The sequence below is a fragment of the Protomyctophum bolini genome, assembly GCF_963924005.1.
Source record: "Protomyctophum bolini genome assembly, chromosome: 4".
NCBI lineage: Eukaryota > Metazoa > Chordata > Actinopteri > Myctophiformes > Myctophidae > Protomyctophum > Protomyctophum bolini.
The window spans coordinates 545,425-689,603 of record NC_137865.1 but is presented as its reverse complement, the minus strand read 5'-3'; the positions used below and the strand labels follow the sequence as shown (position 1 = coordinate 689,603).

Sequence of the window (144,179 nt, the reverse complement as noted above, 5' to 3'; positions counted from 1 at the left end):
CCCCAGAAACGTGACACTCGCGACGGCACACGGAACACAACCTGTTTTCACCGCTTCGACAACTTGTTTCTCATATAAACTTTAATTTCTATCACAAAATATGCTATGGTCTTGCCAAATATCCATTCATATTTCATATACAGCCCATATTTAAAAAGTTTATTTTTTAATGCGGACAATTGGCTCGGACAGCTTTTTCAAAGCTTTTTGGTTTCGTAAAATGAGCTCAACTCCGCCTCCTCAAACCACGCTGTGCTCTGATTGGCTACACGCAGATTTTTAAAGCTCCAGCTTTTAAAAGCTGCTTTAAAGTTAAGGTTCGGTGAGAAAAAAAAAACGCAAAAACAAAAAAAAGCTATTGTTCCAGCTTTTAAACGCAGAAGCTGTTCTGCATAGAGATAACATGGGACGAAGAAGCAGAAGCTAGCTTCTGCTTCTTCAATGTGAATGGGGCTTTAGACTGTAAATCCACCACAAAATCTGTTTCTTCTCCTTCTTCAGCCGTTTTCCGCATTTGTTTATGAGTTAAATCTGTTAATTTAGCTATCTCAGTCAACCCATATATGGGAACTCACGCAGAAACTTTTAAACATCAGTTCTCTTTTCTCATTGGACAACATTTTCCCCCAGCGATACAGGCAAGACGCTAACGTCATAAAAGGCCAGCTAGAGTACCTGGCACTCTACGCTCAGCAGGGCAAACTCTAAATCTTTTTTCATTTTTCATTCTGCAGGGAACGTGTCAGGCATGGAAATTATGCCTACGACCTCAGTGCTGAGATCCAGTCTATGCAATTTGGTGCCTCACACCAACAGGCAACCATGCACAGGAGTGTTAGATGAAGATAATGCTAGCCCCCTCTCCTTTTGCATCTCACAATCAAAACAAAGGTCTGCAATTTGGCAACATTTCGATCCTGCCCTGGACTATCTTCAAGCCTGCCCTGGACATATCATCCAGCTGTGTCTGTTAAATATGTTAATGATGAATTGTTGGATGTCTTCAAATGGTTTCAATTGAATAAGCTTACTCTCAATATAAAAAAATAACTTTTTTGCATTTTTTGCAATATAAACAAAACATTTCCCAAAGAAAAACCTATAATTGTGTAATCAATGGCTCTGAAATCTGCCAGGTTCCCCATACAAAATTATTGGGTGTCATTATAGATGAACATTTAAATTGGAAACAACCTATTGATACAGTATGTATGAAGTCTATGAAAAATCTGCCCATTTGTTCTTCCTTCATGTCATTTAACACTCTATTATAGCTTAATTTTCCCTCATTAATTACTGTAATATTGTCTGGGCTGCTACAAATTCAACATATCTCACTAAATTACTGATCATTCAAAAAAGTTTTCTGAGAATGATTTCACATTCAAATAGGTTCGAGCCATCTGCCCCGCTCTTTATTAAATATTCACTATTACCCATTGACAAAGTTTATAGACCTGTTTATTTATATTTAATTTAAAGATAATGCAAACAAGACATTCCCTCTTCTTTTAATTTTTTTTCTGTGTTACTTCTGACATTCACTCCTACCCCACAAGGCAAAGAGATGATTTTGAATTACCCTATTGTCGCACTTCCAAACATCAATCTTTCATCAAATGTAGAGGCCCTCATCTATGGAATTCCCTAGATGCTTCACTTAAATCCTCATTATCCTTGCCAATATTCAAGGAACATCTAAAGAAATATCTTATTTTTTCTTCTCTGTAGATTACATGATTTACTTTGATGTGTTATATTTTCTTTTGTATTGTTTATTTCCCCTTTTTGTGCAGCCTGTGTTTTTATTTCTTTATTGCACAGCTGCTCCCCTTTGTCAACTTGTAGACCTTTGTATTGTTCTTAATGAACAAAATCTGTTTAATCTATGACCTCTTTCATACAGGAAAGGATTCCAAATATTGCATTGTATTTTTGTTCTTTGTCTATTTTTTATACTATGTGCTAAAATAAATAAACCCAAACCTATTAGGGGAAATAGCCAATAATGCACTTTTGCACAAAATAACACCTGGACCTCTTTGGTGGGGACGTAACAACTACAAATAAAGGTAAGAAAGCCTTCTAGCATGGAATTCTCCTGACTTGTCAGTCAAGGGCATGACATCCACTGATGCTGCTACATTTTACAGATCGCTCCTGAAGACTAGCATCACTGTCGAGTTTTATTTTATTATATTGACACTGTGACATTGTGTCTGGCTCTGCATACAGTAACATGCCGAAACAACTCCAAGCCATCCCAGGGATGATGTGAATACACCAGGTGGTCACCACCAGATCAGGCCACCTGCTCTACAGGGATGTAAGCTGCATGTGTGCTACATTGAAGAACCTGCGCTGCACATGTTACGACACCCAACCATTCATCTTCCCTCCTCTGTCAGGGGGCACGGAAAAATACAGGCTGAGGAACTCCGAAGTCCGAACAACCTCAAGAAACCCAGTCAGAAGAGCACCTGACAGAAGGCACCCTAGGATGAGATTGACTGTGATGATGATGAGATCATTGGAAAATGGTGTGTTGTGACATTATATGACGAGAAGCTCTACCCAGGGACCATTGTGGCAAAAGATGAGGAATATGCCCAAGTAAAGTGCATGCACCGTATAATAGCAATTTCTGGCCTACTCGTGACGACGTGCTGATTGCCTAATTATCTTAGCAGCCTATTTCATCCTAAAGTTGGCCATCATCACACCCGTTCTCAAGACAACCTTGTGTTAGAAATTCCTGATATTCATTCTGAACTGGGTAAGACTGCCTTTCGATACTATGCCCCCACTTACTTCCTGGATTGTATCAAGGAAGGTCTGAGAAGGAAGATAAGTGGTCACGTGACCGGGCTGTGCCATAACACTTTCATGGGAGCCAAACTACCAAGGACTGTCTAAAGAGGACGAGACGCGAAGACCGTACGGGCGACGCCATGTTGCTCCATGGCAGTGTTGCCAACTCGTAACAGAAATAAGCAAACCCACCTCCAAAAACAAGCCAAAACAAACCCAATAATATGACCATATTATTATTATTATTTTTTTATCCCACGATTTTGTAACCCATTTTTCAATGTGTCAATCATCTAATGTGATCCTGGGCTCTACACACCCTCAGCCAACCTGGGGAGAGCAACGGACTTAACTCATGCTTCCTTCATGCTTGAGTGTCCAAGTTGCTCCTTTACACGTGACAGGGGGGAGTTTCCCTGGTTGGACGTAGCGCGTGGAAGGAACACGTTATTCCAACCAGTTCCTTTCCCCTCCATCAGGCGCCCCGGCTGGCCAGGGGGAGGCAGTTTAGAGACCAGGATTACTGCATGTTTTTGTGCCTTGGTACCGACCATATAATCCTAATAAAAATATTTGATGGACCATTTATCATTATAAATACTATATGTATGTCTATGATAATTAATGTTTTAGTAACTTATTATACTAATAATTAGCCTATAAAGAAAAGCAAAGGATCTCTGGAAAAAAAGAAGCCAAAAGTCACGGGAAATAGGCAACCCTGCTCCATGGAAGGAAAGACAGTTGAGACCAAGGAAGCTGTACGCGGAAGTGTTGGCTGCATATAGCCCATTGTGCATGTTTCTTTCCTTCCATGGAGCACCATGGAGCAACCATACGGTCTTTGCGTCTCGTCCTCTTTAGACAGTCCTTGCAAACTACCCGGAAGTTTGGCAGAATGCACTGGAGTAAATGAGAGCTCAGTGACCAGCTCATGAACAAACATTATTTAAGAATAACTGAGACCTTTTGTAAAGTAATCACTTCTGGAAAATAACAGAAATAACATATTATTGTCTGCTGTGTTGCTTTTCGATGTGTACACTGTGTAATTTTTATAGAGGTATGGTATCTAAAGAGCACAAAGTACCTTTCTGAACGTACCAAGTATCGTGAGACTTCCCACCGTTTCCTGTCTGGCAGCCAAATCTTGCGATACTTCGGAGCCAGAAACGATACCTGCTGCTGTTTACTGTTTAGATCCTCAGATAAAATTATATACTGTGCACATCGAAAAGTAAGTGATTAGAAAACAACCTGTGATATGTCTTATTCCTGAACCGATTATATGACAAAGGTCTCAATTGTTCATAAATAATGTTTGTTAAGAGCTGGTCCAGCCGGCTCCATTCACTGCCATGTATTCATTGCACTTCCGGTGTGAGTTTGGCTCCCATGAAAGTGTCATGGCGCAGTCCAGTCACGTGACCACTTCTCTTCCTTCTCAAAGCTTCCTTGGACTGTATGAATTGTCTCAGTAAGACGTCCCTCCCCCTATCCACAAGGAGGAGCAGTGCACCAAAGCATTATGGGAATAGTAGTCCAGGAAGGAAGTGCGCCCAACGTCTATCACATCATGGACACTTTGAAATACTAAAATATCTAAAAACACATATTACCCACATAAAAACCCCAGGAAAGTGTTTCTTGTGTGTGTGTGTGTGTGTGTGTGTGTGTGTGTGAACCTTTAAGGAAAGAGGGAAAAAAGGACTATATGTAAACTCTTAATTTCCATTTTCCAGCCATTCAGTTGCAAAAAACATTTTGTTTAATAATAAAACTAAATATATGGGGACCCCCAAAAACAATGTGGCGACCCCATGAGGGATTGCAACCACCAGGTTGAGAACCCCTGCCCGACAGAAGAACAGAACATTTTATAGAAAGGAAGAGCAAGAGCACATGAAACTTACTGAGTTGTGGGTGGTCTTCAGCTTCCTGTTTAATATAAATATCTTCAGATTCCTGTTTAATATAAATGTCTTCAGATTCCTGTTTAATAGAAATGTCTTCAGGTCCCTGTTTAATAGAAATGTCTTCAGGTTCCTGTTTAATATAATCCCTGGCTAAGTCTGGAGAGTTCATCTTCACCTGGGGAGGCATACTATGATCCGACAGAGCATTGGTTCGAAGGAGCATTGGTCCGAGATGCGCTGGGGGTCGTGAGAGGGTTGGGGTTAGGTTTAGGTGTGCTGCCCCAAGGGAGGTTAGGGTTAGGGTGATGGTTTGAGGTAGGTTGTCGTTCAGACCAATGCTCCGTCGGACCAAACACTCGAACCCCTTCACCTGCAGTCTGGACTCCACACACTGGTCTGGAGGGTTCATCTTCACCTGTAGTCTGGACTGCACACACTGTTCTGAAATAAAGTGAATAAGGAAGGACTTTAATAACTGGAGACCTATAGTGGTGTTAGCCCAACTGTCAAACATTTGAATCTTGAGAATGAGATTATGGGATTCATGCATTTAGGGAGGAAATCACACTTAACTTAAGTTTACACAAGGAACAATGGTCTATAAGGTGAAAGTAACCAATCTGTTTTTAATGTTCTGCCTCAGTTCTAGCACAGCAGGGAGCATACAGTGCAACCATTTCTGTGAGCGTAAATTGTAACTGTAATTGTAAAATATGGGAGATCATATTTCATCTCATAGCCGGCCTTTATTTTACTTTGGTGAGGACTCGAGGAGAGTGATCTCCTCGTAGTATATACATTAATTGAGTACATATTTTGAAGCAATTAATTTCACAATGATACTCTTTGTTTTGTTTTGTTATGAACACTCTCTTTTGCCGCTCCCTAAAAGCTCAGTGAGATGTTTCGTTTAGATCTAGCCAAGATGATGAGACACCCTTTGGTCAACAAGAACAGTACACCTGGGGCGGCAGTGGGTCAGGGGTAGAGTGGCCGGATGGGAACCGCAAGGTTGCCAGTTCGAAACTGGGTGTGTCAAAGTGTCCTTGAGCAAGACACTGAACCCCAAATTGCTCCCGATGTGCAGGTTGATGCCTTGCATGGTTTCCTCTGTCATCGGTTTATGCAATTTGCCTTGGATAAAGGCGCTATATAAATGCACCATTTACACCTGAATAATCTATTTTGAAACACTTGGGTTTCAAGGAGTCTATGTGTGAGGAGGAACAACAAATATGATAAGAGACCCTACGGCTGTGCTGTATGTAAATTAGCTAAGACAGACCCTACGAGTGTGCTGTGTGGAGAAAATAGACTCGATTTCCGACTCATTCTCATCTAGATCTCGACTCAAAAAATTGAAATCGAAAAGAAAATTCCCCGTTGTTGGCTGGATCTGCGGTGGCTTTGACGTCATGCGTTTTTATGGATCCCACCCAGTTCTAGGAAAGCCCCGCTGTTGACGAGTTGATCTGTGGGGGTGCGCTGGTTGTTTGAAGCGATGGAGACCCGCTACTCAAAACGTAATTATTATACCACATGGCCGTGCGCTCCCCCGCGACCCGCCTCTGGCCCCCGCATCCACATCCGAGGTTACGTTGCATAGAGGTCCCTGGGACCTATCTTAAAGACCACCCCTGGGTTCCAGGAACCATCTAAGTCTTAAGAGACCACCCCCGGGTCCCAGGACCAATCTTGAAGGCCACCTCTGGGTCCCAGTACCCATCTAAAAGACCACCCCTAGGTCCCAGACTCCCAGGACCCATCTAACAGCCTAGGCCACCCCTGCCCCCTCTCTCTCTCATATACTATCCACTGCAATACTGCAACACACTGTAACGTTATAGTTATACATTATAGTAATGACCAAACAATGTACTTTACTGCTGCTAGTATTAACTACTGGTTTTGATTGATGGCAAATTGTATTCACAGTATGTAGAATAGGGGTCGGCCCTACACATCCCACCGCTCCGACATTGACTAATTGGCAGTACTTAAAAATGTCGAGTCCCGCCATTCCAATACAGGACATTGCAGCACACCAGGACCATGGTCACATGCATATTGCTATGATAGACATGCACCTATATGCACTGACTACAAACTATAGCCTACTAACGGGGGGTATATATACGGCACCGCTCAAACAATTCTCACAGTAGCTTATATTAAAAAATATATATAGGCCAGTAGGCCTACCTTTATAACAAATGAACTGTCGGCTTGCATTACCACAGCGTGCCTCTCTCTCTCTCTCTCTGCATGCACATATGATTTCAAGTTCAACATATCAAAAGTCATAGCTAGTAGTCAATAAGATGGTTATTATTATTATTATTATTATTATTATTATTATTATATTATACTGGTGTTTAAACACGGGGTCCTCCTCCATCTAAACATGAATAGCCTAAAAGTATAGGCTACCAACATGAACACACCATCTCGCTCTCTCTCTCTCTCACTCTCGCTCTCTCTCTCTCATTGTGAGGCGCAACTGAGAAGTTGATGGGATGGATGCTACTTTGTGCTCTTCAACGGGATGATCAACTTCAAGTTCTCAGTGAAGCTTTTTAAGGGTGACAATTACACTAGGCCTACCCTTATATAAAAGATAGGCTACATAGATGAAACACATAACAAACTAGCAGATATGAGAGATAGCCTATAGGCTACTTATGTTCCATCTTAAAAGATGAGTCAAAAATATAAAAGAAATGTAAAGAGCTGAAAATCTTACCTGCTGTGTTTCAGGGTTTGAGCTGCTTAATGACACTGTTTTCAAACGACACGTTTCGGTTTTCTTTGTATATAAAGTGTGCTGTGTTGAGCAGGGAGTAGACTATGGTGGACTGAAGTGGATACAGCAGAATACTGAGATACGATGTCCAGGTATTTCACACAGACAAAGATAATGTCATTAAGCTGGTTTATTTGGCAGCCAACTAATAGAGCATTAATTCAGTATTGACCATATCAAGCCATGCAGGTCTCATGGCAGACAGCACTAATATAATAAACAAAAGTGAACGGAGCATACATATACAGTCGACACTCTTGCACACACTGGGCGCCAACACATAATAGTGGAAGTGATGTCAGATCTTGTACACGCAGCAAAACAAAATGGAGCAGTGCACCACCCTGTGGCACCAACCGGCACTGCATATTGACTGTTACAAGCATAGATATAAGAAAGCTGGCTCACCCGCTCTGGCCAATGGAGAGCGACGTTGCTACGTGGCGGCCATCTTACTTCGGGGCTACATACTGTATAACATTGTGTCTGGGGCATGCACTTTTAAATAACCACAACGTGCTCAATTTTCTACCGATTTTCAAACAGTTTGGTTTGTTATAAACTTCAGAGACGTCCGTATACTATAATGCTTTTATACAACGTTCATATAAAAAACTAAATTAAGCAGATAAGCGTCCTGACCATAGACTGTAAAAAATATGGACAAAGCGTTCCCCGGGTCTAATATGGACGTAAAATTAAGCCTGTAATTCCTTGCACTGTAAATCGCCATATTTCTAGATCCGTTTTGGCCCATCTGGCCATTGGCTGGCCCAGACAACGAGGCGGGACTTCCCCCCCCCCCTTACTCTTCGTTGGTTTTTATTTTGACTGAATGGGGGGGTGGCTCCCGTTCATAGACTATTGTGGATGCACATGCCCCGTTAAAGAAAATGAGAATCAAGGATAAAATCACCCCTTGGTTTACTCCTTCTTTAGCAGCTCTATTTAATGAAAGGAACAGAGCCTGGGCTCTGGCTAGGCGATCTGGAGACCCAGCCCATTGGGCCTGCTTTCGTCTCATAAGAAATAAATGCACATCCTCTTTTAGAAAGGCCACATCGGAATACTACCTAAATTTAATTACACGTTCACAGGGAAACTCTGTGGAATTCTGGAAAGCAGTAAATTCCCTTAATAATAACTCCTCTTCTATGCTACCTCCTCAAGTAACCGACAGTAATAATAGTTTAATCTCTGACCCTGTGGAAGTTTGCTCTGCTTTTAATTTGCACTTTGCAGAAGCTGGTCACTTATTTAACAATACCTACAACACACCCCCTCTTACCACTCATCACCACAATACTAGAAATATCTCAATAGACCAGTTTTCCATCCAGCCGCTCTCTACATCTGTTGTTCTGGTAGCCCTGCTTAATGTCAATCACAAGACCTCCACTGGAGAGGATAACTTAGACCCTTTCTTTTTAAAAACAGCAGCACCTCTCATTGCAACACACATTACACATATCTTCACCCAGAGGAAAGCAGAATCCATGTTTGAGAGCTCATTTATTACTCTTTTGTTTCTCAAGCCATACATGAGGTCAATGTGATACAAAAATGAGATCTCAGCTATGGCTCCTGTATCTCATCCTTTACTGCTGAGACACAGCACGCACCTCTGATGATCTATACAGGAGATCTCAATACTGGCTCAAATTTTGCTCAATTTAGTATCATTGTTGTGTCTCAAACTTAGCTCAGATTGATATAAAAGAGAGCACTCAATATAATCTCATTCAAATCTCATTTCAGACTTTTAGTTTCATCTCAGCTTTGTCTCAGAACGACCTCTGTTGATCTGCAAACGAGATCTCAAATATGCCTCAAATAATGCTCCAATTAGGATTATTTGTTGAATCTCAAACTGTATTGCACTTGGTCTGAAATGTGATTTAAATGTATGATATGAGATGTAGAGATATATCTACATCTAATTTAAATCACATTTCAGACCTTTATACATTTCAGATTGATCTATGAATTTAATTTTTTTAATTGTCTCCTGTTCCTCATGTTTGTGCGTGTTTTTGTTATTCATTGAACAAACCATATTTAAATAATCAAATGTGAGCCATTTTTATTGCATTAAATTAAGAATGGCGCACTTGGAGAACCGTTACAATTAAGAGAGGTCTGTGTGGGTGGAAACTCATATCCTGACAATCAGGGCGACGCGCTGATCGATAATCTTGTCTCGGATTCGTTCCACAACTTTCAGATCCCTAACCTCAGCTCTTAGAACCTTCCAATATGGAAAATATGTATGACAGTCAAAGCAGATCCATAGTGGGTTTTTTTGTAAAGTGAAACTTATATAATTGTGTCATTTAAAGAACTACCGGTATAACAGTCGAAGCAGATATGAGAGGTACATTTGTGTAAAATGAAACTTATGCATATAAGTTTGCAACTCATAAGAACTATATGTGACAGTAAATCCACATACAATATACTTAGTAAATGAGTATAACATGAAACATATATGATTTGGGAACTTATAATAACTCTAAATACACATACAGTACAAAATCACACACAACTATCAGTGAAACAAAAATCTGATATTGTATAGAAACCATATGGCTATGCATGTCACAGACATCCAGAGAAAACTAAACCTAATCTTACAATGAAATAACATGACAAAATAACAAGTTTTTGTTTCCTTTTACATTGTATGACTCCTACATTATTAAGGGGGCGCTGGCCCCTCCTATATACAGGTTTAATGTTTGTTTTTAGTTCAATGTTTGTTTTAAAAACGCCATTGACAATGAAGGGACAATGTACGTCATCTTGTCCTTAACACAAATATTAAATGCCATTAACAATAAAGATACATCACCATTACTTCACCTAATCAACATGAGTTAGACTTTAATATATTAGCGCCCCTCACTTCACACAGGTGTGATTTCTTTCAAGATTATATGGGCAATTATATCAATATTGTTTTATTAAGCCATTAAGACCTGAGGACACGATTTTCTATATATCAGTGGTGCTCAAACTTGTTCATGTCAAGGACGCCAAATAGTATATGTAGGACCCAACCTGGACACTCAAATGAATAGATGGCACCTAGGGGGTGAGGCTGAGATGCTGGATTTCACTATGCTGGAGGTGTTGTGGGCCTATGAGCAGAACATCGAGTAAGGATGCCCACCTGATAACCCAGAGAATGGCATCAGTCATTAGACTAGACTAGACCATCCCACAGTCTTATTGTCAAAGTGTCAAGTATGTGTGGCAAAGAAATGACTAAGCGGCCCTCACATATTGGAGTGAGGGATCCTATAATTAGACCGACAACCTACCATTATCCCTAACCTAACCCTACTGCAAGCACGGGAGCAGCACATGTTCGAGCGCTAGTCCGACCGTTGTTCCCGAATGCTCCGTCGGAATTACGTTCTGATCCAACTACAAACACATTTACAATACTGCATATCTTCCTATATTAAAATAGATAGCACAGTACCGGACAGTACTATAGTATAGCACAGTACGAGTAGCACAGTACAGTACAGTACGCATACTACAGTATAGTAAAAGTATTACAGCACAGTAGGTCTACACTCTGACAAGTTCTTATTAGCAGACTGCTACTTACTGTATGTTTTCTAATGTACAGCATTGGAACTATTTTTGCTGATCTTGGAGCGCACTTTACAATTTACCCTGGGTGTGCGTGTGTCTATGATGTGCGGGCATCCGCTACTTAAGGGCTGCATAGCGGCCCGGACCTCTAGTACTAACCTAAAGGGCGAGTTCGTGCTGAAACAACAGGTCTGGGAGTGCCCATATCCATATATGGACTTTTTTTCTTCTTTCTTTTAAAATTGACGCTTTCGTGTAGGGCGTAAAATGCCCAGGTACAGCCGGGCCTTAATTTCCGGGCCTGTTGAGAACTCTACTTTTCGTTGGCTGCCGTGCGTCTGTGCTAATGACTTTGGGGCGGGCCCCTAGAGTTTGAATGGACAGGTATCAGTCAAAAGGGAGACATTAAAGGGGAAGGAAGGGTAAGGAAGGATCAACATATGGAATGTCAGAACAGGTCAGCTCCATATATGGAGTATGGCTGTATGGCTATCCAGGGTTTGATGAGGTCAGTGTCGTGATCTTCATTCATATATGGAGACGGCCATATATGGAACGACAGCGTGTCACGAGGCGTGACAGACTGAAGGCCATATATGGAGTGTGTCACAAAGTGTGACAGACGGACGGACAGACTGACATGTTTTGCAGGTTTTCATAGTAATCTGTGACCTACAGTCACAATAACGACATCATATTATATCCCACTACAGCACATCTATGGGCATGACAATATGGGCTCTCCATGGGCATAAAAGGTACAAGAACTGACAGATAGGAGATCTTTATGGGCATAAAATAAAAATATATATTTTTTTCTTTTCAAGGTCTGTGTAAACACAAACATTGAAGACAAAAGTGAGGACGCAAATTGTGATTGATTGGCCAGAATGAGACTCAGAGGATGTATGATGACATATGATTATAACAGAGCGCCCCTCACTTCACACGTGTGTGATTCCCCCCCCCCCCCCCCCCCGCCATTTTATATTTCATATTAGATTTTATATTTATATTTTAAGTGAGGACGCAAATTGTGATTGGCCAGAATGAGACTCAGAGGATGTATGATGAATATCAGAATGCCCCTCACTTCACACGTGTGTGATTTCTCCCCCCCCCCCTCCCCATTTTATATTTCATATTTGATTTTATATTTATATTTTATAAATGAAAAACATTTTTTTCTAGAAATGCTACAAATGTAATCCAGTGAGTCATTTTGTGGATAAAAAAGAAATACAGTTTAGGTCAGATAGTGTTCTACCCTGCATGCTGAAATAACCAATTTCCAAAGCATACCTTTATTTTTATTATATTTTTAACATTTTGGAATAAATTAAAACGGTGAATTAGGCTTAGGACCTGTAGGCATATGCATTTTGATTTAATAATATATAATAAAACTATCTCGCTCGGCAATTGGCCCGCCTCTATGGACCGAATCTCGAACGCCATTGGACAACAAACCGGAAATATCACCCAGAGCGTCTGACTCGTGGTCTGACGTCACCAACGAACAGCATTTGAATTTGAAAGTGAAAGAGTCACAAGTCACAACAAGGAACTAAGGATTAGGAAGGACGGGGCTCCGTCTTATGAGCAGTTTTAGAACTTCCGGTCTGAGAGCTAGCAGCTTTAAGACATCCGGTTGCTTTCAGAATAAAATAAGGTTATTTAATTCGTTAATTAAATAATTTTTACATTACATTATTAGTATTATTATTACATTACAGTTATTGTAAAGACACACATTATGTTTCTGTGTAAAAATAAGTAATTAAATAACATAAAAAAGGAAAGCATTGACCCCAGTAGAAGCTCTGCTGCTCTGAATTTTACACCTCTCCCGCTTAGCGGAGACTGTGGGGTGGTAGAGGACATCTCCCCGGACGCGTGGGTATGTCCAGATAGTTGCCTCGCGGAGCCGTCTTTTGTCCAGTGTCCACTTTATAAAGTCCATGCACTCCAGTGATGAGCATTTATGCATTTAGATGACTTTATTATTACTATTATTATTATTTAATTACTTATTTTTACACAGAAACATAATGTGTGTCTTCTAGCATCATATAGCATCATTTAAATGCTTAATTTGTAGTTTTAATGTGCAAATGAAACTTTTTTTTCATACTCTAGAGGGTACTCTTATTTTGAAGAGATCGTCCACCGGAAGTCTTAAAACTGTTCATTAGAACTGCTCACTAGACGCTGCCGAAGGACGGCATGCAGGAGAAGATTGCAGAACAACAACACAAGTTAACGTCCGAACTAAATGGATTAAACCCCTTCAGGCTGTAGCGAAAAGGTATGTTACAGAACGAGAACTATATAAAGACCCACATTAAGGAAAATATGTTAACAACCGCGAGGTGCATCATTATGAATTTATAGCCCAACATTTAGCAGCTGCAGCACTGTTAGCAATATGCTAACGTTAGTGTTTAGCTAACATTATATGGGGGACATCTCGTCCTATTTGAATAGGTTTGTACTACACTAAATACTGTAAATAGTCATACACTGCACTAGTGTTGTTGGTGAAGTTATTATTTTAATTTGAGATCGTTTTTGGTGAGTCTGTCTGTGTTCATTTGAGGGGTTTTGTGGTCAAGTTTAATCTGGTGGTTATTTCTGTTGCAATGAAGGTAGACTTCGTTTTTGGCTTTAAATCATTCTTTATTTTAGGATTATGTGTTTAGAACGATTTTTGAGGAACAGTATTTTTGATTGGAAAAACCTTGTGCATATTTCTATGGTAATTTAATTCAGTTCAATTTAGTTCAACATGTATTGAACAAAATATTCTTAAATTTTGGGTCTGTGAGGTTAATCTCATCAAATGGTGGTCTGTGGCTCAAGCTGCTCAAATGCAGAATTTATAATGGTCCTTGATATGAAAATAAGCTTACATAGTGAGCTTGTAGATTTGCAAATGTTTTGCTTAAATTTCCAGAATAGGCACGCTGAGGCTATATGGTTCATTGGTATAGAAGAATCTTCTATAATTTATCTTGTTTATTAAATTAATATTTGTGGCACTAATACCACTGACAATTTAAACAGTAATAATATGCTGATTAATTTTTTAAGCATTTGGTTGTACTGCAGAAACCATGGTGTGTCACTACACTAGATATGCTATTTTCACACGCATCAAATATTTTTGAAAATTAGCTCAGACCTTTTGTCAGGGGCTAGGTCCTGTGCAGTAATATAACCATGGAAGGTTACATTGTGGTGGAATGGTGTGCCCGCACACCATTCCACCATTTATCATTGGTAAAGGTCCAGGATTACTTTATTGAAACAACTTTCGTTTGTGTTTGTTCAATAAAGTAATCCTTTACCAATAGAATGGTGTGTGTGTGTGTGGGCCCTACCTCCCTCCTTCCATGATTACCTTATTGGCCCTGCACCCACTGTCGAGGTGCGTGTAAATGGGTATGCTCAGTAATGACACGCTAAGCCTTTTTTCTGTAATTTCTCCCTCTCTCTGTAACTTGGTTATTTCTGTCTGCAGCCTTCTGTTCCACCTATCCATCCAGGCTGTCTTTTGGGCACATCAGCTTTACATTCCACATGTCTCAGCCTGGCTTGTTGACCATGTTCCTGCAGAGGTCAGTATTGAAATGTTCCATATTTTGTACTGACTTTTTGTTATAAATTTCTGTGTAGTTTTAGTTCTTTATTTGGTCAGTTTTGAAGATTTATTTTTGTTCTACAGGGGCTTGTCGACATTGGTTGGGAATCTGAAGCCAGGTCACAAGTGCAGCCATGCAGGAGCTCTATCCAGGTATGGATCACACTAAAGAATATTGTCTACAATACTGCATTTTGTCTTTGTCTTTGACAACAAGGAAGTGAAGTTTTGTCTGTTTTCATGGTCAATTTGCAGTTTGTGAAATGTTTATGCTGCATCTCTATTCACAGGCCTCCTCTTCAGGCCTGAAGAATGTGATGGTCTTCTCAGTGGCGTTCCCAGATTGTAAAAGAAAGTTGCAGACTCCACCAAACTGGAAGCCACTCAAAGTAAGTTTTTCTTCACACATTTGGCTTTGTAAAGTATATTCAGATCATTTATATTGTAACCAATGCATTTGTTGGGAAATCTTTGCAGTTGTATTTTATGGTGTTAATTTCCTGTATGCCACTTGGGACCCAACAGTGGTAATGGGCTGACATAATAGTGTGCCTTTGATCAGCCTCTACCATTGGTTAACTCAAATAGGCCCCCTGCCTACTTATAGCCAATATGATGGTCTGATACTGAAATGTCCACTCCACTTCACCATTTCACCTTTTGCACTTTTTAAATAAAGACAATGTTTTTGGCATCCAAAGAGCCTCATTCATCCTACAATGTGCAAGCCCCCTTTTGCTTATGGATATATGATCGTTGCTGTTGGGAAGAATAAACCACCTAACAGAAACTGTTTTTCTTTTGCATAAATCAGTACTGTTGGACCAATATTGAACCAATGGTAAAAAGTGCTTCGGACAAACCTCTTAATTCCATTGGACCCTCAAACTGTCTGCTAAAATGGCCAACTCTCCCCTCTAATGCAAGTCATTGACATTATGTAAAGTCACAAAACCAACTTTCATATGGCATTATTGTTTTGTTTTCAAAATATAAGGTTTTTCTTCATTTCCTGAAAATAGAAAAAAAATATATATGAACATTTTGGAGTTAGGTGGTTTCTCCCCGACAGCAGATATGAGTAAATATGTCTCTTATACTGTACCTTATGCAGTTGGTAGTAAAGAAATGCAACACAGATGTTGCAGTGGTGGGACAGTCTCTCTCTGAGCCAGGTTGGCCCTGTTTGTGGCTATGCTGGGCACAGAGTCAAGTAGGTTTTTATCTAACATTACTCTGGTTCACTGTTATTTTTTTTCGATTGAGTGAAAGATGGAACAACATCACTGGTGGGGAAACATGTTGACTATGTTCTTGTATAGCTAATTTAATCTTATCTGTCTGCAGGATGTCTTCTTACGGTGTGCCACCCATGATGGGTGGATGAAGGTGTCACAGAGACGGCTTACGGCACCTGAAGAAGTTCAAGGTCAGCCCCCGTATACTGAGGTCCTTCTACAACTGCACCATCGAGAGCATCCTGACGGGTGGAATCATCGTGTGCTATGGGAGCTGCACTGCACTTCAGCAGAAGGCACTACAGAGAGTGGTGAGAACAGCCCAGCGCATAGTTGGAGGTGAGCTTCCCTCCCTCCAGGGAATATACGAGAGACGTTGTGTGGCCAAGGCTGAAGGGATTGTCGGGGATGTCCACCATCCCAGTCACAGCCTGTTTGAGCCATCACAGTGGCCCCCATGCAACCGGTTTCTCAGCCTTGCTAGCCACAAAGACTATGGAGCACCTTCTTTTTTTTTCACCATTAGACTTATGAATACACATTGAACACTACATGGCCCGGACTATATGGCCAAATGTCTGTGGCTAATATACCGTAATGGCATTTTGCACTTGAGCTCTGCACTTTAGGTAGTTTTAGCGATTATAGCTATTTAAGCAACTTCGTTTTTAACATAGATTACTCTTGACACTAGACTGTAGCTCTTGTGTTGGCTTTAGCGCACAATGAATTGAACGTGCCTTTTACTTGTAATTGGTATTGTTGACAAAATTGAACATTCAGACCATCAAGACGTCTACATGTTAAACAAGTGCCGCAGCGGCAAGAATGGGAAGGTTAAAAAATACTTTTAAAGTGCCTCTGCTAAAAGGAGAATTCCATGCTAGAAGGCTTTCTTACCTTATTTGTTACGTCCCCACCAAAGAGGTTTAGGACAGGTATTATGTTGTGCAAAAGTGCATGATTGGCCATTTCGGGGGTTGGGTTTTTGTGCTAATTTGCTTATTTCCATCGAAATGAGTAGTAAAGTGTGCCACTCGGGATACTATTTACATTATGAAAAGAGGACATATACAAAAAATATGGATTTTTGAGCGATGGAAATAAGCGACACCCCATAGCCCCATTCAATTCAATGCAATTAATTGAGGGCTTATGGTAGGGGAAATGCGCTTTTGCACAAAATAAAACCTGGACCCCGTTACATAAAGGTAAGAAAGCCTTGTAGCATGGAATTCTCCTTTAATGTTTGTGTGCTTCTCCTTGTTGTTAGTCATAGTTGTCTTACTAGTTGTTACTTGATATGTTGTTACTCGGGTCGCTTTTTATATTTGTATTTCATTTTGAGTTAAGACACTACTGTTAAAGCACTGTATGCACTACTGGCACTTAAAGATAAATAAAGGCAAGTTATATTGAAGGAAATTATTGTATTGTTTTATATCACAATATTTGCATATTTACATTATCTCCTTTACAGCTCTAGTATGGCTCGATTATGAGACTCATGTGAGACTCAAAGTAGCCAATAAAGATATCTCACCTACCTCTCATTTATCTCTCACTATAATCTCATTTCAAGCTATGCTTAGCATCCTGAGCAATAAACGAGACTTAAAGTGGCTGTAAAGCAAATTATGCTATTTTCTTATAGACATATTACACATGTAACACGGTCATCTATGAAACCCTGGAAAAAAAATTGGAACTTTATTTTACAGCACTGTGGAATAAGACCATTTCGCGTTTTTTGATCATATCTGCGGGGGGGTCGAGATTGTCATATCACCGCGTGACGTATCACGGTGATATTTAAATATGTAATGAGCCCACTGACGAAACTCCGCCCCCAACCTGGCTAGCTAGCTACTACCCTACCAGAGCCTATACTAGCTACTAGCTTAGCTTGCTGTGCTGCTGCTGTTGACTGTTGTTGTTGTCGTCCAGACTCCCCACGCTCCCTCTACCACCACCACAGCACTTTTTCCAGTTTGTTGGTCTAGCTTTTGGCCTTTTTTTCTCGTTATCATGGCTCCTTGGCGAAAATGCGTTTTACCTGCCTGCCATGCTCGCCAAGGGGGTTCCATTTGTTTATTTGCGTTCCCCAAAAAAGAGGAAATGAGACAGAGGTGGATGGCGTTTGTGATGCGCCACGGCGGGAGAGGTGTGCAATTCACCACCTCCACTGCCTACCTATGCAGCCAACATTTCACCGCCGAATGTTTCTCCAACTGGCAACGGAGACAGCTCGGTTTTACAGACAACCCACTGATGTTGATTAGTGGTGCCGAGCCGAACATATATGTCGCCGCTGGGGCCGGACTCCCTCCAACTCCTCTTCCCCCACCTGTATCACTATCTACCGTCGTCAACAGGCCTGTTGCTTCCCATGTAAGTTTCCAGCAGTACTTGTTATTATAATTATACTTTTTTATTTTTTATGTGTAGTAGTTTGGGCTCTATTTTCTGCTAAACAACAAAATGGTCAATGTTACGTAGCGTTTGTAGTGTGTATCGTATCATCCACTGTAACATAGTGCATACTTAGTCCATGATTTGACCATCGACCAAATACAGAAAGTATTGCACTGTACCGGAAAGTGATGGTAGTAGCAGTCTGGTTGCAGTGTTTCCTATGAGTAATTTGGAAATGTCACGCTCTGCTCTTTGATAAAGTTATGCCTGTGTTGTGTTGAAATGAAATGAAATAATTTGTCAAAGTCTCCAAAACATTTTTCTGGTGATGATAAACAGAACACAATAGAACATGTGCAAATGCAATGCATCTTCACTGACTGTCACAAAACACCATGTGCATTTCATGTATTGTGTATTGTGTATAAGTGTACAGGGGCATAAGGGGCGGTCTCAAGACTGATGCTACAGTTATATAGGCCATTACAAGTGGACATTCACATTATTATATTTTCTACATACAGATTTACAAGGGTGTTATTGATCAAGTCATAGCCTGCACTATTGTTTTCATGAGCAGAAGTAGGCTATGTCTGAACAAGTAATTTATACTGTAATATATTCTGTTAACAAAGCAGGCCCTTCCATCCACAAGAGAGACACAGAGTCAGCGTGACAAAGTCACTACCCGAGAAATTGGGGTTCAGACTGACCGCTCTGTGGGGAGAAGAACAGTTGCAACGCAACTTGCCAGAAGAACCCTCATTAGCAGCAAGAGTGAAGGTTGGTCAAGTTATTATGGTAGTTTGTAATTGTCTGACAGATTCTATTGATGAACAATATAATTTTTTAAGGACAACACTCCTGTCACTTATTGAATAAAATATAACAGAACCTATTCATTAGTTATTCGACACAGACAGTACATTATGCTGCATACTGATATTCATTGTCAAAGTATTTGTATACTATGTGCAGTGACAATAAATGTAATCTAATCTAATTACTGCTGTCACAATATCCTATAATCTATTATTCGGTCATTGGACACAATGTACTAAAGCTTAGTAAAATCCACTAAACTAAATATTATGTCAGACTTAGTTGATTACCACTTCTTATTGGCTTAGAGACAGTAATTATTCATTGTGGGGTTACAATATATTTATACATGGCATGCCATGACATGTATAAATATATATATATATATATCTCTATCGATCTAACTATTCCATTCCTTGACCAACATTGGCTTTGCAACAATAAATTAATTTTTCAGAGTTACTTTGCCCTGTTGAGGTTGTTGATCTTTTGAGAGACTGAGAGGGGGTGAAGTTGGAGTTATCAAACATAATCTGTATGACCCACAGTTTAAAACACAACACTGGTGTTTACACAATGTTCTTTTTGGACGATGTGACGCCTCCTCAGAAGGTGACTGAGAAAGCTCAGTCCAGCAATAACTGAGCTAGCTGCTTCATTGCTCTGTGTACATTTTGCGAGCCATCACAGTCCCTCCTCCTTGGTACAGAGAGACGCTACTTTTGTGGTGGGTGTATTTGGAGGCATCTAAACTGTATATAACACTCTTATTCTTATATGTTCCAGGTTCTCAAGCTACGGTGGCCACTAAGACTGTTGGTGTGGGCACTCTGTTTCAGTTGCCTCTAGGCACATCGCTAAAGAGGAAAGCTTTAGTGCCAGCTCAGAGCCCGGCAGCAAAGCAACCTCTCTTAGAGCTGCTGTCTTCTCAGGAGTCTGAGGTCCCATCCCTCGGTTCAGAAGAGGACCCCACCTACCATCCCAGCACGTCTAAATTAGATGACGACATCAATGAACGGTAAAACATAGTACATATGTATGATAATATATTCCTCATTATTTGATTTCATGCAGTTATGCTAACAAGAGAAAGCCATTTCGATAGCAATATGAGAGATTATACAAGAACAAAGGGGTTCCACCCCGCCTCAAGCCAAATTCTGGCTAGTCCGGTGCATCTCAGGAGTGGGACTGGTATGTGTAGAAGGAAGGCACTGGAACAAACTCTGCAAATAATGTGACACTTCGATGTCAATACATCCTGACCTGATGAAGATGTATTGACATAGAAAAGTTGTCACGTTATTTGCCATCACATTGTAAATATTAAAGGCTTTATTGCTCCAGTGCCTTCATTATTCTAGAAAAGTATACTATACACTTTGTAATAAGTATTTGTATTTGTCAACAGAGAGCCAACACAGCCACAGCACACAGTGAAGTACTTGGTGTATGAAGATTGTCTGCTGGACCTTTTCCGTATCTGCCCCACATGCTCTAGTGTCTGCAAGGTGCGCACATTTGTAAAAGGAACTTTCCTTAGTGTGACACAGACCTGCAGCCATGAGTTTTGTGAATTCAGCCGGAAGTGGAACAGTCAGCCACTGTTGCGCAGCACACCAGCAGGGAATCTGCAGCTATCGGCTGCTGTCTACTTCACAGGCTCTTCTTTCATCCAGACTAACAAGGTTGGTAAGAAATAATGGAGTATTCTCCCGCAGCTTTGTGTTTTAATTTTTCAGTGCATCCCACTCTGCTACAGAGGGATGTGGTATGAACACTGTTACAGAGGAACTTTCATATTTTTCATTGCAGGTGCTCAATGCAATGAACGTCAGAACGTTCAGCAGGATGTCACACCGGAATCACGTTCACCAGTACATCCAGGCTTCTGTGCTGCATAAATGGCGGCTACACCAGGCGGGCTTGCTGGAGGGTCTTAAACGGAACCAAAAAGTATCTCTTGGTGGAGACATGCGAGCGGACAGCCCAGGCCACTGTGCAAAGTACGGCTCTTACTCCATGATGGACCTCGACACCAACAAGATAGTTGATATCCAGCTGGTACAGGTAAATTGTTTGTAAAACTAGAAAATGTGTTCAGCATAGCAATAGCGCAGAACTTCACCAATGAGGCAGATCTGGTATTCATGTGTGTGTTTATGATACACAGAGCAATGAAGTCAAGAGCAGTGTCCATATGGAGAAAGAAGGGCTGATCAGGAGTCTAAAGTACCTTTCCAAAGCTGGCGTGAAGGTGGATTTCCTGGTGACAGACCGACACAACCAGGTCCAAAAATATATGAGGGAGGAAAAACCCACTATTACCCACTATTACGATGTGTGGCATTTATGCAAAGGTAGGAAATTATGGAAAATAGTGTTTATTGATCATTTGTAGCACCGCTGCACCATCCAATAAAATATATTGTATATGTTTTTAAACAGCTTTCACCAAGAAGCTGGTTGCCATGGCAAAGTTGAAAGAATGCGCTAAGGTCAAGCTGTGGAAGAACAGCGTCAAAAACCATCTCTACTGGTCAGCATCTGGTTCTTCCAGTGGAGAGGAAACGGTGGCAAAGTGGTCATCTGTGATCAACCACATCACCAATGTTCATGTCCATGACAATCCACACTTCCCCAAGTGCCTCCATCCCCCCTCGACTGACAAGAACAAGTGGCTGAAGCCTGGTATGCCACTATTCAATAGCAACCTTTTGTCATTAGAATGCTGTTGTAACAAAACTCTCAAGATCAGTGTTGATTTTGGCAGCAAGTTTTGATTTTTTTTTGTCAGTCTTTCAAATAAAATTCCATTTCGCTTTAGTCAACTAAATATAAGATTTTAATCGACAAAATCTACAGTTGATTTAGTTGACTAAAATGTATTTTGGCGGGCTGTCCTCATTTTTCACTTGCTGAAAATAGCCGATCTACAAGCTCACAATGCACCGCAACACATGAGCTTGTAGAGCTGCTATTATCAGCATGCAATACTGGATCTCTTGTCCACTAGTCCCATCCTAACATTTCAGTCTTTGTCGACGAAATTGTGAATCTTCGTTATAGTCATCATAGCTTAGTTTTCATTTCGTTTTCATCATTGAAAATAGTTTGCCGACAAACATTTTTTGTCATAGCTTTAGTCGACGAAATCAACACTGCTCAAGATGTAATCCACTGACTGAATGTATTTTATAATAGTATACTCTTTCCCCCTTTAGGATCAACGGCCATCCGCAAGCTGGAGACGGCATTGACGAATAAGCGCATTCTGGGTGACGTGAAGAAGCTGAGCCCTCTGTACCAGACATCTGCTTTGGAAAGCTACCATAGCGTCATTTTGAGATTTGCTCCGAAAAATGTCGCCTTTTCGTACTTGGGAATGCTTTGCAGGTAAATTATATAATAATCATGTTGTAATCAAGTGTTATGTATTATTTATTATTATAGTGCCATTTCATTTGGAAATATTGAGCATTTGCTGCATATGTGCTGGTTGCCAGTGTTTAAAAAAGGGGGGGGAAAAGCCAGCCACTTGAACAATGTAAAATGTGATCTTCTAGCCATCTAAAAACTAACTTGGGTTCATGATATCATCCCATTCTTCTCATTTCAGGCTTTACCTCGCTGCATTGCATTTCAACGAAAATGCTGGACGTCTCCAAGCGGTAACTGCGTCAGGAGTTCCGCAGCACAAAATAACGTTTCCCAAGGCCAAGAAAGGGGACCACGTTGTCAACAGGGTTAAGACCAACTATACTACAGGTCAGTTACATGCAATACCATGGTCATCAGTGAAACTTTGCATTATAAATGCTCTAGTTGCAATTGAGACCATATGAATTACTCAAACTACTGTACATGCTGTTATGTGCTCTTGTGTATTTTAGAATATGTGACAGAGCTTACAGACCTCCTCTTTGACGAGGTGTTCCCCAACCCTGCACATTTTGTGGCTGAGCTGGAAGAGGTCCCTGTCCCTGGATTCCTGTGCTCACAGTACGAGCATCCAGAGAAGACCGCTGCAGTTGCTGCACATGTGTCCCGCTTCATCCACCCAGAGCCAAATTAAGACGTCAAATAAATACAAAATAAACAAAGCATTTTGCCTCCAACAATCTGTAATTTTATATTTTAGCTATATACACACACAGCAACATACTTTTTTTTTTAAAACAAAAACCTCTTAGGATTTAGAACAGTGGTTCTCAAAAATATAATTTTAGGATATTTCCATTGGAAAAAAATGTCTTGTATTCAGGCAAATTAAATGGAAGGCCTAAATCCAGTGTATTCGCCATCCTCATCTGGGTATTCATCGTGTATCCGGTGCACAATACAGGATGGCAAAATTCTCCGGTTCCCTGCACCCAGGCATCCCCAGCACCATGACACGAAAGACCTGTAGGCCAGGTAGCGAGCACGCCTGTAATGAGAGAATTAATAAAATGACTTGTGTGCTGTTTTCTTTCCCTGCCTGAGGGTGGTGCTGTTAGCTCTGTTTTGTGTTTCTCAGTTGAGTTACAGCCAGGTGGTGAATGCACTGGAGACTAACTGCATGGCGCCAACTTCAAAATGACACCTGCTAATGCCAGTTCCATTTCTCTTCTTCCGGGTTGTCAACAAGGAAGCTTTGAGAAGGAAGAGAAGTGGTCACGTGACTGGGCTGCGCCATGTTCCTTTCATGGGAGCCCAACTCACACCAGCAGTGCATGGAATACATGGCAGTGAATGGAGCCGGCTGGACCAGCTCATAACAAACATTATTTATGAACGATTGAGACCTTTGTCATATAATCGGTTTCCGGAATATAAAACAAGACATATCACAGGTTGTTTTCGATGTGCATAGTATATAATTTTATCTGAGAATCTAAACAGCAGCAGATATCTGACAGACAGGAAACGGTGGGAAGTCTTGTGATACTTGGTACGTTCAGAAAGGTACTTTGTGCTCTTTAGATACCATACCTCTATAAAAATTACACAGTGTACATACACATCGAAAAGCAACACAGCAGACAATGTGTTACATGTCTTGTTATTTTCCAGAAGTGATTACTTTACAACAGGTCTCAGTCATTCATAAATAATGTTTGTTCATGAGCTGGTCACTGAGCTCTCATTGACTCCAGTGCATTCTGCCAAACCTCCGGGTAGTTTGGCTCCCATGAAGGCGTCCATGAAAGTGTCATGGCGCAGCCCAGTCACGTAACCACTTCGCTTCCTTCTCAAAGCTTCCTTGGTTGTCAAGCACACTGCTGTGCTGCCATTTGATCACCAACCTTACTTCATTTACTGGTCTCTGATGAGTATGAGTCTTCTGTCATCTACTGTATATATACTATATGGGTTGCAGGATCACAATCTGCTTCAATGATTGCGTTGATCAGTTTAGTCAGTGTAGTCAGCCTGCTAAACAGATCACCCCAAAGTGGCTTATAATAACACCAAATTGGTTTGGAAGAAAATACTGCAATGTCTCTGAATTGCATACAGTATATAATGGAACCTACATAACCTACTGTGAAGCTGTTCACAAAGTTTACCTAACTTTTGCTACTACAGGGAAAACATGTACTTATTTTATTTGTACTCTTTGAATGCTCTTGCACTCAATATTCTATCCCTTTGTTTGCTGTGTTTTGTTGTTTGAATGTTATGCTATGCTGCTGCAGTCTGTAAGGAAGCCAAACAAATAAGTTTTACTCTTATGTACCTGGTACACAAGATGTAACAAAGTATAACCTTGAACCTACTGGTCAGACAAGTACTGTGCACATTTGTGTACAAAACACTTGACAATTGTCATCTTGATCGGTGTCCCAGAGATCAAATGGGTCTGTGGCCTAATGCATATACAAATGGAGGTTCTTGAAATAACATTGAATGCCTATGACCATACAGCTAAGTGACCATAGTTTATTTTGTATAATGATTATATAACATATTTTTCTTGTCCTACATCTTACCAGTTTTTGTGTGCCATTTGATAAAAGTAATCTATATACATTCCAAATAAATATTTGATGGTCTAACATACTCAGCTCTCTTCTTCGTCCTCAGTCTTCCATGCTCTGCCTCATATTGTCTGAGGGCATTCTGCAGGGACCAGGGGTTCAGGCAGACAGGTTCTAGTCCTGGATGGAGAGTCATGCACTCCAGGTCCTCTGGAAGCTCGCTAAACATATTCTGAAGCTGTTGGAGTATGATATATTTTAGTACTTTACTGGTTCTGTGGTGATCATTGTTGCATTGTTGAAGATGTTTCTTTACATACCACATTGATACTCTTGCAGCAGATATTGTGATTCACATCAGTCATTGGTCTGCATTTCCCACAGATGCACCTGTATGATTACAATTCACAGTGATGTGTACAATTTACAATGTATGCATTTAGCAGACCCTCGATCATCTCCACTATACCGTACATAGACAGCAGAGAGACACTAGTGCCTCAATAACTAGTGTCAATAACTACTATCCCAGGTAAATCAATAACCATAGCATCATGTCGGTATACTATTACAAACAATGAAAAAAATGAAATGAAATCTAGCTGTCATCATGCTACCCAAAGGCCAGTCCACTCGATGCAACTCCATGATGCAACTACTTGCTACCATTATCTCCAAATGGCAGTTGCATGCATTGGTGTGGATTGCCCTTCAATTGGATTATATATTTTGTCAACCATTGAACTAAATTGAGTCATACAGTTTACAATAAGTACAGTTCAGAGCATAATCTTTTGTAGCAATATTTTCTGCTAGGCTAGGCAACAGAACTAAAAACATGATGGCTGGCTGCCAGTTTGATTTATACAAAAAGAATGAACTGGTAAAATGACAATGTTTTTTGTTCTATGCTACTTATAAATAGCATAGGGTATGCTAATGGTATGCACTCCGGACCAGTGCTTGTTGTTCAATTCGTTGTTCAGACAGTGGTAGAATAATAGAGTAGAAGTATGGGGGAAAATAACCCACCATTCTCCTTGAGGTTGAGTTTGAGCTGGTTCCTCTTCATCTGGTTCCTCTGGTTCCTCTGGCTCAAACATGTATGGCTGTACATTGCCGATGGAACTATTTGGTGCATACATGTTTCTCTTTTTCAAAAGACCGGGCGACACGATCTAATACTTAGATTGTTGTCTTCCGCGAATGGGCGTGGCTTAGACACGCGCACGCGCGCGCACACACTCACACACACACACACACACACACACACACACACACACACACTCACACACTGTCAACACACACACGTGGCACACTAGCGACCAGCGAGCAACTTCATTGAAACGAGTACAGTCCGTGAGGAAAGCTTGTCGACATAACGTTTGGACGAAACGGGGAGAGATATTTCCCGCGAACTGTACAATGGACACGCCCCTACAGTCCTTGCCAGAGAGGCCAGAAAATATTGCATTGTATTTCATCCATTTTTAAACATCATTCCTGAAACGAAGCGATTTTTTTCATCATTCAAATTTGGTGTGTTGGTTAATAACACATTACTCTGTGGCGTGACAAACTGGGAATACAAATTGTATCATCTTTTTATTTTGCTTTACAGCCACTTTAAGTGATCATGAAATGAGATCTCTCCTAGTTCTCATTTATCTCTCACTGCAATCTCAAACAAAGCTACATGAGACACTAAACAGCATTAAAGTAGACTATATCGATATCTCAATTTTGTCGCCTAAGGCATTTTAGGCGACATAATTGAGACTTTGGTGATCATCAAATGAACCACGTATGAACCACAAATGAGACACTCCCTTATGTCTCGGGAGCAATATATCAGCTTTAAAAGAGCAACAAGATTTTCCTCTGGGCAATCTCTCTATTTCAACCAATTGCTTTCCCCGTATCTGGAAACTAGCTCATGTGCTCCCACTACACAAAGGTGGTGACAAGCAAAATTTAAATAATTACAGACCAATCTCTAAACTGCCCTGTCTTGCCAAAATTTTGGAATCCCTCATAAATTCACAGCTCAAATCATTCCTCACACGTTTTTCAATCTTAAATATAAATCAATCTGGCTTCAGAACCAACCATAGCACTATAACTGCTGTCATGTTAGTTACAAATAACATTTGAATTGCTTTGGACAACAAATTGCATTGTGCCGCCCTCTTTGTGGATTTGTAAATACAAGCAAAACTAAGTTCATGCTTTTCACCAGGGCTAGAACCACTAGACCAGAAAACGTTTTTTTACTATCTTCCAATGGCTCTTCAATTGACAGAGTATCTGAATACAAATACCTTGGCATCTGGCTGGATGATAAATTGTCTTTTAAATTTCACATTGAAAATCTGGTCACCAAACTGAGACAAAAAATTGTTTTTTTCTATAGGAACAAAGCATGCTTTCCGACATCCTGTAAAAAAACAATCATTGAAGCCACATTTCTCTCGGTTCTTGATTATGGAGATATTATTTATAGGATTGCTGCACCATCCACTTTAAAGCACCTTGATACGGTTTATCATTCTGCCCTAAGGTGGGTCACTGGTGACAGCTATGGTACCCATCACTGTACACTCTATAGGAACACAGGCTTGTCCTCTCTGTCCAAAAGGCAGGACATGCACTGGTATATTTTCATTTTCAAAGCCATCTCAGGAATGGTCTGCTCTTACATTTGTTCTATGTTGGATCAGAACCCAAGTCCGTATCAGACCCGCTCGGGTGACTTCCTGACCCTCAAGGTTCCTTTTGAAAAACTGAGCATGGCAAAGCAGCTTTTTCTGTCAGTGCTCCTTTTGATTGGAACAAACTCCAAAAATCCTTAAAAATCAGATCACTGCCTTCCCTAGGTCAATTCAGGGAAATTATTTCTAGCACTGTTACTCATCAATGTAACTGTTTTAATTGAGTCTCATCTATTTATTATATTTATTCTAGCTTTGGACACTTTCTGTTTTACATTTCATATTTTGATATTGCTGTATTGTAGAGTGTATGTTGTTGAGTTTGTTTTTTATATTTTGTGCTTTGTATTTCGGCTACATTGAAAATGAGGGCTTGCCCCTCAATTGTACTCCGAGTTTAAATAAAGGTTATGATGATGACTGTAACGGTAGCCACGCCCCTCAGAACATGTACGCAACTTTATGGTCATTTGTTTAATAAATGGGACCATCATTTTCCAAAAATAATAATGAGAAATGAGACTTTAAACTACTGACTGGAAGCAGAAAGTATTCATGACCATGTTTATTAAGGTAATACAGTCTAGGTGAAGTTGGGCCCAAATGCATGGGCCTCTATGGAGCTATGGTTTTTTTTGGGCCCAATGACAGCGCCACAACAGGCCATTATATGAACTTTCAGGAAGTCCCGATTTCCTTAGTGGCTTCACGAAATATCTGTCTGACTGGTCCTGAATCATAGCCACGTTGACGTTTGTAATAAACCAACCCGTTTGTAAATCCGTCAAGATTTGAGCGAGTTTGTTTGAGCTGCCATAGTTGTACTGTATCCCCGAAGTAAGATGGCCGCCGGGTGAACGACGTCAGAAACTCCGCCTTATGCCATCTAGACTTTATATGGTTACAAGAACACAGATAGTGTTGTGCACATGTGCACTAGCTGCTGGAGCGTATGGTGCACGTACCATAAACGGTCACTAGGGGGAACCATGGTACAGAGTACAGTGGGGACCAGAACAGCTACTGTATACTGTGATAATATACTGTAATATATACTGTATAAGTCTAACTTCACTAAATCATGTTAAATATAAGCTTTATAGAACCATTTGATGAATCAAATCTAACAATTCAATGTCTTCCACACTTAACACACACATACACACGCTTGCGTGCGCGCGCACACACACACACACACACGCACGCACGCGCACACACACACACACACACACACACACACACACACACACACACACACACCTTTTTTCTACTAAAGTGCATTTTTACTTTTTAATTTGTACTGTATATCCATTGTTGTATTATTTATGTTGCCAAAATAATGTTTGATTTGTATGATTTATTTGCATTTGTGTTGATGAGGTGAGATTAACCTTATAAACCTCTCTCTGTTTTCAAAATCTCACCTGCACAACCCTACAATGTATTGTTGTTCCAAATGTGTTGTTTTTAAATGTGCAAATAAAAAATAATCCTATGCAGCATAGGAATTGTTTAGCTGATACAAATACACCAATATTTCCAATATTCTTACTCCAGCTAATTTCTTTCCATTCCCTCCTTTCTTCTGTATACTTCCTGTAGTAGGCCTATATGCTCTACTGCAGTGGTTCTCCAGTGGTCCTTGACGGGTCCCCGGCTAAATGAGTTGGTAACCAAATGGACCCTTATAGATCTCTAAATCTAATTGAGAGTGTACATTTAAATTTAACACTTTAAAGAGTCAAATTATTGTTAAACACCCCCCCCCCCACCCCCCCCATCATTGTGCATCCGTTAACTTAGAAAAATTATCTAATAGTCTACTCTAAGCCTAAGTTTTTGATGACCAGAAAGTAATTTATGACCATGGTGAAGTCATGCAACTTTTCCTCATTAGCATCATTTCCGTTAATTATGTAGAAATCCAGTCAAAATCAGGAAAGGGGTTTATTTATTTGCTTTTACTCTGTCTTGATGTCCATAAAATAATGTCCTGCCATAATGAAATTATCCAACCTTTCCTCATTTACTATGTACTAATTATAGGTAATAACAAGGAAATAGCATATTGGATGCTAGTGACTGTCGTCCTCCAAGATTTTCTAAAAGATGGACCACAGACTGATGCTGCTTTATCAGAATATCTGGACATGGCATGTGACTTCCTCCTTCAGCAGAACTGCCGCAAGCAGATTGTCCCGTAGTTCTTTGCTGCTGGGCAGCACAATTATGCACTGTACATCAGACAGTTTGGTGAGCAGACTTACATTATCAAAGGAAAGGACAAGGTGGGTTGAAAGGCATCTCAACCAATGAACAACAAGTTGCGGTGTGGATCAACTTCCATCCCATTTGTTCCCATCTTTCCCAAATAGTGGAAGAAATGTACACAAGTCAGGAAACGGCAGAGAATCCAGAAGAGGAAGATGCACATGTGGAAGGAAAGGAGAAGTAAGTACATTTTATTTATATAGCACTTCTCACAGAGAAAACGCACAAAGTGCTTTACATACAGAGAATAAAAGCAGAAATAAAACTAGAACTGCACTCTGGTGAGTGCCTACTTGCTTGTTGCACACTACTATAGTGCGCAAGCAGAGCGCGCAAGTACTGGTGACGTATATGTCGATCAGTGTCGGTGGATTAAAGTTAATGTCTCTATGTATATGTATATGTAATTTGTAAGTTGATTAGCGGTATACTGTGTTTACTTTGCGTATGTGTATGTATCGTAGCAGCATATGACGTCAGGGTATAACTGACGTCATAACTAATAGGGGCTAATATTGGGGCGGCCATATTGGATTTCCAGCAAAAAATTGACCGGGTTGTCCATATAGGTTGTGATCCTACGGGGTCATAGATATTATTTCTGGTGGACAACCTTTGAGGTCATGGCAAAAGCAAGGTCAACCCCCTTTCCCCCCTGGGTAGGAGGGGGTAATATGGAGGGGGTAACGGCCTAGTTTAACCCCAGGGACACGTGCACAGATCTGTTCCCTCAGATTGTCGATGATGCAGTTAAAGAGGTATTTTCCCCTCCTCCACCATATTGGAATATACAGCTTACAGACCACACCTTCCACAAAATGTTTCAATACGTTTATTGGTAAATACATATTCAGGAGATTATTATAAAGTTTACATACAGCATGTGATTATGTTAGTGTTCAGGATGTCCCGGAGTAGGAGACATAGGCTACCACATCATAATTATGTTAATTAGCACCTTCCAAGTGTATGCTTAGGCTCAACTCATTTAATTTAGATAGCATTTTATGTAGACATAGCACTCTACTGTATCATTGTACATATATTCTACTGTTAGACGGATGTTAGGTCCTTAGTTTACTTGTGATCCTAGATGACTATTTCTATGTATTTGATGTATTACTATGTGTTTTTGCTTACTGTAAGTTGCTCTGAAATAACAAAAAGAAGAAAAAAAAGGTCTGACAATTGTAATTGTTGTAATAATGTTCTCTGTTATCATACTTTAAATGTCACATCATAATGTTGTATTTTATCAAACATAACAGTTTGAAGATTGCAGGCTGAATGAACAGATAATGGCAATGTATTCTACCTTTGAGTACGGGTTATTTTATTCTATCTATGAAGGCGGATTCTGCCAATGCATTTCAATGGGAATGGAGTGCTTTGCTGCAATTTGTGGATTTCAAAAAATAAAAATCATAATAAATAATACAAGGTTAGAGGGTCTGCGAGCGGGGGGAAAACAGAAGTGAAAGTGACTGAAAATGACCAATTCCGGCTGGCACATTAACTACCCTCCACACGGTGGCAGTTTACTTGTTTTTAACAGTGAGAAGAGCATGGACAGAGTGGCACTGGCCATGACGTATCAGCAACAACGTGGCTACGTAACATAACCGGTGACGTTGTGAAATACGAGTGAGACAGGAGGCTGGCCAGACTGAGTGGCAGAGTCACAAGACAAATCACGGAACGCAGCGAATCAGACTGGAAACCAGGCTACCAAGCGGAGCCGCCCAGACCCCAGGTCTGCTGGACACTAGATGTAAAGGTCTGGGTAAAACAGAAACATCATGTTCAGTCCTGCTGCCGTCCTCCGTCAGATCGCGTGTTGTTCCCATTGTCCCCCAAAAGAGCTACGCCCAGCAGGTCCCCCTCAGCCAGTGAGATTCCAGAATCGTTGGGGGAGTGTTGCTGCTGCAGATTGGCCGCTAGCGGCGACGACGGCCCTGTGTTCGTGTTGTTGACACTGTTGCTTGTTGCTCGTTCTGCGCCGTTGCCGATGGAGTTGCCGATGGAGTTGCTGTTGCAGAGAGCGGCCACCGAGCTGCCGGAGACCACAACAGAATCAGCATTAGTGTACCGCTTTCACAGCTTTACAAGTAAAAATAATTGGGTGAAATTTGTTTTTGTGGATAGTTGCCATCATGTCATTTTTCCAAGAAAACAAGGAAAGGAAAGAAGAGAGGGGGAGGGGGGTTAGGAAATCAAGGCAGGAAGAAAGGCTTTCAGATAAATTTAGAAGCTTGTTTCACACACAAACAGCACAGCTGTTGGGTTTCTCTTATCTTATTTACACTGTGTTGATGCTGCTGGTGCTGGTGGTGTTACTGGGATTACTGGTATGGCCGGGGTTGCCCGGAGCTGCCATCGCCGTATTACGAGAGGGACTACTGAAGGAGAAATTTGTCTCCGCCGCTCCGCACGGCAGCCCCCGGGCGCTTTGTGGTCCGAGGGGGCCGACGGCCGACGGCACGGGGTCCAGGGTGAGGCGCGGTGGGCCTCCGGGGGGCCGGCGGGACAGCAGGCCGTTGCCCCCCCCGGTCCCCGGTCGCGACAGCAGGGACCCGACAGGGCAGAGCTCCGTGACCGCTGGCTCGGGAAAAGAGAAGGAAAAGGCCTCGCCTTCCGACCCGCTCAGCCACGGGAACGCGGAGCACGGGGGAGGGGGAATGTTGTGGTGGTAATCCGGGGCGGGCAGTGGGGGTCCGGAGGGGTCCCAGTCGCCGCCCCCCTGGCGGGGCAGCGGCTGCCTGGCGGGGCGGTGGCGCGGCAGAGTGGGCGGCAGAGTGGGCGGCACGCAGTGGATGGGCGTCTGGGGGCAGCTGGAAGACATTGAGGCAAGACGTTTACTGATATACTGTAGGCCCTATACATTAGAGTTGTCCCGATATGATCACTTGATCGGAAAGTCAGGACATTAGACTGGATATTGTCTGTGATTTTGGATATTGTACGATTGTGATATGGCAATAAAGTGTTCTATAAAATATTTAAAAAAATAACAGGAAGAGATGGCTGGACTTTCGTGTCAAGCTGTTGACGTGAAAGTCTGGTTACACACAGACAGACACAGACAGACCTGTAGAAGCCGGGTCTGTCGTACATGGGCATTGAGGAGAAGGCAAAGTCCGGGTCGGCTTCGCTCCCTACTCCTCCTCCTCCGGCGGCCTGTAGGTGGTGCTGTGGGACCTGTCCGGGTGGCGGCGCCGCCGTGCGCATCGCCTCAGGGTGCAGATACAGGAAGCGGCTGGAGGGCGCAGCGGGCCGCCGGCGCAGCAGCGAGACCCGCGAGGCACGAGGGAAACTGGGAGACACCCCGACCCCACTCAGGAGACGACCCAGACCTCCTAGCAGTGGTGTGGTGGCGTAGCTGGCCTCCTCGTTCTCCTTGATCTGCTCCAGCTGGTTGCTCTGGAATTCCATCTCCTCCTTGGGGACACTGCATGGTGGACACAATGGTGTTTTCATTCTTGATGCTATCCTCTGTAATTGTCAAAAACAATGTGGATCTCATTACAGTTGGAGCCAGCTTTGGTGACCATAGACGTTAAGGCAAGAGCAAAGTCATGGAAGGTCTTGACGGGTGGGTTGAGCTTCCTTAAGGGGATCTTTCTCACTAAGGCCATGAAGTCTATGATGACTGCATGGCTTTGTGGGGAGGTTTCTGGCCCTTTAGGATCAATTAATGGGCACAACTTCAGCAACTCAGTCCCCAGTTGCGATTTGGCACTCTTTCTCAAATAACCACCTTTGTCAATCTGTGTCTGTGTCGGGTAGCTGGGATGCCTTGTTGCGTGTACTGCAAATGCAAAGGAGGTGATTGTTGCAAAAACACTATGAACAAATAGATGTTTGTGACATAAAGACTATTTATGTGGTGGTTACAGTTGTATCACTATGTGTCTGTTGTATAATTTATCATCCACTTTTATTTTTTGAGCGGTGCTAAGCACTCACAATAAAGGGCTTTGTGTGTAAAAAAAAAAGGAGGACCCTGATGTAAACAAGTTATCGTTTTATCCTCGTAGCAGCTTTTTTTATTGACCTGTACTTTTGTTTGAACTCTACCATTTATACAAACTGTGAATACACTACCATTTATACAAACTGTGAATACAATGTGCAATCCATGTAGGTGTGTCTGTCTTTTTGTTTGGAGCACGGAGTGGTTTTTAGCACGACCTATTGACCCCTGCAGATCATTAGGGTTATTCACACTGAGCAGTCAGCTAATTGGGGTCATACAATAGGCTGTGGAACGCCCTCCCCCTGGATTTAAGAACTGTCCTTTCTGAGGCCTCTTTTAAAAAACAATTGAAAACGTTCATGTTCAGACAGGCTTTTGGTCACCTATAATCACTAGTTTTTCTACTGTTTGTGTTTTTATCTGTGTGTTCTTATTGTCCTTTTTGATGCTAGTTTTTCACTGTTTATTCTGTGATAATGGCTGCCTGCTGTTGTTATAGTTGTTTTATTTTTGTACTATTGTAAAGCACCCTGTGCACTCGTGCTGAGAAGGGTGCTATATAAATAAAGGTCATTCATTCATTCATTCATTCATTCATACACACACACACACACACACACACACACACACACACACACACACACACACACAGCACCTCTCAGTTCACAAACATTTCAAGAAACATTCAATTGATAATTGATCAATCAAATGTTTGCTTTCTTTATTTAGAAAAAAATCCAAATGATCAGTTCAGCGCATCTTATGTGTTCATAACTATATAGCAGTTGCTGCATGTAGGTCGTTTTATGTAAAGTGGACAGTTTTTTGCTATTTTGGCCGATTTATCATAAAAGGTCAATTTAGAGATTTTACACATTTATAAATACCTCTAGACATGAGTATTCTGAACAGTTTGAGCACCTCAGGAAATTAGTTCACTAGTTCAGTTCATAGTTCCTAATTCAACATTTTGAACTAAAGTTCATGGTTCCAAAAAATGAACAATTTTAGTTATTTTTCGTTCATTTTCTTCTAAATTATTGCCACAGCCATTATTTGGTTACAGTTCCTGTCGAGCATGTTTTTTAGTGCAAAATTAAAAAGGTATGATAAACACAGCAGGCAAAGTCGTTTGTCTTTTTTATTTAATATTGAGAATAGGGTAGCTTATAGGCAGTTACTGCAGCTTAATTGATTTGACCCAGATTCGTTCAAACAGACTGGTAGCACAACTGTGTAAAATTCTAATATTATATAGACTTTAAAAGGCTGTCAAATACTCTGAATATATTCTTTCAAATGAGGTTTGGCCTTATAGATCAAAAATACATGCTCAGTTTTTTAATTAATACATTTGCAACTATTTGAATAAAGGTTGTACACGTCAGTGAAATTAACCACTGGGAAAATCCCTAATTGAGAGACTGCAGGCATAACAAGCCACCACAGCTCATGAAACATATAGGCTGCATGGCTAACAGGGCTTAGTGCTTATACCCTACCATCAGGCCCGGTTTGGCCGTTGGGAGGACCGGGACTATTCCCGGTGGCCTGCCTCTTAGTGGCCTGGCTGTAGCAGAAGAAAAATTGCTGCAGTACAGTGCAGCGCACTGCCCTTTATAAAAAGTTTATAAACACTGTTAATGGAGGGAAGAAGTTAATAATATAAATAACATCAGATGGTACATTTCGTACCATGTACGAAATGTGAAATTGCTGTAAAGGCCCCCAAAATGTCCCCCAAGGGCCCCCAAAATGTTGGCGCGCACGCACTGTGCGCGCTTGCGGTGTGGCCTGTCAGGCCTGATTTGGAGTTCCACTCCGGGCCTGCCTACCATATCTCTCCTTTCTCTGGCTCAATGACTTATACGCCCATGACAAATGGAAAATATTAATTTCATTGAGTGTATACTATTTGGAATTATACCAATAGGTTAGATATCAAGTTTTTGCGCTACGGGCCATTGCGACTGTGGCGGCGGTGGTGGCGGTGTTTTACCTATATGTGAGGACCTCTGCTTGGATTCATGGTGAGTGCGCACCGAAAAGTAATTGGAATCTATTTTTCTTGGCAGGGTTTCGCCTGGAAGGAAACTTTTGAACGAAGTTGAACGTGAGAAAGTGACGTTCACACACGTCAGAAATGAACGCGTTCACAGTGACGTTCATCAGGCAGAAATACAGTACGTTCAGTTCACGTTCAGCCGAAATAGGAACGCGTTCGTGAACTATCGTTCATTGAACACGTTCCGGTACAACACTGTATATCGGAAACACATTTAAAATACCCAAGAGATTCCGCACGATTCCACAGTAAGCTGAACATGTCCACGTTTGAACGGAGTTTCTAAGTGAAAGCTTAGAGTCTTTAGGTAGGACTAGTTAAGTGGCAAAGTTTTGTCCTTGTGATAACATGTGGCGCCGCTGCGTTGCAGCGACCCCACACTAATTATAATAACCTTATATCCAGAGCAGAGCCCATGTAGGAAGGTTTTCGGTGCTCTGCGCTGGCTGCAGTGTATGGAGGCTGAGGCTCTGCTTCATTCCAGTACTTGTCTCTCTCCACCAGGGGGAGACTGTCGTACATCTCATCAACGCACAGCAAGGACACCTGGGAGCACAGGACAAAATTATTAGCACACATGACAACTATTCCACAATCTCTGAGCGATACATAGAGTCTGGAACTACACCTCCCGAAAACCGAGTAAGGAAGCTGCCATTTCGGTTCACAGAAATATATTTGTAAAATATATTTACCTTTCATGTTTTTATTTCAATTTCTGCTAAGCAACGAGCTATATATATTAGATTATTTATATTTATTAGGATAAATGTGTGCGACTGTAAAGACGCTTTATCGCTTAGTCATGATAGGGCTTCCGTTGCTCCAGACTGAAGCGTTTGAAAACTATTCAAAAATGTTTAACAAAATAGTAAAAAAAAGGCAAAGACGTTTAGGGATAAGGGGTTTAGCAGTGACAAAGAATGGAGCCCATAGACTATATAGAGATAGCCATAACTTGCTAAATTATTTTTCCTCTAATGCAGGTGTTGGACATTACTTGGTTTCCAGTACAAACCTGTAAATTGCGGTCGACCAGATAGTTGGTTTCAAAGTCATCGTCATCTTCTCCGAAAGGGTTAATAAGCTGTTCTGCTACCTGACAACACGAAGAGAAGATTAATCATGTGGCCAAATTTGACAGATTTTTGAAAGCGGGGAATCATAGCTTCAAATTGACATATTGGTTGTTCAGTTTGACCCACCAGTTTTGGAGATATGGCTAATAGAGTAATGTCTTGCAGAAAACAGTGAGTTGAGAAAACAGGCTTGAAAGGTTCTGTGGACTCTAACATTACACCTAGCTACATGTTTAAGCATTTATTTCATATTTACATGTCTATTCCAGCTCTAATATAATTTATTTCAAACGTGCTCTAGTATGTGAAGAGTCTGCCTGCGAGACATGGTAGGTGAATAGGGAAAGTTAACTAATAGCTATCACAATGAAACTTCTCCAGTTGATTACTTATATTAAGACTAATATTTTTTGTACTACAAGTTTTCTGAAATGATATGTTTAAAGGACCACTTCACCACTTTTCAACCTATCTTCATATAACAGGTCCTCACTAATAACCATGAAAACATGGCGCAATTCTTTTCTACTCTGTCTGTCTCTCACAGGAGGGCTGTGGGCAAATCAGAAACCGTCTTCCAGTGACATCATCGGTGGGGAATACAAGCTAATAGAAACTGCAGGCTTTCTAGTCCTGAAAAGTTGCAATGCGAAAATGGAAGCCATCGTTCTCATGATAATGAAAATCTAACAATGTTTGTAAAAAAAATCTTGTTTAAAAGAAAATATGCCTAATGATGATGTCAGTGGAAGACATAAACTGCCCACAGCCCTCCTATGAGACACAGACTGAGTAGAAACAAATCGTGCCATTTTATCATGATTATTAGTGAGGACCTATTATATGAATATAGGTTGAAAAGTGGTGAAGTGGTCCTTTAAATATGCCAATTAGGCATTATATGCACTAATTTGCATATATTTACAAATCTGAAGATCGGATAAAGCCAGGTTCAAAATGATTGTTTCATTTTGTTGACATATTAGAGACAAAGAAATTTACAGAAGGGATTTTAGATATCTCTAATTATTACTCCACAAATCAGAAAATAATGTCAACAGGCATAAAAAACCAAATTGTCGGCATGTTTAGGTATAAAATGTTATGTAAATCAGGCTGTGAATGATATATCAACAAACCCATCTGTAAATATCTGCAGAATATAGTTATGAATAAGACTGGAAAGTTTGGTGTATGTGAGTGCATCTGAAGTGGAGATTATTTGTCCCAGGTATGAGGAAAACTCATTTTGAGTAAACGGCCTATAAAGAATTGTATTGTAAAATTCGAAGCCACTATTTTGAGACAAAATATCTCATCCAAACCTTGGCAACAACATAATGCCATATATCATTGGAAAGGTCTGGACCTCGAGCTGACTGTGGTTTGATCCAAATATGGTCACTACCTTTGTACCAACAACCAATCATGAAAATTGAGAGGGTGGATTTTCACCCAGCAAAACGAGCTGTCATTGGCTAAAATAAACTACTAAAATAAACATCTAAATATGTGTTTTGAATGTTTATTTTGCTTTAGTTTGAAAGAAAACATGTTTAGGAAGCAAAATAGCAACAAAAAAAGTAGCTTTCTCAGTTTTCCTCTGGTGAAAAGCGGAGGTTGCACAATGGCAGGCTCTCAGTCAAATAGTTGTTTTGCATTATTTCATTCAACCTTTTTCACATAGTGAAAAAGTTATTATTTTATGTATTATTATTAATATAATATTAATTTAATATAATATTAATTTAATATAATATTAATATAATATAACATTAATATTATATTATATTATATTATAGTAATATTATGATATTATTAGTTATTATTTTAGTCTTTAAAATAAGAATGCTCGTTAGAAGATACACCGTTTAGTTTTAGTCTTAGTTTAAAATATTCAGGTATAATTAGAAAGGTCTTCAAACGAGCATTATTATTTTAAAGACTAAAACTAAACAGTGTTTTCTTCTAATGAGCATTAGTGAGGACCAATTAAAATTAATTGGTATTTAAAAACTATAACTCTGCTTCCTTCACGTGCACAGGTCAACACCTCCTGCACAGTGCCCCATCACTGCAAACTCCATTGCGTCGCTCCTGCTGAGCAATGGCCGCTTCCCCAACGCAAGGACTTTACTCGAACAACATCAGCAAGAGTCCACGAGCTGCTCAGGGCCCCAGGGTGCGATTCCAACCTATCCATCAACTTCACTATGTAAGAAATCAATCTGGCCATAAAACGTCTTAAGACTGGTAAGGCACCAGGCATAGACTACATCCACCCGGAGTACATGAAACACCAAGGCAAGAAGGCAACTGACTGGCTCCGTTCCTTCCTCTCTGCATGCCTCCAATGCTCAAAGCTGCCCAAGATCTGGCGCCATGCCAAGGTGATTCCCTGCCGAAGCCCAACAAGCCGAGCGACGACCCAAAGGGATACCGGCCCATCTCCCTCCTGTGCGTACCCTTCAAGCTGCTGGAACGCCTCATCCTGGCGCGCCTCACCCCAGTGATCGACCCCCAGCTCCCAAAGAACCAGCTGGCTTCCGAAGCGGTATGTCAACAGACCAGGTGACCCTTCTGTGTCACGACATAGAAGACAGCTTCCAGGCAGGAGAGAAGGCTGGTGCCGGCTTCTTGGACCTCACAGCGGACTACGACTCTGTCTGGCTGTAGGGTGAGAAGGCTCAGGAACGGCGTCCCGCAGGGCTCGGTGCTGGCACGATGCTATTCAACATCTACGCAGATGACCTGGCAATTCTGCTCAGCAAAACAACCTGGGAAGCAATAGAGGAAGGCCTCTCTGAGGACATGAACCTTATGTCTTCATACCTGAAGGACTGGCGCCTGAAGCTCAGTGTTGAGAAGACTGTGGCAACAATGTTCGACCTCTACAACAGGGAAGCAACCCGTGGAATTAACATCATGGTTGACAACGCCCGGCTACAGTCCCAGTCCTCCCCGACATACCTTGGAGTGAAGCTCGACAGAACACTGTCCTTTAAGCAACACCTGGACAGTGTCAAGGGAAAGACCGTGCAGCACTGATACGGTGTCTAGCTGGCACGACATGGGGAGAGTCCACGAAGACGCTGCGCATCTCCACCGAGGCCCTATTGTTCCCCACCGCTGAGTACTGTGCCCCAGTCTGGAGCCGTAGCCCTCATGTCCAAAAACTGGACGCTGCCCTCAACAGCTCCCTACGGACTGTCTCCGGATGCTTACGAGCCACTCCAACGAACCAACTGCGAGTCCTTGCTGGAATCGCCCCCGCAGAGGTCAGGCAAGAAGCAGTCACAATGGCCCTTGCTCGGAGGGCTCAGTTGAGCCAAGCCCACCTCCTCCACAAGGTCGTCACAGAGACACCACAGCGCATGCGTCTCAAGTCCCGGCGGCCCTTTGCCACACAGGCCCAGGAACTGCTCCGCACAACACAGGCTGACACCTCCTAGGCTTCCTGGGTGAAGGCAAGATGGAGGGACCAGTGGAAGCCAGCAGAACCTTCCAGGCTTCACCACTACATTGACGATCCCACAGATGTTCCTGGCCAGCTCCTCCCCGCAAGGAGTGGACAACCCTCAACCGCCTGAGGACGGGTGTGGCACGCTGTGGTGCATCCATGCAGAAGTCGGGTCTCACAGACAGTGCCCACTGCAAATGCGGGGACCCATTACAGACTGTGGAACACGTGCTGACCAGCTGCCCTATATACCGGCTACCGAATGGTGATCATGGGCTAATTGACCTAGACAATGACACACTGGACTGGCTTGCTGCAACGGAGCTGAAGGTCTAAGGACATACGACAAAAGAAGAAGAAGACATGCACTTCTTCAGTCATGTGACCAGTTGTGTGACTAGTGGTCCACTTTGAGTGCAGAAAGCAGCGAGAAAAGATTTCTATCAGAAAGATGTATCCTTTCCTTAGAGGCTTTCTATCAGAAAGATGTCTCCTTTCCTTACAAGCTTTCTATCAGAAAGATGTCTCCTTTCCTTAGAGGCTTTCTATCAGAAATATGTCTGCTTTCCTTAGAAGCTTTCTATCAGAAAGATGTATCCTTTCCTTAGATGCTTTCTATCAGAAAGGTGTGCCCTTTACTTGTAGGTTTTCTGTCAGAAAAGCTTCCTCTGAGAAATGACATTGACGATTAAACACCTAGGCTTTTCCTCTGTGTTTAATCACCCTGTCGGGTACCCTCACGTAGGCTATAGACCAGAGACAGACTGATTCTGTCATCGAGTCACTTTCTATCAGAAACCTTTCTATCATATAAGAAGGTCCACCATGAGGCAGGCTTAGGGTTACCGGTATGTGAGCATTCATGTGATCAGAACATGTGAGCAGTCATGTGATCACCTTGAGCCAGCCCACGTAGAAGAAGAACTGCAGCAGGGTGAAGAGCGGGACGTAGAAGTCCACGTCATGACCCGGGTAACCCTGACCTGAAAAACACACGGAATACCCCTTTAAAACCCTGACTTGAAATACACACGGAATACCCCTTTACAACCCTGATCTGAAAAACACACAGAATACCCCTTTAACACATTAATACATTTAAAAAGAACCGCTTCACTGCCGGTGTTTTTCACTAACTTTTGAAGAATCACCCGATCGTGAACGTAGCTCCATTGCACGAACGTGTGCCTTAAAATGGCGCGATCGAATGTCCTAAAATATTTCACTATCACCAGTGACGACAAGGAAGAAAAACAGCTCCGCTCGCAGCCTGCCACCATTGTCTAAACGCAGCAGCCCTCAGAAGCCAGTGTCACTTGTTTTTTTTTAATTTATTTTGGTCAAGTGATCCAAACGTTAAAATCGGCCAACAAATTAAATCAACCCATTAGCAGTAAAAACCCGGGTAACCCTGACCTGAAGACACACGGAAAACCCCTTTAACCCTGACCTGGAAACACACGGAATAGCCCTTTAACTCTGACCTGAAAACACACGGAATACCCTTTTAACAATGACCTGGAAACACACAGTATACCCCTTTATACAAGAAGAAGAAGAAGAAGAAGAAGAAGAAGAAGAAGAAGAAACAACCCTGACCCGGGTCCAGGAACTGTCGACCAATCAGACACGCCAAGAAGAAACTGTAGACGGCCACCGTCACCACCTGGAAACACCACACACATTGTTATATACAGTACATAGACCAGATTATTATTACTTGCGCAAGCAGAGCACGCAAGTACTAGTTTCGTCCAGGTTCTGTATGCACCGTCCCAGCACTTTTGATGCGTATGCACCGTCACCACCATCGAAAACCATTGGTTTTATCAGGCACAACTAGTCATTACGTCATTTGCTGGGACGGTGCACACTGCATACGCATCGAAAATGCTGGGATGGTGCATACGGCGCAAATTAACCACAGTATACCGCTAATCAATTTACAAATTACATATACATAGAGGCTTGTTCCTTTAATCCACCCGGCACTGGTATAACTACCTGGTATAACTAGCTCTCAATGATGACGTAATAAAGATGTGGATTAAAGGACCCAATGCCAGAGTGTAATTGGTTTTCGATGGTGACGTAATGACGATATGTTTTAGTGTTGGGAGTGTAACTAGCTCTCAATTATGACGTAATAAAGATGTGGATTAAAGGATTTTAGATCATGTATATTTTAACAAATGTTAAACTATTATTACAGAAATTGAATGTTGACACCTATTACTCTGATCATGATTTAGTATTAATATCACTATAGTCCAAGTGACAATTGACAATTTACAATAAATAATTAGATAATTATACTGTATACGTGATAACGTATTTTATTTCAGTTTATATACCTTTTCTTTTTATCGGATATTGATGATTTATATTTCTTTGAGAAACTAAAAAGGGATCCAGATTAGTTCTAAATTGATAAAACTGTATTTCTTTTATAGATAGAAACTTGTGCCATACTTAATAATACTACTTTTTAAATGCATAAGGTAGGCATGTAGCACATAGTTAAACCTAATACTTCAACATTTCAAACGTTCCTTCACTGAGAAACTGAGATTTGACAGTTTGTAGCGGTCGAAAGTAGTGCAGTTCTAGTTATTATTATTATTATTGTAATTACATTTATTATAATATAGTAACATGTGTGCAGACCAGAGGATATGAACATTAATATTATTATTATAAAGTACAGTAACAGTAACTGTTTGTAGACCAGAGGCAGACTGATTGTAGTAGTAGTAGTAGTCGTAGTAGTAGGCTAGTCATCATTTTTCGACTGTGGTTGAGAGCATGGATTTCACAATACCACCCCAGACTTTCCGGTCCTTCATTGCCATCCCCAGTTCCTGCTTACTGATGCACGTGTCCCTAGCGATGACATCAGGGAATGACAGATTTCTACCTCTTGTCTGCTTTGAGGCAGGACTCTAGAGAAGAAGTGACGATATAACCTCATTGTCATCTCTGTAGCAGTGGCCGGCAAACTGTGTTCTTCTGGATCGGACTAGTGAAGAAACACAGGGAAGGTTGTCGTATATTAGATTAGTCGTTGGGTGGCTCTTCCAAGGCTTTTTAAGTGCCATCCAACAGTTTCTCTAATTTCTTTGAAAGTGTCGATGTCTCAGAGCCATAGAGTGGAATCGGCTCAACGGTCGTCCAAAATATTTTTACTTTGAACATCTTACTAAGCTGGATGACCAGATCTTATGCATGTCATGAAAGTCCTTTTGGGAAGAAGATATATATGAACCCAAATACTTGTAGTCTGTTTCAGAGGAGTGTTGTTAAGTGTTTTATAATGTGGTTATTGTTGGATCTCACCTCAGATTGAGCACTGGCTGGGTGGTAACGGGAGGATGTAGGAAGTGATAAAGGGAAGTGATGTACCTGTGTATTGTTGTTGTTTGTTGGAAGTAAAGTTCAGAGACTCACATTCTCCATCTGCTCGTCTCATTCCTCAACTTCCACAGTGGTGACCTTGACGTTTGAAATTGAATTACTATGAATGAGGCTGTTGCGCCGGCTCCCGCTGTGTATGCGGCGACAGTTAAACTGCCAGAGTTTTGGCAGCACAATCCAGGCCCGTGGTGCCAGCATATCGAGGCACAGTTTCACCTCAGAGGGATCACGGTAGATGAGACAAAATATTATCATGTCATCGCGGCGTTGGATTCCACCACCACTGGCAGCCCCAAGCTTTTTTCAGCAAGAAGCTCCGGGACACAGAGAGGAAGTACAGCACGTTTGATAGGGAGCTGCTGGCCCTTTTCCTCGCTGTACGGCACATCTGATTCCTGCTGAAGTGAAGAGAGTTCACCGTATTTGTGGACCATAAACCCATGACTTTTTCCATGGCCAAGACTACGGAGCCGTGGTCAGGACGGCAGCAGCGCCAACTCTCTGCAATCTCAGAGTTCACGATGGACATTCAGCATGTGGCCGGTAAAGACAACCTGGTGGCGGACTGCCTCTCCGGACTGCCTCTCTGCCTATCAGTCCTGTGCACCTGGGCATCGATTATATGGCACTGGCCGCTGACCAGCTCACAGACTTTGAGCTCCAGGCATTCAGGACGGCCGTGACAGGACTGGGGCTGGAGGATGTGGCGTTTCATGACAGTGGCGCTACGCTCCTCTGTAACGTCTCCATGGGCCAGCCCCGCCCCATGGTCCCAACTGGCTGGCGCCGCCGCGTTTTCGGCGCCATTCACTCCCTTTCACACCCAGGGGTGATGGCGTCGGTGAAGCTGGTGGGGGCCAAGTTCGTCTGGTCGGGCCTCAGAAAGGACGTAAAGAGTTGGGGAGTGTCCTGTGTGGCATGCCAGCGATCCAAGGTACACCGTCACACTAAGGCCCCCCTGGAGCCGTTTCTCATTCCAGAGAGGCGGTTTGACCACGTCAACGTGGACCTGGTGGACCCACTTGCCCCATCCCAAGGTTTCCCATACCTTCTCACCATGGTGGACTGGACCACCTTGTGGCCGGAGGCGGTTCCCCTGAAGGCGGAGGTTGCCCGTGCGTTCATCTCCGGCTGGGTGACACGGTTCGGCACGCCATTGGATTTCACTTCAGACAGGGGGGCCCAGTTCACTTCGGAGCGCCGTGGCCGAGAGCCTGGGAGTGAAACTCCATCGCACCACGGCGTACAATCCTAAGGCCAATGGGATGTGTGAGCGGTTTCACCGTTCCATGAAGGCTTCTCTCCGGGCCACGCTCACAGACAGAAACTGGATCGACCGGTTGCCATGGGTCATGTTGGGCCTGCATTCGGCCCCCAAAGAAGACCTGCAGTCCTCGTCAGGTGAGCTGGTTTTTGGGCAGCCGCTGAGGGTCCCTGGGGAGTTCCTCGCTGAGCCTTCTGCCCCTTGGTCCGCTGCAGCTCATCATTCTGCCGGTCGGGACACTGCAAGAACTTTTTCCCCGGTTCCCGCACATCACTGCCTTCATACTTCATACTGGTAAACATGGGGGGCAATAAAGAGCAGATTTCAGTGGATCATCTTAAACCTGCTCATCTGGTCCCAGACGAGCCGGTGGAGCCCCCACACCGGGGTCGTCCACCCAAGTCAGAGACTCACATTCTCCGTCTGCTCGTCTCATTCCTCAACTTCCACAATATTTACGTATTCAGTTTTCGTCTTGTTGAGATAAAGACCAACACAGTTGGAGGCATGCTCAAGTGACTGAAGGAGAGTCTGAGCATATTCCAATGATTGACTGATACGTGCGATGTCATCAGCGAAGTCAGTGTCAGTGTTAAGAATTTCAAACATTTTGGCTCTGTCCACCGTATCAAAAGCCTTTGTGAAATCAACAAAGACTAGTGTGAGATTGATAGCTGTGATTCCTCAATAATCCCACATAAGCATATAGGATTTGACTCAAAGTGGATCTACCACGTCTGAATCCGTTTTGGTTGTTTCGGAGAAGAGGCTCAACGAAGGGGATAAGACTATTAAGGATGAGTTTGTTGTAAAGTTTTGCAGACATTTCCATAGTAGTAGTAGTGTAGTAGCAGTAGTCAGTGACACTGACTTCGCTGATGACATCGCGCTTAGCAGTCAATCATTGGAATACGCTCAGGCTCTCCTTCAGTCTCTTGAGCAGGCCTCCAACTCTCAACCAGACGAAAACTGAATACATATTTAGGTTCATATATATCTTCTTCCCAAAAGGACTTTCAAACTAGGAAGGGTCTGGCCTGGTCAGCATGCAATGACATGCATAAGATCTGGTCATCCCAGCTTAGTAAGATGCTAAAAGTAAGAATATTTAGGACGACCGTTGAGCCAATTCTACTCTATGGCTCCGAGACATGGACACTTGGAAGAAACGGTTCGATGGCACTTACACCCGCCTTCTAATGAGAGCGCAAAATATGTCTTGGAAGAGCCACCCATCGACTAATCTAATATACGGCAACCTTCCCCGTGTTTCTTCACTAGTCCGATCCAGAAGAACACAGTTTTCCGGCCACTGCTACAGAGCTGACAATGAGGTTATACTGTATCTTCCCTCCTCTAGAGTCCTGCCTCAAAGCAGACCAGAGGTAGAAAACTGTCGTTCCCTGATGTCATCGCCAGGGACACACGCATCAGTAAGCTGGAACTGGGGATGGCAATGAAGGACCAGGAAGTCTGGCGTGAAATTGTGAAATCCACGATCTCGACCATGGTCGAAAAATTATGATGATGAGCAGTAGTAGTAGTAATAGTAGTAGTAGTAGGAGTAGGAGTAGGAGTAGGAGTAGTAGTAGTTGTATAAACTAAAGTACAGTAACCTGTGTGTAGACCAGAGGCAGACTGATCCAGTCATAACTGTAGAGCTTCATGCACTTTGTCCTCAAACTGTTCAGTTCCTAAGGAGACAGAATCACAAGCTGTTCAGTTCCTGAAGAGACAGAATCAAAAGCTGTTCAGTTCCTGAAGAGACGTAATCACAAACTGTCTAGTTCCTGAAGAGACGTAATCACAAACTGTCTAGTTCCTGAAGAGACAGAATCACAAACTGCTCAGTTCCTGAAGAGAAGAAAGAGAAAGACAAACTGTTCAGTTCCTGAAGAGAAGAGACAGAGAGACAAACTGCTCAGTTCCTGAAGAGAAGAGACAGAAAGACAAACTGTCTAGTTCCTGAAGAGACAGAATCACAAACTGTTCAGCTCCTGAAGAGACAGAGAGACAAACTGTTCAGCTCCTGAAGAGACAGAATCACAAACTGTTCAGTTCCTGAAGAGACGTAATCACAAACTGTCTAGTTCCTGAAGAGACATAATCACAGCCAGTCGGCTGCAGGCAAGCCTGCTGGCTCGATTGCATTCAACTAAGTAACCTACTGGTGCTTATCGGCTGATTTCCATAGGAATCTGATAAGATGCGTTCGCCCAGGCTTTTATTATTTTTTCTTTTTACAAAACGCCTGCGGTCCCCGAGGCTGCCACCATCTTACCGTCAGAATGGAGGACAGTGTTGTAACAGTGCTCTTACCGTCAGAATAGAGCATAGCAGTGGGTGTGGTTTTCTGGACCCACTGCAAAATATGCCATTCATTTTTCTCATAAGGATTTAGAGAATCAAGCCACCCAGGATTCCGGTGAATCATGACCATAATACCTATGATTCTGTGATTTTTTAAAAATAAAAAACGCTAAACAAAGGGTATTTATTAAATGTAGTATATCATACAATTTCAATTATTCAATTCAATTACTTTTTTTTCCACAGAATCAAAGGATTTATGGTCATGATTCACTAAGATCCTGGATGGCTTGATTCTAGGCTTAGAATAATTGATCCTATGTCCAGCTTTTAGTGTTCAAACACAAACTCTGTCCTACACAAACATTACATGCCATTGACAATGAATGGACAATTTCCAGCATTTGTGTAAACTGTAATTCTGATTGGCCGGAATGAGATTATGTATGATGATATCATCATCATCATAACCTTTATTTAAACTCGGAGTACAATTGAGGGGCAAGCCCTCATTTTCAATGTAGCCGAAATTCAAAGCATAAAATACAAAAAACAAACTCAACAACATACACTCTACAATACAGAAATATCAAAATATGAAATGTAAAACAGAAAGTGTCCAAAGCTAGAATAAACATAATAAATAGATGAGACTCAATTAAAACAGTTACATTGCTGAGTAAAAGTGCTAGAAATAATTTCCCTGAATTGACCTAGGGAAGGCAGTGATCTGATTTTTAAGGATTTTTGGAGTTTGTTCCAATCAAAAGGAGCACTGACAGAAAAAGCTGCTTTGCCATGTTCAGTTTTTGCAAAAGGAACCTTGAGGGTCAGGAAGTCACCCGAGCGGGTCTGATACGGACTTGGGTTCTGATCCAACATAGAACAAATGTAAGAGGGGACCATTCCTGAGATGGCTTTGAAAATTTAAATATACCAGTGCATGTCCCGCCTTTTGGACAGAGAGGACAAGCCTGCGTTCCTATAGAGTGTACAGTGATGCGTACCATAGCTGTCACCAGTGACCCACATTAGGGCAGAATGATAAACCGTATCAAGGTGCTTTAAAGTGGATGGTGCAGCAATCCTATAAATAATATCTCCATAATCAAGAACCGAGAGAAATGTGGCTTCAATGATTGTTTTTTTACAGGATGTCGGAAAGCATGCTTTGTTCCTATAGAAAAAAACATTTTTTTGTCTCAGTTTGGTGACCAGATTTTCAATGTGGAATTTAAAAGACAATTTCTCATCCAGCCAGATGCCAAGGTACTTGTATTCAGATACTTAATTGAAGAGCCATTGGAAGATAGTAAAAAAACGTTTTCTGGTCTAGTGGTTCTAGCCCTGGTGAAAAGCATGAACTTAGTTTTGCTTGTATTTAGAACAAGCCTGAGCTCATATACAATGCTATGGGAAAAAATATGAATTGGAGAGTTTTCAGTGGGCCCAGAAGACCACGCCCACTTGCTCTGCTCTATTGACGACAGTGATGTTACCATAGATAGGCTACATGGCTCACCCGTGCTGTCTATGGCGCATGTACTTTTTAAATAACCATAACTTGCTAAATGTTCAACCGATTTTCGAACGGTTTGGTTAATTAGCGCCCATCGAAACCGAGGCTCTGCAGAAAAGGTAGTACCGTCAGAATGGAGGACAGTGCCACGTCGTTGTTGATTCGTCCTTCCGTCCGGGCTCTCAGAGCCAGGTTGACGAACCACATGCAGGGAACCCAGAACTTGTTGTGAGGAGAGGGCAAGGCTTCCAGATGCCTCAGCTCCTCATTGGTCATCAGTCCTGAGTGACACACAAACACCAACCAATCAGAACTCTTCCTCATTGGTCATTAGATTTGAGTGACACGCACACAAACATACACACAAACACACACCAAACAATCAGAACTTGGCTGCGTCCGAATTCATTCCCTAAGCCCCATATAGTGCACTACTTTGGGGTTCCGGGTTGAAGAGGCAGAAATTGAACCAGCGAAAGAACTCAACACAAATGTACTTTTTAAACTTTCGTTTTCCTCTCTCTTTTCTTCCCTGATGGCGGATCTCGTAGCTACAGATCTCGAGACAAATGATCTGTGCATTTATTTGAAATAGTTTTATTTTATTTATAATAAAACTATTCAATAGTATTACTAATCCTCACCCAGGCCCAGCGCATGACGTTAGGAGAGGAATCAGTTGCTTGCTGTAGAATATATTTGTGAGATTCTTTATCACAAACGTAGGCTAAATACATGCATGTGAGACACATATTAATTGTGTCCGAACATTTTATTAATATTCATTCATTCCTGCCATGAAAAAATAAGCTATCTAACATTATTTCATTGAATTGCGATAAATACATTAAAACTTAATTATGTAGGCAGTCATAAAGGACTGCTGTTTCTGTTAACACCAACGTCCGTATTGTGAGCAGAGCTTGTAGATCGGCGGTACATGAACCCGCGGACCTATAGCGCCCTCTACCGATATTGACGTCAGAGTCGGTGCTCCCCATACAGGGAGTATTGTCCGAATTCATCACTATTTGAGTCCACTGAGTCTGGATCCCCGTATGGGGAGTAGAGAGTAGGGAACAACCCTAGCAATTCGGATGCAGCCCTTGTGTTGAGGAGAGGGCAGGGCTTCCAGATCTCTCAGCTCCCCGTTGGTCATCAGCCCTGAGTGACACACACACCAACCACTCAGAGAACACTTCCTCTGTGGTCATCAACCCTTACAGACACACACATAAACCAAACAGAACAGTTCTTCTGTTGTCAACAACACTGAGTGGCAGACACATCAACCAATCAGTATAGCCTACAATTTACAATTTACAATTTACAGTCCAGCACTGAGAAGGCATAGAAAAACACATTGTTTTAGCCTGTAGATGTCGGTAATTCCCCCTTTCCTGTCAATCACTACCCAGCTCCGCCCCCTCAACCCCTCCATACCTCTCCGCCCCCCTCAGAGAAAGGGACTGTTCTTTTTTTTTTTCCTTCACAAGTTCGCAGCATCTTACTGCAGCCATAGCAACGCTGCCAGTGCCAACGCACGCAACTTCTTCTCCTTTTATAACTATTTGTTTATAGTTTATATAAAATGTTATTTATAATAAGACTATCACTGCATGTATGTACTGAAGGGATGGACAACAACATGTATTCTCTATTCAATGTCATCGTACGAGCAACAGTTGGTAAACAAATAAACTCCTGCAATATCTCACCCCACGACCACGTCGACATAAACTTGTGTAATGTCATCGATATCATACTCAATGACTATAGCCTATCATTATTCGCCATACTTTTAACGTGGATTATATCACACGAGCGTTGGCTGCGTTGCTATTCCACTGTATCGCATTACAAGAACAATAATGAGCACATGCAATCAAACAGCTGGTGCACGCCACGAATCAAAGATTAATAATAGTCAAACACACAGCTAATGCGGGTAGTGGCAGTGATTGACTATAAATTAAAAGTAGGCTACCATGAAGCACTTCGGAGTGCTGGCGATTGATTTTTTATTGAGTCCACTCAAATAGTACTGCACAACAATTTAACACAAATCATTGCAGTATAAATACTTATAGTTGGGATTGGGACACGAATGCTTGGTATTGCTCCTGGGTTCATAAAAAGTTTGGTTGCAAATCCACTCTGAACTTGTCCGAGATTTGAAAAACTTTCTGGGGTGAAATGATGTGCGCACACCAAGAGTCGCTTCTTTGACAACTTGGTTGGAATATCACCATCAAAAATAAAATTCATCCACCTAGAGCGTGAATCTTCATCTAGGCCAGTTGGTGGAAAGTGCAAGGACTTGTGTTGATTGACACAGCCAACAACGGAGCAGATTGCTTTTTCTCTTGAAGCCATTATTATTATTATTATACTGAAAGAATGTACGGTCAGAATGAGGAAGAAGAGAGGAGAGCATAGAGGAGGAGAGACAGTCAGGTGGAGGGGAGGAGAGGGGCGGGGAAGAGAGGAGAGGGGCGGGTAGTAGAATTGGTAGGTAGGGAGCAGAGGAGAGGGTGCGGAGGTTTAGCGGTACATTACGTAGGGCTCCGTCGTCCAACCCACGAGTCATATTTGCATAATTATTCACAAAAGTCCAGACAGCAGAGAATACACTTAATGTTCAAATTCCGTTTTTGTTTTGGTGAAATTTATGTCAAGAAAAGCCAAAAAACACAAAATATATACAAAAATGTGTTTTAAATGTCACAATCCCTTTAAGCAAGAACAAAAGCATGGGAATACATCACATGAAAGCATTTATCATGAAACATGCGTAAGCTAAGAAAGTAACAGTGGAATATCTATATAATGAAACTATACATATAATCTATACATATATACTACTATGCTATACATAATTATGTACTATGGCGTGCTATGACTATATACAATGTAATTCTAGTGCTGTCTACATAACATGCTATAAGTCTGTATCAAATGCTATCTAAGTCTACAGAAATGCTATCTAAGGGGGTAGGGTAAGTGCTATGGGCCATGATGGAGTCTGAAAAGGTGGGTTTTCAGACTACGGCGGAAGATTGGGAGTGATGCTGCAGTTCTGACTGCAATGGGAAGTGCATTCCACAGTTTTGGAGCCAGAAGGGAGAAGAGTTTGGGACGTGTGGAGCATTGTCCCGGCATTTTTAGTGAGGGTACTTCCAGCTTCCCTGCGTTGGCTGATCTGAGTGCGCGGGAGGGTTTGTAGGGTTCAATCATACTTGCAAGATATGGGGGAGCCATACCTTTGGTTGCTTTGAATGCCAGCATCAGAGTTTTGTATTCTGTGCGGGCAGCGACCGGGGCCAGCCTACAAGTCACTAACAAGCTCTGTGTAGACTATAGAGTGTACATGCATAAAGTGAGTGACACATTTTTAGTGGCAAAGTGAGTTTAACGTTTAACGTCATTTAATCCAATCAGATTCAGGTCTGTCAAGGCCAGAAAGTACTTATATACCAGACAATTTTAAAATGAAACTTCTGCGACCCAGCCCAGGGGTTGAGCGAGTGACGTCAGGACTTTGGTATAGATTTCACCGGCGTCCACTGTAGTGCTGACATAATGAATTGACATTATTCCTATAAAACAAACGTGTGTTGAACTATTGTTTTCTCTCTTTTCTGTCCTCTCGTTTGTTTTCTTTCGTTTGCGCTCGTTTGGTTGTTTTTCTCTCTCTCTCTTGTTTGTTTACTTACTAAATGAAAATACTCGCACTCTGTAATGACGTCACATCAGTAGCACTCGGGTCGCGCTGCAAGTATGACGTTTTGGATAGTTTGATACTTCATCTGGTCATTGCATTCAGACTGAGACAGATCTCCTCAGATCGGATTTAAATCCGATTTGAAACCACCTCTGAATGTCACATTTGAAAAAATCTCATTCCTGTCTGCATTTAGACTTATTTAAACAAATCAGATTTCTATCTTGAAGTGACACAGATCTGATTCAGGCTACATTCAGGCTAGATTTGGCTGCCAGTGTAAATTAGGCCTTAGCGACATGCTGTGGCTCTGCACAAGAGGGACTTGGGGTTTCAAGCTGCAACCTCCTGGGATAGGGTTAGGTGGAAGAGAGGTGTGGGTGGGTGCACCATAAATATAAAATCACACCCGTGTGAACCAAGTGGTGCGACTCCCCTCTCTCTCTCTCTCCCCCCCCCCCCCTCTCTCTCTCTCATTAGCAAGCAACAGTGCAGTACTACAGCGCCCCTACTGGCCCCTACTGGTATATACTGGTGCTCACTAACGTCACATAGGTATACATGTACAACACACGGACCAACACACGGACACGGACATTGCTGCTCCTTGGAGTGGTTGCACGACTAAAAAAAAATAGATGGCTCATTGGCCACTGCAGTTCGTTGGAGTGATTGGAGCGGAATAATTTACACTGGGAGAGGAAGTACGCCGGAAGTGTGGAAGTGTGGTTAAATCACACTGCCACTCAAGTGATTACTGGCCAATCACAGCGCATCTTTTCCGGGACTTACAGACCCGAACATGCTCTCTGTCAACTATAAAAACACAACCCCATTGGTGTATTATAATTACTAGAAGTTTGCAGAACTTCGGCCTGCTCATCCTAGCGCCACCCGTCGCAAATGGGAAGAAGGCAATAGCGGAAGGGCGATACTCAATACTGTTTTTTTTACTTGGAAAAGCAAACATGGCAACCATGATGTTTTCATATATCCAGTTGCTTGGAAAGTGCAAAGTTGGCAACCTGGCTGAGTGGCCCTATTGTTTGTTTGTTTTTTTCGTCTAAAAGCAAGCATGGCAAGTGGCAATGTTTCTATATACAAAGTTGCTTGGATGTCGTAAATTTGGCAACCTAGAGGGAATAGTATACTGTACTCTTCTGTACTGTACTGTAGTCCTCTGTACTGTACTGTACTGTACTGTACTGTACTGTACTGTACTGTACTGTACTGTACTGTACTGTACTGTACTGTACTGCGCTGGATGTCATAAATATGGCAACCTAGCAGGAATAGTATACTGTACTCCTCTGTACTGTACTGTATTGTAGTCCTCTGCACTGTCCTGCACTGTGCTGCACTGTACTGTACTGTAATACTCTGCACTGTCCTGTCCTGTGCTGTACTGTACTATACTATACTGTACTGTACTGTACTGTACTGTACTGTACTGTACTGTACTGTACTGTGCTGGACTGGACTCCACTGTACTCCACTATACTGTACTGTAGTCCACTATACTGTACTGTACTCCACTGTGCTGTACTGTGCTGTACTGTACTCCACTGTACTGTACTGTATGCCGTTGTACTGTATTGTATTCAACTATACTGTATTGCACTGTACTGTAGTGTACTCCACTGTAGTGTACACAACTTTACCGTACCGTACCGTACCGTACTGTACTGTACTGTACTGTACTGTACTGTACTGTACTGTACTCCTCTGCACTGTCCTGTCCTGCACTGTGCTGCACTGTACTGTACTGTAGTACTCTCCACTGTCCTGCCCTGCGCTGTACTGTACTGTACTGTGCTGGACTGGACTCAACTGTACTCCACTATACTGTACTGTAGTCCACTGTACTGTACTGTACTGTACTCCACTGTGCTGTACTGTGCTGTACTGTACTCCACTGTACTGTACTGTACTGTATGCCGTTGTACTGTACTGTACTCAACTATACTGTATTGCACTGTACTGTAGTGTACTCCACTGTAGTGTACACAACTGTACTGTACTGTACTGTACTGTACTGTACTGTACTGTACTGTACAATTCTGTCCCATATTGTAGCATACTGTACGCTGTAACGGTTTGATAATTAAATTGAACTGTTACTCTTTTTTAAATTACGAAAAAAAAAAAATTACGATTATTGACTGATCTCCTTTCGACACAACTGATTTCTGTAGGACAGGAATAGCTGAATTGACAATAGACACACAGCAAACAAACTCATGAGAACACAGCGAAGTAGTGATGAAGTTAGGTGACTTTTTATCCAACCAGATTAAATAATAATAATAATACAGCCAGTTGTAAACTCCCACAAAATCAAAAGAATGAGCTGAAAGTTCTCAACCACCGTTTGAACGAATGTCCGCGATGTACGCACGCACGCACGCACGTACGCCCGCTTAAATAGTTTATTAGATAGGTCTGTAAGAAAAGAGTAATTAAAGTCTGCGTCTCGATCGTGCACGCCCGCACGCTCCTATATTGTTCCTTGTCGCTCCGTAAATCCAAACTGCTCCAATAACGTCCCAGAAAGAGGGGAAACCGAAATGTCACTCCAAAAAGTTATGCAAAAAGTTAAAGGGATCCCCAGAAGCGATATAATCCAAACGTAATGATTCCAGGGCAAACAACAACAGTGGATCCTCGCGGGGTGTAAAAGAAAATGTAAACGGTCTCACCCAGTCTCTTCTGTGTTGCAGTATAGTGCGCTGCAGTGTGGCCTTAGCTATATTCCACCTATAGCGTTCGAGCAGAGTTTATTATTTAATAAATAATTGATCAAACTGATCCAGGTCTCCCGTGGACTTCCTGGATGGTTTGCCTCTCTCGTTTCGTTCCTCCCGCGGGCCGGCGACCAACGCCTCTTTTGTCGTGCGTCAGACAGCCTCAGACCCGTCAATCAAAACAATCCCCTCAAATAATAACATAGGCTTTCAAAACACCCCTTAAACAATAACAAAACAAAACATCTTAGGGCCTTACCCTTAAAGGATGGCGTTAATTAAGGACCATTATTACATCTGTGACATACACTTTTAAATGCCATAAATAAAATAAATCCTTTTCTTAACTTAATGTGTGGCAGCGCTACAACGCTACTGTACTGTTCCATACTGTACTGTGCTGTGCCTTACCATACTGTACTTTACCGTGCTGCTGTGCCCTGTGTATGTGTGTGCGCACGTGTGAGTTGTGTGAAAGTTGTGATGAAATTTGCATCGCAGCGAAATGTTGCGCAATAACAGCAACATAATAACAGCCCCATTACAGCCTGGTGAAATTGTCCTGTAATGGGGCTCTGGTCTCAGGCTCGCCCACGAGTTGCCCTCAGTCCTGGCAGGGGCGGCTGTGGGGGGTTCCGCGTGGATCCCCCCAGGCCGTGGGAACGTCGCTAGATCCTGCGCAGGTATGCGCCTGAGGTCCAGAATTGCCAGGACGCCTCAGGTATAGCCTGGTTGACGAATCCGTAATCCCGTTCTTAGCGCAATGGCACCATTCCTACCGTGGGCAATCCTGGCCCGGGCTGACTACCCTCCACATGTTGGTATCGGACTTATGAAGTCTCAGCCACAGAAAGCTGTCATGTCGTTTAACGGGGTGAAAGGTGTTCTACTGGAAACCCCTGGGGTGAACTAGCCATTGAGCTAAATCCGTCCCCCCTTGCAGATGCTCTGTCATCGACCCTAAGCCATTCCAGCCTGTCAAAGTGGGCAGGGGTGAGGAGGGTTCGGGGGGTGAGGCAAAGTAGGATCCTCCAGGATGGAACCTAGGTAGGTAATTTTATCTTTTCGTGTGATAATATAATATTGTCACAAACTCTAACCAAGAAGCCATCTGCCTTGCTGAGGTTACTATTTGATCCAAAGAGAGAAGATAGTTTGTTCAGGGAGGCTGGGCAAGGCAAGCATGAAGATCAGCTATTTTCAAAATAAGAATCCTCCCCCACCCTACTATGCATGCAGGGCCACCCTGAGCTGGACAGTCTGCGTCGGAGCTACTACCAGTGGCTGACGGAGACGGGCCAGGAAGAGAAGGCAGGGGGCCATCAACCTCTACCTGAAGGCTGGCCTCCCCGCCAAGGCCGCCCGTCTGGTACAGTACAGTACAGTACAGTACAGTACAGTACAGTACAGTACAGTACAGTACAGTACAGTGGAGTACCGTGGAATATAGTGCCGGGATTTTTGCGAGGGACATGGCGGCTAAATATTCAGGTCAAAATCAATCAAAATCAAATCAATCATCAAAACATCCTTGCCAGAGGTTGGTCACGGAACCTATTGATTGTGACTCTACTATGGAGACCTGTTCCCAGAAGGGCACTTTTTTAAGTTATTATTTATTACAATAATTACATTTGTATTAATTGGTTGAATCAAGACAAGCTCAAACTTTAGGTATGATGTTTTTTTATATTATGTTTTTTTTTAACGTACATGAAGACATAATCTGAGTTATATATCTTGTTTTAGTAATTTCTATAGATAAAATGCATTATTGGGTTATTCATATTCTGGACTTCCCCACCCCAAAAGTGATGACCATTATTATCTTACGGCCTATTATCACCTAATCACCTCCCATTCAGAATGACCTAATTGGTATTTTCAGGGGATGGGTATGTCTAAAGAAATATTATTTAAAATGAAAATTTCCATAGAACCATTGGATATTGTGTAATAGCATCCTAGGTAATGCAGTAACAGCATATTAGACAGGAATTTATGTTTTTCTTGTAAATGAGAGAAAGTAAAGGAGTCCTTACCACAAAATCGCCTAAATATGTCAGTATTTCTTTACGTAAATTACATTCTGACTCTTTGTTGATGTAGGGTAGACACCTGGGTCATACCTCAGCTAATTTCAAGAAGAGTGAGCATTCACAAGTTATAGCCTTTTTTTGTCCCCTTTGCCCTATAGAGCGTCGCAGTCCCGCCTCCATGAGAGACACGGAAAATAAATCCCCGTTCATTTTCCTCATAGACTTTTCAGAAAGTATTTATTTAAAGACGTTTACGCCGCGGACAAAGCCAACTCTTGTTGTGACAAATCATGACAATAAACACAATGTTTTGGGCCAAACAAAGAATTAGAAAGGCAGGCAGGTTACAACACTTTATTTGTTGTTTTTCTTCTTTCTAATTATGTGTTTGGTCCAAATATTGTGTTTGTTGGCATGATTTGTCAAGACTCGAGTTGGCTTCGTACGACGGTTAAAAGGTCTTTAAATACTTTTGAAATGTCTATAGGAAAAATGCATTGGGATTAATTTCGTCATGAAAGGGGGCGGGACTGCGACGCTCTATTCGGACTGGCCTTTTTCAGAGATGGGGTAGGTCTAATGAATGATTTATTCTTCGACGTACAACGTGTTCCATGCTGTAAATAGCTGTGCGTTGTGAGCTTGTAGATCAGCTATTTTCAGCACGCGGAGATAAGCAGGCTGTGAGAACTGAACTGAGGAATGAGAGCCTTCACAATAAAAGAATGCAGCTTTCACAAGTTGGCCCATAATAAAGACAAGGAAAATGCAAAAGAGCAATTTATTTTCTCCAAAATGTTAAAAGATATATAGGCTATAAATTGAACGAAGTCCATTGAAATCCGTTCTCACTCTCACACAGACACACTGAAAGAAAAAAAAGAACGCCACTTTAATGCATGGCAAGCGCAGCAGCACGCGCCGTCAATGAACCACTGACGGCACGTGCTGCTGCGCTGGCCATGCATTAAAGTGGCGTTCTTTTTTTTTCTTTGTCAGGCTTTATCGGGTTTCGGGCCTAAAATTATGGTAGTTTTTAGGGTCGAGCCGAGCTTCAGGCTGACCCAGATAGGGCCTGGCCGGGCTTAAAATTTCGGGCCCGATGAGAACTCTAGTCCCAATACCATGTCAATACCTTTTCAGTCAAACTTAATTTAGTTCAGTTTGGCCTGGAGATGGCCATAGTTTTCGTTGTTATTAGTTAGTTGGTTTTAAGTTAGGGGAGGGGGAAACAGCTTCGACGTCCCTATAGGGGGTGGCCTGCCCCCCCCCCCCTCATTCTCCTGTTTTGGCCGGCATTTCCAGGTCTTCTTTGTTCTACTAAGTTGGTAAAGTACCAGTAAAATGTATTTTGTTTGATATATTGTTTGTTGGTTTAATACTTCTGTGGGGAAGTGGTTAATAAAGACCATTAAAACTTGTCCACTCTGTGATGTCCGTCCTTATGTTGGGGTCTCCAATTTGAGCAACTTGTTATTTAGCATATTTTGTTTGGAGACCGCAACACAAGTCATGGTGCTCCTTTCATGTAGATTTTTGTGTGCCTGCCATCTGGTGTGCTTCTTCAGCAAGACTACTCAGCTCTGGTGCTGTCAGGAAGAACCTATCCCTAGCACTGGCATTCTGAGTAATGCCCACAAGGCCTCCAGTGACCTTCATGATGCGATTGATGTGCTCAAGTACATGATCCACCCCAATGGCACAGAATGGTATCTGATTCTTATTGACAGTGAAATGACCATCCATAAATTCTTGGTAGATCTCTGTATCTGTGGTCTGCAGGGCCTTCATTTCTCAGACTGGAACCAACCAGGCATACTTCTGCTTGTCATGAGCAAAGAAGCACATTGAGGGAAGAAAGATGAAGTTCCCAGAGTCCATCACGGGTAGCACGTATGAAAGTGTATATCAGTAACACCATCTTCATGTAGCGCCACACAAACTTGAAGAGGGAAATGTTCGCTTCCTTTTTCTTGTCAAACTCTGCCATGGCCTCCAGGACTTTGTTGGACTCTAAGGTAGCTAGCATGGACTGCTGCTCCTTTAACACGTCTTGAACAATGTGTTCAATACAGCTTTTGTCAACCAGCTGTGCCGACTCTGTACTCTCTAGGCTTGGATACTCTCTGAATAATTCTTCCACAGAGGTCAAACAGGGCTTGAACTGTTCATGTGTGCTTCTAGGGCCCTCTTCATGTGCTTCGCTTCTAGGATCTGTCTCGTTGTAGTGGGGCCATATATATCTGCCTCATTCCAGACTTCAAGCCCACTATCTTCTATGATGTTGCCAGCAGCCCTCAGTGCCGTCATCACAGTATGCATTTCACCCAGCCTCAGCACCCACTTACCCTTGCAGTCATCCCTGGTCATCTCTATAGTTGCTTTGCACGTTCATACAGGGCCATGTCCAGTGTTATCACAGTCTTCCTGTCAGGGCCCATAACCATGCAATTGATCTGTTGTGTCTGCTTCAATACTGTTATCATCATCTTTGCACAGTTGCATGACTTAATTGCAAGAGTTTAATTTATGGATTTAAAGAAACAGACTGTGAGATCACTTTTATCAATCTATTAAAAGCAAAACGGATAATTTCCTACTTCCAGACTAATTAATACACCATATATGCAGATTAAACTAATTATACTATTAATTACTAACTACAAATACTCAAGTAGTCAAGAGTTTCAGATCATCTCTCTAAGTCAGCTAAATGTGAAAAATGCAGCAATTTCCTGATTTTAACGTCGTTTTTGCATAACTTATGCTAATTATGGTAATTAGGAAAGGTTGTATGACTTCACAATGGTAACGGATGATTTTCTGCACATCACAAACATAGACTTAGACTCTTAGATCACCTTTTATAAGTTACCTAGAAGCAAAGTTATTGCCATTTTCGTTTTTGGCAATTCATTAGCTAATTATGCTAATTACACATGCAAAACCCAACAGATTTTTTTTTGGTTGGTATTCTGGGAACCCCAAGAATCAAGATATACCAAAAATTAACATTCCAAAATCACGGGCATCAAAATCTGATTGATAGACTCCTCTACTAACATTCCCGCGCATAACCAAACACACTCAATATCTATGGGTATTGCTATCTAGAAGGAGAACATGGGCGTGGGTGGGGCCAATGGACGGGGGCTGAGGCAATGGACGGGTGCGGTGCGGTCGCTCATTCGAGATGTTGCCTGATACCGACAATGAGCCTCTCTGAATTAATTACTTTGTATATCTTTTGTTTTTGTTGCATTTTGTTTTGTTCACACACTCGCGCACACACCAGGGGGGCAGTCAGACAGATATTTTGTGAAGCCACTGAGGAAATCGGGATTTCCTGAAAGTTCATATAATGGCCTGTTGTGGCGCTGTCATTGGGCCCAAAAAAACCCATAGCCCCATAGAAGTCCATGTATTTGGGCCCAACTTTACCTAGACTGTATTACCTTAATAAACATGGTCATGAATACTTTCTTCTTCCAGTCACTAGTTTAAAGTCTCATTTCTAATATTCTTTTTGGAAAATGATGGTCCCATTTATTAAAAAAATGACCATAAAGTCGCGTATGTTCTGAGGGGCGTGGCTACCGTTACAGTCTATGAACGGGATCCCCCACCCACTCGAGTCAAAATAAAAACCAACGGAGAAGAAGGGGGGAAGTCCCGCCTCGTTGTCTGGGCCAGCCAATGGGCCAGCTGGGCCCAAACGGATCTAGAAAGATGGCGATGTACACAAGGAAGGACTGACAGGCTTCATTTTACGTTCATGTTAGACCCAGGGAACGCTTTGTCCATATTTTTTACAGTCTATGGCACACACACACACACACACACACACACACACACACACAAACCCCCAGCCTGCACGTACCGGCCTGCACCAGGTGCTCCATCGTGGGGAACCTCTTATAGACGGCCGTGCTGACCGAGCGGTAGATCAGGACTCCGGACAGGTTGGCGTAGCGCATCAGCGTGCGTCGCGTCAGACGTGCACTGTCGTCGGCGCCGCGCACGTGACCCGCCACCAGCGCAGCCAGCCGGTCGGGCCACGGGACGCTCTCGAACTGACCCCACCACCTGGACACCACCAAGGTCACGTAGAAACCTGGAAACAATATGGTCATATTTTTACAATTAAAAAACACACACACACACACACACACACATATATATATATATATATATATATATATACACACACACACATGTGTGATGTATTATGATATCATAACTCACCTAGAATGAAGGACACAGGGATCAGTTCTCCATAGTGGTTGCAGTAGAGAGAGAGCTTCTCAAAACATCTCTTCTGATCATCAGCCAACACAAACCTACAACACACGCGTGCACGCACGCACCCACGCACCCACGCACACATCATCACCATCATCACCATGTGACGAAGCACATTTCAATGTTTTTCTGCTTTATTTTCCCTATGCATGTTATTGTTTATGAAAAGAAATGTAACGCGTGATGCTGAATACTTAAATAGTATTATCTCTATTCACTCTATTCACAAGAATGTTAATGGGGCTGTACAGGGGTGATTGACAGCTGTCAGGGACTGATGTCGCCACCCACACTAAGGTTTCATAATTATGGAGGGAGTGGCACACAGGGAACAGGGGGAAAACTGCAAACAGAGGTGTAGGCCTACACAGGAGAGAGGAGCTCCAGGCACCAGATACAGTTTAATTCACAAACTGCCGCCGTGGTGAATCGGTCATCCCTCTAGTCACTAATGGGATTGTGACTAGAGGGGTACCCCAATCGTGTTTTTCCGTTGGATCATTCAGAGCGGATATTTTATGTTTCTTTGGACTCCTAGGAGCACTTAAGGAACTATCGTAAACGGCCGCGGACGCGCGCTTCATTAAGGAAGAGGACGAACGCGGACTTTATTTATTTGTTGAATACTTAGCGCGGTTTTGCGCACTTGGCTTTGGGGGGATTGTTTATTGTTTTGTGCATTGTGAACGTTGTGGCGCAGGACGCTACAGAGAGCGTCGGGACTTGTTTGGGGGAGGGAGGGGTTTTGAAAGAGTATTGTTTGGTGATTTCAGTTTGTTTACCTGTTTATTTCTTTATGGTATAGGGAGAGCGACAGGGACAGACTCTACCAAGTGCATTGATTTAAGTGTACGCCGTTTGTTTGATAATACACTTTTGCTGCATCTCTATATAAATAGCATAAAAATAAATAAATAATAAATAAACTATAATCCTACGATCCTGTTGTTTATTTTTCCTTAGTTAATGGTTTTCCTTAAGTGATAAAGGGCAATTGTTACAACCATCATCATCATCATCATCATCATCATCATCATCATCGCCACAAACCTACAACACAAACATATCCTACACAGTCCCTTCAATTCAACAGTGTCCGTGGGCTGGGCTGTGGCTCAGCGGTCCAGGCACCTTGGCCGGTATAGTCCGAATCTGGGAGTGTGCCGCGGGCTCAACTCCCGATCCCGACGGCCTTTACTGCATGTCAATCCCCCATTTCTCGCCCCCATTTCCAGTCAGTCTACTGTCTGTCCCTCTATAAAAAAATAAAAATAAAGGCGAAAGCCGCAGAAAAAAAAAAGAACAGTGCCCGTTGGTCACCGGCCTACTCGGGAACGATGCAGACATAGGGCGGGAACACATGCCCCGCCCTGTTATGCAATAGCCGTTATACCCGTTGTCAGGATGTGTGGAGACTGCACACTGAAGTGGACTGACAAACTAATCAAATGGCACGTGTGGGGAACTTGCTGAATACGTATATATATATAATATGTATCCGACCGATTCAAGGTCGACCACTCCCTGTCGTGTTGCGGAACTCAGATTTGAAGTCGGTGGGGCGAACGATTCTCGGGTTAGGACTACAGACGTACACATGTACTTAAACATGCAGTACATACGTGCAGAGATTCGGTGCATTTATTGTAAGATAGTGCCAAATCAGAGACATGCAGATCCCTTGACTCCTTCAAAACCGCTCTCAAAGGGCACCTACGGACGGCCGCAATTTGAAACTGCCCCCCGTAAAATCTGAATCACCCCACCCACCCCTTTTACCCCTCACTGTATGTTTTCTCTTTTTACATCCTTTATGATGATGATTTCCTGTTTTTTGGCTATATTGAAGTGTATATTTGTATGTCTCTAAATATTATGATGAATTGAACAAGGTGGACCCTTTTGTAAGTGCAGTGCTTTATTGGCTTCATAACAGTTTTTTGTATTGAGTTTAAATGTACTGTAATTCTGCAAACTATTAATAAATACTTCAATCAATCAATCAAAATCAAAAGTACCTGCAGAAGAATTTCATATAATTTAATTATATAAATTATAAATGCACCACGTCTGTGTGTGTGTGTGTGTGTGTGTGTGTGTGTACGGTTGTAATGCACGTAACTCGAGAACCGTTTGCCCCACCGGCTTCATATTGGACACACACATTCCACACCCCTGCAGGGAGTGCAGTGCCAGTTATCGAGTCGGTCGGACCCACGGTTCTCCAGAACCACCACAAAAGCCTCTGGTCAGGCTCTGCCAGTGGGCCTAATCAGGCTAAATCCCCTCACCTGTGCAATTTCCAGCCTCTGCCTCAGCCAATTGATTGCCATGGCAACCCCACCTGAAAATTGAATACTTAACCACTCCACTTTTCACAGTCAGTTTGCACTCTTCAGAGTGACACAGGCAGCCTGGCAAATACAGAGATCTCCATGTGGGACACAGACAGACAGTTAAAACGGGTATTATTAGGTTCCCAAGTTGCATCGCTCTCAAGTAGGCACGTAAGGTCTAGTATAATATAATTACCTGTAGAAGACTCCTAACAGGTAGTACAAAGAGATGAAGATGATCAGCTCTCTGTAGAGCAGCTTGTAGACGCTTCCCTTCCAGCGCAGCAGGAGGTGGAAGAACGTCCCCAGACCGGCGTCGGCCACCTGCCGAGAGTACGTCACCGTCATGACCTCTGAACTTACCGCCGCTCTGCTCTGTCACCAGTGTCAGCACACAGTTCACCTCTGTCACCGGATGGTTGTCACCACAGAGTTCTGCTGCTATGTCACCAGAACATTATTCCACTCTGTCAGCAGGTAGTTAGTCCACTCTGTCACCAGATTATTTCACTCTGTCAGCAGATAGTTCGTCCACTCTGTCACCAGATGGTTGTCACCACAGAGTTCTGTTGCTATGTCACCAGAACATTATTCCACTCTGTCAGCAGATAGTTCGTCCACTCTGTCACCAGATTATTTCACTCTGTCAGCAGATAGTTCGTCCACTCTGTCACCAGAAGACCCACTCTGTCACCAGATGGTTGTCACCACAGAGTTCTGTTGCTATGTCACCAGAACATTATTCCACTCTGTCAGCAGATAGTTCGTCCACTCTGTCACCAGATTATTTCACTCTGTCAGCAGATAGTTGGTCCACTCTGTCACCAGAAGACCCACTCTGTCACCAGATGGTTGTCACCACAGAGTTCTGTTGCTATGTCACCAGAACATTATTCCACTCTGTCAGCAGATAGTTCGTCCACTCTGTCACCAGATTATTTCACTCTGTCAGCAGATAGTTCATCCACTCTGTCACCAGAATGTCACCTCTGTCACCAAAGATTTCGTCCACACACAAAGTGAGTTGTGTGCTGTGGTGGATGTTCTCTGAGTGCACAGTTTCCTCGTCAACCTCCTGATCACATGTCTGAAATGGAAACGTTAATGTGGTCAATAGTGCCATCTCCCTTTAGAGAACCTCTAGGGGTTCAAATCCACCACCGCCATCTACACTCTATATCACTGGTTCCCAAACAATGGGCCCATCTTTGGGTCAAGGACCAATGTTGTTATGGGTTGCGAGTAAAATATATTTTTGTCGTAGTTTTGTTGTTTTTTTTGTAGATGAAATACAATTCCCCAAAACTACATTTGGGTACCTACATGCATATGTTCTGGTTTTGTCCAAAAATGTAACCATTTTGGCAAATAATTCACGATCGAATAGAAAAAATCCTTAACCCTTGAATTGACGGAATTGACAGATTGAATCAATAAATCCAAACCTTCCGTTGATGGAATTGACGGGTTGTCCCTATAATCGGGGGTTTAATGTGGCATAATGTAGCAACTTTTGGCTGGTTTGGTTTGGTTGATCACGCACGTGCGCAGTCTTTATGTGTGTCGCTGCGTAAAATGCGATATTTGGGGCTTGATTAGAGTTTAATTTGACGTAGATATAAAAATATACAATGTTAGCTTAGCATCCCGGACATCTGACTGTGTCGCTCTATTTGGTCAAAATCGGCATAATGGTGAAGTTACCGCCACCATCAGGACTGGGTATAATACTAGGATTGCCATGTTGTTCAAATGAGATATGTGTATGTCACGGATTTTTCTATTGGCATTAAAATGATGAATTAAAAATATGAATAGAGCTGGCAGAAGGCACTGAAAAGCTGCTATTGGGCTGGCAGTCCGAGGGTTTAAGGTAAAATTGAGGAAATCTCCTCTATTATATCTCTTGGGGGCAGACCCAAATGTAAGTATGAGCTAGGCAACTATTTGATCTATTTAGATTCTTGGCAAAGAAATGTATCTTAATTTTATGGAAGACAGATGACATACCTTCAGAACATATGTGGACGGCCCAAATAATGTCACTATTACCACTGGAGAGACTTAAATATGAAATACAAGATAAGGCAGATGTATCCATAGAGGTATGGACCCCCTTTTTGGATTATATCGAAGAGTGCAGTTGATTCTGTGTAAAACGGAACCCACCTTCACCGGGGTCCATTGGTCCGATCGACAACCTACCTCAAACCCTCACCCTAACCCTAACCTCCCCCGGGGCAGACACCTAAACCTAACCACCCACCCTCTCCCGACCCCCAGCGCACCTCGGACCAATGCTCCTTCGGAGCAATGGTCCGTCGGATCATAGGGTGCTTCCCCCTTCACCTGCACACATGCATTTCACAACCCTGTACCACTTGGAAAAAAATATTATTTTTCTTTTCTCCTGTAACTTTTATTTTCTTTGTTTTCATTGTTGTTAGTATTTTATATGTACACTGTCTTGTATGTAAGTCTGTTGTGTTGTCCTTGTATCTATGTCAAAAAGGAGCCTCGTCCTAAATGGTGCACTTGGCTCAGCTTATAGTTTTTTAAAAAGAACATTTAGTCTGGAGACAGATAGTCTTTTACTAAGCTTTTGAAGCTCTTTTTCAGAGCAGCAGCTCAAGGTCTTTTCTTCTTAGATATGGAGAGAAACGTAGTATTGCTACAGTAATCTTTCAGGCATGCCAACCACCTGGCCTGTTATTTACTCTCAGCATTCTTCAGGTGGAGGTAGAGCAGAGAATACATTCTCTATTTGCTCTATGTAGTCTATATGTGGGACACAGTCAGATATTGTAAATGATCTACAACATAATTTGACGGTCCAGTTATTGTGGCTGGCTTCTTGCTGAGGGTGTGTGCATGAGTCTCCTTATAATTATAACATGAAAACATCACTATAATACTTCTCAGTTCTCACTGAGGATGTGATTTCTCCTTGTAATTATAATGTTATACCGTCTAGTAAACATATCACACATTATCCTTATATGCCCGTCTACTTATCATAATAGGAGACTAACACCCAAGAAGAAGAAGAAGAAGTAAGTTTTGAAAAAAATTATCGACATGAAAACGATCCAATCAAGTAGGCGATACAGTTGGCCTGCCATAGGTAATTCAGTAGATTGTCAGTGCATTGTCAGAAACAGAACAATTCAGTAGATTGTCAGAAACTGAACAATTCAGTAGATTGTCAGTGCATTGTCAGAAACAGAACAATTCAGTAGATTGTCAGTGCATTGTCAGAAACAGAACATCGTCAGTGAGACAGGGGGGACATACGCCAATAACAGATTCCCTGAATAGATAAAGTTCCTCTGCTGGACACTATACTTTTCAGTAGCAAAGCAGTAGAATTAGGCTTATCAGTGAATAAAACCTACATTTTCAGAAAACCTTCCAGAAAAGATCAGGAAAGCATGACGAGTTGTAATGGAGCAGCTGTATATTGTTAGCACTAAAAGGAAGTCAAGCAAACAGCCGTATAAAACCAAGACCGGTGTGGAATAATTCAATAGTGAACAACCACAAGTTGAATAATTTCTACGTCATAAGACACGTTGTTTTATACACTCAATACGCTTTTGTTCTTCTTGTGGTTATTAAACATAGTTTAAACCCTAAAAAGGGTTACATAATTAATTCCGATGGTGCACACATAACACATGTCATCGTTTTGATTACATTTGTTACACTCTCAGTGTTGAATGTATACAACTCCAAGGTTTTACTGATGTATAAAACTCCAAGGTTTTACTGATCTGACAATGAACAGCCAACATGAGTGAGTGAGTGACTGAGTGAGTGAGTGAATGGGTGAGTGAGTGAGTGAATGGGTGAATGAGTGAGTGAATGGATGGATGGATGGATGGATGAATGAACATACTTACTGTGACTTGATGTGTTGTTTGTTGACAGCCTCTGTAGTGAACGCTGAGGAAAGAGAAGTGTGTGTGGTGTGTGTGCGTGTGTGTGTGTATGTGTGTGTGTGTGTGTGTCCGGTCACTTGACGTGCTAATCTGTCCTAACAGAGCTGTATTGTGAAACTATTCCAGTTAATCTGAACCGCAAACATTGCAAACACTTCACTATTATTTCACTGCTAGGTAGGAAAATGAGCCTATGATAGGAAAATGAGCCTATGATGTTATTTAGTCTGGAGATTTCCTTTAAATGCCTTGCTCATGGACACCTCGGAATGGAACCTGGGACCGTCTGTGTTTCCCAGGTAACCTCTCCCTATACCCAATCAACTATGGCTGCCTTTAGTTGAATTAGTCGCAGTTGGTAGCGCTGTCACTTCACAGCTAGAAGGTCCTGGGTTCGATTCCCACCGGGGATACCCGAGGTGTGGTTTGCAAAGGGCCTTTCTGTGTGGAGTTCCAGCATGTTCTCCCCGTGTCCCCTATAGGGTAGGTACCCTCACAAAAAATGATTATGGTAATCCTGGTCTCTAAACTACCTCCCTCTGGCCAGCCGAGGCGCCTGATGGAGGGGAAAGGAACTGGTCAGAATAATGTGTACCTTCCATGTGCTAAGTCCGGCCAGGGAAACTCTCCCCTGAAAAGAAGAAGCTTGGACCTCTCATGCATGGAAGGAAGCATGAGGTCAGTCCGCTGCCCTCCCCAGGTTGGCAGAGGAAGTGTAGCGCCCAGGAATACATTAGATAATTGACACTGCAAAATCGTTTGCAAAAATTGTGGGATAAATATTATTAACTCACTAGGTGGTAGCATAAGCACACCTAACCGTCCGCTCTCACTCTACGATCCATTTCCGGGTTATCAGTGAGGTGGGGGCTGTTGTTGTGAGGACATTGATCGATATCTGTAAGCTCATACCGCTTAGCTCTCGTTAGAAGCAGTTACACGTCCGCAGCGATGATCACAAATAAGACAGATGATTTACAATCGTCGGGATGCAGCTCACCATGGACAGCGCTCGAAGCTTTAGCGATACAAGGCTTTGAAAATCCTGTTATAATGGAGGCTCAATGGATCTGGATTTAAAAATACCATAGCTGGTGGGGACGGAGGCTCTCCATAGCAACCGGAGCAATACTAAACGGTCGCCGCTTTTTGGAGTATACGGTTGTCTACGAACATGTACGTAGTTAGCACAGCTAGCCTAGGGGGTAGGCCTACGATTATAATTGTAGATTGTTAAAAAGTTCAAAATAATAATAATAATAATAAACTGTAACGGTTGAACTGTAACCAATGTGGGGGGGGGGAAGCTTCACAAGAATCCATAGATTCACAGATGAAAGGAAAGGAGCCAGATTATTTGCTGCGCAACCTCATCATGTACATTAGCAGTCAAGTCAATGTGCAGGGATTCTTTTCTCCCTTTCTTGGTATATTGTTGTAGTTATGAATGGACTTCACATTGTGTGTTTTTACTGTGGGTTTCAGTGACTTGCTCAAGGGAACTTTGACACGGAGAGGGAAGGAGGGAGGAGCCAGGCAGGGATTGAGCCGTTAACCTTTAGTTCCGGCCAGTCTAGTTCCGACACACACGCCCCCCCCCCCCGTCCCCTCCCCCCAACACACACACACACACACACACACACTGACACTGCCAACCTGTTTGATTCCTGGATCAGAGCTCCGCGGAGACGGCCGTACCCGGTACCAAGCAAACTTCCTGTTAGATGTGTGTGTGTGTGTGTGTGTGTGTGTGTGTGTGTGTGTGTGTGTGTGTGTGTGTGTGTGCGTGCGTGCGTGCGTGTGTGCGTGTGTGTGCGCGCGTGTGTGTGTGTATGTGTGTGTGTGCGTGTGGGTCTGTGCATGCTTGTGTGAAGGAATGCGTCCTGCAGACGCAAACTACAGTGTTATCCATTATTAACCCTTAGTTTCCTCACAAGGCTGAAGGTTAACCTGCTGAACTGTAGCTGCACTTCAGAGAGAACTTCCAACAAACCTCCTTCCTCCTCCTCTTCTCTTCCCTACATCTCCTTGCTCTCGGTGAGTTTAAATCGTCCATATTTATAACTTATCTGGTGTTTTTTTAATACCTTTTTAACCTTTGCTAAACATTTGTGTTGAGATGTCAACTACTGGGTTTTAATTGCAGTAAAAAAAAAAGTGTAAAACAATGGATGTGTTTTTGGGAGAAGTTGAATCTAGGGACGAAACAATGAGCCACTGACTGCTCTGTGGTAAGTTAAACCCTGACGGAGTCCCTCGGGGGTCTGTACTAAGCCCCCCTCCCCCACCTAAACCTGCATCTTGTAGATCTGCTGTGTTCGTCACACAATAGCGACACAAGGGTTTAAGAGATCAAGTCGACCTTACAGAAACGGCGCTGTGTTAAACATCGAGCTAACAGCTGAACCACTTGAACTTTAGCTTAGCATCGCTGATCCTCGCAATGCATGGCGTGGAGGGACCAAAAAGCATTATGTTATACATAGCTATCAAAATATAGCAGATCTACAAGCTCAGTGAGCTTGTAGCTGGAACAACAGATTTTCAGATGGGGTCCGCGACCAAATACATATAATTCTGGGGGTCCTTGACGTGAAAAAAGGTTGAGCACCACTGACATGGGTTCTATGGGTTCAAAGAATTAAAAGAGGCAGCAGACCTGCCTAGTTTGTTCCAGATATGTGGAGCATATTTAGCGTATTCGCTGTTTTTTTGTTTTTGTCCTCAAGTAACCTCAAGGTTCAAGGATACTTTATTTTGTCTCCCGAAGGAGAAATTTACAATATACAATACATTGCAATTAGGGGTAACTGTATCGAAATATCGTTTATTTTTATTTATCGAAGTATATCGAAACGTAAACAGCAAATATTGTATGGTATCGTATGACTTTGTATTGTATCCTTTTAAAATGAAGATAATCGTTATCGAATCGTTTTGCAATGTAAATAATCGATTGTGTCAATACTAAGTATTTGTGCATTGTATTGAGCAATTTTAAGAAGCAAGAATATTTGTTTAAATTCCCTTTCCATTACATATAGCTACACTAGGTCTATCGATAAATGTGTGTATTCTCTGTGTTCATGTCAAGGCGTGGGTTTGTCCATATGTGTTCAAATACAATGTCCATCTATTTGCCAGAGAATCACTGTGTTTACTCATTTATATCCGCAATAATAAATATGTCCCTTAAAAAACCTGCACTATACACAAGTTTCACACATTTGCTAAATTGTTACTTTATCGATTTCAAATCATTGAATCGTATCGTATCGCCATAATGAACCAATATCGTCCATGTATGGTATCGTCAACCGCATGTATTGTGATACGTATCGTATCACTGTTAAAATGTATCGTTACACCCATAATTACAATACAATACATTTCAATACAAGACAATAGAGGTACACAGTGACTCGTACAACATTTAAATAACACACACACCGACATACCAATAGTGTGCGGAAAAATATGGAAAAATGGAGCACTTAAAAAAAGGGGGGGAAAAAAGATTCACACGCAGAGCTCATGCACTGCACCTGTGCTCGGTGTAGCCATATAGCCATTGGTTATTGAGGCAGCGTTCCGTTGCGGACCCCCGCGGACTCCGCGAACGGAGCGCAGCCAATTCTGCACCCAGTAGTGTAGCCCGGTCGTTAGGGACACAATGCAGAGCTTTCCTCTAGCAGCAGGAACGACAGTTATCAGCCACTACACTACTAAAACACACTGTCCTCTATAGTTTTCAAATTTTACAATTTCCAAATTGACACTCATTAGCCCACGGACCCCATTAGAAAATATATGCCAAGGACCCCCATACGGGAAGATTTTTTACAGCTCTAGCAGAACACCCAGGTTTTACCTGAATTAGGCTACAGCCCCCCATTTAATGGCAATCTCTGACCCCCAATGTATATTGTAAAATCAAAGTTAATTGAACTCTGAGAGTGTAGGTTCCAATTGTACACTCTCTGAGTTACAGACTCCTAGGCCTTTAAGTGTCCATTTGGTTCCAATTCTACACTCTCTGAGTTACAGACTCATAGGCCTCATTAGGGTCCATTTGGTTCCTAATTATTATTTAGCTGGGGACCCCACTTTGGGAACCTCTGCTCTAGTGGCGTGGTGTTAAGGATTACCTGTAAACCTGTTAACCTGTTTGTTGGTGTTTTCACCGTTTGTTTTGGTAGGCGGGCAACTTTTTGGGGTCATGACAGCAAGGTTCTTCAACAGGGGGTCTGAGACCCCGAGGAACGTTTTTTTTCTTCTTTTTTATACCACTTCTGAGGGAAACATTTGCCAAAAATAGCCGCCGGCAAAGATGTTTAGTGTAGCAGGAATAAAGTGTTGAGGGTTTAAGGTGTTAACTGAAATAAACAAACAAAACAGCATCCATTTACACAACACCGATGATATATGTGTGAAATATTTAAAAAAGTGCAACAACTGTTTTGTACTGTGTGTGTGTGTGTGTGTGTGTGTGTGTGTGTGTGTGTGTGTGTGTGTGTGTGTGGGGGGGTTGGGGGTTCCCTGCTTCATCATTCGTGTTACAACATTGCCGTATGATCCGGTCAGAAGTGGATGATATCGTTACGTCATGTTGTAGTCATTGTTTTGTAGTCATCAGGCCAAACCAATCAATCTGGAACTTCCTTTCCCTCAAACAAATCAAATACAAGTGTGGCATTTATTGGGAAAAATCGGTTTGAGGGAAAGGAAGTTCCAGATGGTTCTGCATGGCCTAACGTAACGATGTGATCCGCTCCCGACCCGGATCATGAACCCGAAAAGGAATGGTGCCCACTGCCCAGGCTAGACCCCCTGACCAGTCTGACCACTGCCCTGCAGACCTGGAAGAAGACAAGCTGCTTCTGAGCCATGGAGTCTCTGGAGGGTCTCCACAGCGTGCAGCTGTCGTGCTCGCCTCCGCTCGGACCCTCGGCTCCGTTCTGTCCCCCGCCCAGCCGCGGCTATGAGCTCGTCAGAGCTGGAGGGGCCGGGATCTCCATCTACTCCAACAGCGCTACGTTCTTCACACGCTCCTCACAGGAGAGGTGCACTGTGGGAAGGTAAGTGTCACGCCAGAGGAGTGGGAAGGTAATCATATGGTGGCTTGTGGGTTTTTATACCTTTGACGAGGCTGTAAATTGCATTGGGGACAAATTCCCGAAATCGCCATTTATTTATCTATTTATTCCCACAAGAATTATTTAGCATAATTTGTCCAATTTATTACCAATCTCGTACAGTACACCATTGCTCACGAAAGCAAGATCCTTGACCCAATTATAGCCACTGCATCTATACCTTTTAAAGTAGTCTGAGGTGCTGGATGTTCAGCAGGGGTGCGTGCATTTTAACGCAGAAAAGTAGCTTAAACTTTCCCTCTCCACATGCATAAGCAAAATAACACAGGCAATTAACCAGGATAAGGCGCCGATACTGTGATACAGCATATTCATTATGCCTAGTAACAGAAATCTGTTCTGATTAAAATTATTGATGAGGAACAGTTCTGTTTCCCCAGGACATTGTTTTGGGATAATATGTTGGCTGAGATGGGTCTGTCTCTTTCTCAAGTCTCAGGTCAGTGTGGGGATTACCCGGAGGGGCGGCACTGTGGCTGCCCCTCCCGGCTCATGGCTCCACACATGACAGCACCCCAGGCACGTGCACACATAGACATCAAAGGGGGCTTCGATCGGCCACTGCCCTTTTACCCCTTCTGTAAAACAACTGCCCTTAACCAGACCACGAATGCAGCATTTACTATGGTGAAAGAAATGCAAATGCCCCTCCCTCTCCATTCCATGCCATATACCGGAAGGCAGCATTATAGGAGAATTGCCTTTTTTAATTTGTTTCGAAATCCATGTTGTATGCAGTTACACCTCATCTCCAGTAAATAAAGACTGCTGGGTTTGCGCCCCGAAAATAGCTGGTTCTACAAGCTATCAACGCGTCGCATGCAACACGTTGCGAGCTTATAGATCTACTATTTTTGCTATTTTTGTTCAAAATTCCCTGCAGCACCCTACAGACAGCAGCCTCTCCGCTGACCGTGTCCGCTGACTCATATGCATATCGTATATCCATTTAGCTTTTTGCTGTTTTTGCCAAAACAAAACGGCCGCCGCATACTGTTTGCTGCAAAGCGACTGGAAGGTGGAGGTTTACAGACACAGTAGCCAATCACAATCCTGTTCCAGCCGGTTGCTGTATTATTACCCGATTGTCAGCAGCGACAACACGCACGCACGCACGCACACACACACACACACACACACACACACACACACACACACACACACACACACACACACACACACACTATAGCTTATATAATGCTGTGCACATCATTGTATATATTTGAAAAAGAATCACACCCGTGTGAAGTGAGGATTATCGTACATCATCCAATAAAAAATTAATATACTTCCTCATTAATTCATTTGTACGAATGGTATTATCTTTTAACCATTGTCAATGGCATTTAATGTTTGTGGTAGCCAGTCTGCATGGATGGAAATCTCTGAGGCCATCAATAATAAGCCCATATATGGGAATGCCCATGTATGGAGAACACTGATGTCATCAATATTGGCCAACAACTCTACATCTGACGTCAAACCTCAAACCCTTAGATCTCCATATATGGAGCTGACCTGTTCTGACATTCCATATGTTGATCCTTCCCCATCCATCCTTCCTCTTCGATGTCTTATCTCCCTTTTGACTGAAACCTGTCCATTTAAACTCTAGAGGGGCTGGCCCAAAGTTATTAGTGCAGCCGCGCCCGGCAGCCGACTAAAGTTGGCTCAACAGGCGTTCTCAACAGGCCCGGAAATTAAGGACCGGCCCTACCAGGGCCCTCATCAAACCCCTTACACTCAAGACACTGCCCCCGCTGCCACCCATAGATCTCCATATTATATGGAGCGGATCTGTTCTGACATTCCATGTGTTGATCTGATCTCATCAAACCCTATACACTCAAGATTCGCTCCATACATGGCCAGTACATAATTCATTCTATATGTTGATCTGACTCCCCATGCCAAAGCGCATGCGCTTGCCCAGCAGCCAGGCGGATGCGTGCTTCTCGCTCTCAGGGCCTCTTACGGGTAGATCTACTATTTATTTATTTTGCGCTAAAAATATCAATCCTGCAATATATAAAAAAGCCTTGACGATCGTCTATTTTCAAAATAATGATAAAATAATCATATTTATGGATGAAGTGGTTAACGTATGTTTTCTAATACTAATACAAATCTACAAAGTAACTGCGTTTTCAAAAAAAGGACAATAACTGGATCTGAGATGTAGTGGAGTAGAAGCAAAAGTACTGGAAATTGGAAATACTCAAGTAAAGTACAAATACCTAAACATTTTACTTAATTAGAGTACTTAAAGTAAATGCACTCAGTTACTTTCCACCACTGGTTAAAGGTGGTGTATGTGATTTGTTGAGTTATCACTGCTATACAGAGTTTGTCCAGCAGGGGTCTCCCTGTCCCCGCATCTCCAGGTTCATTTTCAGGTCAGGATACCAATGTCATTTAATCAAGAGAGATAACTCATAACAGGATAAGTGACTTTGGATTAAGTCAGGGGTTCTTAACGTTTTTGGCTGGGGACCCCCGGAAATGCTTTATTGGCCATGTCTCGCAATTAGACTCCAAATCCCCCTACCAGGCGGCAATTCTGGTCAAAACAACACTCACTGCACGGAGCCTGTTAAAAAGAGTATAAAGAAGGATAGAGAGAGACTGAACTGGCGCGAAGCTCCCCCCACCCCCACCCCCGCTATTCATGTCAGTGGAAGTTGCTGACCGTTGACCGTCTACTTCCGGAAGTGCAACCGAGCGCTCGATGTTAAAGCCCAGCTGCACGGGTCCGCCTGCAGTCCTTCCTCTTACCACTGTAGTTGACCACCACACTGTGTGGCACACCAGTGCTTCAACATTGGAGCGCGTCACTGGCCCTTTTATTTATTAAAAAAAAAAGTTTTATGCACATTGTATGCACATTTTTTATAATGATTAAAATAATAATAATAAATTAATAATTTACATTTGGGGGATATCTTTCACAATAATAAATAAAACATGTTCTATAAATTCTAATGATCACAAAAAAATATATATACCGGTATATATATATATATATATATATATATATGTGTGTGTATATATACAAGGTTAATACAGTGGTTTTCAACCTTTTTCATATCAAGGACTGTATAGTATTTGAGGCACAGACCACCATTTTACATTCTCTAATTGTGCAGACTTCTTGTAAATTAACTAAAGTAATGCATGTAGTGTTTAACAACCATTGTACTCTTGAGAGTGTGAAATGAAACCAAATGGACCTGTAGGTGAAATAGACAATTTCTGGAAGTTTCCGCCATGTGATGATGATGACGCAACATTGTAGCATTACTGAACAGAATGACACTTTGAAACATGTGACTGCCAAGCATGTGTGTGTGTGTGTGTGTGTGTGTGTGTGTGTGTGTGTGTGCGCGCGCGCGCGCGTGTTCATTTGAGGGACAGAAGTATCACTTTTGTGGGACAAGTGGGACGGGGTTAGCAACGTATTACTTAATTTGCTATTAAATTACTTGATGTCATATTCGACCATATGGGCCTAATGTTGCCTCATTTTGTTATTAAACCGCTCTTGCGTCTCACGTTTTGTTTTAAAATATAGGTTTTGGTCATGGGTGTTGGGTGGTATGGCCTAGGCTACAGCATTGTTATTCTAACAGGCTTAAAACACATGTTGCTGGAAGAGATGGATGAGAGAGCCAACTGTTAGTGGACTAACTATTAGGGAATTTGAACACTGATGCCTGCCAGTCACAATGTGGCTATGTGGGATGATGTGTACTGCCTGAAAAGTCTTGGAAATGCGGCACTGCGTGTGTGTGGGTGTGTGTGTGTGTGTGTGCGCGCTCGCGCACGTGCATGCGTGTGTGTGTGTGTGTGTGAAGACACTTTGAAACATGTGACTTGTCACTGGCAATCATTGTGCATGTGCATGTGCATGTGCATGTGCATGTGCATGTGCATGTGCATGTGCATGTGCATGTGCATGTGCATGTGCATGTGTGTGAAGACATGTTGAAACATGTGACTGGTCACTGGCAATCATTAATTGATTGTGCGTGCGTGAGTGATCATGTGACTATTCTCTGTCTAAACCAGGGGGTCAGTGAGGCTGGATTTGTGTGAAGCCAGTAGGAAATCCTGACTTCCTGAAAGTTCATATAATGGCCTGTTGTGGCGCTGTCATTGGGCCCAAAAGACCCCATAGCTCCATAGAGGTCCATGTATTTGGGCCCAACTTCACCTAGACTGTATTACCTTAATAAACACAAGTAAGACGCGCAAACGCGGGAAGCGAACGCAGCTCGTACATATTTGGGTTTTGGACGTATAGCTGCTTTGGGGACTCCTTATATGGTTATGGCTGAGTCATGGTGACGTAACAGCGGGACAGACAGACAGACAGACAGACAGACAGACAGACAGACAGACAGACAGACAGACATGATCTGCTAGGTCTCATAGTTAGTGCTCACTGCGTTCGCAATTAAACATGGTCGTGAATACTTTCTGCGTCTCATTTCTCATGTCATAATATTCTTTTTGGAAAATTATGTTCCCATTTATTTACATAGGTAGCCACATACATAGGTGTACACGGACATTGCTGGTTGTAGGAGTGGTTGCACCACTCAAAAAAATGACCATAAAGTCGAGTATGTTCTGAGGGGCGTGGCTACCGTTGCAGTCTATGATCGGACCCCCCCCCCCCCCCCCCCCCCCGCTCGAGTCAAAATAAAAACCAACGAAGAAAAAAGGGGGAAGTCCCGCCTCGTTGTCTGGGCCAGCCAATGGCCAGCTGGGCCCAAACGGATCTAGAAAGATTTACTGACAGATTTACGTCCATATCAGACCCGGAGAACCCTTTGTCCATATTTTTTTACAGTCTTCTATGGTCTAAACAGGAATATGTTAAAACGTATTTAAGGTAAATATAATCATGTAAAAATAAATTAATAATAAATGAAATGCAATGACACCATCAAATAGCTATAACATGTCTGGATTTACATAATAATAATAATAATAATAATAATAATAATAATAATAATGATAATAATTAATAATACTTTTATTTTGATAAAACATTTGTGTAAACATTCCTAAAAGCAGACAAAACAGATATATTGATAATAGAGTGTCAAATATCATAATTTTCCAACTAACAATGTGGAGATTCACCGGTTGTCCTGACAACCACATCTGAGCCAATCACAGCGCAGGGAGAAGAGAGCCTCCCTCTGGGCTGATGGGATCCTAGCATGGGCTCCACCAATCACAGCGGAGCAGAGAGCCTCCGGGCCGATGGGATGGGACTCCCACCGGTATGTCCGCATTCCAGCGGATCGCTTTCACCTTTCAGTTCCTCCTCTGTGAGAAGCGCAGATCTACAAGCTGTCTGAACGGCGCCACGCGACGCGACGAGAGCCTTGTAGATCTGCTCTGTGGAGAGAGAGCGAGGGAGAGAGAGAGAGAAAGAGAGAGAGAGCCGAGAGGAGTGGCGAGATGTGATTTAAACTGATCCTAGAGAGAGTAAAGACAAGTTCTGTGCATCTATCTAACTGTCTTTCTGCTTTGGGTTGCTGGTTCTGAAAAACAAACAAAAAACACACGGGGTAAGCAACGCACGCACGCACACACACATAAGACACAGACACACACGTACACACAAACTCACTCACGCACGCACGCACGCACACACACACACACACACACACACACACACACACACACACAGAGAATCATACACAGGGCGTGGGGGCATTGCATTGTTTTGTTGTTATGAAATATGCATTATCGGACACAGTGTGCCACATTTAGGCTCTCTTTGAGGACACAGTGTAAACATCCATTGTAGCACTAAAGGACACTTTGTAACTTTATTAGGACTGATTGTGACTTTATTTACTTTGGCACAAGGACAGATTGTAAGCTTGACTCATATGACTTCATTAACATTGTAACAATAAGGGACACATTGTTCCATTGTGACATTAAATGACAATGTGTGACATTAAGCACACACTGTAACATTGTGGCATTACATTGTAACATTAAATTGACACTTTCTAACATTGTAACAGTAAGGAGAGATTGTAACATTAATGACAGTGTAACAGTAAGGACACATATTTACATTTACATTAAATGGACATTGTAACACTGTGACATCAAGGGCATTGTAACATTAAATTGACACTTTGTAACATTGTGACAGTAAGGACATATTGTTACATTACACACTGTGACATTAATATCTCAAACTTATATAGCGCTTTTCTGAGTACCCAAAGACGCATGGGGGGGCTTTACAGAGGTAACAACAAATTAAAAACAACTTTAATAGAAAAAGGAAAAATAACACTAAAAGCTAAAGAACATTAAAAGACATTGAAAAGGGTTAGCTAGGGAAGGCAATTTTGAAGAGATGGGTTTTGAGGGTGGATTTGAAGGTTTGAAGGGTGGGGGCATCTCTGAGTGCCTTAGGGAGGGCATTCCACAGGGTTGGGGCAGCAAAGGCGAAAGCTCTGTCCCCCCACGTACGGCATTTGGTTTTGGGGACGGCGAGGAGGTTTGCATCACCAGACCTGAGGGAGCGAGAGGGGGCATGGCGTTTGAGGAGGTCACAGAGGTATGGGTGAGCCAGGTTGTTTAGTGACATTACGGAGCTTGATTGATTTAGTGACCTAGGGCTGCATTTTGCGTGTCTTAAGTACCAGGTCTTATTACTTAACTTAAGACCTGGAGGCCTGGTCAATGCTCTTTGGCCACTCAGAATAGCCGAATGGCATTGATCACGCCTCCAGGTCTTAAGATGATGATTGACCACGGATACGGTCTAAAAGTGTGAAAAACATGTTTTTCAATCAACTAGGTTTTTAAGGATGGAGTGCAGTGAATTTTCTCCACGCTAAAACATGATCAGCAGGTATTATTATTGCAGAAGGAGGAATACAGTATTTGGTAAAATATCATTTTTTGTGGACACGCCCACCAGTTCATTAAGTATGCCTGGTTTGCCTGATGGGTGGTGATCATAGACTGTAAAAAATATGGACAAAGTGTTCTCCGGGTCTGATATGGACGTAAAATGAACGTCCTTGAATTGTAAGTCGCCATCTTTCTAGATCCGTTTGGGCCCAGCTGAGCCATTGGCTGGCCCAGACAACGAGGCGGGACTTCCCCCCTTCTTCGTTGGTTTTTATTTTGACTAGAGTGGGTGGGGAATCCCGATCATAGACTGTAACAGTAGCCACGCCCCTCAGAACATACGCGACTTTATTTTTTTAATAAATGGGACCATAATTTTCCAAAAAGAATATTATGACATTAGAAATTAGACTTTAACCTAGTGACTGGAAGCAGAAAGTATTCATGACCATGTTTATTAAGGTAATACAGTCTAGGTGAAATTGGGCCCAAATACATGGACTTCTATGGGGCTATGGGTTTTTTTGGGCCCAATGACAGCGCCACAACAGGCCATTATATGAACTTTCAGGAAATTCCGATTTCCTTAGTGGCTTCACAAAATATCTGTCTGACTGCCCCCCTGGTGGTGATCCACCTGAAATGAAGCCACACCCACAGCTGTTTTATGATAAAGGGGTTAGGGGAGGGGATGCTATTGTGATATCACTATATCACTGTTTTTTCATTGGCACATTTGACTGTCAAGGTTTCAGCCTCCAGCAAGAAACACTAAATACAAAGGGAAGACATCATTGCACATAACAACCACACCAAGGGATCTATTGAAGTACTGTCACCTCAAAAACAGTAACACATGAAAAAACTTTAAAGACATACAAAAATCACGGCACTCCATCTTTAACCTCTTCAGATCCTCTTAGTGAAATGGCCTGTGTTGCTGTGTAGGCTACTTGGTGAGCTCTTCTTCCTTCACCAAATCTTGTAATAGTAGATCTACATGCTCACAACAACTGTGGCGGCAGTGGCTCAGGGGTAAAGTGGCCCCGTAGAGCCGCCGGGTGGATCCCGGGCTGCCCCAGCATGGTGCGTCTCTCCCCATGACAGGTTCATTATGTTCCAGCTCTTGTGTCACCAGTTGGTTTTGGGCCTCCCAGGTTTTCTGTTGCCTGGCTGGTAGTGTAACTGATGGCAGTTGCGAGGAGTTGCGGCTAATTGCATTGGCACAGTTTGGCCTTAGTGTAATCTCCTTGGCTCCCCGGGATACGAACTAGTGAAAATGGCAGATCTACAAGCTTGCGTTGTGAGCTTGTATATCGGCTTAATTGAAAAAGTTTAATTAAGGCCTGAGCACTGTACAGTAGTGCGAAGCCCTATTGAAATTGCAGTGATTCTTTATTATTCCCCCGAATTAATCACATTTTGTAGGCGCTAAACATACTCGAAAAGTATGGTGCCATGACCTAATCCAAACGGGAAGTCAGCCACATTGAATTTATTGTGGCATTTTGGCACCATTTGTGCGATTTTCACGTGTCACACTTTAATGAACACCGCAGGATGGTCCGTTCCAAATCAAACTCGGTCAGCGTACAGGCGGGCAGCAAGGCAAGCAGGGGAAACCTTTTTATTGGCTTTGTCCATCATGTAACTATGGTTTCCATACGTTTTGGTCGTATTGCAGTTAGGGATGTGTAAATGTGTCCAAAGTGAAAATCGATTTGTATAATCAAATATTAACGATTAATCGATTAATCGTTTTGGGGGGGGGGGATTTTTTTTTTTTTTTTTTTGAATCCTACAAATAAATAAAAATCTTCCCCCCAAGTGGTACCTAAGTCAAAAAAGTTTGGGAACCCCTGATGTAGATGATTAACAATAATTTTAACTCTTGAGAGTTAAAGGTATTGTAGACAAGTTTCCAGTGTTTGTACACAGAATTGATCGAGTGTTTCCAAACAAATTAAAATCTAGCTCCACCCCCCTCCCCCCGTCATTCTATTGGCTGACCCAGGTCACTTCAGGCTATGGGGTTGTTGTTGCTGCTGGGAGGGACGCTATGGATATTGCGCTCGTATGGCTAAATATGACATTAAAAAAATATGAATTTCTATCGATATCATAGTTACAACAATGACATTGAGTTGACATGTTTTTTTAAGGGTAACTGTAGCGTAATCACAATATCACAAGACTTACACGACGAGTCCCGCAAATGAGGAAGTAGGAAGTAGTGGAGCAGACTCACTGGCTCTCAATTCAATTATCTTTCATTTGTAATCGTGCATATAAAACATATTGCCCCTCAAATGCCCCAGCCACTACAGCATCGTTCATGTGAACTACTTTGTCCACGGTTATTCATTGCAATGAAGAAAAATCGCTATGATGATCAGCGACGGCTTGTCACCGTTGGCGAGCATGGGTTGAATGCAAGCTTCAAGCCGGCCGGACCACCCAACCATGCGCTATACATAGCGATTCTCATAATTTCAACAGGCTTACATATATACATCATAAACATACTATTTCACATGAACAATGGTGAAACTAAGATATGGGGATAATATTATACTTGCAATGAAATCGCATTGCGTTTTCATTATAATACTGCTGGGTCGAACACACAGTCACAGCCTCGCGCTGCAATTGGCTAAAAGTTTAAATCCCCTTTGACGTCCCGGGTAGTAAACTGTAGTGGATATAAACAGTGCATTCAGCCAGAGGGGGCCAAAGGGAGAGTGTGCTGTTGCAGGAGAACACCTCAGCATCATAATAAAGGGAAAGATAGAGGGAAAAAAGGCCAACAAAATACATTCATATATATTTTAAATCTTGGCTGGAAACTTGTCTACACTACCTTTAATAAGGGTCCATTTGGTTACTAACTCCATCTTTTAAATGAGGACCACTGGTGGTCCCTGGACCAGTGTTGAGCCAATTGATCACCGTAGCAACCCCAGCCTAGGCCTGATTAGGTAAATTCCCAACACCTGCTAAATCCTCCAAACCTGGATCTGGAATCAATCTCCACTCACACTCCTCTCAGTCATGCAGCTACACAGACACATCCCAAGCAGACTTTGGTAGGCCTATAGCCCTGTCCATAGGCGGCGGGTGCATAAGGCTAGGGAAGGCTTAGCCTTCCCAAAAATTATGCTGGGTATTTTTTTAAATATATATAATATATGTGCGCAGCATTATAGAAGGCTATTGTGTTTGTGTGTGTGTTGTCGCTGCCCCCTGGTGATCGCTGATCGGATATAGGCTATACACTATACAGCAACTGGCATAATCAGCATATGATTGACTACTATTGGTATGTCTGTAAACCTCGTCCTTCCAGTCGCTTTGTAGGCAGCAAAGAGTAGCGCGCGCTGGTTTGTTTTGGGAAACAGCAAAACGCAAAATGTATTTTTCAAGGCAAAGATAAAGTAGCCTAATTCAGAAGAAGAAGCTGTGAGTCTGCTGTCAGAACTCAGTGCCCGCACGGTTCACAGTTCACACCACTGCAGCAACACTGACACGTTCAGCGGAGTGACTGCTGTCTCTGTGCCGTCTGTGAAGACAAGAGCCATGAGCCGCGACTCCCGGAGGGGCAGCAACACCGCCGGGTAATCTACACTGACTGACTCGAGACTTGAGAAAAAGACGTCCAAAAGTCGTTGTCTGTGTATAGGCTAATTCATTGGTAAAAGTATGCTAAATAACTCATTTTTAGACCATCTGGGAAATAAATAAATAAATAAATCCGCGGCGGCGAGAGTCCCCCCCCAACGCAATTCTATAGCCTACCCAAAGGTAAAACGCACCCGCCGCCTATGGCCCTGTCCTGTTTAGATGACAATATTGCCTTAAAAAAAAAAACGATTATCGATTATTAATTTTCATAATCGATTTCGGGTCATATTAACGATAATCGATTAATCGGACCCATCCCTAATTGCAGTTGTTCATGTCGCAAAAACGAGGGCGAGGCCTGATTTCATAGTGTGTGCCAGATTGATGTCAGCCGTCACATTTAAGGAAGGATCAGCTGTTTGGGATCACTTCATAAATGCCATGCCGACGTGAGTGTACTCCAAAACAGACGCTCAAATTTGAGGCAGATATTACACTCGATTGATCAATGTCTTCAATGATAACAATTTACAATTTAAGCATTTAGCAGACGCTCTTAATCCAGATCGGTTTACATTAAGCAAGAACAAAAAAGCATGGGAATACAAACTATACATATATACTATACTATGCTATACATATGTACTATGACTTGCTATGACTACATACAATGCAATTATAGTGCTGTCTACATAACATGCTATAAGTCTGTATCAAATGCTATCTAAGTCTACAGAAATGCTATCGAAGGGGGTAGTGCTACTGCTATGGGCTATGATGGATCAGATGGATAGTTTACTTATAGTTTACTGAGACACTACACTGTCTCTCTGCATTCTATGATCCTATAGTTTACTGAGACATTGCCCCGCTCGGAACCCAATGGTACGTAAAGTTTCTGACATTTGGATGACTTTACTACTACCGTAGGGTCCCGTGCCATCGGACACCGGCTATATGGTACACAGACATACATACTGTAACTTCGGAAACGTCCGTGCTGCGCATTCCTGATGGGGGTCAGATGGTCCAAAAGAAGCATATAGGATAATAGGAGCTATAGGAGACAACGGAAACGGCTGAGAGTGAGACATTTGTTTGACCGTTTTGGCAGCTCTGAAATGCTCTCTTCCTTCCTTCCTTGACTTCCTTATTGACATCCCATTGTACCGCATGACAGTGGCTAGCTGTGACAGAGCAGATCAGAGGCAGGAACGTAGGGACGCGCAGCAAGCCACTGTCGGCGCGGGAGGCATTCTATGTCTCTGCATTCTATGATCCTATAGTTTACTGAGACACTACACTATCTCTGCATTCTATGATCCTATAGTTTACTGAGACACTACACTGTCTCTCAGTGGCGGGACAACTTTGTACTGGGCCGGGGGGTTGACCGCACGGCCGGGCCTCGCCAAACCTGACTCCCAACCCCCCTTGTTTAATTAACGAGCTCCATACCTATAAAATATGTCTACATTGTAATTGTTGTTTTGTGTTGTTATTGTTGTTGTTCCAGGTTGGTGGATCTGGACCAATCAGATCAGCCCAGCATGGATGAGGGGGCGGAACCAGGCCACCCACAGGCGGAGCTTCATCATGATGATGACGATCACCATGGCAACCTGTCGCGTCTGCGCAGCTCCTCGCTGGAGATCCGAGAGAGAGGTTCGGAAATCCTCCGAGAACAACTGGACACCGCACAGAAGGTTTCTGTATGCACGCACGCACGCACGCACAACACAACTGGGCATTGTGGAACATTGTCATTGTGGAACAAGACAATCACAACAAAACAATGTATGTAGAATTAATGTGAAGAAAATGTGTAAACAAAGCTGTGTTAACCCTTTTCATATCAAGGTCTATTATTTGTTCAGCATTTGAGCCATGCAGGACCACCAATGGATGACATTTAGCCACTCAGACCCAATACTGTACTGTACTGTACTGTACTGTACTGTACTGTACTGTACCGTACCATACCATACCGCACCGTACTGGTACTGTACCATACTGTACTTTCACCTGGTATAAAACCACTCAATATCTTCCACTCACTCACTCACTCACTGTGTGTGTGTGTGTGTGTGTGTGTGTGTGTGTGCGTGTGTGCGTGCGTGCGCATGCGTGCATGCTCTCGCCCACATAAGGAGTTGCAGGTGAAGGGGGAGGAGTGTCTGCGTCTGTCTCAGGTTCGAGAGCAGCTGGAGGCGGAGCTGGAGGAGCTGACCGCCAGTCTGTTTGAGGTCAGCTGACACTGCAATGACCTTTTGACCTCTGTCTGTGTGTCTAGAATTTATGTTTAATCTGTCCATTCAGCAGTGTCACCTAGTCCATCCACCTGTCCATTCACACATTCATCTGTCCATTCATACATGAATCTGTGCATTCACACATCCATCTGTCCATTCACACATACACACACCATTAGAAAAAAGGAATGCCTCTTTATTCCAAAACTAGGAATGCACCTTTATTTAAATGTTTCCCATATCCTGACGTAAACAGCTTGACTGTAGTATTTTTATTAAAAGAAAATCACACCCGTGTGAAGTGAGGGACACTCTCATCATCATACATCGTGACCTCACTTTTTATCCTCAATATGTACTTTGCTCAGCCAATGAAATCATCGCTATGGGGTGATCAGCCAATCAAATCATCGCTAAAATTATAGAATTATAGAATTTGCAGCCTTCATCATTACAGAATTGCAGTCGCTGTACCACACTGTTGTGACGAAAAGAGAGCTGAGCCAGAAGGCAAAGCTCTCTGTCTACCAAGCAATCTTTGTTCCTACTCTCACCTACGGTCATGTGGGTCATGACCGAAAGAATAAGGTTGTGAATACAAGCGGCCAAAATTAGTTCTCTTTGAAGGGTGGCTAGCGTTTCCCTTAGAGATATAGGGTGAGAAGTTAAGTCACGCGGGAGAGACTCGGAGTAGAGTCACTGCTTCTTTGCCTGGAAAGGAGTCAGCTTAGGTGACCAGATGCTCAGGCATCTGGTTAGGATGCCTCTCGAGCGTCTCCCTAGGGAGGTCCTCGAGGCACGTCGCACTGGGAGGAGACCCCGGGGCAGACCAAGGCACCAGATAGAGGGATTACATCGACTCACTGGCCTTGGAACGCCTTGGGATTCCCCCAGGAGGAAGTCACTAATGTTGCGCTGGAGAGGGGAGTATGGAGCTCTCTGGTGGAGCTGTTGCCCTGCGACCCAACTACGGATAAGTTGTTGAAGATGGATGAATCATTACAGGCTTTTTCAGGCATAAAAAAAACATAATTCAACATAATTATTATAAAATAAAATGTCTGCTAAAACCGATATATTATGTTGATATCGATTTGATACCGATTTTGGCCATCCCTACTGTCCATTCATGCATGAATCTGTCCATTCATTATCCCATTCAGGACGGTCACGGGAACCCCTTTTGGTGTTTTATGCATTGTTATACAGATACTTTAGTTATTGTACAATAGCAGATTAGTCCGGCAGCCGACTGGCTTATTTTGTTTAAAGTGGGCCATTTGGTATAAATAGTATTTTTATTGGCCTAAAATATTGTCTATATGTACTGTATACATTTATGAATCCACTTGCTCACTGGCTGTCACTATAGGGCATTATTTTTATTGGGGTTTCTTGTGACCCTCCCATTAACATTCTATGGCAGGCAAAATTGTCAAAAATGTCAGTTTCCTTTTTCTTTAAGTAGCATGTGACGTGTCAAACTAGGGGGTTTTCATGATTCTGAATGCATTCCAAGCATTAGTTCTGCACAAAAAATACTCCTTGGGCTAAAACGGCCATACACCTCATGCCAAATGTGATGAGGTCAGCACAAAATGTGATGAGGTCAGCACATTTGGGCAAGCGCTTATGGCTGTTTGGCATGTGCTTATGGCAGTTTGACATGTTACATGCTACTTAAAGCAAAGAGAAAGTTTGACATTTTTGGCAATAAAAAAAACCGACAGGCATTCAGCAAGTGGATTCATGAATATATAGACAATAATGTTAGGCCAATAAAAAGACTATATACCAAATCCCCACGCCGTCCACCTCGACTGCCGGACTAGATCTACAAGCTACAACCTTTTAGGTCTGCATTTGTTTTAAAATAGTGAATATGTGGCGCAAATCTTTATATATTCTTTCAGAGCACACATACGTTTTTAATTCAAATCTTTGCTTTTGGGGTGTCCCTGGAACAACATATTTTCAGATGGGGGTCCGCGGCCAAATACATATAATTTTTGGGGTCCTTGACATGAAATATTTTGAGAACCATTGACATAGAAACATAGGTTTTTCAGAAAACTCAGGAATTAGAAGCAATTGCTTTGGAATAGGCCTATCTCACAGCCCTTCCCAGCCCCCTTTTCTGAGCTAATGGTGTTGACGTGACATCACTCTATATGTTAAAATACCTACATTCAGAAGCCATAAACAACGCTTTTTCTGAAGATAAACTTTATTCTATTAGTGTTAGCTGTCTTACCATCTTGTTTTCTTCATAATAATATTGGTCTCTTACATTTTAACATTTGGAAACGGCCTTAAATGGTGCAGAGAAAGCAGTTAGGGATGTAGATCTGGTCTATGATGGACCAGAGCTACATCCCTACCTGCTTCCCTACCTGCTTTTTGGGCCTGGAAAGGGGACGGGGAATGGCTGTGAGATAGGCCTATCGGCCTCAGGTCTAAATGGGTTCATAGGTTTGGCTTTAGTCTAACATTTCCACTTCACTGAAGAGCAAAGTCTGTTGCATGTCAGGTTCTACTGAGTCAGACACCTAGTACTAGGCACGCCATCTTAGCTGTCCATCGTGTCCGATGATGACGCTTGCGTCAGGTCGGGGGGGGGGTTTCAGCGTTGTTGGTGTGGCTGTCGAGGCTGATGCGTGAGCCGCAGACCATTCCACAGGCGGGGCAGGGGATCCCGTCTGTTGGAGGAATGTCGGCTTCCCTCCGGTGTCGCTGGGCACGTCTCTCTCGAGCCTCCTTTGCTGGTTGCTGTCGCTTATGTGCGAAGTTTCGAGCTGCGTGGGATTGATGGCAGTGCGCTTTAGGAGGTCTTTGGTGTAGTCCTTGTAGCACCTATTTTGTCCGCCAGCGGCATGCTTTGCATCGTGCAGTTGGCCGTAGAGGACTTGGTGGGGCAGGCGGTGGTCAGGCTTGCGGATGGTGTGGATCTACAGACAAATGCATATTATTTTATTTGGGGGTCTTTGGTTTAAACAGCAAGCCTGAATAAGCTCCTACACTTAAGTGTAGGATCATCGATTCAGAATGTTTTTTTACTAAGCCTTGAAGACTATAGACAGCCGGTCATGGCCATGCTGGCTTGTGGTGGACATTTTTGACTAAATTAAGTTTTTTGCCACGGACTGTGACGGACATACAAAATGAGCAGACAGTAAGTAAAAATACATCGCATGGATGCACCTGGGACGTATCCTCAGTGATGTATCCTGAGGTCAACGGGGTTTCGGGTCTTCCAACATCATACCCCCCCTCAGGCGACCCAGCCGGGGTGATCAAGTCCCGACTTACATCCCGCTACCCTCAATCAGTCCCACTAGGGCAAAACCAGGGCCACACAATCCGTTGGAACTACTCCAGAACTACTCTGCCAGGGCTGGGAGGTACACTTCTGGTGCATGGAAGGACTAGGCTCTGTGGGTTGTCTCCTGTCCGGGCCCCTCCTACGTCTCACCAGGTCCACTCCTGCTCTCACCAGGAAATTATGCTGCGGCTCCTCTTGCTGCTTGCATGGCCCTCCTAAAGGCCTCTCCGAGGGATGTTTGCTTCCTCCTCACGGAAGACACTGCCTGGGGCGCTAACCCATACTGCTCACCCGGGTGCCGTCTACATTCCGGCTGTAATATTACCAGGAACACAAAGAGCTAGCCCCCAATGACCATAACAGCTCTGTGACTGTAAGTGTTCAAATAGATTTTTTTCAATTTTTTTCCATTTCCATCCTTGAACATTTGAGAACCACTCGTACTAGTTGGACTCCTACTGTGCCATACATAGTAGTACATCAGTGTCATACTTATTCTTAAGAAAAGCTTGATACTGACATCCAATAATTGGGTCTTATGATAACCCATGTATGGACATTTTGATGACCCCTGCTTACAGATGTGCCATTTGAGAACTTTGCCCATTGGCAAGACAGTGGATTGTCAGTGAATTGTCAGAACAGCGTCAGTGAGAAAGGAGGGCATTTCTAAAGGTTAAAGGTTGTACATGGGTCCCTGGGTCTGTCCCTGGCTGGGTAGCTTCGGAAACCCAGACGTTTCCAGGGAGAGAGACAAAAAAGTCTGGGTCTGAGACCACCTCAATTCGGCATAGAGTAGCGCAAATGTCGATCACTCTCTGCTGATTTCTGATCGCACAGTACAGCACCAATCACTTCAGACAGGTCTGATTTTTACAACGGAAAGAGCATTAGCAAGGCCAAACAGTGAAAAGAGCCGTGGGAAAACAAGTGCAAAAAAATGCAAGGAATCTCGGATATTTCATAAAACATTAAAGGGATATTAAAGTATCACTTTCAAAACCATTTTGTGTCATTTCATCGTCTACTCAGTCTTATGTGAACACCCAAGTTGCTCGATTCAGTATTTAGATATTTGATATTAATTTGATCAGACACGCCCCTTCCCATACAAACCCATTGTAACTTCAAACTCCATTTTAACCACCATTAATGGGAAAAAAACGTCCTTTTTTCTGGTGACTCATACCAGAATATGTAAGGGGGCTTTTATTTTTAATAATCTCCTCCTCTCCTCTCCCTCAGGAGGCTCATAAGATGGTGCGTGAGGCTAACATCAAACAGGCAGCAGCAGAGAAACAGTTGAAAGAAGCTCAGGGAAAGGTCTGTTTTCCTGTAACTTCACCCCTGATGATTTAACATGTTTGCATGAATCTGTATGCATGTCACATTGAAACAAGGTTATAATAGTAACATTATAATAGTAAGTAAAATAATTACACAGCTATGTGTGTCCCTGTGTCTGTCCCTGGGTCTGTCTGTCTGAGCACGAACATTGCAGATCTACGAGCTTGTAGCACAGCACCTGGTGCCGCGCTACAAGCTATGAGCTTGTAGCTATATGAGCTATGAGCTTGTAGACATGCTAGTTTCCAATAGCTTAAAGTTTAACACAATGCAGAATGGGTTAGAGTATAATATGTGTATCTGTGCATTCAGATTGACGTCCTGGGATCAGAGGTAATCGCTCTGAAGGCTCTGGTGCTGACCTCCACCCCGTCCTCTCCAAACCGCCAGCTGCACCCCCAGCTGCGGTCCCCCGGGCTGGGCAGCAGGGGACCTCACAGGGGCCGCAACAAGAGCGCATGCGCCGGGGTCCTCGTCTCCGGGGGTTCCCCGGACCCCTCGTCTGTGTCGAGTTGGACCCCCGCCACCGAGGACAGAGAGGTGAGATTATTGGTTTGTGTGTGTGTGTGTGTGTGTGTGTGTATGCAACAGCAAGGTATATGCAGTGATTTAACTTATTTCGAATATCACTTCATTTTTGTTTGTTTTGTTGTGATAATCCTCCCTACTATAGAGTGTGCTGACCATAGACATATAAAGGTAGACGCCCCTTTCCGGAGCGTATGTGCTAAAGGGAGGGCAAGACATTAACGTAACTAGGTACAGTTACTAGTTGCATCATTTCAAAAGTAACTTAGTTACTTTACTGTTACTTAAACCAAAAAGTAATGCGTTACTTTGAAAAGTAACTTTTTCATTACTTTTCGGCTCGCCCCGCATCCAAAACACTTGGTGGAGAAAATATACTATTTCCGTGCTCAGACCCAGGGACACAGCCAGCCAGCCAGGGACACACATAGTTGTCTATATAGGAGTGGTTGCACCACTCAAAAAGAAAAATGGGCTCCCACTTCCAGGCCATTCATTCATGCCTTCAGTTCAGTACAGTGATAATAATACCAATAACAGGGGGGACTGGTGTTGATTTTGATGATGCTATGTAGGCCTATCAATACATATTTATAGCAAACAACAAAATACAAGTAGCCTACAACCAACACAACATGAGAGTTCCAGTTCCACTGCTCCAGTGAATGTTGTATACTGTGCAGATAGGCTGAGATAGCTCATAGCTGCTCTTATTGGTGGTGGTGGCAATACTAATTTGAGTCTGGATTTATAAACAAAGACCAAAACCAGAATTTATATTTGATTATCAAACACACGCGTAAAGTCTCTTTCAGTATCTGTCTCTCTCTCTCTCTCTTGCTCAAAAGTAGGCTACACACACTGTCACACACACACACACACACACACACACACGAACGCACGCGCAGCCTCTTTCAGTGTCTATCTCTCTATCTCTTTCGCTCGCTCACATGATGTGCATACGCACGGCGCACACGTCTCACACACACACACACACACGCACGACCGACACAAACAAACACACGCACGCAAAAGTTGAATCCCGTCGCAGTGCCAACAGGCAGAGCAGGGGAGGAGGTATAGCCGGTGGGAATGGGATCATAATCTGCTGGGACTCAACAACTTACTTTGACTGTTCTTTGTGCTGGATTGGAGCAGCTGAAGGAAATAAGGAGGAATATATCCATTTAAAACGTGATATGGGCTCCGCCATGACAATAGTCAGACAGTAAACAAACTTGCGCGTAACCACGTGTAGTACACACACACACACACACAAACGCACACACACACTCCTCCTCCTCCCCCTTCTCTCCCGCAAGGCAAACAGACTGACAGTTCTTCTCATTTTCCCCCGAGACTACATGAAAAATAACGGAATAACGCACCATGTAGTAACGGTAACAAGTTACTGAATTTAAAAAAATAACGCGTTACATCAACCGTTACTGCCGAAAGTAACGGCGTTACTGAAACGCGTTATTTACGTTACGTTACGTCCCAACACTGCTGATAAGTGACAGAAAAGATGTGCTGTGATTGGCCAGTAGTCACTTGAGTGGCGGGGGGGGGGGGGTTCCCAAATCACCCAAATCACTGAATGCTCCTTTAAACAAGAAATGGCTCAAGTCATTATTATATCAGCTTGCATTTTCATGATTCTGAATCCACACTCCTTGGGCTAAATTTGGCCATAGCCACAAATGTGATGACCTCATCACATTTGTGACGACAACTACGATTTTAGCCAAAGGAGTGTTTTTCGTGCAAAACAAATAACCCCTAGTAAACTGCCTCCCCCTGGCCAGCCTGATGGAGGGGAAAGGAACTGGTTGGAATGACGTGTTCCTTCCACGCGCTACGTCCAACAAGGGAAACTCCAGGTGTAAAGGAGCAACTTGGACACTCACGAAGGAAAGCATGAGTTCAAATCCGTTGCTCTCCCCAGGTGAAAAATGGGTTACAAAAATCGTCGGATAAACATTATATAAAAAAATAATAATAAAGAATAACCCCTAGTTTGGAACGTCACATGCTACTTAAAGCAAATTAAAATTAGTTTGTTTTTACCTTATATAGGTTTGTAATGGTAGCCTGGCTTTCAACCCCTGAATTTACCATGATCCACAATTTTTCAATACAACAATTTTAATGTTATTTGGATGACCCTAAAGGATCATAAAAAAACCTTGAACGATTACTGTTGCACTTTCTTTTGGGTCAAACCTCAGATTGACTGGCCTAATTGTGTACTGTATTTTAGTATAGCTCAATAGGAAGAGCACTCCCTGGGCTCCCCAATCTGGATTACAAGAGCATTGTGAATGTCATGTGAAAGAAGGGAATCATGGCTTCAAATTGAAATATCGGCTGTGCAGTTTGACCCACCAGTGTTGGAGACATAGAGTAATGTCTTACAGAAAACAGCGAGTTGAGAAAACAGGCTTGAAAGGTTCACTTCTGTGGTCACTAACATTACACCTAGCTACATGTTTAAGCATTTATTTCCTATTTACATGTCAATTTCAGCTCTGACATTTATTTCAGACATGCTCTAGTATGTGAAGAGTCTGCCTGTGCAATTAACTAATTTTGGATTAAAAATAAATGTTCTCCTCTCCTGAACAGTTAAGTCTTGCTGCCATGACTGTCTCTGGATCAAAATGAGTCACATACTGTATATACTGTATATCTTTATAATGTGACCAAAAAAACAAGAAACAGCCAAAAGGAGTGGGGACTATTCTATTCTCTTCTGTTCTCTACCACTTGGTGTGTGTCTATTTGTGTACTTATTCCTAACTCTTGCCTTTGATGTCTTGCCTAACCATTAGACTTTATCGCACAAAAGTGTTGCACAACCCACACCTCCATCAAAGTGGCATTGTGCCATTTGTCTGTCTGTCTGTCTGTCTGTCTGTCTGTCTGTCTGTCTGTCTGTCTGTCTGTCTGTCTGTCTGTCTGTCTGTCTGTCTCTCTCTCTCTCAGAGTGTGTCTACTCTGATGTCTCTCTTCCAATGTGTGTTTCCCGCCCATTCTGTGGTCAGGACCTCTATGGTCAGGACCCCCAGGAGGGGGGCGGGGCATCAGCCTCTCGTCACACAGGTAACCATGCCCCCTTTAGACCAGGTGCCACAATGTGACCGCACCCCTTCACACTGTGACCACACCCCTTCACGCTGTGACCACCAGCGCTGTCACAATGATGGGATCCGAACGTAATTCTTACGTTCGGACTACCGCTCGAACATGCGCTTCTCCCGTGCTTGCGGTTATGGTTAGGTTAGGGATAGGTTGTCGGTCCAATGACTGTCGGACCAAAACACGTGTCAGAACTTAGTACAATTATTATGTAATCGTGTCATCGCAATTGTTTTTGCATAATCGTCAAAATGTAAAAACCACACCCGTGTGAAGTGAGGGGCGTACACCATCATCGTACACCATCATACATCATCTCATTCCGGCCAATCACAATTTGCTTCGTCAATCTTTGGTCTTCAATATTCGTGCTTACGCAAACACTCAAAGCTGGCCATTCATTGTCAATGGCATTCAATGTTTGTGTTAACACAATGTTTGCAAATCCTCCATAAAGATATAAGACAAACACACTTAGAATGGGAAATAGAAGGGCAAAATGGAATTGGTAGGTTTTATAACGTTGTAATGTTTGTCTGCAACGCTCTTGAAAACAATGTATTGCTTTGAGCTGACAGGTCCTATATATGTCAGTCAATCAAGTCACCTTAATTCAAGTGGCAGATGCAATTTATTTTTATTTTTATTATATATTTTAGGAGCATGTGCAAGTAGACCACATACAGTAAGTATGTGGTCTACTTGCACAGCCTATGTGATCTACTCTACCGCTAGATCGTGATCTACGGTATAATCAGTGTGTGCGCCGCCATAGATATAAGAAAGGCTAGATGGCTCACCCGCGCTGCTGGCCAATGGGAAGCGACGTCGCTACAAGGCGGCCATCTTACCGAGGGGCAGCATAACATTGTGTCCGATTTTTAAACGGTTTGGTTTGTTAATAAACATCAGACACGTCCACATACTTTTATGCTTTTATACGACGTTCATATAAAAAATAACATTAAGCAGATAAGCGTCCTGAATCATAGCCACGTTGCCACGCTTGTAATAAATCAACCCGTTTGTAATACCGTGAGCTATGACAATTTTTGATTGAGCTGCCATAGAACATAATGTACTGTAGCCCCTCAGCAAGATGGCCGCCGGGTGTACTACGTCAGAGACTCCGACCTTGAGCCATCTAGACTTTATATATGTCTATGTGTGCCGCTGCCTCTGCCTCAGCTCACGACTTCACTTTGCGCCATTCAGAGTATGGGTTTTATGGGTACATCTCGCCATTGGCTTAGGGCCGATTCATAGGCTACTCCTATTTTACCGCTGTAGTGCCAAAATGATTTTGGCTCGTCGGCACAGAAGAGGCGAGCGACTTTAGGACGGTACCCGCCCCCCCGAACCTCAAATGACGTCACATTGTAGGCTCTACAGAGCCGAACCGACTTTTATTCGGCTCTAAAATAGGAGTATGAATGGCGCCCTAGAGGCAGCCACTCATGAAAAAGTATCCACTACGGTCTCTACCAGAGGTATAGTAGCAAAAGTAGTAAGCACCTGGCAAAAAGAGGAGGGTGGTCTCTGGACCCTACATTGAGTAACATTGAATTGTTGCTGTAAGCCACACTGTTTTGACTTGAGAACTGCTTTTAAAATGACCAGCTCAATAATACACTGTATATCTGCTCGGTACAAGATCTACCCACCCCAAAAATATTGATCCCATGCATTGCTGAAAATACAAAAAACGTTATTCATGATTTAGTCTTTCTCCCATTATGTATGGAAGTGGTTGTTTTTTTGTGATCTTTGTGCTACTGACGCTTGCAGACTTTGCACACACCACAATCTTGAAAACAAAGCGTTGCATTGTGGTGGTTTGCCATGAAGAGGACTTAAGGCCCATACATAGTCTGGATTTTCGGTGGTTAGTTTACCACCGAACTACAACATGACGTCACGAGCCGCGGTGAAGAGCAAACCACCGCCACCGCTCCAGCCCTTCTCTCTGTTTTTACTCGCCAGCGCTCAACGTTATTTCAGCTCCGGTGGTCACCTCACCACCGGAGTGGTGGTCACCTCACCACCGAAAATCCAGACTATGAATAGGCCTTGACAGGCCCTGCTTGATGTCAATCAATCACCTCACCTTAATTCAAGGGAAAAAATAAGTATATATACTGTGTGTGTACACACACACACAGACACACACACACACACACACACACACACACACACACACACACACACACTTAATTGGTATTTTTTGGGGGCATGTTATGTGGTCTATATCTGCAGTGCAAAGCCTTTGTGATCTACGACTACCAAGTAGATCCGTGTGTCCTTCCGTCTGTGAGCAATTTACAATGTAGGCATTTAATTAGACTTACAGTATAGCAAGAACAACACATGGTAATTCATCAAATACATAGAAATAGTCATCATCCGTGTGACTGTAGAATATCTGTACAATGAAACTATAACTAAACACTATAGAATGATTTGTCTAGATATAACATGCGTCACATGCACAACAGCTAAATTAAGTTGGGCCTTTGCATACGCCTGTAAGGTCATCGAGGCTAGGGCAGGTGCTACGGGCTAAGACGGAGTCTGAAGAGGTGAGCATGATCAGCTCATCTCCGACACCGATTGGACGGATCCAATCCGGTGCACACACTCCCCCTGGAGACCAAGTAAAAACCTCTGCCCCATTGGCCTGTTATAGCACCACCGAGGAGGCAAATGTTTGCAGAACACTTTTTTGTTTGTTTGTTTTACTACTACAGATTTTGTCAGGACATCACGCAAATCGTTACACGGCCATGTGATCGAGACAGATCTGTCGCATGTTTCTTATTCCTTGCTTTGATTGGCTAAGATTGGCTTCCAAAGTTTTTAGGATTGGCTCGTTTTGAACAAAATGCCTCAAATCCTCAACGCAACTTCCGACTGCCGTAAAACAACACATGTCTAATCGCAAACCATCTAATCATCGTATTGGCATGGTATGTGCGTGTGTGTGTGTGTGTGTGTGTGTGTGTGTCCGTGTGTGCGTGTGCGTCCGTGTGCGTGTGTCTCTCCAGATGGACTCGGTCCTCTACGCAGAGTTCCTCTCCTGGAGGGAGTGTCCGGCTGTGGAACATTCCTCTGCCTTCCTGGGGAGGCCCCACCGAGAGGACTCTGCCTTCCTGGGGAGGGTCTACCGAGAGGACATCAGACCCTGTCTGTCCTTCACACGCTCTGAGGTGACTCCCTGTGCTCCGCTGGTTGTATTATTATTATTACTAGCCCTTACCCGTTGTGAAATACTTGCCGCCCTGTGGCCGCGGGGGGTACTGCACCCTGGGTGCGTTTTCGCATTTTTTATTCACTAATAAATTCACTATTCATTTATAATTAGTTAAATTAATTATTATGGTCAATGCCTGTGTGAAAATTGGGAGTGATTGGTGCAGGCAGTGAGGAGCTACGGCAGTCACAGTGACACACAGACAGACACACACACACACACACACACACAGACATTGATTGAATTATAGTATGATGATGATTATTATTATTATTATTATTATTATGTTTTAGCAGTGCTCTCGGTTCATCTGCGCTATAGAGCACTGACGTTTTCCATTCTGAATTCCCATAGACCTTTTTTTCACGTCAAATACGAACTGTGTTTAAAACCCATTTAGGCCTGACCTCAAAATTAAAAAGAAATCTTCTAAATCCTCCAATTTTCTGAAATAAATATTTTCACGATTTTTCAAAAATAGCAGACCTACAAGCTCCAATAGCTAAATTATAACATAATGTTTAAAACAAAATGGGTTAGAAAAAAAATGATTCCGGCGGTTTGACTCGTATATGGATATGAAAACTGACGGTGTAGTCAAGTGATCGAGACGGATCTGTCCGATTCTTCATATTCCATCCTGATTGGCTAAGATTGGCTTTCAAAGTTTCCAGGATCGGTCCGTTTGGAACATAATGCCTCAAATCATAAACACAGTGTGCGATTGCCGTGAAGCTTTGCACGCACATTGCCACTAAGCTAAGGAAGAAATGCCACACAACATTTTTCAAATTGGCCTCATGGTGGCGCTATAACAGGGCATTCCCACTTGTAACTGGACCGATTGGTGTGAAACCTTGCACGCACGCTCCTTAGAGGCCAAGCAATAACCTCTGGCCTGCATTTTTCACACCAGCCTACAAGATAACTGTAATAGATTACAGTTATCCCTGCTGGTCCAGAGTGTATTAATTAGCATGAATTTGTATTAACAGTTTCACGGCCGCTAATTGTTTAATCCAGTGTTCCACGGTTCGTAAAACGCTATACCCGACATTTGTTTAATGCATTTAATTTGCCGTTTAAAAATAATTAAAAATAAATGTATCTGTGATCCGGGCTGTCGCGTTATGACGAAACCGTAAATCAAGTCATCATCTGGGCTGCTAGGGCTTCTGGGAAATTGAGCTCAATGTAAGTGGACGGGGGTGTTTGTTACTTTGGACTACAATGCCTCATAGGTGCGGATCCTGTAGCGCATTGTAATGGCCGCTGGTACTGATGATCAAAACATGCCGATGGGCCATTTTTCGCTGGATTTTCGTCGTTTAAAGCTGCAAATACTTCAGCGTATGCTCTAAAGGTAATAAAACAATCTCGGCAGCGTAGAATATTTGATTAAATAGCGGGTAACGCATTGTATGGAGTCAAACTGTTAATTATGCTAATTGATATGTTAATTACACTTATCCCAGCTGGTCCAGAGTGTATTAATTAGCATGAATTTGTATTAATTATGCTAATTCATATGTTAATTACAGTTATCACAGCTGGTCCAGAGGGCGGTGGAGAACAACTCTCTGACCATTGAACCAGTGGGCGTGGCCTCTGTGGGCGTGGCCTCTATACCTGTGGTCAAAGCCAGTGGCGAGTGTGGAGGACCTGAGTGAGTGAATACACATTACATAATCTATTACACCTGCTATCACTATGAAATAAAACATAGTTATTATACATGTAAAATAATAAAAACATGTGCATTACTCGTATAAACATAAACACATGTCTCTATTATGTTGTACTGTGTTATACTATTACTATGAGAGACCCAAAGAGAGTCTTTACCATAGATATACACAGCAGAAAGTCTCTGGCATTGTTTTCGATGTGAAATGTATCCCCCTATAGTGGCTATAGAGCATTGGTCCCCAAAGTGGGGTCCTTGAGGGAGTTCCAGGGTGTCCCCAGCTAAATGATAGTTTGGAACCATACAAACCCGTACGGGTTCGTATCTCTCAGAGTTAAAATAACATTGATTGAAAAAAAAAATCTTCTCTTATGGTGGTCCTTGGCATATCTTTTCTAATGGGGGTCCGCAGGCTAATCAGTGTCATTTTGGAGGTCCTTGACATGACAAAATGTTGGGAACCACTGCTCCAGAGCACTTCCTTATGGGAGAGGTTTCTCTGTGTTTCTGCTGGGTTCATGATTGACCAAATTTGACTAAAATTGGTCTGATAAGAAGGTCTGATTATGTTGTAACACCCAGTTGCACGTGATCAACCCAAAATACTCCCCCGGGTTGCCTCCTCCTCCTTCTCCTTGCGGCAGGAGGATGTGTCCTCCTCTGTTTTGAGACTACAGTTGAGTCGCCATTCTAGCTACGTTGCCTCTGCTCTGTGGCTCAGTGTAAGCGCCTCCCCTTCATGGCTCCTTGCCTTCTTCGTACTACGAGTAACAAACAAGATTGCCAACTACACGGATTCGGAACCCTGCTATGGTTGAGGAGAAAGAAAGAAAAAAAGAAAGAAAGAAAATCAAAACAAAAAAACATAATTTCAAAACAATGACTCATTGCAAATACGTTCCATAGAGTTTGTGAAAAGTAATATTTTTCTTATTAATATCAAGTAGCTTCATATTTTTGAAAAGGTTGCCAGATAACATAAAACCTGCTTGAATGTGTTTGTGAACGCCAGTGAGCCATTCACTATGTAACCCAGCAGAACATGCTGTGACACCACCTGTCCGCCACCAGAGGGCGCAGCTGTATCACACAAAAACACACGCACGCACGCACGTGCACACACACCCACCCACACACACACACACACACACACACACACACACGCAGTAGAAAACTTAAAATAAAAAAAGAAAAGAAAAGAAAAAAACCTAAAAAAAAGAAGTAGACCTATGTATTTTATTCTAATTGTTGTTATTGCAATTTACGAGCTGTGTTCGCTTCCCGCGTTCGCACGTCTTACTTGTATACAAGTATACCCAGTGATACCCAGGTCTTGAAGTGAGGGACAACATCTGATTTCAACAACGATCGCAAGTGGTTGGGATTATTATATTAATATATGCATTTTGTTATAACTTTTTAATTTTTTAATTGTATTAATCGATGTGTAGAGTATTAACAGAATTACAGAGACATCTCCAATCTGTATGCCCAGTACAAAAAGTGTGCTTCAAAATGTATTTGTTCAGAGAGTGTATTTACCAATTTAGAACCTTTTAGACTCCGGTGTCCCAGTAATAGTTTATGCAATGACTATTATCTTCAGGGTCAAACTCAAAATTTGGAATAGATTGGTGGACATAATTCTGTACTATAAACATAACAATTAAAGTAGATTGTGGGGAGAGATACTTTGTTTTTTAACTGTGTGAATGAGGCAAACTGGTTATCAATGTTATGTACAGTATACAGGTCTTACAGGAATCTGTTTTACAGGAAGTTTGTCTGTTTCTCACAGGAAGTGTGCTTTTGTCTTACAGGAAGTGTGTCTGTGTCTTACAGGAAGTGTGTCTGCGTCTTACAGGAAGTGTTTCTGTGTCTTACAGGAAGTGTGCATTAAGCGGTCTGTCTCGATTGTGTCGTCATCGCATCAAACTGGGAGACAAAGGAAACTACTATTACATCTGTCCTTCCAGCAGAGCACGGGTACGGCCTTTACCGTTGACTATTACTTTACCTATTACTACTACTGTATCTTTGCAGATTACTATGAAAACCTGTCAGTCTGTCGTTCCGTCCGTCATTCTATCCGTCACACCACCATATATGGCCGTCAGTCCCTCATGTCTTGAGACACGTCATGCCACCAGATCTAGTATCACAACACTGACCTCATCAACCCCTGGATAACCATACATGGAGAAGACTGGATCATTACCTACATCTGCATATGTGACCAGATTTGACTGAGAGCCTGCCATCGCGCAACCTCCAGCTTTTCACCAGAGGACTTGGTCCCTGTTTGGCCAATGGACACCACCAACATACAACCGACATACGCAGCCGATTATAGTACTTGTGCGCTCTGCTTGCGCAAGTAACAAATAATTATATAAATAGCTCAACCGTCTGGGCACCTAGGCTGCTGAGCTAGCCAGACGGCGTGCCGTCGGTTCGACTCCCGATCCCGATGGCCTTTGACAGGACATGGAGAGAGAGATGGCGGGAAGGCAGTCTACTTTCATCCTATCAATAAAGGCAGAAAATGTATTTAAAAAAAATCATATATGACGTAAATTCTCCTGTCATTGTCAATGGCATTTAATGTTTGTGTTAGCACAAAAAGCTGATTTGCTAAGACACATACAGTATGACGTAAATTCTCCTTTCAATGTCAATGGCAAATGTGACACGAGTTAGGACAAAGAGATGTATATTGCCCCTCAATAAATGACCTTAGTTTTAAACCAGCCCTCATCTGACTGGCTGGGACCTAAACCAGGGCTCATCTGATTCCCTCTTCTGATTGGCTAGGCCCTAAACCAGCCCTCATCTGATTGGCTGGGCCCTAAACCAGCCCTCATCTGATTGGCTGGGCCCTAAATTGGGCCCTAAATTGGGCCCTAAACCAGCCCTCATCTGATTGGGATGGCCCTTAACCAGCCCTCTTCTGATTGGCTGGGCTCTAATCAGCCCTCTTCTGATTGGCTGGGCCCTAAACCCACCCTCAGCTGAATGACTGGGACCTAAACTGGCCTTCTATAAACGGCTTTGTCCCCACACGTCTCAAGATTTGCCTTTAGTAACTTTTTCAGAGCAGTAACTATAGCCTGCGCTAACGCTAGACATTTCTGGCCTAGATGGGAGGGCCGTGGCTCAGAAAAACGCGCACCCTGATTGGTTCACCGATTTGTCCGTCAGCCCCGGTCTCTCCTCCCCCCCCCCCCCCCCCCCCCCAGTGCAGCACTGGTATTGTGTCGACCAGAACCATTCTAACGGACTGTCCAAGTTATTTCCACAGAGTCGGCACACGTTGGTTTTTTCTTAGACGGTGTGGTGGGTTATTCAGCCATTCTCCTCATTTTCCTCGCATAGCCTCGTTTGAAGTTCCACTGGTAATGATTTCCTCACTGTGTTATTTTGAGGTGTGCACGTCACGTAATTTGGAGCGACGCCTACGCGGAAGGGTTGACTCCCACTTTTAGACCAGTGCAGCCCATGCGTAAATCCCAGGGGGGCAGTCAGACGGATATTTTGTGAAGCCACTAAGGAAATGAAAGTTCATATAATGGCCTGTTGTGGCGCTGTCACTGGACCCAGAAAAACCCATAGCCCCATAGAAGTCCATGTATTTTGGCCCAACTTCACCTAGACTGTATTACCTTAATAAACATGGTCATGAATACTTTTTGCTTCCAGTCACTAGTTTAAAGTCTCATTTCTAATGTCATAATATTCTTTTTGGAAAATTATGGTCCCAGTTATTAAGAAAATGACCATAAAGTCGCGCATGTTCTGAGGGGCGTGGCTACCGTTACAGTCTATGAACGGGATCCCCCACCCACTCGAGTCAAAATAAAAACCAACGAAGAAGAAGGGGGAAGTCCCGCCTTGTTGTCTGGGCCAGCCAATGGGCCAGCTGGCCTGAACTGGGCCAAAACGGATCTAGAAAGATGGCGACTTCCATTGCAAGGACTGACAGGCTTCATTTTACGTTCACGTTAGACCCGCGGAACGCTTTGTCCATATTTATGGTAAATCCAGGCTTTCATTTTTCGCGTAGACGAAATGAAAGCCTGGGTATCGAGGCTACTATAACTATAACTAATTACCTTTTAATAGTAACTTGAACAACACTGGATGTGAATGATGTGATCTGGTTGAAACTTCACGTCACGTCTCTCCTCCACCAGATCACGGCGGTGTGTAATTTCTTCACATATATTCGCTACATCCAGCAAGGCCTGGTCAGACATGACGGTAAGTTAAACATATTTATTGTATATTTATTGATTGATTGAATACTTTATTAACAGGCTTTGGGCCAAGCCCCTATAGGGCCTAGGCCTACGCTTGTTTCCATTGTGGTCCTCTGTATAATATTGGAATCGGTCAGAATTGGTAACAGCAAATAATCGGAGATTGGATATTGGTCATAATTGTGTGCACCCCTATTATATTCGCTACATCCAGCGAGGCCTGGTCCAACACGGTGAGTTAAAAAAAACAACAACACATCTGGTAATTGATATTATGTTATGAAACCACTATAAATAATAATGCAGTATCATATGAAACCATAGTGAATCCTGTATCTATAAATATAACAACCCGCGTCCGAAACGGTTGAGAAATGACAGAGTTCCCGTGGAGGGTCCCTCTACTGTACTGTCACTGTACTGTACTGTACTGTCACACTCAAAATCATATACAGTTAATGTGTGTGTGTGTGTGTGTGTGTGTGTGTGTGTGTTAGGCTGCACAACAGTGACACTTGAAAACCAACCAAACGCTATTTCCGCAGCCGTTTTTCCCATTTAACAAATAAACATTAATAATTACTTTATTAGTGAATTAAACTTTCCCCATCTACTTACAGCTTTATTGTCACATCACAGCTTTCCAAGTGAAATAGGGGGGGGGAGTTGTGATAATATAATGGAACATCCAAGTAACTGACAATATACAAAGTCAGAATACCAACCTTGATGAGGCAGAATTGCTTTGTTTTAAAAATATAAGGTTTTCTTAAAAAAAAATATTTTGTTTTTTTATTTCCTGACAAATTAACATCTTGGACTTACCACAGCCATAGAGTTAAGACAGAGTTACGACAACTCCGTTCACGTCATGGGGGCCAGTCCAATGGCGGCTTTTCTACATAGACTTCTATTGGCGAAGAGCATTGCGAAGTTGGCAGAATGCACTTGACTCAGGCAACAGCCCAGCTTTAATGATCTTAAATCCTGTGGGGGTTTTTTTGTAATAGTACAACATAAACATTACAGAGACTGTAGGAGGGAAACTCCCCCCTGTCAGGTGTAAAGGAGCAACTTGGACACTCGAGCATGAAGGAAGCATGAGTTCAAGTCCGTTGCTCTCCCCTTGTCCCCCATATATGGGGACTAGGTTGGTGGAGGGTGTGTAGAGCCCAGGATCACATTAGATGATTGACACAGGGGTGAAAAAGGGTTACAGACATTACAGAGACTTTAGTTTTCACTGTACAATACTTTACAGTTGTCATGTTGCACACATGCTTAACCCATTCTGGGCGGGAACCCCTATTGGTATCTTACCCCCTCAGGCCGGGCACCCATATTTGGGTTCTGTACAGTATGTACAGTATTCAAAAATGTAATTTTTTTGATGCTGCTATATAAATATTTGAAGTTTTTCAGAAACCTTGGGTCAGGATTTAGAGGCGTTTTTAGAATCGGCCTTAGGCCGATATCTGGTCACTCCTAATGTCGTTGAAGTGGGACTGACATTAGGAGTCATATTTTGTCATTTTTACAAATTGCAGCATTTAACTCCACTATAAAATGGTTATATTCACACAAAATATATCTGAAAGAAATAGACACAATTCTAAATATTCTAAAAAGTTACGCAAACAACAGTGCAAAGTATTATGCAAACATAAAGTACATTAAATAGCACCAAATTACAGTACAGTGCTGAGTGCGTTCATGGGACCCCCAGAAAGGTCCACAGATGCAGGCCATTATCAATAATCTGTGTTTTGGGATGCAGAATGCACCCTATTAGCATCACTGTATGTGTATATATTCTACTGTTAGACTGATAAAATAGTTGTTGGATTATCTATGGTCCTAGATTACTAGACGTCTAAAATATGTCTAAATGGCCGTCTAAAATGTCCCACTGTCTAAAAATTAAATAAAAAAAGCTGTAGATTACACGTTGTTATATATTAGACGGTCTATGATGTTTAGATCCATGGTTGTACTTCTACAACATTTTTATTTTATTTTATCACCTAAACATCATCATTGATGTTTGTTTAGTCATGCAATGCCATTGGTCATGATATTTGCATATAGATACCCCCACAGAGGCAGAAATTCATACAACTTCAAAATCTCTGGGCAATTTTTAATACATTTTAACCTTTGACCTTTAACCCTGAAAAAAGTAAGTAGCCTGCCCTGTATATATTTTGTGATCATTAGAATGTCTGTTTTATTTATGATTGTGAAATATATCATCCAAATGTAAATTATTCATTATAAATGTGCATAAAATCTGCATAAAACTTTTCCTCTGTAAAGTACTAATAGTGTAAAGTAGTAGTAAGGTTGAATTTTCTTATTTGCAGGTACAAATATATCCGGGTCTTAAAGGGTTAAATAAAACTGCTAATCAACGTCTAAGCTAAGCCTAGACCGCTAAAACATGTCTGCTTTTACATGGCCGTCTAAGTAAGGAAAAACTCCCTGTCGGTGAATTATTACAATTTACAATTACAATTTAGGCATTTAGCAGACGCTCTTAATCCAGAGCGATTTACATTAAGCAAGAACAAAAGCATGGGAATACATCACATAAAAGCATTTATCATGAAACATGCGTAAGCTAAGCAAGTAACAGTGGAATATCTATATAATGAAACTATACATATGAACTATACATATATACTACTATGCTAGTATATGTACTATGGCGTGCTATGACTATATACAATGTAATTATAGTGCTGTCTACATAACATGCTACATAACAGTCTGTATCAAATGCTATCTAAGTCTACAGAAATGCTATCTAAGGGTAGGGTAAGTGCTATGGGCCATGATGGAGTCTGAAAAGGTGGGTTTTCAGTCTACTTCCTGACAATGACCATCTAGCCAGATATTATCCCGCTTATTACATGGCTACCTAACATAAATTTATATATTGACCCAAAACACAACAAAAAAAGTATTCCATGAGTTGGAACTGGCTGCGTCTGCCCAGCTGCAGGGCTGGAAAACAAGGAAGTGAGTTGATCAAATAGAATCCATTTTCGGGTACTGCTTTGTGTATTTCTCGCTCAAATGTTTTCAAAAACATTTTTGAGAGCAATGTTTAGCTGTAAATGACACTGTGTGTGTGTGTGTGTGTGTGTGTGTGTGTGTGTGTGTGTGTGTGTGTGTGTGTGTTTTTACATGGCTGTCATGTTGGAAACGGCAGTAAATCAAGTGGGGCGCAGCCACGGAGCTGGTTTGATTAGGCAGCGGTTTATTATACAGCGGAGCGGTCATTATCAAGAAATAACTGATAACTCACCGCTGAATTCAACGATTGACCAATCAGAATCAAGCATTCAATCAAGCCATGTAATAATAGCCTATAATTCTCAGTGGGTCCTGTCTCCTTGTCTCCTTGCAGCAGAGCAGATGTTCTGGGAGGTGATGCGTCTCCGCAGGGAGATGACCGTCGCTAAGCTGGGCTTCTACACCACTGAGCAGAGCTAGCTCCTCCCCCTTCTACACTGCTGAGCAGAGCTAGCTCCTCCCCCTTCTACACCACTGAGCAGAGCTAGCTACTCCCCCTTCTACGCATGTGGTTTTCAACCAGTGGTCCAGGGACCACCAGTGGTCCTTGAGGGGGTTCCCAGGTGGTCCCCCCAGCTAAATTATTGGAGAGCCGGTAACCAAATTGACCTTTTTATATAGATATCATCCTTTGTCAAGTCCCGCCCCATGGCTGTGCCCCTCTTCACACCCATTGGTTGCCGTTTCATGTTTGGACAAAAAACCTCTCTCCATCCACTACCATTGAAATAAGGTGTTTTTCAGTTGCTTAGTATTGATATTCTGTGCATTCAATTCTTATTTTAAACTTGGTGTCGGTAAAAAGGAACATCACAGGTGCAGCATGGTGACTGCAGGGCATATCCTGTTTGTTTTTATTTATTTTTTCTCCAAAAATAATGTTTTAGCAAATTCAACATCAATAAGGCGGAACCAGGGTGGAACAAGGCCTGACTAGCCTGCTGGTTAGTCAGTCAGGGACCAATCAGAAGGCTGACAAAAAATGGTGAATTAGAGAGTGTAGAAGAATTGTTATTTCGATCAACGTTTGCCTGTCATATCTCCTAATGGTACCAACAACAACACAACATGGGATTGTGGACAAATGTTTTGGCTGTGAGAGTCTAAATATCATCAAATGGTGGTCCGTGGCTCAAATGCAGAATAAATAATGGCAAACACATGTTTAACCCATTCTGGGCGGGAACCCCTTTTGGTCTTTTAAGCATTATGTTCTACTTTAGCTATTGAAAAATAGCAGATCTACAAGCTCATAGCTCGGCGCCGAGTGCCATGCCACGAGCTTGTAGATCTGCTATTTGTTTTAATCGTGAAAATGTGTTACAAATCTTTGAATATATATTCTTTCAGAACTGAAATATTTGCTTCTGGAAGGTCCCTGGAACAACATATTTTCAGATGAGGGTCGGCGGCCAATTACACAATGTTTGAGAAAGACTGACACTGGTCAGGATTTAGGAGGCCTTTGTAGAATCTTTTCTCAGGTCTAAATGGGTTGGGCGTAGTGAAAACAGCCGATCTACAAGCTCACAACGTGGCACGAAGCTAATCCAGTTAGGGAACCATGTGTTCAACAGGTCTTATGTACATCAAGCAGCTATTGTTGGTATGAATGGAAATCCTGTATGAAATAATCAGTAATTCATAGAAGTATGACGGCAGCATCAAATTTACCCATTTAGACCTGAGGCCGATTCTAAAAGAATTAATTCTAAATCCTAAAAGTTTTGTGAAGACCTATTTTTCTATGTCAGTGGTGCCTAACTTTTTTCATGTCAAGGACCCCGAGAATGATCTGTATTTCTTTCGGCCACAGGGCCCCCATCTGAAAATATGTTGTTCCAGGGAGCCCCGCATTTTCACGATTTTTCAAAAATAGCAGATGTACAAGCTCGTAGCAACGGCCCCGAATGCCGCACCATGTGCTTGTAGATCCACTATCTTTCAACAGCTAAAGTATAACACAAAGCTTAAAACACCAAAAGGGGTTCTCGTCCTGAAGGGTTGAGCCTTAAAAACCTTGAAGAGCTCTGACAATTATAAGTTGTCGGTCTGTGTTCAGTTTCACATAATCTCTCAAGGAAACAAACGGCAGAGGGCGCTGTTGTTCCATTTTTGAAGTTTATGAAGGTAGAAATGAAGAATAATATTCTGTCACACACTAAGTGCAATACGTTGTATAAATGAATACATGGATTACATTCCATATAGAATTATATACAGAATATGTAATTAAATACATTAATTATATTCCATATAGAATTTTATACAGAAGATGTAAATAAATACATTAATTATATTCTATATAGAATTTTATACAGAATATGTAATTAAATACATTAATTATATTCCACGTAGAATTATATATATAACCAATAACCACTCCATTAAAAGAGGATCAAACCACAGTGTGCTGTGTATGTCCTATGTTTAGTGTGTGTGTGTGTGTGTGTGTGTGTGTGTGTGTGTGTGTGCCTGCGTGTTATTTTTTATTGGAATCCTGAAAAGTAGCATGTTCATTTTAAACATTTAATTTTAATTGCATTTAGTTAACTTTATGAACTTAAATGCAAATACATGAAAAAAATCGTTGCGGCTGCGCAGTGTCGTACCAAAACATGGAAGTAGCCTATACCCGCTGCTATATTATTATATCGCAACATGATGTTACATCATGCAGGTCAATGACCATGTCATTGATCCTGGTGCTGCACGGTTATAGATTCTTGAAATCTATAGAATTATAGAAAACATGGGATTCCCTTTCCTGGCGTACCAGTGGGACATGTCCCGCATACCAGCACAGGTACACGTACCAGTGGTTGGCAACCTCTGACCTGGATGACTGGGCACTATAGGGACATGTGGACACCTGTACGACTGGTCACCTGGACAATGGATTTGGCAACTCTCACCGTTCATGAACTAGCACGATGTACAGTTAATATGAAACTCCATGACACTGTTATTGTTGTTCTTACATATGGAATGAATTATGTACTGGCCATATAAGGAGCATGTCTTGAGTGTACAGGGTTTGATGAGGTCAGATTAACATTATGTAATGTCAGAACAGGTCAGCTCCATACAGTATATGCCGGAGATCTAAAGGTGGTAGCAGGTACATTCTCTTGATTGTACAGGGTACCGGGAACCGGTTCAGTTCTTTTTGGTGAGCCAAAGCTCCAAAATTGAAACGTTAATTATGAATTGAGTGTGCAAAACCATACCTATATTAGATTATTATCACCATGAAATTTCCCCAATTGAGTACTTACACGAAGACAATAATTTATTGTATTACAAATGTTACATGTTTAAATATGCAAATGATGCATTATGTAGGAAAATATGCAAAATAGTCGAAGATATGATAAAGCTAAGGGTTATCATGTATTAATTTACTTGTATTGATCCTATAAACAATTTAATATAGGGTATAGTTTTCCCACCAATTCTGGAGCTCTGGCTCATGGACTAAAAACCAAAAAGAACTGAACCGGAACACACACGCTTGTATATTATATAGTATTATAAAAGTAAAAGTACAATGATGCGATGCATTGTGAGCTTGTAGATTTGCTATTTTCAAATGGTCAAAATGTATATAGGGTTGTATGTTTTGTAATAATAATAATAATCAAAATCTACAAAGTAATTAGTAACTAAAGTTGCCAAATAAATACTGAAAATTTGACATACTCAAGTAAAGTACAAATACCTCAAAATTGTTTTATATACAGTAGGCTACTTAAGTAAAAGTACTTTCCACCATTGGATACGTGAGAGACTGGGGGGGGTAAATGATTGTGAGTGTGTGTGCAAAATTGGGCATCAACCGGGTTAACGGTGCCAGAGATTTGCTGGTAACGGATGGAAGGACGGACACACACACACACACACTCATGGATGACAGACACGGACGGACGGACGGATGGACGGACGGACGGATGGAGTGCAAAACATAGCCTACTCTCCCCACATGCCTTTGGCCTGTACTGGTGGTGACAAAAAGCCAAGATGGTGTGAATTGCATGTGTTCATTATTCTCACTAAGAAATGCAAAGAACAACATTTTGACGAGTTTGAATGTTCTGAGAGTATTGGATGCATATGATGGTGTAATACTCCATGTTGTAGTTACTCCATGTAGTGATTACATTGATTGATTGTTTGAAGGCGACTGGGACGCATATGGATCAATACTACTACCACAAAACTCGCTCAAATAAATATTACTGCTTTCAACTTTCTTTTGTTTGTTACTGCTAGAAAATCGCTCGGGAGGGACGGCAAACCGGCTAAACAGAAAACTATGAAGACTCCCTCTGCTCCCACTGTTTACTGGGTGGCTGGATCAGCTTCCAATGGCAAAACATCAGTGTTGGGACCGTTACTTTTAAAAAGTAACTAGTTACAGTTACTAGTTACATCATTTCAAAAGTAACTTAGTTACTTTACTGTTACTTAAACCAAAAAGTAAAGCGTTACTGTGAAAAGTAACTTTTTAGTTACTTATTTTTATTTCTCTGCAGTTTTTGTAAGACTTTTTTCACCCAATGTTTAACGTTTTAGTTACTTAAAAAAGGGCTCCCATATAACCTTAATTTCACTATTGTTATTGCATTGGAGAATAATACAATCTATTGATCAACTTGACGTGCATTTGCATCACTGAACTCTTCTAAACAATCTGGGATATAAAAAACACAAAGATATGTTTCAAAGTGCCAAATTTATTTCAAACTTGATGGCCTAGTAGTAGTTGGACATAGTTGTACATAGTTGGATCTTCTAGTCCACACACCCACAGTCACACACGAAGGAGAACATGGTGTGACAGCTTGACTGGGCTCCTGGAAGTGCGTGCACGCACACACACACACACACACACACACACCTTGGCGAAGGAGAAAATGGTGTGACAACTTGACTCTGGGCTCCTGGGAAGTGCGTGCACGTGTCTCTCACTCTCTCTCTCTCTCTCACACACACACACACACACACACACACACACACACACACACACACACACACACACACAGTGTGTACATGACAGTCAGCAACACACCCCATAAGACTGGACTGTACAGAATGACACCAAAATAATGAGTTGAGAACTTGAGATGATAATTAACTGTAAACCTGGCTTTGCTTAGTTGCCATGTAAAGAAACTCAAATCTAACAATGTATAACAATTTCAAACACAAAATAAATCTTATTTTCCTCAAGACAATCTGAAATAATAATTGCATACAATCTGAATATATTATTCAGAATCAAAGTGAAAAATTAAAGTGCTTTCATCATATACTGTACATGAGGCAACTGCTGTTGAATATAGTCAATATTTTTGCATTGGTTCAAGTATGAAGTCCAGAAAGCATAACATAAGTGTTGAATATAGAATATAACAGAAATTAAGTGCAAAAAACAAAACAAAAAGTTCTTATTGGCAAAGACCTGAATGGATGTTTGAGTGGAGGTGTTATTGTTCGAACCAGTGGTTGTACCTCATGAGAAGCAGCTTCTCAAACCTTTGGTCAGACAGCCTGTTTCTTTTTGGAGTCAGGACCAGACTTCCCAGACTGAAGAGCCTCTCAACTGGGGCACTAGATGGGGTAGCTGCATTTTGCTTCAGACAAATTTGCTTTATCGTTGGAAAGTTGTTGAGAATCTCCATGCCTGTATTAGCTGTTTTCAAATAGGACATTACCTCCGTTTCCACAGTGCTGAAGGATTCATCATCATCCTCAAAGCAAAAAAAGTCATGCTCTTTGTCTTTGGAGGAGCCTGAGTCTGGTGGAGTCACAGCATCCCCGGCTGCTTGCTGCGGGACCAACTTGTGACACTCTGCTACCAGGATTCCCTTGATCATCTCCTTCTTCCTCTGCTCTCTCACCCACCGCAACTTGAACTTGGGAAGTGTGACGGCTGCCAGCATTGCGTCGTTGCTTTCCAAGACGGATGCAAATCGTTTTTTGACAGACTGTGAAACACACACACACACACACACACACACACACACACACACACACACACACACACACACACACACACACACATGGACACAGACATTAGAATAAGTCAGATTCCCTTTATTTTTTTATTTAAGTTGTATACATTTCAATGAAAGCAGCACACCACCAGGTGATTTTTATCTATATTTGAGTTATTAAATCATAGCCAAAAAATATTATAAATTATTATTTGTAATCATTAACTCTAGCCTACTATTCTGCGGTAGAGTTTAGTCATCATGGTCAGTAAATATGTTCAAGCCACTGTGTGCTATAATAAAATAAGTGGTGGCCACTGATTGAATGCTGTCTATCTGTACAGTGAAGAGGGAAAACCAGATAAGTACAAAATGCTTTTGAATGATTCTTACCTGAACTATGGCTTCAGGTAGCCCAGTTGCCACAGTCAGACCATCTTTCGTCTCCAGGGTATTTGACATTAATGATTCTAGAGTGGGCAGGAGGGTGCCAAAGTAACAGTTCTCCTCTCCTTGCAGGATGTCCAGAGCAACTGTGAGTGGCTTCATTATGGCACAATACTCCTTCAGAAAATGAAGTTCCCTGTCACTAATTGATTTGAGCTGTAAACGATTAAAGATGGCACTCAAGTCAGTCATAGGAATTTCAACAATTCTTGTCACAGCATCAAAAAATGAATTCCATCTTGTAGTGCATGGCACAAGCAGCTTTTTGGCGACCACCTCGTCCACTATCTCTGCAGCAAATGTGGACCTGCTTGCCTTATTCCACAGTGCTGTGCACTTAGCTGTAGAGCTTTGGTAGATTGCTTTAGTGGTCGGATTTGAAACAAGCCACTTCTCGATGTCATTGCATGAAATTAAATTGAGTGTGTGAGATGCGCATCTCTGGTGCGGAGGTAAAACAATCCCGTCCTCTGTGGCGGTGTTAAGCACCTCTGTAACATCAGTGAAGATAACATCTTCTTCTTTATCAACATTATCATCATCATCATCGTCAGAGTTCGATTCCGGTGGTTGATACATGGCAAAGGCTTTCACAAAGTTAGAGCCGTTATCAGTAACCGTGGATGTAACTTTTGTTGACACTCCATACAAAGTGTGAATGTGGTCAATCTCACTAGCAATGACATCGTACGTGTGCCTACCCTTGAACCGTTTACAGGCCAATGCAGCTTTCTGGCGTTCTAAAGTGTTCGGGTTTATCCAGTGAGATGTTATCCCGAGGAAGCTCCTGTTGTGGGCAGACCAAATGTCTGCGGTGGTCGAGATGTAGTCCAGTCCCTCAAATGTTTTCTTTAGCTTGCTTTCCATTTGTGCATATTCAGTCTCCAGGTATTTGGAAAACGTTTTCCGACATGTTTGATGTGCGCCGCCGCCGCCCGCAGTTGGTATCATGCTAACTAGCGCCCTGAAAGCAGGTGACTCCACTGTAGAAATAGCCTCCATGTCTTCCACAACATACCGTGCAATCGCTTTTTTTACTTTTCCCTGGCTAACAGTAACAGCCCCTGCGTTCAAATCCAGCCGCTGTTGTTTAGGTGGGGGAGCACCCGATTGTCCCTGTACCGGTAAATGTCTGCTGCAGGCTGGGTCTGTAGAGGTCCTGGATACTAGTTTCGTCGTAGCATGTTTTTTGTCTAGGTGTTTCTTCAGATTCGCATTGCTGTTGTCGGCTGCAGATAGGGTCTTTGTCCCAGCACACAATTTGCATTTAACATGAATGTTCCTTTCTTTGTGCTCCACAAATGTAAAGTAGTGCGAATATATCCACTTTGAGAAACATGTTGGCTCTTCCACGGGCGCCGCCATGATAGTACTTGTTGCTGCTGTTTAGTAAACATAAACACACCCACACGTGGTGACGCACGCACGTATCCCCCCCCCCCCAGAGTCACACTGCAGGCAAAGGCAACCTGCGTAAGCAGATTGAGTCTGACAGTTCTTCTCATTCTCCCCCGATCGAGACTACATGAAAAATAACGGAAGAATAACGGAATAACGCACAATGTAGTAACGGTAACAAGTTACTGAATAAAAAAAAATAACGCGTTACAGCAACCGTTACTGCCGAACGTAACGGCGTTAATGTAACGCGTTATTTACGTTACGTTACGTCCCAACACTGCAAAACATACACGTGGGTATTGTAGTTGAAATGTATGCTCAATACTCTATACAGAGCTGTGGACCGAATTAATCTAAAAAAAACGAGGACGACGCAAAATCACGTTGTAGTCAGTGTGGCCTAATTAATCACTCGACGCACAGGGTTAAAGGAGAATTCCATGCTAAGGCTTAATGGTAGGGGTAATAGCCAATAATGCGCTTTTGCACAAAATAACACCTGGACCTCTTTGGTGGGGACGTAACAACTACAAATAAAGGTAAGAAAGCCTTCTAGCATGGAATTCTCCTTTAATAAAAATCCACCGTAGACATACGGTACGTACTACTACTACTTTCTGTCAAGAAATTCCGTGCATTTTTCTATGTGTCAAAGTTTGGAAGCGATCATTCAGCTACAATAACAGTCTCTAATATTTTCAAATAATTGGTGACCCTGTTAAAGGTAGTGTAAGTGATATATTTTAGTTGACTTTAATTAACGTGTTAATTACAATCAATTAATGACAGAAAAATAGTCACGCAGAAAACATATTAATAATAATAATTGAATCGCACCACCACCAACCTCGCTGCATTGCGTGGTGCCGTCAGTCAGACAAGTTACAACAAAAAACAAACCCACAGTACTCTAAGAACAAACCAAACCATCAAACTCAGCATCTTCTATGCAAGGGTGGAATCTGTTCTCCTATATGGCAGCGAATGCTGGACCCTGAAGCCAACCCTGCAGAAGTCTCTAGACGGGTGCTACACCAGAATGCTGCGTGCGGTAGGCTACTTAATCAGCAAGAGCGTACATGTTACCAACCATACGCTGTATGAGGGAAGCTCGCAGACGTCTGTTCTACGGTGGTGAGATGAAACGTAGAAACGTAGAAACCCCCATTGACTTGCATGCGTTGGACTTTCTACGTTTCGCCCCCCTCCTTCGAGAGGAGGAGGATAGCCTTTTGACTATCCCCGCCCCCGCCCGCCCCTCTCGGAGGATGCCGGGAGCCGAGGCCGACCAAGATGGCGGCGCCCACAGAGACTGGGAGGACTGGGAACTAAATGCAGTATTAATTCATTATAGGTCTGGTGAGCTAATTCCGACGGTCTGTTTCTGCTTGATGTGCCCCTATAACATTCCGATTGTAGGTGTTGTGTTTTTTAAGACTTTTTGGACACGAGTTTTATTCATATCTATCTCGACCTTCTGTGTTGCAATGGAGCGACTCGAGCGAGCACAGCAAACCAGAGGTACGGTGCATGTAACATTATAAACTAATGTAACATTGTGTGTTTACATTGACTGCTTTTTATTTGGTCCTCTTTGAGCCAAGGGTGGCCATGCTAATGACGTTAGTGTGATGTTGACGCAGCTCACACAGTGAGCCTATCTGTGGCATCAATATACCATTGTCTGACTTGTCAATTCAAACGTTTTTAATGTGACAAGTTGTGGTGTGTTGGTGCTCACACGGGACTGATTGTTAGATCAACCTGGGATTTTATAATGGGCACTAAGTTGTGTGCTATGTGTCCATCCATGCTAATAGCCTTATTGTTAGATCAACCATGTAACCAAAATAGGCACACATGTTGTGTGCTTGTCCATTCTAGCCTAATAATGGCCTAATCAAATCTACAAGCTTCTAATCAAATCTACAAGCTTGTAGATCGGCTATTTTCAAATAGGACCCCTTACCCCAATCAATGTTCTCTATAATATTTCAATGGGTCTGACTCATAGCAATATTATTATTAAATGCCATGTTCTTGTTTGCTCTTAATGCTAGACTACAGAACTCGAGACCACACAACCAGTGGAACAGCATGGGCAGCCAGACAACCCAATGGACAGAGAGAGGCATCACCCCAGATGAATATCTTGCGACTCGCCATGACCAACCTTGGGGGGGCCATCTGGCCATCAGTCTGCGGGGCAGCAAAGGACGCTGCAAGGCATCCATGAAAAAATGGAAACTAACATTTTATGATGCATGTGTGTGTGGCGAACCACAAACAATGGACCACATCATGAGATGTATCTATGCTCCACAAATCCACAATGTACTGGAGATGACATGGCTGAACCAAATGCCCTGCACTCGCCTGCACCAACCACTGGAAAGAGAGGATGGCCAGACACGAAGAAGAAGAATGCTAGAGTATACTGCTTGTGTGCATTCATATTGTTTGAGATAGGTTTAGGCCTTTGTGTAGTGTACAATACATGATTAGGTTACTCCCCTATTTTTATATTTTATTTATTCACATGATGGCAAGTAGTGATGACAAAGCAAAAATAAAAGCACTGGTAGTAGTACATTCCAACTATGGAATTTGGGTGCAACTCCCAGCAGAGCTCTCAATTGCTGTCTCACTGCTGTCCAGTTCACAAATTAAGATCAGGTCATCTGAAATCCACTTGTTTAATTGTAGACACATATTTCCAACCAGGACCAGATAGCTCAGCTTCTGCCTCAGCCAAGTGATTTCCATGGCAACCCCACACCTGCCATTTGATTAACCAGTCAGGTGCAGGTAAGTAACCGCAAGGAAGAAGTAGATCTCGGTGTAGTGTTCGAGAAGGTTTCTCCTTGTTCTCAGGTCTGACTGTGTAAACAGGAAGAGTACCAGCTCTTTTAACAACAATGTACACGTCAGATTCCCATTTGTCTGCCAATTTGTGCTTTCCTCTCAAGCGTACATTCCTGACCAAAACGCGATCTCCAAATGATAATTCAGAAGCGGTGACATGTTTGTCAAATCTGGTTTTGTTTCTTTGCATGATTTTGTCAGCATTTCCGGTTAATATTTTATAGCTTTCCTCCAGGTGAGATTTCAAATCTTTGACATATTGAGAATGGGATATTTGTTGGTTGTCCTCAACAGGTAAGCCAAAGGCTAAATCAATGGGAAGTCTCGGTTGGCGTCCGAACATTAGTTCATATGGTGTGAATCCTGTGACATCATTCTTGGTGCAGTTGTATGCATGTACCAAGGGTTTGACAAAATCTTTCCAGTGGGCTTTGCCCTGTTCCGTCAGAGTTCCGAGCATGTTCAACAGTGTACGATTGAAACGTTCCACTGGGTTTCCTCTGGGGTGATATGGTGTTGTCCGTGTTTTGTGAATTCCAGTCACCTTGCAGAGTTCCTTTATTGTCCGGGATTCAAAGTCTGGTCCTTGATCGCTGTGGAGTTTTTCCGGGATCCCTTAATGGATTAGGAAGTTATCCCATAGACATTTGGCAACAGTTTTGGCTTTTTGATTGGGTGTGGGAATTGCAATGGCATCTTTTGTGAAATAGTTATTACAAGAATGTCCTTGATCCTTTCATCTGGTTCCAGTGATAAGAAGTCCATGCAAACGAGTTCCAGTGGTCTGGTTGTTTTTATATTGACAAGAGGTGCTGCTTTTTCCGGCAAAGATTTCCTCTTCACACACCTTTCACAGGTTTTGATCTTTGTGTAAACGTCGGCAGACATCCTTGGCCAATAAAATCTGGTTCGGACCAGTTCAAGTGTCCTTTCCATTCCCATGTGGCCCATTTGATCATGCAGACTGGTGAGAGCTTGGTTTCGCAGTTCTTGTGGTAAGACCAGTTGAAAAGAGCACTGAGAGCCGATTTGCCTCTTCCTTACAAGAATGTTGTTCCGGAAATCCAACAGATTTAATTCTTTAAGGAGAAGTGGCAGATCTGGAAGCTCGTCCCTCAAGGTAGGTGGTGGTGTGACTCCACTTTCCAGTTGAGTTATCACATGCTGAAGGACTTGGTCTGCTCTTTGTTTTGCAGTGATCTCAGCGTCTGTAAACGGAGAAATGACTGAGGATCCAAACTGCTGGTCATTCACAAAACTGTCAGGGAGGGCTTTAGTGGACATGGAAAGTGATTGGACAAGAGTCAAGGTATTAGTATGAGGATTGGCATTGGAACTGTAGATGAGCTGTCTGTCACAGATGGCTTGAACTGTGGGTTGATCAAGAGGAATGAATTCTGAATCGGGAAGATGATGATCACAGAATTTCAATATTCGTTCCCTTTCCTTTTGAGACTTGAAATCATCCAACAGATCACCTTGTGGTCTGCGAGAAAGTCCATCTGCATCGGCAGCTTGCTTGCCAGCTCGATACAGAATCTTAAAGGAATAGGTGGATAGTGTAGCAAGCCACCTGTAGCTGGCTGCATCCATCTTGGCTGTTGTCAAGAGGTAAGTGAGAGGGTTATTGTCAGTTATAACAGTGAAATCATTTCCGTAAAGATAGTCACTGAGCTTTTCTGTCACTGCCCATTTGAGAGCAAGGAATTCCATTTTATGTGCTGGGTAACGGGATTCACTTTGAGAGAGTCCTCTGCTGGCATAAGCAATGACTCTGTTCTGTCCTTCTTGTTCCTGGTATAGCACAGCTCCCAGACCAATGGAGCTGGCATCAGTATGCAGGATATATGGTTTCTGAGGGTCAGCAAATGCTAGAACTGGAGTAGTAGTGAGTTTTTGAATGACTGTTTCAAAGGCTTCCTGACAAGCGGATGTCCAGCGGCCACCAAATGGCTCTTTGGGGTTTAGATATTGTTCTGGTTTTATTGTTGGTTCGAATTTCTTCTGAGATGGCGGATAACCAGATGTGAGGTCATGGAGGGGTTTGACAATAGTGGAGTAGCCTTTTATGCATCTTCGGTAGTACCCAACAAATCCTAAAAAGGATCGGAGATCTTTCAAAGTTTTGGGTACTGGCCAAGTAGTGAGAGCTTTAATCTTGTCAGGATCAGTCTCAACACCATTGTGTGAAACCACATGTCCCAAGTACCGAACAGATCTTTGAAAGAACTTGCATTTTTCAACAGACAGTTTCAGCCCAAATTCTTTCAGCCGATTGAGCACTTTCATAAGCCTTGCTTCATGTTCTTCCAAGGTAGGTGCAAAAATAATCACATCATCAATGAAGACAAGGACTTCCTTCAAGTTCATTGTTCCCATGCATTTCTCCATGAGTCTTTGAAAAGTGCTCGGTGCGTTTGTTACTCCTTGGGGCATGCGATTGAATTCCCAGAATCCTAAGGGACACACAAAGGCGGTTTTGTCTTTATCTGCTTCCTCCATTTCAATTTGGTAATAACCTGATTTCAGATCAAGAACTGAGAACCACTCAGATCCAGAGAGAGCTGTGAAAGCATCCTCAAGCTTTGGCAAGGCATAAGCATCCTTAATGGTCTGTAAATTCAATTTTCTATAGTCGATACAGAGTCGTACACTGCCATTCTTTCTCCTTACCACCACGATGGGTGATGCAAAAGGAGATTCAGATTCTCGGATTACTCCGCTTTCAAAGAGTTCCTGCAGGTGTGTACGGACAGCATCGACATCTTGTGGATGGATGGGTCTTGGTCTTTGCTTGAAGGGCGTTTCATTGGAAAACTTGATCCGGTGAGTAACTTTATCTGTTCTGCCAAAGTCAAGATCATGTTTTGCAAAAACTTCTGGAATGCTGTTTAGCTTGGCTGTAATGCGATCTTTCCATTCAGGTGAAAGAGGGGAGTCACTGAAGTCATAGTTCAGTGGCTGTGATGAAGATTGATCTTGATCGGATACACTTTGCTCTTTTGCAATGATGGTGTTAACTGTACTCATTTGTGCAATCGCAGATCTGGCAGGAATGACGACATCGTGATCAGATTCATTGCTTACAATGACAGGCAACTGACCAGGCTGAAGTTTGGAACAGTCAACCAGACATGATTGAACAATCAAGCTGCCAGGCAAAGAGAAAGTAGGATGCTCAATAAGCACAGCATTCTGGGAAAAACAGTGTATAGAAGTTCCCTCCAAGACCACCGTTCCTCCTGGTGGAATGGTTTGTGGACACCTTCCATGCATTCTGATCACACCATTATTGAATTGGTTGTGTCTCAGCTCAAGGACCTTCAAGACTGTTCTGTATCCATGTGGAAGTGAATGATTAATTTGCAAGCCATCTCTCATAAAGAACATCAAGTGCGTTTGTGCCAAAGCAAGTGTGGGTATGTCTATGGATGTTCCAAGGAACTCAGGTGGAAAAGTAACATCTAGTTCAATGTAGCCCATGTAAGGCACACACTGACCATTAGCCCCCTCAACCTCCAGTAGATTGACCAGTGGTTTGATTTCATGGTCAGGAAGAAAACTGGAGTAAAAGGAATGGGGAATGGTTGTCACCTGAGAGCCTGTATCCAATAGACAGTTGAATCGTCTTCCTTTAATGAACACTTGTGCGGTGCTTTTGGTTCAAATGAGTCCTTTTGGTAGCTTGCATGTATGGGAAGTGGGTTGTGATTGTTTGCAATTTATGGGACATCGTGTCACTGCAGCCTCTGGTTGTCCCTCCACAGAGACTGCCTTCAGTTTGATGGATTATTTTTGTCCCAATTCTGTTGTAGTTGCTTCTTCTTTGCCATCACAAGAGTTGGATTTGCTGCATTACTGCAAGAGGAAGAGATGTGGCCATCCTCACCACACCTAAAACAGTACCAAGGCTTGGGTTTAGTGGAGGAAGATGGCACAGCAGTAGCAGCGACCTTAGACTTGGTCGATGTGGGTTGTGATTTCTTCTGTGAAAGCAGGGCAGATAACTGGCTCTGTAGCTCATTCATTTGCTTCTTAAGGTCATCAAGTGCACTGAGTCCTTGTTCTGATGTTGCTCCACATACACAGGCACTGTGTGAACTCAAGTGAACACGTTTGGATGTATTGGTGTGTTTTTTCATCCGATTCTCTTTTGCCAGCTGTCTGTCTTCTTCTGTGCGCAGCAAGAGCAAAAGCTCTGCGAAGGATGGAGGATTGTCTTTCTTCTTATCAAGTAAGTTGGTTATGACTGGGTCTTCCAGGCAGCCACGACAGAATTGTCGGATAAGATGTTTCTCTGCTTCACTAGGTTGGACCCCACCCCTCTTCAGCACAGAGTTCAAGGTGAGCTGTAGTCGCTGTAGATAAGCAGAGTATTTCTCATCTTGAGCTTGGGAAGTAGTTAAGAACTGAGCAAAAAGCTCATCTCCATCCTGGACGGTGGCAAAGGCTGCATCAAGGACTTGCAAGTAAGTCGTGGGTCGAGCATCAGCTCCCAGACCTCTGACCACATCAGCTGCAGGAGACAGCAAGCTGTGACGTGCAAGGCAGACAGGCTAGGATCAGCAAGCAACAGTTCAGTTTGTGCGTGCCATGCTTCATAGTCAGTTTCATTGTTGGGTTTGGGACAGTTCCCAGAGAAGGTATGCAGTCTGAGTGGAGACAATGAATGAGAACTGAAGTCTTCTCTCTTCAAAATATGTTCCACCACAACTTTTTGTATGTCAGGGGGGTTTAAATCAGCTGCTGATAGAGACACGGTCCTTTTGACATGTCTAGTCTTTCCATTTGAAGATGGTAGCTCACCACCTTCCTCTTTGAACTCAGGTGACTCCCCTTCACCCTCACTGGGTTTTTTCAGTTCTTTACTCATATGCCTGAGCATGTCTTTAAGCAAAACCTCAAAACTCCTGCCACTAGAGGTGGCTATTTCTGAGATTTGTTTGAGATAGTCCTTGGTGTGTATTCCTGCAAGTGAGTTGATATGATAAACAACTCCTTCATCATCATCAGTGTGCACTAGTGGCAACAGTGGCTCTAACGCTGCTATAGCAGATTCCTCTTTAAACTCAACGATCAGGTTTTTGTAATCAGTGTTGTTAGGATCATCAACTGGAATTACTTTTCCAATGGCCCCATATTTCGTTAAACATTCAACCAGTTTGTCGTTTGTCTCTGCTGTGCTGTTGTCACTTTTGACTAGGGATGCACCGAAAATTCGGCCACCGAAAATATTCGGCCGAAAATGGCTAAAAATGTATTTTCGGCCTATTCGGTTTCGGCTCAAATAAGCCGAAAAATATCACCGAATAGTAGTAGTGGTCCTAAAGTTGTGAATCGAACTAAACTGCGAGGAAAACACAGATGTACAAGCCCAACGCGCTGTGCATTGCGACGGGTAGATAGCTTGTAGATCTGCTACTTTCAGCGCAGGAAGGGCGCATGCTTATGACGCTCTTTAACTATGCATCATTCAGCCGTCAGCGACAGTCGCAACACAACACACGAGTCGAGCAGCAGTCACGGGCAGCAGCAGATCAGCAGATCCGACACAACTGTATTGCACATATCTGTGCTTTCATCCACGATTCCATAGCCTTCTAAATCTTATTTCCCATCCACGGGCACAAGCAACGTGATATTAGCAGCTTCCACCCGATCTGTGGTGGTGTTCTGTTGACAAGGGAAGCTAGTAGCTAGCATGGGAGCTAACGTTAGTTTTAACACTATGTACTTTGCATCCGTTCCCCAACACCTCACACTCGCTGCTGCGTTTACACGGGCAGACACAAAGACGAATGGGAATATCATTTGGAGCTTTAACAATGAATGATAGACTGTATCGTTGTGTCCCGTGTTTAATGGTCAGGGTCACTGTCCACAGCAGGCAGACCTGTCAAAACGATGCACTTCCCAAAAAAAGACATGCCACCACCTATAAATTCAAACCCACCTCTGGAATATTGCTATCTCATTCCAGTTTAATTTATTTTATTCCATAGTCTTTCTCTAATAAAGTTGTTTTTATTTGTTTTCTCATGTTCTCCTTGAAAAGTGTCTTTAAGTACTGAGAGAAGCTTTATATAAATAATATTATCACTATTATTATTACTACTTGTTTTTATTGCATATGCTTATGTAGAAAAAAAAGCTCACTGCTCAGGTCAAATAGGCCTATTGATATGCGATTAAAATGTGATTAATTGAGATTAATTAATCACAAAGCCTCCAATTATTTAGATGTTTTTTAATGGACCCATAAGTGTTTATTATTTAAGTTAGGTTTTGCCATAATCATGTCTTTTGTCATAATCAGGTAGCTTTACAACAAAGATGTATTCGGCTATTCGGTATTCGGTTTTCGGCCAACTGTTTCCTATATTCGGTATTCGGTTTCGGCCAAGAATTTCCCTTTCGGTGCATCCCTACTTTTGACAATTACAGACTTTGTCACATTAACCCCTGATTGTTCAAAGAAATCCATCATGAAAATATTCAGGGGAAATATTCAGAAAACTTCAAAGGTTTTCACACGTATTGAGCTCCTGGCTGGCTCGCCACATGTAGCAAGTGGCACAATGGGTAAGATATTGACTGCGTGTAAACCAGGTTCGGAAAAGGAGCTCAATGTGTGTATGAAAACCAATGAAATAAGGGAGGCAGAAACTGGAGTGAAAAGGTAACTGAAATATTATTATTATTATCAAAAACAACTTAAACAACTTCAAACATTTATAGAAAATAATAAACCAAAAAAATGGGGGCCCTCCAGGGTGAGTTCCTAGCTAGGGGACATTCAGTCTTTCTCCAGGGGGGGAGAATTGGGTTACCACATTTGTGGAGGGAGGGGGGCGTCGAGGTCCGGGTCGGCTCGGCTTTATGGACACAAAAAAACCTGACCTGCAAGGCCAGGTGTCTACATCAGTCTTTTGTTCAGAAAAGTCATTGTTGTACAACTTTAAATAACTATAAAATGAGTAAAGAGTTCGATGTGATCAGTATCGAATCTTTAATCATTTATCTAATAAGTCTATATCGTTACATGCATGTTTTTAGAAAATAAAATTCAAAGTATTTTATAATATATATAATTATATAACATGACATATATATATTATAATAGAGTACACCAATATTAATTATTAAACAAAAAGTTCAAACATAACTCATAAATCAAATGCTTTCAAAATAAACAAACAGTTAACCAGTTGATCCAAGTTAAAGTTAATGACACCAAGCCTATATGACTCACCGAAGAGTATCCAAAGATTGTCACAGTGAACCTGCTGCTCCTGCCATGCTGCTGTCAAACATTTCGGCCATCTTGCATAGGTGGAAGTGGGAGTGGGGAGTGTAAGACCTGATGTCACTTTTATACTGCCTTGATTGACAGTTGTAACATGGCTGGGTTACAAGTCCACTTTTCACAGTCACTTTACTCACTTTGCACTCTTCAGACACAGGCAGACAGAGATCTCCATGTGGGACACAGACAGACTATGACAAAAGGGTATTGCATACTAGGTTCCCAACTTGCATTGTTCACAAGTAGGCCGGTGGCTTACGGGGAGTTTAAAAAATAGTGAAAATGATTTATTTTAGAAGCAATCTGATCTATTTTTGAGGGTCTCCTATGTGCAGATTAAACACAAACATTGTTTGCCGGAATGAGATGATGTATGATAAGTGGCCCTCAGTTCACACATTGATTGAGTGATTTTTGTTTGTTTACTTTAAATGTTCTGCAGTGTGGAATAACTTAAGTGTTATCTGTTCTGCCTAGCCAACCTACTATTAGTTATAAATTATATTTGGTATATGAAGTTATTATATTATTACCAAGTTAGTTTCACATAATTCTATCTACTTACTGTAGGTATTCTAAAAAATATAATCCATGTTCATGTTTCAAATACTCTGACTCTTATTCTGAAATACACCAGGGCAGGAGGGGGGAGAGTTCACGCGCTGCCTGCACGCACGCGCTTACGCATGGAACATCCCCCCCTTTTAGATACAGTCAGGTACAACAACGTGGATTAAACACGCCGAACTTTTATCAAAGAGACAGAGTATTAAACATCCCGCAGAATTCCTGGAACAACTTTCCTCGTTTGATAGGTTCCAAAAAAAAGGTAAGAATCGATCATTTTGTCCACTGCTGCACAATGCACATCGCAAGAAGCACTATCCAACCCAAATCCACCCGTGTCGTGAAGCAAAAGAAAGCTCAGTGTAAACACGACGCAAAATCATTACTGTATAATAATCTCTGTCCCAAAAAAATTACTGTGAAGTGGTTTGACATACACCTCACTGTTAAATTGGCTATTTGCTGTAAAAGTAAAAAAAATACATAATGCAGTGTGAACTCTGAACTGCCACAGAGGTAGGCATCTACTTTGCAAAATGCTCTGAAAGAAACTAACGCAGAGCTCTTGGCCCCCTTAGCTGAGGCATACCTCAAAACAGGTTGCAGATTAAACATTCAACTATATTTAGGGTCAGATCCTGGTTGTTATCCATATTTTTGTCAGACTCCTTCATGAGCAGGTATGTTGTCCCTGTTTGTTTTGCTTACATTTAGATTAGAGTAGTAGGGGCACCTCTTAGTTAGCCTGAGTTATCTTTGTGTATGTACTATGTCTGTAAAAGGTTGGGATAAATATGAATGTATTGTATCTCATTTAATGCTTGTACATTGGGACTGATGGGCCCGTTACCACGGTACCAAGTTCTGGGAGATGTTGTGCGGATTCTTTTCATGTCTTATCATAGATTTAAATTCCATGTATGCATAGACTTATTTCGCAGCAGTGCACTATTATCAGTATTGTGTAAATCAACGCCTTTGTTTACACCATTATGTTGGATTTATGCTAATGTCATGTATGTTAATAAAACAACCGTGTGTGTGTGTGTGTGTGTGTGTGTGTGTGTGTGTGTGTATGTGTGTGTGTGTGTGTGTGTGTGTGTGGGGCCTGCGTGTGTGGGTGTGTGCGCACACACACACACACACACACACACACACACACACACGCAGGCCCCACAGAATGACAACACCAGTGATCCGGGTGGCGAACAAAAATGCGCCCGCAAGCCGCCAACAGGCCATACTGGCACCATCAGATGGGTCCAAGCCCTACAAGAGCAAATCAAAATTCTTCCCCACACCTCCCAAGCAGCTGCTGGAGGAGTCCACAGCCCTCTCCTATGTTGAACAACTGCTACGTGCTGCTGATGGTATCCAAACACCAACACGCCAGCAATGCCTGGGAAGGTTGGTGCTTCCGTTTGGCAAGTATAAATACGCCACTTTCCACTGGCTTGCCGAGAACGACGTAGGATACATAAAGTAGTAAGTACATATAATGTCATGTCAATGACTACAGTACTCCTAAATAAAACACATTAAACAACACAGAATGTCGATGCTATAACTAAAGCATTCCTATACTATATTTTTACAGTCTTGTGAACCATCACAGGGGAGAAGTAAAGAAAAAAGGTCAGAAGGCTATAAACCTGGGCTGGCTCAAGGACTACCTGGCGGAATATGCAGAATGCTTACCGCAGGTCGCAAGTTTACTATCCACAGCTACAGTGTCCACAGCTACCGTGTCCACAGCTACACTCAGTGATAAGAGGGACCAATTAAGTGAAGCACACAACAGATTTGCAGTGACACAAGATACTGTATTATATGTCAGATAATCATACATTTATTTTGCCTGAGACGAGCCTTTCACAACGTTTTGGTTATAGGAACTCAGCTCTCACAGATCCCACTTGGGGGGAGGATGATGACGATATATTTATGTCTATCGATGAAGGTAATTGCACACACTAGGTTGCTTCATAAACAAATGCAGAAGTGCCTTTACTTTTAGCATTTTCCATTTTTATGTTCACATCTCTAATATATATATATATATTTTGTTATTGGAAAGCGCTGCTCAGCACAGCGGACTCTCCAGCCAGGCTATCCACAGCTACACTGTCTGCCATCACTACCTCGTCGACAAGGTCAACAGAGGACTCTCCAGATATGCCATCATCCACAGCAGCTACAGTGTCTTCCATGACAACCACCTTGACCGGGTCACAGCCAGCGGTCACCGCTACCAGGTTACAGCAAACTGTCGCCCTCCACCAGCTGTCTGCCTCTTCCTTGACCTCGTTGCCCACCTCACCCCACGACACCAAAGTAAGTAATATTAGCAAACCTTTCAGAAATGAAAGTAGATATTATAGTACACGATTTTGAGTGGGACCAATGTTGGAGCATATTCACATACCGTAAATCCTCTTTTAGGAACCCGGGCTATTATTTGTCTCAACCGATCCCGATACCGGGCTTTTATTGGAAGGAGGCAGCTATAAGAAGGAGGCATTTTATTTCAAATTTAAACGTATGATAGGCTATTTCATATACCGGTAATCAGAACAGTCAACACTGCAGTGCTTCATTCAACGGGAGGGAGAGAGAGAGAGAGAGAGAGAGAGAGACATGTTAGAGAGAGCGTCTCTTTCTAACGCGCGCGCGCGCGAGAGAGAGAGAGAGAGAGAGAGAGACGTGTTAGAGAGAACGTCTGAGAGAGAGAGGGAGAGAGAAAGAAAGACGTGTTAGAGAGAGCGTCTCTCTCTAACGCGCGCGCGTGAGAGAGAGAGAGAGAGAGAGAGAGAGACGTAGAGAACGTCTGAGAGAGAGAGAGACTTGTTGCTAACGGGGTCCCGTTAGCAACAAGCTAACAGCATACCGGTGGTAGGCTACGTTCGTTCCATAAAATGAGAGATCCAAAAGGCGCATGGGGCTGCGCCAGGCTGCAAAACTCCCCATGCGCTCATCGATCTGCCGTTTATAGAACCAACGTTCGTTGCATGAAGGGCAGATCTGTGGGGGCTCTCTCCCGAAGTTATTAACTTTGTTGTTGTATTGTGTGCGAGCCGAGCACCGAGGCCACGGCATCTGGAGTTTCTGGACAGTGGACGCTGACGTGACAGGCAGGCACAGCCAGCCAGAGCAGCGAAAGTAACAGATACAGCACTTTTTTTTTTTTTACCCAGGCACGCTACGAGCTTGTAGGTCTGCTATTTGTTTTAATTGTAAAAATGCGGCGCAAATCTTTTAATATATATTCTTTCAAAGTAATTTTTTTCCTGGGTCTAAATGGGTTAAACATTAATTTCATATTCATTTTTTACAAACACAGACAATTGGTTGGTTGAAACAAACACCTTTATTAATCCAAGCAGTGTAAAGCTCAACAAAACAAACACACATACTTGCCATATCCTCTTCCTGGTCTCACAATCTGGAAAGAGTCACACATGACCACAGTTCTTCTTTTATAGGGTATTGTTACAATATGATTGTTAGTTGGCTATGTGTTGCCACACGGACATGTTAGAGCGTAACACCAGGGCAGCAGAGTGAACGTGACAGAGAGCCAGACTAGGGTACCGGTATGCTACGTTATGTGTTATCCATCTATGTTAATAAACTAAAGTGTAAGCAGCTTGAACAATGCTTTAACCGTCCATTCTTATAAGAGGGGTAAGAATGAAACAGGTATGGGTGGGACATACCACTTGCAGGGTGTGCCTGTGTGCATTTTTCTGTGCAATATATATTATGGATGAAAGGAATTGTGCTGCTAAAAACATGATTAATACTTACCTTTGTAATTATGATTGATTTCTGTAATGTCTGGGAAATGTTTTTATTGCCGATTATCACTAGTGATGTAGGTGTTGAGTGAACCTGTCTTTAAGACAGTTGGTTGGTGCCACTAGGGAGAGGCCCAGGTTTGAGTATATTAGTCACTCTTCTGTCAGGCACAAGTCAGTGAACATGGGGCACATTGCTGCTGGAGGAGCTCTGCCAGTCTGTTTAGACTAGACTGTTTGATAGAAAGCATGTAAGCTTATTGTTTAGTTTTTAATATATTTTTAACATTTTAGAAAATACATTTGCATTATTGAAACATTTGTCCATTCTGTCTGCCTAGCCCTCATCAGAACAAACTCCTTTACAAATCTTTTGACTTGTTACAGGTTACTCTAGATGGATGGCCAAAATCGTGGGAGGACTCAGGTGGCATCCCACCAGCTGACATCTCTTGGCTAAAAGATGATCCAGAGAGAGGGCTGTTTGGGCCCATTCAAACATATATACCGGTAGACAAAAAAGGACCTCTGAAAAGCAGACGGGAACAGAAGACACACGGGATGTGGTTCTATCCTCCAGAACCTCCAGGCTATGTTCACAGCGGCAAACCGAGTCCAGACCTCTTCTTCAGGAGTCGCCTGTATGGAAGTGTAAACTGAAGTGTCCGAAGGGTGAGGCATGTCCTGGAATAGGGCAGGACAAGTACCTTCGCAGATCTGGCTTCCATACAAGGGTATGTAGTGTTTTATGTGAATGAAATGTTTCAGGTTACACAGTTGGACTTTATTTAAACACACTAGATACTATATTTGCATTTAACATTTGTTTTCACATTGCAGGTACGTCACATCTGTGATGTATCGAGCAGGTACAGCATGGTGACGGAGAAGTTGGAATGTGGGCCGTGTCAACTGGAAGCTACAGAAGCAAGAAACAGCTCAGTGGGGCTCATCAAGCAATGTTTCCTGCTGTCCTGACTGCCAAGTAAGTAACATGTATGTGCTATAGTGGTGTCGCTTGGTAGCAACACTAGGTTTAAAAAAAATAATGGGATGAATCTAGAGCTCGTTTTAAGAACTGCAGCCACAAAGCCGTCAAAAGAAAAAACAACTTTCAACTGTTTGTTAGTGCCGTTTTTCAGTGTTATATTTTAAGGTCTTATTAGGACACTGTTTAGTGTAATCTAAATGTAGCTCATTTATAGATAAACAATATTGTGTAAAAGATAATTGGTAATTTCATGTTTAGTTGTCTACGTAGCCCTCAGTATACAGTAAAAAAGTAATGATAGTTGATATGAAAAGTAATGAGTAAAATGAACATTCGGCCACTACAGTCTGTAATATGTTATTATAATATTCCAGGCGTGGTGTGGACAAAAATGTGGTGCGTCTTCTACGAGACCGTGGTGAGGGGAACACCATGGTGAAGGTGTGGCGACAGATCCAAGAAAACCATTGTGAGGAGTACCTCCACCGGAAAGACCTGTACACCACAATACTGACTACTTTGGTGAAACCCGGCACTATATTATAGGCCATGCACTTTAAAAGCCATAAAATATAGGGGTTTGGATAACAAAAAAAGAAGATTCAGGCAAGACTCGTGATCTATTTGCTTTTTAGCCCTAGTTGGTCCTGCCCCCCGCACCCTTTAATCCCTCCAAACAAGCTTGTTTCAACCCCAACCCTGGAACGCCGCCTCTCCAGATCACACACATTAGTCTCCGACATTTCGCAACCATCATTTACAGGATAGGCATTAGAAATGTATCCGTTTTTCCTTTCTGGCCGTAGTTGGTCCTGCCCCCCGCACCCTATAATCCCTCCAAACAAGCTTGTTTCAACCCCGTAGACCCCGGAAAGCCGCCTCTCCAGATCACGCACATTAGTCGGAACAATCATTTCGGAACCATCATTTTCTGCATGATAGGCATTAGAAATGTATCAGTTTTTCCTTCTGCAGCAGTAAGCTGTCCAGAATTCGTTTGGCACGTTGACTCTCTCCTGGCACTACCCCGGTCACCAAGTAGGCCTTTTCACTGCATTGTTTAATTCCATCCTCGCGTTTCAAAACACGGTCCTCAGCCTGTGTCCATGCTGCATTAGCTTTAGATGCTTGCGGTGCTGCATTTGTCAGCGTGAAGGTGGCTTCTCTCCCCTCCTTGCTCTCAGCAGCAGACTTTGGATACAGGTGGCCTCTGGTGTAAATAGGTTGGGTTTTTTTTCTTTTCGTTCCTTGATGTCGTTTACATAATCTTGATCCACTGCCTGATGGTTACTTGTGAATTCTTTCCAGGGTTTGAACATCTGTATCTGTTTCTGTTCCCCTATCGCCTCCTCGTTTTCAAGCTGTAAAATGAGTATTAATTATAGTTTGTCACTGGTGTAGGCCTACATCATTGTATATCAGATATAATCTCTGTCAAATATATACAAAAGTAAATAAGGAATAAGCCAATCACTCAAAATATCACAAAATACCAACAGATCGAAAGACCTTTCTAAATAGAATAAACTTTCAGTGCTTTTTCCACCACTGTAATAGGCCCCCTCCTTTTCCCCCTCTACACTAAATCTATTTGCTGAAAATAGACAATCTACAAGCTCATAATAACAAACAAAAAACATTGCATGGATGCACCTGGGACGTATCCTCAGTGATGTATCATTATTTAGTATATGTAAGATTTTGCCCACTCAAATGGTACCTCGTCACATAATCCCCACATATCCCACAACAACTTCTGTGAACAGACTTCACTGTACTAGCTTTTCATAAATTATATTTGTACTTAGGCTGTTCTGCTGTCATGAAAGTTAGAGAAATTCAAAGTCCAGCCGTCTGTTGTCCAGCCCTCACTAGGGAAAATTCTGGGAGGAAAACAGAAACGGGGCGAGTGGTCTTGTTACCCTCCAGAACTACTCTGCCAGGGCTGGGAGGTACACTTCTGGCACATGGATGTGATTATGATGCTCACAATGTGAGCTTGTAAATAGTTTATTTGTTTTGCCAAATGTTCCCCCATCACTAGACACTAGAGTTCATGTTCAAGTGGTTAAGCAGTTTTAAAAAGACTCACCTGGGCTTCAATCTTCCACAATTCCAGCGGATCCTTGGCGTGGCTTCTCTTCTTACGCGGGTTCTCTATAGTGTATGCCGAATACACCGGAATCTTCTTTTCGGTGTCGTAGATGGTGGCGAATCTGTGCTTGTTATCATAGAGCTGACACAGATATGTCTGTAGCGTGTCTGGTCGTGCGACTGCTGCGGCACGATGGTAGGGACGATGTGGACCTTTTGCTTCCTCGGGTCCGGGAGGAAAAATTGTCGACATCTTTGGAAGTCACTCATGGTGAGGTCGTGAGAGAGATCAGCGCTAGCCTGTTTAAAGGTAGTGTAGAGTTCAAATTCAAATCTGGCTCCAAAAATGGCGGATGGTCTGGAGATGCTCAATTGAAATGGGGCGGCCTAACGGGACACGGTATGCAATATGGGCGGGCTTTGGTAGTGACTAATTGCTCTTCATTTTAACTTGTATAATATAGTTGTATACACACAGATGTAACACATATACGTGGAGACATTTGAAAGGTGAATATGCCTGTGGAGCCCCCCATTGAATGAGTGTAAATGGGTCAATTGTATGTCGCTGTCTCTGAGTTACATGAGACCCCCAATACTATTGTAAAAGCAATGTTAATTGAACTGTGAGAGTGTAAATGAGTTAATTTGGTGTGGTTCCATTGGGTTCTAAATTATAATGTAGCTGGGGACATGGGGGAACTCCCCCCATGCATTACCGTAAACTATGATGTATCTCATTCTACACACACACACACGCACACACACACACACACACATGCTTACACACGTATGTTGCGAAAGAAGCGAAACACACACACGCGCGTGGCGAAAGTACACACACACACACACACGCACACACACGTGCGTTGCGAAAGTAGCGAGACACACACACACACGTACGCGTGGCGAAAGTTCACACACACACACACACACACACGAAACATGTTGCGCGGAAAACTGTGTCCCAGTATTAATCAGTGTCCAATGCAATTCACTTGTGACTGGTGACACGTGATTTCCGGGGAGAGGAGTTTTGCCGCCCTGTGGCCGCTGGGGGTACTGCGCCCTGGGTGCGTTTTCGCATTTTTAAGTCACTAATAAATTCATTATTAATCATTAATGTGTCAAATCGAAAAAAGGGCTTCGTTAAGACCTCCATATTATTATGGTCAATGCCTATGTGATAAGTGGGAGTGATTGGTGCAGGCAGTGTGGAGCTATGACAGTGTTTCTGACACACAGACAGACACACACACACACACACACACACACACACAGACACACACACAGACATTGGCTGAATTATAGTATGATGATGATATGATGATGATGATGATATGCGAGTACCTATAGTCGCACTGTCGAGCCCTGCTTATAGCAGCTTTAAGTTCAAGATGGAGTGCCGTGATTTTGTTTGCCCTACCTATAACATGATCATCAGGTAGCTGGCTAGGAGGACGTATTTTTCTTTTGTATTATTTATTTATTATTAAAACAAAAGAAAAAAAGAGTACAGAAAGTGTTAAAATGATGTTATTTTTGTGGACACACCCACCAGTTCAATATGTAGGCCTATGCCTGGTTCTCAGATAAGCACCACCCACCTGAACTTAGCTCCATAAATAGACATAGAAAACAGAGAATGTACAAACAGAACAAAGAACAATACAATTCTTGACACATTTTTTCATGGAGGATCCTTTATGTTCCCCTCTGGCAACAAGCAGCGCCGCTCATCATCAGCTCTCGTTTGGGCGGGAAATATCTGGAGAAAAAAAAAGGTTCGGGTCAACGACGTTGAAATGATTAACACTCTTATTCGTAGTCATTTTTGGCGAGACTTCAACACGCTACAGGCTGTGGCGGCCGGGTGGAAGCAACATGTGGCCATGCAAACAAAATATTTTGTGGGTATGCGTTTATTTGGAAGGGACGGCGCACATTCATGGACACCAGACATACATACAGTGTTGTACCCGAACGCGTTCAAAGAACGATCGTTCACGAACTCGTTCATATTTAGGGTGAACGTGAAGTGAACGTACTGTATTTCTGTTTGATGAACGTCATTGTGAACACGTTCATTTCTGGCGTGTGTGAACGTCACTTTTTCACGTTCAACTTTCGTTCAAGAGTGAGTCCGACAAATTAACTAATCTTTCTCAGCCGTCACTGGAGCGCGCATCTAGCTACTGCATGATGATCATGCACGCTGACAGACAGCAGACACTGTCCCAACTCCTAACACAAACACTGAGGGAACTTGTTGTTTTTTGATTAAACATAATGTGCCACGAAAAATAGCTTCCAATAGCTTAGTTGGTTATTATCGCTTCGAGGAGGTACGTGTCCATAATATCGCCACGAACGGCCAACAAAAGACATCTCTCTTCCACAGTGAATGAAGCGCAGTGATGCCTGATTTATTCTTCGCCGTACAATGTGTTCCGTGCTGAAAATAGCTGATCCGGACACGTTGTGAGCTTGTAGATCAGCCAACCCCAGCATGCGGAGATGCAGGCTCTGAGAACATTCAGAAACTTTTGCCTTCACAATAAAAGCATGTAAAAGCCTATATAGAGAAGGAAAAATAATTCGGTGGCATTTCACATTGCAAAATAGCAATTTTTGTAAAATGTAAAAAATATATAAAAAGTAAAGCAAAAAAAGAACGAAAAATAACTATAATAGTTTTTCAAACGATGAACTTTAGTTCAAAATTTTGAATGATGAACTATGAACGGAACTAGTTCATACTAAAAAAAAAGAACACTGCATACATACAATAGACCGGCACCTTGTAGAACACAGCACCATTCAAATCAATGAATTAATGGATGGATGGATGGATGAATGAATGAATGAATGCTACAATACGGTATACTGTACCTTGTAGAGCACATGAGCATGCTGACCAGCACTGCCACCACTCCGGCCACTGAGATGACGGCAGAGACCACCGAGACCACCGACACAGAGGAGCCCCCTGACGCTGTATGGACAACATTCACACAGTGATGTTAAAGGGGGAGTGTCCCGGCCCGAGATTAACATTGCTGATAAGGTACATCACGTGGTCTGAATGAAAACAGTTTCAAACGACACGTGACTATATCTCAGGCTCTGACGTGACCTAGCATCTAGCCGAGCTGAGTGGCTAGCGCACTAAAGGCTAGTGGTTTTGAGGTAACCTTTTGCGTCATACTAGGTGAAAATATCATAAAAAAATTATTTTATTGCTTTTATTTATTCCTTACAATGACATTGAGTTGACGTGTATGTTTTAGGGTAAACTGTTACATAATCGCAATTTCGCGTGACTAGTCCGTCTACCATGGCCTCAACCACGGCTGCTGCTGAGTCCTTAGCGTCTCTCACCGCCGGGGCAGTGGGGGCACAGCGCCTCGACTTCTGTTCGTGCAGGCTGCACAAGCACACACGGGGGTCGCATCTCTCTCTCTCTCTCTCTCTCTCTCTCACACACACGCAGACACACACACACACACACACACACACACACACACACAACATTGTTTGAACATGTGAAATGTTTGTTTATGCATAATGAATTCATGAGAATCGCGGGCCGCGGTAAGCCTTGAACTCTGGCCGGACACAAGGCACTTCAGAACGGGGAGATTGTGAGAGGAGGTGGGGGTGGTTTTGGGGTTTTTTTCTCTCCCTCCGTATATCTCTCTCTCTCTCTCTCTTTAGGGTCTCAGAGGGAGACAACTCACCGAGTCCGAAAACTGTATTAAATTAATAGTTTGTACTTTGTAGAACTGTAACAAGCACAAAAACTATTCAATACAGTATTAAAATGTCTGCTTTGTTTGTTAATGTTTACAGATTTGCTCACGATTTATTGAAATTGAAAACGTGTTTACAGTACTTACAGTGTTTGCATAATCATTCAGGCTACAGGAATGTTTTAGCCAATAGCCACAGGTGTGAAACAGTTAGTCGCACCGTCATTGTTCTGATTGTGAGGGGGGTATTTTTATGTCTATACTCTACTTTACTTGTCCTAGATTCTAAGCCATGAAAAGATTCTGCATTCTTTTCCAAAGGGGCGATATAATGCTGTGATTCATTCCACTTTACTGACAGTTTCATTGCCTATATTATGTCAGATTGTCCGTCATGAGTGACTACTCGTCGCCATAATATAAATATGAAATGGGAATATTTAGGACAAATTGCTGATTGATTTTGAACATGCATTAACAATAGCCCCGAGAAGATAAGAACACAAGACAACATGCATTTATTTATTCCAATTACTGCTGCTCTGTCCAATTTATTCAGTCGAGCCGATCGCTCTCTGCCCTGTCCTTGGAATTGACGTAGGCAAGACTGTCTACAGAATTCACGAGTGAAAAACATTGTATGGGTAATCCGTAATTGGGTATTATGAGTCACTGTAAGTAACCGTGTCGGCCCCAATTCATGATGATTACGGATCCCCATGTCCCATTCATGCAGGTATGCATATGTCCCATATGTGCCCTCTCCCTCCGCTCATTCTGTAGCTCCAGAATGAGCAGAGGGAGAGGGCGCAGCTAGCAGGCTAGTCTGCCCTACCAGAACAGCGGTTGTTTTTTAATGGTATAGTCACCCGCGGTCACAGTCTTAAAAATAAAAATATTTTCTCTAAAACTGCTTGGTAGGGCTATAGCTGGGAAAGCCTCCACTTCATTCAGTAGAGCATTAGACGTAACGAGCTGTCACTCATTCATTCATGCAGCCCCATGTTGCAAACACAAGGAAGGAAGGAACCTTCACTGCCTGCCCAGCTAGTCTCTCTCTCTCTCTCTCTCTCTCTCTCACACACACACACACACACACCGCGTCTCGCCGTCTTGCAGTTGCAATGGATGACGGATAGAGCCGATGCTCTTCTTGGTAAATAATAAACACAACTCTTCGCGTTCACAACAGCTATACACACAGGCTAAAACATACCGATAGAATCAACTTGGTGTGTGTGTGTGTGTGTGTGAGAGAGAGAGAGAGAGAGAGACCGCCCCTATATCGGTGTGTGTGTGTGTGTGAGAGAGAGAGAGAGAGAGAGAGAGAGAGTGTGTGTGTGTGTGTGTGTGTGTGTGTGTGTGTGTGTGTGTGTGTGTGTGTGTGTGTGTGTGGGAGAGAGAGAGAGAGGGGTGGACTCAGGTTAGGCCGGTGCAGTTTTGCTAGAGTAGTCACAGGCAGTGGTAACGTTACGTGAAGCTCCAGGGCTCCGTGAGCCCTGTTCAGCACTTAGCCGGCTGAGGGCGTGTCAGCGGGGGGGAGACAGATAGACAAGATAGGTACGATGCAACCCGTCACGCGAAATTGCGATTATGCAACAGTTTACGCTAAAATTTACACGTCAACTCAATATCATTCTAACGAATAATAAATAATAAAAAAATAATTTTTCCACCAAACTTTAACCCAGCTATGAAGCTAAAAGTGACCTCAAAACCACTAGCATGAGTTGATAGCCACCAGGAACGCTAACTTGCAGAGCCCAGAGCCGCTCTGACATTTAGACCAGATACAAGATCAATTTCATTGGTCAAATTGAGCTGGCCCGACTTGACGTCACAATCTAGATGCTAGCGTTAATAGCCTTAATAGCTTCCCGAGGGGCGTGTCAGTCCCGCTTTAAAGAGAGCAGAGCCCCGGCACTGAATGGAGTGGTGGAATAAGTAACACTTTTTTGAGGGGCGCTATATGCCCTCCCCTATATTCACCTATTAGATGCCATTGACAATGAATGGAGTATATACGTCTATATGTGTCTGAGCAAATCGGCTATTACTGTATACGCCATTGAAAATGAATTGAGAACTTACGTGATATGTGCATATATCTGTTAAGTGAAGGTACCAATACTGCATTGTAGAAGTACCCAGTTACAAGTAAAAGTCTGGAAATCTAAATTTACTTGAGTAAAAGTGCAAAGGTATTCTCACAGTTCACACTCACAGTTAACAGTCTTTGTATTGAGTTTGTGCTTTAAATGTACTATAATTCTGCAAACTGTTAAAAAAAAAAATATTTCAATCAATCAATCATCATCATTTTAATGAAAACATAAAACCACATGAGTTTTGGTAATTCAATGAGGGACATATTTTGAATTATCAATTTCTAATCACTGGAACATTTTTTTTTTCTTTTCTTGTCAACATTTGGAGTTACATCATGGCAAGGTAACCACACTGTCACGTTCTGTCCCAGAACGTCCCATGCCTGGTCCGCCACCCTTATGTTCTCTCCTACCTACCCTGTTGTATTCCCCTCCTCCACCCTACCTGAGAGACAGTTTCCTCCTGGGAACACAGCTGTGGACTATTGTGCCAATTATTGACTCTATGATTTAAGTGGTGTGTTTGCTGGACTCTGTGTCGGTTTATAGTTTGGTGTTACGCCAGCTTTGCGCTGCTGTTCTTGTATGTTTTAGTTCCTGCCCTGTGTGGCGTTCCTGTGTTCTTTTGATCCTATTATTTGAGTAAAGTGTTTTATACCAGACATTCTTGTGTTTCGTTCTCCTGCTTGGTTCCACACACATACTCCTGGTCGGCAGCCTGACAGTATAAACCGACCATAATATGGAACCAGCATGGAGTGGGTCGGAGGGGGAGAGCTGCGAGGACCACCAGGAGGGTGGTTTGGAACGGGTTTTGGACGAACGCTTCGCGGCGTTAGAAGCTAGAATCGCCGGTCCTCTCACCGTTATGATGCTGTCGCTCCGGCAGTACTTCGAGTTCCCACTAGGGAAGTGGGAACGCAAACCGTGCCGGCTGCGTGTAATGCTGAGACACAAACCGTGCCAGTGGAGGGGGTTAGGAGAGGCACCTTCGTCTTCGGTTCTCCGGGGACCAGTGCGGCGGAGCCGTCCGAGAGAGAAGACGAGTTTCAGTCAGCGGCGTTCCATGGATTTCCAGCCCGGAGAGGGAGGTCGGTGTCCAGACACCAAGAGGGACCTACGGCTCAGGGAAGGCCTCTGCTTATACTGCGGCCTACCTGGCCATGTCATCATCCGCTGCCCTGTCAGACCCGTAAGGCACGTTTAAGCTTTGATGCCTTTTTGTTATTTCTGTTTTATTGGTAAACGCTAGTTGTGCCGTGCGAGGCTTTAGTTCTAAGCGTTTCTCCTACGGAGAGCTCCTGAGTGCCCCGAGGGGGTCGTTTTAGTATGTTCTAGCCCTGAGTGGTTTTTTCTACTGTGTTTGGTTTTTTAGTCCTGCGAGGCTTTTTTCTTTTGAGCTGTGTTGTGTTGAATTTGTCTCTCACCCCTTGTCCTTTCTCTCCTGCTTTTTCGTATGAGTGTGCTGTTGGAGTGTGTGTGTATGGGTTCCTGAGTATGTGGTTAATGTGCCCTGTTTGCTTGTTGGGTGTGCTGTCCGCTGTTTAGTCCTTTCCTCCCGGGTCGGCGATGACGAGATGCTGACAGGCTGCTGGGGTCTTCGTTCGGGGGTAGCGGCCCTCGCCTCATCCCCCGTGTTCTGACTGAGGGGGGTCCACACTCGGCAGCCTGCCTTCAGTCGTCGAGGACTCACCGCTGCCCGGTCCCCTTTCCCCCGGTCCTCCTCGTCCTCCCTTCTCCCTGGCCCCGATGCTGGACACAGCCTTTCCCCTCTGCTCTCCCCTTCCTCTGTCCGGTGGGCTCCCGATTCCGGTCGGTGGCAGGACGACTCCCACCTTCGCCGTGGTCGATGCCAGGGGGGTTCCTGTCATGCGGCCGTTGTCGGGGGTGCCATCCGGGCATGTCTGCTGGGCCCCGTGGGCCGGTTAACCGGCGCCAGTCACTGCGCTGGGGCGCGGTGCCTACCCACCCCTGGCAGTTTTCCTCACCCTATGCCCCCCCCCCCCCCCACGAGGAGTCCGGATCCTGGTCTCCAGGTTGGCTTTGCCCCCCCCAGTCTCCTTCTTCGGTCCCTGGGGAGCGGGCCTTTAGAAAGGGGGTGCTGTCACGTTCTGTCCCAGAACGTCCCATGCCTGGTCCGTCACCCTTATGTTCTCTCCTACCTACCCTGTTGTATTCCCCTCCTCCACCCTACCTGAGAGACAGTTTCCTCCTGGGAACACAGCTGTGGACTATTGTGCCAATTATTGACTCTATGATTTAAGTGGTGTGTTTGCTGGACTCTGTGTCGGTTTATAGTTTGGTGTTACGCCAGCTTTGCGCTGCTGTTGTTGTATGTTTTAGTTCCTGCCCTGTGTGGCGTTCCTGTGTTCTTTTGATCCCATTATTTTAGTAAAGTGTTTTATACCAGTCATTCTTGTGTTTCGTTCTCCTGCTTGGTTCCACACACATACTCCGGGTCGGCAGCCTGAGCCAAAAATGCGGTCTTATTATTTAAAGTACCAAAAGCAGAAGCTATAGTCGTTATGCAGAATGTTCCATTTCAAGTTTTCAAATATAAAAAGGTTTTGAAAATAGCAGATCTACAAGTTTTAACTCTCTCATTTCGATTATAACGCGTTAAATATTTGTATCACATTATTGTTTCTGTAATTAATTAAGGGTCATGAGTTCATAAGGACAGTACTACGGTCATGTGACCATAAGGTCACGAGGTCATGAGGCTGTGTACCTGTGCAGGTGGGAGGGGCAGGGCTCCAGCGCTGCGTGTCAGGGTCACAGGTCACGGAGGCGTTGCCTGTCAGGGTGAATCCAGGGTGACACTCGTAGAGCACCATGAGGTCACACTGCACCCAGTAGCTGGACGGGACCTTGGGGACCACCCCGCACATGGGGTCTGCATGGGGGTGAAAGGTCATGGCATTAGACTGGACCATACATGGGCAACTGGCGGCCCCCACCTTCACTTAAAGGAGAATTCCATGCTAGAATGCTTTCTTATCTTTCTTACCTTTCTTTGTAGTTGTTACGTCCCCACCAAAGAGGTCCAGGTGTTTTTTTGTGCAAAAACTCCTTATTGGCTATTTTCCCTACCATAAGCCCTCAATGAATTGCATTGCATTGAATGGGAATTGAATGGGGCTATGGGGTGTTATGCTAGTTCGCTTATTACCATCGAAATAAGTAGTAAAGTGTGCCGCTTGGGATATTATTTACATTATGAAGAGAGGATATATACAAAGAAATTATAATTTTGAGCGATGGAAATAAGCGAATTAGCACAACACCCCAATTCCCATTCAATTCAATGCAATTCATTTAGGGCTTATGGTAGGGGAAACAGCCAATAAGGAGCTTTTGCACAAAATAACACCTGGACCTCTTTGGTGGGGACGTAACGACTACAAAGAAAGGTAAGAAAGCCTTTTGGTATGGAATTCTCCTTTAATGTGGCCCTCAGGTTAATAGCAGAATACTGATATCATATGTATTTCAGCTGTTACAATTCCAATCATGCAGACATGACCGGATTTAATTACTCCAGTCTAAATTAGTAGCTAAATGAGTAGTAGGCCTATTAAGATGTTATTGTCTTTTTTATGTCCATTGAATTTGAATTTAGTTCATGTAGTTAACATAAATGATGCGAAGCCTGCAGAGCTAGTTCAGGAAGGCAACTCGTGAGCGCGCCTACCTGATCAGGTGACAAGTCTCATGCGCTCTTTACCTGATTTGCTCTGCGGTCGTGCGCCGCTGCTGCTGCTGTCTCCCTGCCTCGCTCGCTGCTAATCTGCTGCTCATGACGTTTTTTCAAATCCTCTGTTTCTAGATCCCCCTGCATGGGGGTCTGATTCCCCTGTAATTCTACTTGGCTTATAATTTAACTAAAATGTTAATGTTACAGGGAATGAATAGGGACAGAGCCCTGACACCAATCTAAATCTATGCTTCATATGATTAAGCTCAATACTATTCTAAATTCACTCTAAGAGTTGTCTGACTGAAATATAATTAAAGGCATTTGAAATTAAATATAACTATTATTTTTCAGGATTCCAATTCCAATAATAGCTACAAATATTTCAGGATTTCAATTTGTATATAGCAAAATAGCTGATCACAAGGTCAAAACGCGTCGCACTGTAGATCGGCTATTTTTTTGCTATGACAATATGCAATGTGGCCCTCTGGAGTGACTGTGGAAATATAGTGGCCCTCTCCATCGTTAAAGTTGCCTACCCCTGGACTGGACCCCGGGGATAAAATGGTAAATACAGCGCCTTTATCCAAGGTGCTTTACATAGATTGTGCATTACATTCACACACCGATGCCAGAGGAAAACATGCAAGGCATCAACCTGCACTTCAGGAGCAATTAGGGGTTCAGTTAACTCTACCCCTGAGTCACCGTCGCCCCGGGGGACCACCCCGCACCTGGGGTCTGCATGGGGGTGAAAGGTCATTTCATTAGACTGGACCCCGGGGACCACCCCGCACCTGGGGTCTTTTTTACTTTTTGTTTAGGGGTGCAAACACTGCCAGCCCCTCCTATGCTCAGCTTTGTGTGTTTGTGTCTGTATGAGCACGGAATGTGCTCATCTGATTGGCTGAGCAGGGAATGTGATGTATGATGATTTATGATAATAAGAGTGTCACTCACTTCACACAAGTGTGATTATTACTATTTCTTTCCCAAAATGTTTGTAACCCTTTTTTTTCACTCAGTGTCAATTATCTAATGTAATGTGAATCCACTCCCTCTGGCAACCTGTGGAGAGCAACGGACTGACCTCATGCTCCCCTCTATGCATGAAGAGGTCAAGCCGCTTATTTTCAGCTGACGGGGGAGTTTCCCCGGTTCGAGGTAGAGTGTGGAAGGAAACACGTTATTCAAACCAGTTCCTTTCCCTTCCATCAGGCACCCAGACTGACCAGGGGGAAGCAGTAGAGACCAGGATTACTGCATTTTTTTTAGGGATGTAATCGGTAGCATAATCGGAATCAGCCATATCAGAAAATGCCATATCGCCATTGGAACGATCCAGATTATTAATCGTTTTTTTTACCAGCAAAAACTATTTTAAATGAAAAAATAATAATAATCATCATTGAGTTCAATATAAATCAAACATTTCTAGTACCTCTAGTCTAGAACAAAAGCCAAATCAAATATGATGTAAAATCTTAAGTACATTTAATTTGTGTATAGGCTATGCATTGATTGCGGAAAACAAATTTCACTGCGGTAACGTGTGTGACAAACAAAGTGTTGAATACTTTATTAACAGGATATAGAGCGTCACAGTCCCGCCCCCCACGAGAGACCCGGAAAATAAATAATCCCTGTTAATTTTCCTCATAGACTTTTCAGAAAGTATATATTTAAAGACGTTACGCCGCGGACAAAGCCAACTCTTGTCGTGACAAATCATGACAACAAACACAATTTTTCGGGCTGAACAAATAATTAGAAAGAAGAAGAAAACGGCAGGTTACAACATTTCTTTTGTTGTTTTTCTTCTTTGTAATTATTTGTTTGGTCCAAAATATTGTTTGTCATGATTTGTCACGACAAGAGTTGGCTTATAAGGAGAGAATGTCCCCAGCGGGAATCGAACCCAGGACCTTCTAGCTGTGAGGAGACAGACTGAATGGAACCAGGACCTTCTAGTGAGGAGACAGACCATAGACTGTAAAAAATATGGACAAAGCGTTCTCCGGGTCTGATATGGACGTAAAATGAAGTCTGTCAGTCCTTGAACTGTAAGTCGCCATATTTCTTGATCCATTTGGGCCCAGCTGGCCATTGGGTGGCCCAGACAACGAGGCGGGACTTCCCCCCTTCTTATTCGTTGGTTTTTATTTTGACTCGAACGGGGGGTGGCTCCCGATCATAGACTGTATAACGGTAGCCACTTCCCTCAGAACATACGCATTTT

General features: G+C 42.8%; 3 protein-coding genes and 1 long non-coding RNA gene across 5 annotated transcripts in view; 2 read left to right on the top strand and 2 right to left on the bottom strand.

Moving 5' to 3' along the window:
- LOC308313724 (uncharacterized protein) overlaps positions 1-7,769 on the bottom strand; it is a 15,065-nt gene extending 7,296 nt beyond the window's left edge. Inside the window, exons 1-2 of the mRNA XM_080761012.1 lie at positions 7,471-7,769; positions 4,725-5,168 (exon numbers count right to left, since the gene is read on the bottom strand). Of these exons, the coding sequence (XP_080617138.1) occupies positions 4,725-5,136 (412 nt within the window). The 5' untranslated portion in view covers positions 5,137-5,168; positions 7,471-7,769. The remainder of the gene's footprint in view (positions 1-4,724; positions 5,169-7,470) is intronic.
- A 5,583-nt stretch (positions 7,770-13,352) lies between these two features.
- On the top strand, positions 13,353-17,263 carry LOC308313588. Its single transcript, XR_013963899.1, has 5 exons — positions 13,353-13,444; positions 14,660-14,756; positions 14,864-14,932; positions 15,070-15,168; positions 16,127-17,263. It is a non-coding gene; the product is annotated as an uncharacterized lncRNA (long non-coding RNA).
- A 14,739-nt stretch (positions 17,264-32,002) lies between these two features.
- On the bottom strand, positions 32,003-64,779 carry best1 (bestrophin 1; the record flags this gene model as incomplete). The annotated part of the gene is made up of 12 exons (XM_080761181.1): positions 32,003-32,252; positions 32,503-33,030; positions 33,288-33,647; positions 36,635-36,786; positions 37,259-37,339; positions 41,677-41,762; positions 42,379-42,445; positions 47,074-47,151; positions 49,413-49,567; positions 61,674-61,907; positions 62,039-62,133; positions 64,628-64,779. The coding sequence occupies 12 exons, from the start codon at positions 64,777-64,779 to the stop codon at positions 32,003-32,005; spliced, it is 2,238 nt and encodes a 745-aa protein (XP_080617307.1).
- Positions 64,780-78,854: 14,075 nt separating this feature from the next.
- On the top strand, positions 78,855-109,319 carry rab3il1 (RAB3A interacting protein (rabin3)-like 1). Of its 2 annotated transcripts, none has more exons than XM_080761245.1 (10): positions 78,855-79,113; positions 85,566-85,755; positions 86,200-86,295; positions 90,869-90,946; positions 91,283-91,510; positions 97,684-97,845; positions 99,431-99,555; positions 101,463-101,562; positions 103,770-103,836; positions 107,251-109,319. In XM_080761245.1, exons 2-10 carry the CDS (start codon positions 85,600-85,602, stop codon positions 107,331-107,333), a joined length of 1,095 nt encoding a protein of 364 aa, XP_080617371.1. In that variant the 5' UTR covers positions 78,855-79,113; positions 85,566-85,599; the 3' UTR covers positions 107,334-109,319. The 2 variants fall into 2 exon arrangements, with proteins under 2 accessions (XP_080617371.1, XP_080617370.1); XM_080761244.1 differs by having other exon boundaries at positions 107,248-109,319.
- The last annotated feature ends 34,860 nt before the right edge of the window (positions 109,320-144,179 follow it).

Coding starts and splice junctions, on each gene's coding strand:
- rab3il1 (XM_080761244.1), top strand. CDS start 85,600: ATGGATGAGGGGGCGGAACCAGGCCACCCACAGGCGGAGCTTCATCAT. Junction 86,296..90,868: donor TGACCGCCAGTCTGTTTGAG/GTCAGCTGACAC, acceptor CCTCTCCCTCAG/GAGGCTCATAAGATGGTGCG. Junction 97,846..99,430: donor TGTCCTTCACACGCTCTGAG/GTGACTCCCTGT, acceptor TGTTAATTACAG/TTATCACAGCTGGTCCAGAG.